Source organism: Peromyscus maniculatus, chromosome 19, assembly GCF_049852395.1.
Source record: "Peromyscus maniculatus bairdii isolate BWxNUB_F1_BW_parent chromosome 19, HU_Pman_BW_mat_3.1, whole genome shotgun sequence".
Lineage (NCBI taxonomy): Eukaryota > Metazoa > Chordata > Mammalia > Rodentia > Cricetidae > Peromyscus > Peromyscus maniculatus.
In genome coordinates, this window is record NC_134870.1 from 2,618,997 (window position 1) to 2,763,175 (window position 144,179).

General features: G+C 41.7%; 1 protein-coding gene and 1 pseudogene across 7 annotated transcripts; both read left to right on the plus strand.

The window, feature by feature from the left end:
• The first annotated feature begins 9,370 nt into the window (after nucleotides 1-9,370).
• On the plus strand, nucleotides 9,371-109,384 carry Rbbp8 (RB binding protein 8, endonuclease). Of its 7 annotated transcripts, none has more exons than XM_076554726.1 (19): nucleotides 9,371-9,780; nucleotides 33,393-33,597; nucleotides 42,519-42,561; nucleotides 49,739-49,834; nucleotides 59,933-60,045; nucleotides 65,208-65,274; nucleotides 71,499-71,674; nucleotides 75,667-75,771; nucleotides 79,700-79,797; nucleotides 81,981-82,093; nucleotides 83,665-84,553; nucleotides 84,632-84,758; nucleotides 87,585-87,673; nucleotides 89,094-89,202; nucleotides 94,851-94,991; nucleotides 98,997-99,066; nucleotides 104,104-104,200; nucleotides 107,428-107,569; nucleotides 109,093-109,384. In XM_076554726.1, the coding sequence occupies exons 2-19, from the start codon at nucleotides 33,489-33,491 to the stop codon at nucleotides 109,188-109,190; spliced, it is 2,682 nt and encodes an 893-aa protein (XP_076410841.1). In that variant the 5' UTR covers nucleotides 9,371-9,780; nucleotides 33,393-33,488; the 3' UTR covers nucleotides 109,191-109,384. The 7 variants fall into 7 exon arrangements, with proteins under 7 accessions (XP_076410841.1, XP_076410840.1, XP_076410842.1 ...); XM_076554725.1 differs by lacking the exon at nucleotides 9,371-9,780 and adding an exon at nucleotides 28,924-29,062; XM_016007807.3 differs by lacking the exon at nucleotides 9,371-9,780 and adding an exon at nucleotides 29,487-29,680.
• Nucleotides 109,385-126,761: 17,377 nt separating this feature from the next.
• LOC102928257 (large ribosomal subunit protein eL21 pseudogene) lies at nucleotides 126,762-127,234 on the plus strand (annotated as a pseudogene).
• The last annotated feature ends 16,945 nt before the right edge of the window (nucleotides 127,235-144,179 follow it).

Genomic DNA, 144,179 nt, shown 5'->3' on the forward strand with positions numbered 1-144,179 from the left:
CTCATTTGGCCACAATGAATTACCTCCATCCCAATACCCCTCTTAACTCAAGATACACTTCCCCACCACCAAGTGGCTCGAGCTAGCTAACTCATTTGTGACTACAGGAATTTTATTTCAAGTTCATACAATGCACATCACACAAAAAGGAGACACACACACACACTGCCGCTCACCCAGGGAAGACACTTATGTAGTGATAAGAGATGGATTTGGGTGTCTTGGTCACACACACTACCACTCGCCTGGAGATGACAGTGCTTCACTCAACACAATGAGTAACGGTACTGCTCTTTCTCCAAGCTCCGGGTACCTTCAGGGTACTTCACACACTTTCTAGGAGGGATCAGTAAGTGTACTATTGTAGTTTGAATGGTGAAATGTCCCCACGGGCTCATGTGATTAAACACTTGGTCTCCAGCTAGGAGCACTGCTCTGGAAGACTGTAGAACTTTCAGATGGAGTATTATGGGAGGAAGTCAACCACTGGGAGGTGGATCTTGTGGCCCCAGTTCCTGTCAGCTGTTTCCTGTTCTGCCAAGGTGCAAGATAAGATGTCCCAGCCGCTGCCACCATGGAGCTGATTCCCACCATGCTGGTGCCAGCTCACTTTCTACTTCATATTCAGTCCAGCAGCCCAGTCCATACGATGGTGCCACACACATTCAGGATGGGTCTTCCCTCCTTTCTAGAGGCATACCCAGAGATGTGTTTCCATGATTATTCTAAACCTAGTCATGTTTACAATGAAGCCTAACTGTCACAACTCCAACACTGTAGTCACAGCTTTATAGTGTTGCTGTTTTTAGTTTGTTTGTTTATTGAGACAAGGTCTCACTATGCAGCTTTTGCTGCCCTGAAGCTTGCTATTATAGACCAGGCTGGCCTAGAACTCACAGGGATCCACCTGCCTCTGCCTCCCAAGTGCTAGGATTAAAGGTGTGTGCCACCACTCCCAGCTAATATTGCTATTTTTATATAGTTACTTTATTAAGTTTTGATTCATATACCAGTTACCTAGTATTAAGGATACTGTACATGGCATGACTATCACATCTCCAAGTGTGTGTCAACAGAGCCCAAATTCTCTCATTTAAAATTAAATCATTTGACTCATGTGTGAATGATGCTTTTCTTAGCTAGGATGTTATTTCTATATTGATTTGAAGTAACATCATGAAATCTTCTAAATTTATCATTAATGCTAACAAGAATTATCTGATGTAGAACTGAGACATTATGAACTAGTACTAACAAAATCTTCACAAGACCTCAAAACCTACTGGAATTCTATACAGAAAAACAGCTAGGCAGGTCTCTCTCTCTCTCTCTCTCTCTCTCTCTCTCTCTCTCTCTCTCTCTCTCCTTTAGAGAAAGCAGGCGTTTCTCTTTATTGAAATAATAACTATTCCCTGCCTGTCTCTGAACTCACCATATAGCCAAGGCTAGCCTAGAAGACAGCCATGGCTTCAGAGTTGTAGGGGTACACTATCACAGAGTTCTGCTTCTTAACTTGTCCATTTTGTATTTCCAAAGTAAAACTCAAAATACTTGCTAGAATATTTTAGATAGTTTAAAATTTTAAAACAACATTATTGTGATCACAAATTCTTCAAAGGATTATGTTTTGTTCAACTGTACATGTGATATCTGTTCTGGATATCACACACACACACACACACACACACACACACACACACACACACATCCATAAGTATATGTATTTATGATCCAGAACAGAATGTAACTTTATAAATGTTCCAGGTGTGTTTGAAAAGAATGTACATTCTGCTGTTTTAAAGTAGAATGATCTACAAGTTCAACCATATCTGGTAGTTGACAGTGATAAGCTTTGTACACCCTTTTTGTTCTCTGAGTCTCTATTAGTCATTGAGAGATGGGCTCTAGAATCTCCAAATATAATTACGGGACAGTGATAGACTTGTACTAATCTCCTTTCACTATCAACTTCTGCTTCACACGTAGCATTTATATTAAAGATTAAGTGATTGGATTATCAAGTCACCTCGGTACCTGGCAGATAAAAAGCCTATTTGCCTGATGGTATGAGGGCCAGTCAGGCTCCTTCAGATTAGTGTTAGCACACAGGATATCTTTTTTTTTTTTTTCTCCTCTTTTATCTCTAGTCCACTTGGCTTTATTTATCTAAAGTGAGTTTTGGGACATATTTTTATCCAAGATGTCATTCTCCGTAGACCACTAACTCAACCTATGCTACCCACTCCTTGATGCCGCTTGAAAGCTCTCCAGAGAGTAAGCTGGGGAGATGGTAGACTTACTTGCTACCCTCTGTTCTTTACTGACCAACGTGCAATGACTTGGGAGCCATGGTTTCATATACTTTTCTTCTGCCCTTGCGTCAGGTGGCCGGGTCAATCTGTCCTTGTAACTCTATCTTGGCATCACTCCTAATGCTGCTGAGCCTGCAACCGGCTTCAAAACGTTACCTCGGGTTGCTAGGGCCACTTCAGGTGTGAGTGCTGAGAACGCCCAGTTTTCAACCTTTCAGTTAACCAAGGCTGGTTGTGGGGTGTGGAATTCCAGTTCCCTTGCCTCCAGGTAGAATAAACTCACTGTAATGTATGCTCTGGAGCCCCTGGAGTTCCAGTGCTGATGCTCTGGAGCCCCTGGAGTTCCAGTGCTGATGCTGAGACCCCCCACCGGCCTTGTTCCCCCTGGACTAGCCTCCCCAGGTGCCCCAGTGTTTCAGAAGAAACACATTTCTCGCCATCACTGGTACCTGCACCCACATCTGAGCAATGTTTTGTGGAGAACTGACACTAAAGTAGCTCACCCTTTAAAACATCCTTCTGTAAGATGCTTCCTTAGAAGCATTTCAATTGTTCGCTTACCCCAAAGACTTATAACAGTGTCTTGTGATGAATAGATATTGGGCGATATCTGTCAAATTCACCATATGATGATGAATAACCAACTAACCCATTTATAACCTAAGATAGGACAAGCTCTTCATTGGAGCTTGTTTGGATTAAGCGTGCTCTTAATTTCATGGTGATCAAGTTCAACTATTGAGTAGCGTGTTGCAAATGTCTCCTTGGGAAAATTGGCAGACACAAATGTTTGTGCATACTTTCCCTGGACATGCAAGTCAGGACTTGTATCGTTTGATTGCCTTCCGCGTTTATGATCCATGAACATTAACCCCATTTTCTATTAACTTTGAATCAGTTTAAAAAGATTCCCAGATATATGCAGTAGCTTAGCTTTACTACACTGTACAAAACAATTAAGCTAGTTGTTTTGGTTTGACTTATAAAGTAGAAATGTAATTAAAAAGAAGCTTTCAAAATGAAATTCAATATTACTTATTATAATTACTCTGAATTTAGTAAATCAAAATTTGGTATAAGAGATAGTTCAGTAATTTAAATACTTACTGGCTATGCCAAACTATGCTCTGTCCTTTGACAATGCTTCTGAAAACTGAGCTTTGATGGGTATTCGGGTGTATACAGAAAAAAGAAATAGATATTGAATGGCCACATTTCAATATGAAAGACAGTTTTCTAGGTGAGAAACAGGAAAGGAAACAAAGCAAAAAAAAAAATACTTCTGTGTCTCAAATTCCACCTATTAAAATTAACTGGATAACAAACTACTCATTGGAATTCCAGTGTCACCATAGGTTAATAAATCTACTCATCAATCACATTGTTGTGTTTATGAAAATGGCATAACCTCCTTAAGAATTCCCTTGGTAAAAAAATCGATCTTGGTCTCTGTATTAGTTTTCTGTCACAATAATAAAATACCTGAAGCTGGGTACAGTAGAAAGCAGTGCTGTGTATTTGGTTTATAGCACTGGAGGCCCAGGAGCATAGCTCCAGTGTTAACTAGGGCTCTAGAGTGAACTGGGAGACAAACTTCTGGTCACACCTATAAAGGATTAGGTTAATTAAGGTGGGAAGACACCCCACCACCATCACCTACTAAGTCTCTTCTTTGTTTGGTTTGGGTTTTTGTTGGTTTGTTTCATTTCTGTTGTTTGTTTTTGAGGAAGGATCATACTAGGCCAACCTTGAATTTGCCATCCTCATGCCAGGGCCTCCTGACTGCTGGGACTAGAAGATAGGCCTGGCTAAATCTGCATTTGATAGTTGCAACAAAACAATTTAGCCCCAAACTCTAAAAGAGCCTCTGACTCTTCCTCTAGAAAATAACCTTATTGCCAAGTTCTGAGAAAGGGTTCCTCCGGATACTTTACACTTTTTCATGGTACCAAGTCAAAAGAATTCTTCTCAGTGTACCTCCACCTCTGCGATGCCCCACAGATAGCCATGTTTAGTCATAGATAGATGGATGGATAGAGAGAGAGAGAGAGAGAGAGAGAGAGAGAGAGAGAGAGAGAGAGAGAGAGAGAGAGAGAATTTCCCAACTCCAGCTTCTTAAGTTCAGTCCTAGTTCCAGATGGGGTTGATAACTAAATATGTCCAGTCACAAAAATTTTGATAACAGTAGCAAGTTTCTGACATTGCAATGACTGAAAACAAATTCAGAATCAAATGTGTGGTGAGTCTGAGGTGTTCCTGGCGGGTGTTTTGCCATGCAACCTCACTGCAGCTCTGTCTCTAAACACACAGCACGCACACCTTCCCTGCATACTCTGCCATACCACACTAAGGAATGCTTCCTGCTACATCCTGGGCTCAGCTTACAGACCACTGGATGTTATGAAATGTATTTTTTAAATGTACATACGAAGTTTTCTTCTTTATAAAGATTTATTTCAATTAAGAGAAACAGAGACGTTTCATATTTTCCCAATCATTTCCTTGTAGCATAAATTCCAATTGGTCTTTTTTATTGTATTTTTTATTTTATAATTTAATTTAATTTTACATATCAGCCATGGACTCCCCTGTCCTCCCTCCTCCCGCCCCCCACCTCAATTGGTCTTATTAATAAAAACCCGGTGTAGCCAGAAGTTTCTTGAGCTAGCTAATAAGAAGCCTGACCCATAGGCCATACAGTTTGTAAATAATATTAAGCCTCTGAATGATTATTTTATAAGTGGCTTCAGGACCACAGAGCCAGGCAGGACCAGAGAAACCTTCTGGCTAGAACCTGGATATCAGAATGTCAGATATCAGATATCAGAATGAAAGCTGAAAGATCAGAGAAGCAGAGCAGCCAGCCACTCGTTATTATGAAACCCTGAGCCTAAAGGGGCTCAGCTCCAGCCTTATATTCCTCTCTCCGCCCAGCCATATCACTTCCTGTCTCCACCTCCCTAGTGCTGGGATTAAAGGTGTGAGATCCCAAGTGCTGGGATCAAAGGTGTATGCCATCACTGCCTGGCTCTGTTTCTCTTTTAGATTGGACCAAACTTGTGTAGCTCAGGGTGGCCTTGAACTCGCAGAGATCCATCTGCCTCTGCCTCCCAAGTTCTGGGATTTATGGTGTGTGCCACCACTGCCTGGCCTCTATAGCTAACTAGTGAATGACTCTGCCCTCTGAACTTCAGGCAAGCTTTATTTGTTAGAGCATATACAAAATATCACCACATTTCTTAGTATGTAGTTATCAAATTATTATAGCTTTGGATTATACTATATTAGAATGTTTGTTTTTTTTAATTTTTTTATTATTAAGAAAGCTTTTATTCATTTTACATACCAACCACAGATCCCCTCTTTTCCCTTCTCCAGCCCCCCAGCCTTCCCCCTCCCCAAGTCTACCCCCCCATTCCCTCCTCTGACAAAGTAAAGCCTCCCATGGAGAGTCAGCAGAGCCTGGTACATTCAGCTGAGGCAGGTCTAAGCCCCTCCCCCTGCATCAAGGCTATACAAGGCATCCCACCATAGGTAATGGGCTCCAAAAAAAGCAGCTCATGCATCAGCTCAGACTACTAGCAATAGTGGAGAGGGTGCCTGAACTGGCTTACCCCAGTAATCAGATCAGTGACTACCCTAACTATCATCATAGAGCCTTCATCCAGTAACTGATGAAAGCAGATGCAGAGATCCACAGCCAAGCACCAGGCTGAGCTCCAGGAGTCCAGTTGAAGAGAGAGAAGAGGGATTCTATGAACAAGGGGCATCAAGATCATGATGGGGAACCCTGCAGAGACAACCAAACCAAACTAGTGGGAACTCATGAACTTTAGACCAACACCTGTGGAGCCTCTATGGGACTAGGCCCTCTGCATAATCGAGACAGTTGTGTAGCTTGATGTGCTTAAGGGGGCCCCTGGCAGTAGGATCAGGATCCATCCTTGGTGCATGAAAATGTTTAGTTTTTAAAATTACTGTTTGAATAGCAATAAAAATACTCCTAATGGCATATTGCTACACCATACATACACAGTACACCAGTCAACCCTCATCAGGGAAACTTCCTGCAGTAAACAGGAACCGACGGAGACCCGAAACTGGACAATGTGCAGAAAGTGAGAGACTTTGGAGCACTCAGTCTAAATGAGACGTCTCCACCAAAGTCCTCCCATCAGGGATCTGTGCAGAAGAGGAGGTGGAAAGACTGTAAGAGCCAGAGGGGATGGTTGACCCCCAAAAGTCAGTGTCTTCCAGACAACAGGACCGATGTACACAGGAATCAGAGACTGCGGCAGTCACACCCAAGACTTGCGCAGGTTCAGCCAGATGAGGCCCCAGCAGTGAGAGGGGAAGTGGACATTGGGTCCCACTCCTAACCAGGAAGCGATCTGCAACTGACCCCCGACAAGGGGAAAATCAGTTTTCTCCAGTGAAGCTCACTGGGTATATCAGCCGCACTGCAGGGCAGGTCCTACACCCAGGAGTAGTTGGCCAACACAAAATGAACTCCGTGGTTTTTCTGTAGGGTTTTTGTTGCATTTGGTTTGGGCATTTTTTGTTTTATTATTTTTTGATTTTTTTTTTCTCTTTTGAAAGAGAACAAAGTTGGGCGAGGAGGACCTGAGAGGAGTTGGAGAGGGGGAAATATGATCAAAATATATTGTATGAGAAGAGAGAGAGACAGAGAAAGAAGCGTTAAATGAATTGGGTTTGTGATTAGGACAGAATTTCCAACAATTTCTGCAATGGCCTAAACTAGTTTCAGCCATTCTATACTATGTATATCTGATGTTTTTCTTTACAATGAGTTTATGTGAAGCAGTGTTCTCAGTAACCATTGTAAAATCAAAATATGAATCAACTATGAAAAATGTTTCTAATGTTCTACATCTTGCAGAATTAAATATTCAGTCAAGATTAACTCTTTATGTAAAACAAACAAGCACACCTACTTCCTTAGAATACACATTTTCTCTCCTCTTTAATAAGTGATAAAATTATACATATATCAAAAATTGTTTTAAAGTGAATTTGTTTATGATCTATTATCAGTAAATAATTGGTTGGTATACCTACTATATATATCAAGGTACCCAAGCTCATGTAAATATTTCTCAGTTAAAAAGGGGCTGTGAGTGGACAACGTTTACAAAACCCAACTTGAAGCTGGAGACAGCTCAGTAGGTGTAAGCACTTGCTGTGCACGAGACCATGGTGCAGATCCCTGTACCCACACAAGAGGCCGGGCACACCGTGCATGCGTCTATAATCCAAGCACTGTCCAGGGCAGAGGCATGAAGATCATCACCTGGACTTGCTGGCCACCAGCCTAGCTCCAAGTTCCAGTGAGAGGCCCTATCTCAAAGGAACAAGACAGAAGGACAAGCCAGGCAAGACACATAGCATCCTGCTCTGATACACACACACACACACCCACACACACGCACACGCACACGCACGCGCACGCGCACGCACCACACACAAGAAACACACAAATAAAAATGTTTAAAAGAAGCCCTGTTCTAAACAGTCTTTTGTGACATTTTCACTACTCTCGGTCATACCTGCTCTTTTTTCTGGGATTCCACCTTCTTGTTATAATTATAGTACTTAATGCAGTTTGATTCACATAATAGTTACTCACTGCGGTTTCCTCGGAATCTAGTAATGCTATCTCTGAATAGACAGTCACTTAGAAAGCATTTATTAAGCATTTTTAAATGTCAGTTAGTGTTCCAGACACTGAAGATTCGAAAATGAATACAGTAACTTTGTTACTTTACTAATAGTGGCTCATGCCTGAAATCTCAGCGCTTGGGCTTCAAGGCCAGTGCATGCTGGATAGTGGGTATCAGGACAGCCTGGGTTATTTCAGTGGAATTTTCATCCCAGAAACTTAAAAAAAAAATTCTTTTTAAATTTTTGTCCAGGACAGCAGAGCACAGCTGTACTCCCCATACTTGGGAAGCAGAGGCAGGAGGACAGAAACTTAGCCATCCTCTACTACATAACAAGAATGAAGCCAGCCTGGGCTATGTGAGACCCTGTCTCAAAGAGAGAAGAAGTGTGGGGACACCAGAGGGGAAGAGAAGAGAGGAGACAGGGAGGGGACAGAGCATGGAGTCTGGGCCTATGAGCACTACAGCTGTAGGGCAGGGCTTGGGCAACACCCGACCTATTCGAGTCGAGTGTCGAGGTAAGGTCCAGCCGGTGTCCAGCCGGAAGGTAAGCAGTCCTTCCGATGGACGATTCTTACGCACACAAGTTCGAGAATGGCTGCCTCAGTAGGAAAAACTGTTTCTAAACACAGAAGTGTTGTGAGGTAAGAGCTCTACTTCATCTCCCTAAAAATAAAGTGAAATACGATTTCTATCAAAATGCAGTTTGTGTGGCTTGCTTCCTTCTTCCAAAAGCTTACTGGTCATGTTTAACAGGAGACTTTGACATCATTCCCGTCTCTCCTCAAAAGTGCCTTGTTCCACATTAACCTAAAACTGGCACACTTCCTAGGGCACAGACTTCAGCGAGCTGTGTTAAACTGTTGGGTATCTGAAGTAAAACCTTCTCTAAGTTCTCTCTTGTGTGGAAGTAGGCCTTCCAGTTCTAGACTTTGGAATGCTGTGAGGCTCACTGAAAACAAGGAAGACAACACACCCAGGCAAATGTTTGGTCAACCTACACCTGTTGCTCCCCTCTGGTAATGCTTCCTTCTAGCTCCCAGGGCAACTACCCTTGTGGAGAATAGTAATCTCGCTCCTCAAGGCTAAACTAGAAAATGAACCTAGCTGGACAAGCAGGAAAGGGCTGTCATGATGGGATTCTTCTCCACTGTGGATAATCTGTATCTAGAGGCGTTGGTTGGCACATGGCCCCAGGGTACGTTTTGAAGCAGATTACCCACCCCTGAGGATAACAGGCTGCCTGCTACATGTATCCACCAGGAGAAGCTCCTAACAATGGACTCTTGGTGTACCTGGCACACAGCTACTCCTCCCACTAGAACTCTGAATTGTTTTGCTGGAGGCTACAACATTCTGAGCAGTTTGTTGGGAGTTGACTGGAGGTGGGGATAACTCACCCAACACAAGCTTAGCAGAGCTGAGCTGCAGCATGTTGGGCTAGCCTTTGATGCAGACTGGTCCAACAGGTTCTGGGTCTACAGAAGAACCAGTTTGACCGGCCTGTTATGCCAACATATTCTGGTTTGATTCCATGTTCCACAGACGGTAGAAAACCTGCCCGGCAAGTTCAATGAAAGGCATATTAGGTTATCCACTGCACACGGTATAGAGCTTAGAGGCAGCAGAACTCTGCCACATCGCAGTGGTGTCCAGCTAACTCTGATGTGGTCCAGAGAGGTGGCGTCCACTGATCTGACATCTAAGTTCATAGCTTCAGGTAAAGTGAGCAGGGAAAGACCATCTGCTTTTGACCAGGGGCAAACAGTACCTAAATAAATTAAAGGGTAAGTTCATATTTTTTATATTTTTCCATTTTAAATGCATCTTTGAAAGATTAAATTAAATGTTTAAGATATATATTTTAATATGGCAGCATTAAATACCTGCACTATTATACTTTTCTGTAAAGCTGGTTGAGTATTGTTTTATGAACTTGCATCTATGTTCATCTATTTGTTGAGGTAAAGCTATTTGGTACACTAGACACTTTGCTATACTTTTTTTGTAAGTTAGTTATAACTATTGTCATTTAAAAAGTTGAGTTGAATAATTCTGCTAAGTATATCTCACATATTAATGAATCATCTTCAGCCATCTATTTCTTTGATAATATATACTATTATGTTTTACAGGCTGTTGCTACATGCTAACAATTTCATATAGTAAATCTAATTGAGAATAAAATAGTAATTGTTTCTTTAAGGCAAAAGAAAAAAGGTATTGTCCTGCTTGGTGATCCTAAGCACCTGAGAGGACAATTCACAGCAAGATTGAAGAGTGTGAAAAACAAAGGTTGTGGGACCTGGTAACTGATTAACTATTGGGCTCAAAGGCATTGCTGAGCTGAGCAGAAAGGAATGAGGACAGGCTGTGTCATGTCTGTTAGGTCTGAAAGCTTTGTATGTTACAGAAGACGTGGATCTCCCTTTCACTTACACTAAAACAGTTCTTTCCCGTCTCTTCATGGAGCCAATTAACTTGTGTGAGGAGTTTGTCACTTAGAAGGCAAGCAGCCTTTGGGTTTCCTTTAGCACTTCTGCCAGTCATCACGAGAACAACTGAGCCCACCCACCTCTGGGGAATTTAACCTAACAGCTGACGTTTGAATTTATCAAGGAACTTTTAAAAACCTAAAGAGTTGGACTGAGTACTTTCCTGTCGGTTACCTTGGCAGGACCTTGCCTGGGACAGAGCAGACCTTTTCATTGTCCCCAGGTCATGGTTATGGTCAAACAGAGAACGTAACACTTTCAGTGTGTTAGTAAAGCAGGCAGAGGGTGTCCAGGAGAGTCCCACTTTGATGGAGGGCACCTTAGATGCTTCTCAGTCCTGCTTCTAGGCAGTTCTGCATAAACTGCCCCCAGGAGCCCTGCAGCGCCGCGGCAGTGGAATGTGCTGAGTCAGCGAACCAGCGTTCATCTTTATTCCACATAAACTGTATTTTCCAAAGTTTGAGGTAATGTGAGTCAAAACTTTTATTTAGTTGAATTTTCTCTTTTCAGTTAGTTTTTGGGTACAATATACATTCAGAGTACATCATGATGTTTCTGCTACTCTGCTGCATATTGTAAAACTGTAAATGATGCTGTTTAAATGCAGGGCTTACTGCTCAGAGACAAACCTGAGACTGAACACTTTCTTATGTTTATGGTTTTGAAGAAAAAGCTGTTGGAGAACCAAATGCATGTTTTGCATAAAAATATATGGCTAAACTTTCAAGCCCAACTCTACATTTTGAAATGGGATTCTTTAATTTTCACTTAATTGAACCCCACCCACCCACCCACACACACACAAACTAGCTACTTTGGATAATTCAAGACTAACAAACTTGCTGTGAATAAAAAATGAACTAGAATATTAAAAATCTTACAGTTTATTGTATTTAAAGACAGCCTTAAAAATAAGCAGGAAAAAATGCATTTTCGACCTTATGTATTACTATAATGAATACCTCCATGCAAAGCCATGAACACTACCAGAAAAACCTCAAACACACATGTTCAACAAATCTTAGGTCACACCACAGCTTAAAAACACCTCTGTAGAATTAGTCTGAACCCATCTATGTGTGTACACTTCTACAGTTTTTGAGTGTGTGTGTGTGTGTGTGTATGCAGTTTGAGACAGTGTCTCTCTCTGTAGCTCAGGCTTTCCTGGACTTGCTATATAGACCAGGCTGGTCTTGAAATCACCAAGATCCTCCTGTCTCTGCTTCCCAAGCGCTGGGATTAAAGGTGTGTGCCACCATGTCAAACATGAACTTCTAAAATTTTTAATGTCCATTCATTACTAAAAAAAAAAACAAAAACAAAACAAACAAACAAACAAAACCTAGTGAAATAGAAATCTTGTGTGTCCCTCTTTCCCCTTAGTTAATGTCCTTCATGGCGAGTAGAACCTGGTCCTCTGGCCAATGTGTAATTCTGTATTTGGAGGTCATCCCAATCAAGAATGAGAGGACTGTTGGGCGGTGGTGGCACACGCCTTTAATCCCAGCACTCGGGAGGCAGAGGCAGGTGGATGGATCTCTGTGAGTTCGAGGCCAGCCTGGTCTACAAAGCGAGTTCTAGAAAAGGCGCAAAGCTACACAGAGAAACCCTGTCTTGAAAAACCAAAACCAAAAAAAAAAAAAAGAGAGAGAGAGAGAGGAACCAGGGAACAGCCAATGCAAACTATACTTCTGCATTTGATTTTTTTAAAGATTTTTTTAAATGTGTGTGCCTGTGTGAATGTATGCCACATGTGTTTGGGTGAGCATAGAGGCTAAGAACTGGAGTCATAGGTGGTTGTAAGACACCTGATGTGATTGCTGGGAACTGATCAAGCCATCTTTCCAGCCCCAAGACTGCACTTTTAAATTCATCCTCAACTTCAATCAAATAGTGCCCGAAAGCCAATATATTCTTAAGAGCCATGAAACCACCCCAGATTTCCCTGTCAGAGGACAGAAGCAAAGACCACATATGTACCAGCTCTGACTTCCAGCCAAGGGCCCTTGCAGGCTCTAAATTTCCTACAATTTCAGATTGTGTAGAGTTTTCCACTAGTTTCAAAGAAACACAGGCCAAAAGGCTAGGGGAGGAGCTTTCAAGTTCACCTGTCTAAATCTGGTTGCCACTGAAGTGGCTGGGACAAGCAAGGCCCGAGAAGTGTCCAATCTATTATATTACAGGAAAAACATTATCAAACTGCTTTTTCTTTAGTTTATCGATAAATTCTGATATACTTTACACCTAATATGGATTTTCTGAGCTAGTAGCAGAGGATTTCAAATGGGAAGTAAGGAACATTAGCTTATTTTTATTTCATGTATTCAATCCATTCCCACAAAACCTGAGATGCACTGAAACTTGACCTTCTGTGAGAAAGGCATTTTCTAATAAACTACAACTCGTTTCCTGAATTTGGCTGCTGATCTTAAAGGGCCAAAGAGCAGAGAAATGACCAGTTAGGATGCACTCTATTCCCAGTATTGATCCAAAGATTTTACTAAGTTTACATTGGTAAAATTATAGTAAAAATAAATTGACTACATTGGACCTTAAGTAACACTTTCCATTCTAGCGAAACATGGGATTTTGAACAGGACAAGTTTATTTGGGAGTGTTTCCAAGAAGGTCTGGTTACCAGAAGTAATTAAATATAACCTCTAACATGATATAAGAGCTTGACTCTGAAGAATATGTATGCAAGTTCTAGTCAAGCAAAAGAGAAACTGAAAAACTCACCAGCTCGTGGTGCTTCAGTGGCAATGACGCCATATGCACTCATGCAATGCATAAGCATGGTTTCCAGAACGTGAAGGTGACGCCTGGCATGGTAGTTCATGTCGGTGATCCCAGGACTTGGGAGGGGATGCAGACGGACTGCTGCAGGCTGGAGGCCAACCTGAGCTACAGCATGAGACGTGATCCAGTAAAAACCAGAACAAAAGTCAAGGAGACACAGGTGCAAATAAGAAAGAGACCCAGAAATCTAACAAAGAGTGTGTCTTTCATTAGCTTGAATTCTATTAGAATAATTATGCTGGGATTAAGAAAGGAACTCTTGAGTGCTAAAGTAGCCAATGAACTGAATTAGGATAAAACAGGAAAGTTAACCCTAATGTACAGCAGGTAAGAGGTGAAGACACACACTGCTGAACAAACCCATAACAATATTGGGAAATGATGGTGCATGCCTTTAATCCCAGCACTTAGGAGGCAGAGGATCTCTATGAGTTCCAGGACAGCAAGGGTGGTCTCGAAGAAACCAAAAAACCAAACTAAAACAACAACAAAAAACCCAGATGCACTTTCAAATGGAGGGAAAAAACACACTCTGGTATTTACTATTACATATTACCAAAGGTAAAAATACATCAACATTACCTTCCTTGGACACGAATCACCATTATTAAATAATTTCAAACAAACACTAACTTCTGAAATTAATGAATAAATTGGTTTCTCATTTCTATACAATTTTGTAATTGGTGATTTTAAAAAAATACTTGTATTAATTCTTTGAAAATCCTATACAATGTATTTTGGTTATTTTCACTCCCCTCTCCCAGTTCTTACCAGATCCATTCCCACCTCTCTACCCACCCAACTTCATGTCCTTTATTATTATTATTAAACCCACCATATCCAGTTTGTGCTGCCTAGATACTCAGAAGTGAGGCTATCCCCAAGACTGGTCAACCTATCAAAGAAAACCGACTCTGCCCTTCCAGGAGCTCCACACATGGAGGTGGGAGTGACTCTGCTCACCTCCCTTCCCTGTGCTTGGATTGTGTCTGACCTGAGCCTGCACAGGACTCGTCCATGTTGTTACAACTGTGTGAGTCATGTGTGCAAATGCCCTGCTGTGTCCAGAGAACTGTTCCATTCAGCCAACACCTCCGGCTCTCACAATCTTTCTATCCCTATCCTATGATGATCCTTGAGCTTGGGAGGAGGGTGTGATGTAGATATCCCATTTAGGGCTGTGCACTCTGCAGTCTCAGACTATGTTTTTCATTCTTAGAACAGCCTCTTCAGGCATAATAATACCTTCTGTTGGGAAAATAAGACCAGTCTAGGAAACATGTAGATAATTAGAGATAGCTTTAAGCTCTGGTCCCATCTCCCAGCTTATAACTCTTCCTGAGGATAATAGGCATATGCCATCTTTGATTATGAGATATGATCTTTTTTGGGGGGGAGAGCACTTCCTTTTCTGGCCTTTTCTGAAATAATGAAATAAGGCCCTTGGATCTATGACTTGTTGTGATTTTGTTTTGATTTTAGTTTTGGTATTTGTTTGTTTGTTGTAGACAGTCTTCATGTATAGCCAAGGCTGGCTCTGAATTCATACTCCTCCTGCTTCAACACCACTTGTCCTAGGATTAGATGTGTGCCTCCATGCCTAACTCAATGAATTAAATGTCCTCGTTTTGGTTTTTGAGATAGGGTCTTACTCAGCAGCCCCGACTGATCTTGAACTTGTGGTAAATCCTCCTGCCTTAGCCTCCTAAGTGCTGAGTACAGGTATAGGCCACCATATCTGCCTTGATCTATTAAATTTAAATTTAGTGCACGAGAGCTGGAGAGAGATGGCTCAGTGGCTAAGATCACTTACTGTCCTTGCAGAGGGGTTGGGCTCAGTTCCCAGCACCCACACGGAGGCTCACCAGCCTTCTAACTCCAGCTCTCGGATCTGATGCCCTCCTCTGGTCTCTGCAGGGACCAGACAAGCCCTTGATGCACAGATAGACTTTGAGGCAAAACCCTCCTACACATAAAAAATCAAAATAAATAAATCTTTAAATTTAGGACTTGAGGGGGGCTGGAGAGATGGCTCAGTGGTTAAGAACACTGGCTGCTCTTCCAGAGGACCCAGGTTCAATTCCCAGCATCCACATGGTGATTCACAACTGTGTGTGGCTCCAGTTCCAAGGGACCCAACATAATCACATAGACATGCATGCAGGCAAAACACCAATGCACATAAGAAATTTTAAAAAATTAGAATTAAAAAAAATTTAGGACTTGAAAAAACCGACAACACAGGCATGGAAAAGCTATTGTAAATATGTTTTCTAAGTCCATCAGAAGTTGACTTATATTCATCTTTCAAATGTATACATATATATATGTAAGGCAAATAAAAGTCTGTGTAGAACAAAATTCCTAAGAAATAAATTATTAATGCAAAAAAGTCTAAAAAATAGAACCCAGTACTGTAATGTACATCCATAATCCAACTCTTGGGGAACGGAGACTTGAGGATTAGGAGTTTACAGTCATTTTCAGCTACACGGTTCCAGGCCAGCCTGAGCTACATGAGACCCTATATTTAGGATTTAGGGGAGGAAGTTGGGGATAAATATCACCAAAATATATTGTATGAACTGTGAAATCCTCATAGAATTAATAAAAAAATATATTTTAAAAGTTTAAATATAATAAACTGGGAAAACTTTATCAAAGTACATTTCACATTTCTATGAAATCGTGAAATAAATTTCAATACTAGGGCTGGAGAAATAGCTCAGCTGTTAAAGGCTGGGTAGTTTCACACCCAAAATTTCAATAAATAATGAATGAAGGTGGATTATGGTAGGTACTTAACTCCAACACTGGCTGAAACATCTATTTTTTTTTCTTAGTTGGAGACTAAGTTACATCAAACTTTGTTTGCTTGTTTATTTTTCAAGACAGGGTTTCTCTGTATAGCTCTGACTGTCCTCGAACTCACATAGATCTGCCTGCCTCTGCCTCCTGAGTGCTGGGCTTAAAGGTGTTCGCCTCTAAGCCTGGCAAGTTGCATCAAGTTTAAGTCTTTTTCTTCAGGTGTGGCACCACATATCTGTAACTCCAGGAGGCAGAGGCAGGAAAATGTCAAGTTCAGGGTCAGCCTGGACCACGTAGAAAGACCGTCCTGAACTAACTAACTAAAACCTCTCATGATCTCTTGCCAATTTAAAGCTTTCTGGAGTAAATAGAAAGATATATTGGGTATATAAATTAACTTTTATGTAATAATTTTTTGGCTAAAATTCAGAAACTTTATTATTTTTTCAAAAAATATTTTCTAGGCAGGCAGTGACGGTGACTCAGGCAGACCCGGCACTCAGGAGGCAGAGGCAGGCAGATCTATGTGAGTTCGAGGCCAGTCAGAGCTGCACAGAGAAACCTGGTCTCAAAAAAGCAAAAAACAAAATTAAAAACCTGAGCTGGGTGGGTGAATGCCCACCACTATACTCCAGTACTTAAGAGCTTGAGACAGAATTGGAAGTTTGAGATCAGCCTGGTACAAAAATAAATACAAAACAGAAAAATAAAGACAATTAAATAGTTTTTAAAAAAGAACAATTTAGGCTGGGCGGTGGTGGCGCACGCCTTTAATCCCAACACTTGGGAGGCAGAGCCAGGCGGATCTCTGTGAGTTCGAGGCCAGCCTGGACTATCAAATGAGTCCCAGGAAAGGCACAAAACTACACAGAGAAACCCTGTCTCAAAAAACCAAAAAAAAAAAAAAAAAAAAAAAAAAAAAAAGAAAAAGAAAAAAGAAAAATTTAGGCTGGGCAGTGGTGGTGCACACCTTTAATCCCAGCACTCGGGAGGCAGAGCCAGGTGGATCTCTGTGAGTTTGAGGCCAGCCTGGGCTACAGAACAAGATCCAGGAAAGGTGTCAAAGCCACACAGAGAAACCCTGTCTTGAAAAACCAAAAAAAAAAAAAAAAAAAAAAGAAAAGAAAAAAAGAAAAGAAAAAGAATAAGAAAAAGGAAATTTTTAAGCTTTCATATTGATTCTATCATCAAAAAACTGCATGATGTATGAGAAGACAGCATCTATATACAAACATGGCATTTACAGACAGAGCTGAGACTGGAGTCTTGGGTCGACTTACCTATTAGTTACACTAGTAGTAGTTAGCAGTTAGTTTTCAACCTCAGTAAAAAAATTAAAGCTGTACCTGCTCTCCCTTTAAGTCTTACTTTTAGGTTCAAAAAAGAAGATATATACTGCATTCTATAGGCTGGAGCAGAAGGAGTGAACAAGTTTGAGGAAAGACTAGGCATATAACAAGGGTTAGGCCAGCTGGGGCTACAAAGCAAGTCCCACTCTCAGAAAACCAAGGCAAACAATTCTATGCACACACACACACACACACACACACACACACACACACACACACACTACATTTGTATTTTAACACTGTTCTTGAATTAATTTCCTACCAACATTAAACCACTTCTCAACTCATAGCAATTCTGAGTATTATTATTATTTTTTATCTGGGGATTTTATCTGATTCAGGGTCTCATGTAGCTCAGATTGGTCTCAAATTCTATTGCAGCAGCAGCAGATCAGCCTGAACTTCTGAGTCCCTACTTCCACCTCCCATGTGCTGAGATCATAGGCACAAACCACAACACCAGGCTCAGTGTACTATTAATAAATCAAAAATACAACACTTCATTGCTTATATTACACGTGCAATAATCTACAGATAGTTTAGATATGACTGTAGGGTTGACTGTGTATGGATGAGAAGGAAATATTTCTGATCACAAAATCATCTGTCTTCTCTTTTTTATTAGTTTATATTTAAAATTCTTTAAAACTTATGACCTGTGATTTAAGACCCATTCCAAGGTTTTTTTGAGTAAAAGGGAGTCCCATTAACAATTAAACTAGAACAACAAATATTAACCAGGACTATGACTGGTAAGCCAGCCACATGGTGATCTTACACAACCTGTCCATTACAACATCAGTGTCCCAAACAGCTCACAAAGAAAGTCACCAGGGTATGATGTGTTAAAGCATGATTTCACTGTGAATTTTTATACCCTTGATCCTAACTCAAAAAAAACTGGGAAAGTACTAGCTAAAACTCAAAGTCTTTGCTAACTGGCCTGTGGGCATGTCAGTCGGCATTTTCTTGATTGCTAATTGAAGGACCCAGCCCAGTGTGTGCAGTTCCACCCCTGGGTCCTAAGTTCTCTAAGGAATGTGGCTGAGCAAGCCAGGGGAAGCAAGCCATAGCAGCTTCTTCCATGGTTCCTGCTTGAGTTCCTACCTCGGCTTCCCTCAATGATGGACTGTGATTGAGATGCAGAAGCCAAACAAACCCTCTCGTCCCAAGTTGCTTTCTGTTAGTGTTTTATCTCAGCAACAGAAAGCAAACTACAACAGAGATGATTACCTGTGTTTATTTTTATAAATCTACTGAGGAATGTTTTAACAAATAGACTCTAAGTGTCAGTGACTTGCTCTTACAGTTGCCCTTCAGAATATTTTGTATTTATATAACTGTAAATAAGTACTATTCTCACTTTCTGACATGATTGTCTCACACACACACACACACACACACATACACACACACACAACAATACAGTATATTGACTGGATAAAAGTAGAAAGACTCATTTTTCAAGATTCTTTTTTTGTTTTTTTTTTTTGTTTTTCAAGACAGGGTTTCTCTATGTAGTTTTGGTGCCTGTCCTGGATCTTGCACTGTAGACCAGGCTGCCCTTGAACTCACAGAGATCCGCCTGGCTCTGCCTCCCGAGTGCTGGGATTAAAGGTGTGCACCACCACCACTGCCCGGCCAATTTTCAAGTTTCTTAAAATAAATGAACCTTTTCAATTTTATAGTCTTGGCGACTGCTTTTACATTTTCCTGGCATCTCTTTGGCATTTAAGTCCTGAGGTTCTCCTAAGTGCCACTGTTAGAAAGGCGGTGTAAGACCTATAAAGTGGCCATGGAGATTAAATATTGCCTAAATATGACTACATTATAAATAGATGTCCCTGTCCATGACATATCATTTTGAAAATAAGAAACTAACATTCTTAAACCATTACCACATCTACAACTAGGAATAAACTGCGTAAGAACCGTCTTTATCAAGCATACAGAGGTTCTTTATTGAGAAACATCACACACCCAGTAAGACATTGCCATCACTAACATGAAGTAAGCTCGATGCATCTCTAAAAACAAATGAGGGGCTGGTGAGATGAGTCAGCTGGGAAGGTGTCTGCGGCCAACACTGATGACCCGGGTTCGATCCCAGGACCACATGGTAGAAAGGAAGAACCAGCTCCTGTGTTCCCACGTGTGCTGGGGCCCCAAGCCCAGTAAAGTAAACAAATAAATGCAAAAAACAAAGCAACAACAACAACAACAACAAAACAGTAACAACATGACTAAGGGATGGCTTGATCCAAAAAGTACTTGCTGTCCAAGCATTGGTACTAAGTTCAGATCCCAGCACCTTAAAAACACCAGTGGGTGGAGACAAGTGGACATCCGGGGTTTACCACCCAGTCAGCCTAACTCAGTCAGTAAGCTCCAGGCCCAGTGAGAGACCTTGTCTCAAAAAATAAGAGGGAGGCCAGGAGTGATGACACCCTTCAATTCAAGAAGTTGGGAGGCAGAGGCAGGCAGATCTCTGAGTTCAAAGCCAATGTGATCTACATAGCAAATGCCAGGCCAGCCAAGGCTACATAGTGAGACCTCTGTCTCAATAAACTGACTGACTGACTTACTGACTGACTGACTGACTGACTCACTCACTAAGAGGAAGCAGAGCTAAGGAAAACACCTGATGTTGACCTGGCCTCTACAGGCATATACACACATGCACATATCCACACCAACATGTACATTTATCACACATACCACAACAATACACACACCAAATTAAAACAAGTTAGGTTAAATTAAAATATAAACAAATATGCAGCAGGTATGGTAGCTCATGCATGTGATCCCAATGCTTGGAAGGTTGAAGCAGGAGGATTGCCATGAAGTCAGCACAGGCTATAGAGTAAGATCTTGTCTTAAAACAGAGAAAAAGAAGGGCATTTACTCCAGTACAGCTATAGCCACTTGTTTAACCAAACTAAATAAAGCTTCTAGCCAGGTATGATGGCATACAGGTGTAATACTTGCTGAAAGAGGGGGATTAAAGGCTAGCCTGGTTCACATAGAGTCCAAGTCTATAAATAAATAATAAAACTTGCTGATCTAGGTTGGAAATTGGCCAGACTAGATGAGGCTATTCTTTCTCATTGAAGGTAATGTCTAATCGTTTGTGTTTACATGTTTGCAGTGCTGGCATAAGGGATCAAACCCAGGAGCTTGTGCATGCTAACTTAGCATTAACAGACCTAATGTAGGTCTATTAATGACCTACATTCCTTAGCTATGGGGTAAATACTTTTGAGAAATATTCTGTTATGTAGCTGAGGCTAGCTGGAACTTCCCATATAGCCAAGCTGGTCCCCAATTTGCAGCAATAATGCCGCAGCCTTCTAAGTACTGAGATTACAGATTTACAAGTGGAAACTACCATGCCCTGATAATCTTTAATGCCTGCTGTAAGTACTTCCAAGAATATCTAAGGCACTATCAACATAAAAACATTGATGCTGACATGACCCATGGATGCTAAATATATCTTTTAAAATAATTATAAAATTGCTAAGCCTGAGTAGAACATTCTTTTGTTTTGTTTTTTTTCAAGACAGGGTCTCACTATGTAACTCTGGCTGTCCTAGAACTCACTATGCAGACCAGGCTGGCCTCGAACTCACAGAGATCCACCTACCCTTGCCTCCTAAGTGCTGGGATTAAAGACGTGTGCCACCAGGCCTAGCAAAGAAAGATATTTTTACTCAGCATAATCAATTTGGCACTTTCAACTCAAATCATAAACCAAGTATTTTGGCACTTGGAGTAGGATCTAGTGATGGTGTATATGTCCATCTACATGGATGGTGAACATGCCCATCCATGAATACCACTTACCAACAACTATAAACAATTCTTAAAAAAATTATATCAAGTGTTCATTTAACTTGGTCCAATATTTTCAATTAACATACTTATGTCTTAAAAATCCTATTCCCTTTCAGTTTGTGCTTAAAATAATGCTGACTATAAGCATAACAGCTCACTCCAATTTTCCAGTATTATATGTTTATGCTAGAGATACTGTTGTTGTTTTTTTTTTTTTTTTTTTTTTTTTTTTTTTTTTTTGTAAATTGCCATAATGGATTTAATCCCTGCCTTAAGTTTTGAGCCAGGAGATACAGGTTCTCACTTAATGGGATGGAAGAGGAGGACAATATGAGGAGGAGGGGCTAGAGAAACATGGGGAGTTCCAGACACAAACAGGGGACAATGAGATTCAAATACTGCACCCTGCTCCTAGTTACATCCTGGTTCTTTATATGAACCACAAACTATCATTTCTTCCTTTAACGGTAATTTGTTCATTCTAAATAGTGGTATCTAAAACAGTAGTTCCATGGCCTCGAGCACAGGAAATGTGGCTAGTCTGAACTGAGGGGTGCCATTTAGGTCAGAGACCCACTTGTCATCAAAAACGCGGTGTGAAGCAGGGGCGGTGACACCGGCAGGAGGAGTCTGCGATTCTGGGGCTGGCATGAGTTAGCGTGAGATGCTGCCTTAGGGAAAAAGAAGACACCCTTAGGATAAAGAAAAATACAAAAACCGCGGGGCTTTGTGTGTATATGGTATGTGTGTGTGTGTGTAAGGCATGAATACAGGCACCTGTACAGGGTGAAAAGTTAACTTTCAGGAGTTGGTCCTTGCCTTTCTATCTTTTTTTAGACAGGGTTTCTCTTGGTTTTGCTGTGTTCCCCAGGCTATCTGGTTCTAAAGCTTGTCTCTGCCTCTCACTCCCCGTAGTTCTGGGATTACAGATGTGGGCTACCACATCTGGATTTTTATGTAGGTTCTGGGGATCAGAATTAGGTTATCAGGCATGCAGGACAATTATTTTTACCCACAAACTATATCCTTGGCTTCTCATTACTTTTTAACTAACTACATGTTAAGGCAATTATTTTAGACAAATTGGGGTAAGTAAAATACATTGTTAATCCCATCTTTTTGTTTTTATGTTTTCTTTTATTTCTAGACAGGTCTCTCTATGTAGCTCTGGTTAGTCTGGAACTTACTATGTCCAGGCTAACCCTGAACTCATAGAGAGCCACCTGCCTCCACCTATTGAGTGCTAGAATTACAAGCATGACTCACCATGCCCAACTTCACGTTTTGTTTTTGGTTTTTAATGTGGCTATTAGAAAATTTAAATTCATATCTGTGGTGCTATCAGATAGCATAATGCTAAGACTCTCTGGCAAGAACTAGGGTACCAGACGACTGGAGAAAGCATCCTCTGGTATTTAGAAATTTATGAAAGGAATTAAAATTTAATAGCATTAGTGTGCTGATAAAGATGAGTATTGAGGTATGGGCCAACGAGGGGCCTTTGTGGAAGAAGACAGGAAGGGGAGTGGAAAGAAATGTTAGCTGGAAGCATGGGGGGGGGATATTGGATAAACCAAGTCAAAACAGGAGAAAAGAGTAAAAGTTCTTTCCTGTTCACAAAGGAGAAGGTCAAGGTGTAAGGCAGAATGGAGAGGACTCAAGTTTCTGTGACCCTGTAAGAAGGGTTGCATTTTAATCCTCAGGCAATGGAGTAGTCAGTGCAGGGTTGTAAGTAGAGGGGTAAAATAAAAAAAAATAATGGCTCAGATCTCAGGCAAGTGCGCAGAGAGGTAAGAAATGGCCTAAACTGGGCGGAAAAGAAAAGTACGAATGGGAAGAAAGCACTAAGCAAATCACTATTTAGGAGGTGACATCTGTAGACATGTAGGTGACTTGTCTGATCACATGGGGTGGGAGCAAGACCCTGGCCTGTTTTGAGGAGGCACATGCAATCAGGTGATTTTAAAGGACTGTCTCTCCTGTCCGGAGAGACAAAGGATATCGGATACTAAACACTAGTGGAGGTTATTGCTGCAGGAGTTACTGGTGACCTAGGGTGCATGCAAGGAAGGCGGTGAGAAGCGAGCCCCAGGGGAGCCCAGTCCTGTTGTCCAGCACCGCGGAGGGGCTAGAGACGGCATGTTTCCAGGCCAGCCGGGACCGTAGTGCACCCCGCAACAGCCTGAGCTGCAGTGGAAGGTTCTGCACCCTAAGGGGGAAAAGGCAGGTGGTGAGGAGCAACTGCATTTTTTCCCCCAAACCTGCCTTAGGCATTGTCCAAATCACAGAATGGAGAAAGAAATGTAGGAATATCACACCCTCTTAGCTCGGTTGTTCTATTTAATCTGGACTAGCTTTTCAGTCGGAGATGAAAATACTGTACAGAAAGGCTTGAAGAACACACTGAGGATTTGGAAGAGAGCAAAGGAAACAGGAGAGCTGAACAGGGGCTACTTTAAGATTAACCAACTCCTTCCAGGAGGGTTAAACCATGTCATGTCAATGTCATTAGCCTACCCTGACATGTGACTTTCCCTCATATTACCCAGTTATCCAACTGTGGGAGTTGAGCATTTACTGTAGAATCAAGAATTTGATTTTTAACATGGTGAGAGTTAAGTGGTTTAGAAAGCTACACGAGGCCCTAAATTCTAAAAAATCCTACAAAACACAAGAAATGCAATTGACTAAATACACACAGCACAGAATTTACCATTTTAACCATTTCCTCACACAAGTCTTTTTTTTTTTTTTTTTTTTTGTTTTTCGAGACAGGGTTTCTCTGTGTAGCTTTGCGCCTTTCCTGGTACTCACTTGGTAGCCCAGGCTGGCCTCGAACTCACAGAGATCCGCCTGCCTCTGCCTCCTGAGTGCTGGGATTACAGGCGTGCGCCACCACCGCCCGGCTCCTCACACGAGTCTTAACTGAGCATCTAACAGGGGCATCTAACGGGTGGAAGGCAGGCGGAGGCAGCGCGTTTGTGGGCCTGACTGGGCAGCTCTGGGGTGGGGTGCAGGGCCCCGACCGTGACAGAAGCAGCCTTCCTCTGCCACCACCGTACAACATACAAGAAGAGACGTTCCTTGTCTTACAATAGAGCCGTGTTCCTGTAAACCCAGAACTGAAAATATTTCAAGTCAAAACAACATTTAACAGGGCTGGGAACGAAGCTCAGTGGTGGAGCGCTTGCTGAGCATGCAGAAGGCTCCACACATACCCTCACCAAAACAGAAAACAACAACAACATGAAAAACCTAGGAGGACATCTGAGCTTATGCACACGGTACTGTACAGCTTTGTCTCCTCCATGACCAGTAACGTCTGGGAGTTTCGGGTCACTGGGGATGCCCAGAATGACAAAAAAAATGAAAAACTAAAGGAAAGAAAACCTAGGTTTTCTTTTGTTCTTTGTTTTTGTTTGTTTCGAGACAAGGTCTCATGTAGCCCAGGCAGGCCTGGGACTTCAGGTGCAGCTGAAGCTAGTCTTGAACGCCCTCACCTCCATTATCCGAATGCTAGGATTTCAAGCCTGTTCTACCACACCTGGCCTAAGATTTTTCAGTGTAAACAAAATATAAGAAAAATGGAAATCCATCAAGGGATGACCAATTCATTATCAGCCAGAGTCCTACTTAGGTTATATTGGGGATAGTAAAAGTGAACAAGGAGCCGGGCAGTGGTGGCGCAGGCCTTTAATCCCCCCACTCGGGAGGCAGAGGCAGAGGCAGGTGGATCTCTGTGAGTTCAAGGCCAGGCTGATCTACAGAGTGAGTTCCAGGACTGTTTCAAAAAACAAAACAAAACAAGACAAAAAGAAATCACCCCAGAAAAAAAACAAAAACAACAAAAAAAGTGAATACGTCATGGTTACCGAGAGGAAGGAACTTCCAAGCTTAAAGGAGAGAAAAACTAAGTAATTAAAGCTGTATACCACAAAGTGTAAGACAGGAACACGTGCTGGAGAAGGAACTAGCTGTCGTCTACTGCGATAAATGAAAAGATGACTGGTGAGGAGGTGGGGAAGGAGTCTGGGTGGGGCAGACACAGAAGGTCTAGAAGCACCTCTAACAGCTGGCTAGAGAGGCCGGAACAGAAAAATCAAAGCTGGAGGCCTTACTGGGCTTCCTTGAGAGAGCAACAGGAAGCCCCGAAGGGATTTAAGCAGCAAGGTGACATTATCAGATTTAAATTCACAGCTGCTGTGCAAAGGTGGTCTGGAAGTAACCATTTTAAAGGACGGGGTAATTTAAAACACTTTTTTTGTTTTGTTTTGTTTTTCGAGACAGGGTTTTTTTGTGTAGCTTTGTGCCTTTCCTGAATCTCGCTCTGTAGACCAGACTGGCCACGAACTCACAGAGATCCACCTGGCTCTGCCTCCTGAGTGTTAGGATTAAAGGCGTGCATCACCACCGCCCACAAATCACTTTTTTTTTAAACTAGGTATTTTAATTTAAATTTAACTTACTATGTAGACCCCACTGGCCTGGAACTCAGAAATCTGCCTGTCTCTGCCTCCTGAGTGCTGGGATTAAAGGCATGTACCACAATGCTCAATTTAAACTTTAAATTTAAAATATTTACTTTTGTTTTTGGAAATTAGGCCTTTACTTCCATTCTTCAGTTACTTAAAATTACTTTTAAATGTATCACAATATTTGTCTCTTAGCTCTGAAATGCTAATAATAGCTAGCTTTTATTGAGCATATATTATATAATGTGAATACTATCTTAACTGGCTTTCAGATTCATTTAATCCTTATACCCCGAGAAGCTTGCACAACTATGCTCATTTTATAGGCAGGGGGAATGTGATAGTTGGTCATAGTGAGAGCAGAATTCAAACTCAGTTCTGTCTCCAAATTCTGCATCTTACTAACTAGACTGTATCTTAAAAATTGCTTAGTAACATAAACAGAAAATATATGCACCATGGGAAAAGATGCCCAATTTTTCCCAAATATCAGAGAAGAGAAAGGCCCAGATAAGTTGACAGGGTAGGTGGGATGGAAGATAAACTGGTAGTTTAGGTAAGAGACTGTGGTAGTTAGTGCATGCCTGCAATCCCATGACTTTGTAGGTGGGTAGTGTGTAAACTGATGACACACTGCTCCATGGTATGGCCAAGGGAAGGTTTTTACTGTAGATATGAGAGAGAAATGCCACAGGCATGTCCACGAGTCCAGAGCAGAGAGCAGGAGAAGTAGACTGAACACTGCCCGCAGACTGGACAAGGCCATGGCTGTCTACAGGACAGGAGAGAACCACAGGGGACAGAGAATGAGAAAACAGGGAGAAGCAGGAGCAGAGCGGGAGAACAGAGTGAGAAGAGCAGGGTGGAGGGAGGTTAGGGAAGGGGAGGTGAGAAGGGCTAATATGCTAGCATGGACTTTGAAATGTATACCAGGTTACTTACGGGGGAGCCTGGAGGCCAGCATGAGCTTTGATAGGCTAATAGGTGCCACAGGTAGTCATGAGTCCCTTTTGCCAGAGGTAAGGGAAATGACTGCTCTTGGTAGAGGGGAATCAGCTGCACAAGTTCCTGAGGAATGTTGGCTTTTACCTGGAATGAAATCCTCCTACATTCCAGGTTGAGCTCATCTATGGATATTTGAACTGCCTTTTGGAGTTTGGTAAATTGGAGTTTCATTTGGATATTACAAGTAGGACTGTCAGAGTTTAAGGCCAACATTATCTACACAGCAAGTCCAAGGCCAGCCTAGGTTGCATGTGACCTGTCTCAGCAACAAAACAAAATAAGAGATTATGGTAGATTATGGAGTCGATGATGAAAGTGAAGTGATGGATTTAGATGATTCTGTAGGTACAACACAGGATTTGGTGATAGATTTGATAGAATGTTTAAGGGAGAAGAGATGGTTTCATGGATTCTGATTTATATCAATGGATTACATACCTAGAGAGGTGTTTCGCTTTGGTTTGGTTAGGAAAGGTCTGGCTATGTAGTCTAGGTTGGTGTTAGGCTCACAGCAACTGTCCTGTTTCAGCCTCCTGACCTCAGAAGGGCTGGGATTTAGGTGTGACCACCTATACTCCTATTTCTATTAGAAATTATGTAAGTTTCACTCTGACAATTAGGAACTATCTGTTGTGCTAAAAATAGCATAGTAGGACTGGGTACGTAACTTTGTGGTAGTGTATGCTGGAGGGAAAATACAATCCATTTTTCATTCTTTGATTAGTCTTGTCAAATGGGGAAACAGGGCTGGAGAGACGACTCAGCAGTTAACAGCATTGGCTGCTCTTGCTGGGACCTGGTTCTGTTCCCAGTTTCTACATGGTGGCTCACAACCATCTATAACTCCAGGTCCAGGGGATCCAAAGCTCTCTTCTGGCCTCTGCAGGTACCAGGCACGCACATGGTATACATACATATATGCAGGCAAACACTCATACACATAAAATAAGATCTTAAAAAAAAATAAAACTGGGAAGTTACTGTAACAGCAATGAATGCTAGTAGCCCCTTAAAAGATTCTAACATTTGTATGGCCGTGGTAAGATAGGACAAAATTACCCTGGAATGTGCAATCCCAATGAGTGAATAAAGTATTATCCGTTCAGATCTGAGATGAGTGGGAAACAGCCTTCTAGGCTGGCCTCAACTGGCCAGGCTTACTGTTGCTTTTGCTTCTCTGGGCTGGGATTACAGGCTTGGTCACCATGTCCAGCACTACTCAACTTTAAAACCTGTATTATTCCTAGGTCTTCTAGAACACCTAAGTATCACAGAAAACTAACCGGCCGGTTTAAAAAGAGACTGTAATTCTATCTGTTTGCTTCACTGTAGAATCTGCTGTTTGTGTTCAAATTGGTCCTTCCCCCTACTGACTTTGAATCTTAAAACAAGCCACAGGAAATCCTAATTTTAAAATAATTAGTGAAAAGCTAGGAATGTGGTTCCGTTGGTAGAGTGCTTACTTAGCATGCGCAGAGCCCTGGGTTGGATGCCCAGCACAGCCTAAAAGTAAACAAACAAACGACCTGACCTGATGTGGAGGCTGTCTCATGACTATATTATTATAACGACAGTACTCAGAAGATGGAAACGGGAGAGTCAGGAGTTCAATATCATGCAGAGTGAGTTTGAAGCCCGCCTGGGGCACTCAACATTCGTTTCAACAGCAAAAACACACAAAGTTTTAACAGCCTTTTAACAATTCTAGACACTTCTAATTTCTTACTTCGCACTTGCCAGAAACTCATCATTTAACTTTGGCAGAATCGTTTTGCAATGTGGCGTTCCCACCCAGTCCTCTCGGATGCCATCACTAAGCCGTAGGCAATGAAGGCTGAAAACCAAGAGTGAGCCTGTGCATCCCACATCCGTCCACGCCTGCCACGGGCCGTGCTGGCGTCAGACACAGTCAGGGCTAACTCTGCTCCGACGCACGGGCTCGCGGTCAAGTTCTCCACCGACTCCACGGACGCTGCCGGAGCTGGCCGGGCCGCGGGCCCCTGGGGCAGCTCGGCGCTGCAGCACCCACCCTCCGTCCCGGCCGGACCTCCAGCCGGCTCCGCCGCCGCCGCCGGGGCCAAGGGGCGTGGCGCCGCGGGAGCTCCCGCGTGACGTCACGTGACGCCGCGGGGCTCGGGGCCGGGCGCCCTCCGGCCTTCCTCCGGGAGGCTGTGGCCGTCCCCGGCGTGGGCTCGGCCGCCCGGCGACAGGACGGGAGCAGCGAGCGGCAGGGCCTCCCCGGAGGACATCCGCTGTCCGCCTTGGGCTCCCGCGGGCTGTCCAGGGAGGCTCGGAGCTGTGAGTACGGGGCGCCCCTTCCCCGCGCCCGGCGAGCGCACTCGGGGCGGCCACCTCCGGCCGGAGCCGCGCGCTGAGGGGGCTGCGGCGGCCGAGAGGCGTGAGGCGCCCGCCGAGGGGGCCGGGCCCGGGCCGGCTCTGAGGACGCGCGCCGGGCTCGCGCTCCCCGCCGCCGCCGGCTTTCGGGCTCCCGCTCGCCCGGAAGGCGCGCCCCTCCGCGCAGAGCCCGCCCCGCGCATGCGCCCTCCGCGCCGCGCGCGCTTTCCGCCTGCCCCGGGAGCGTCCTCCCTGTGACCCGGGGCGAGCGGGGAGGCCGGGGGGCGTCTGGAGAGAGGCGGACGGAGGCCGGGTGGGCGGGAGGGCCGCGGCGCGTGTCCCTGGTGTGGAGTGACAGCCCGGTCTTCCCGAGCATCCTCGGGGCACCGGGGGGGGGGGGAGGCTCGCGCTGCCCGGCGCGCGCCTTTGTGTCCGGAGCCCGGAGACAGGAGAGAAGGGCGCGGTGCGCAGCGAATAACGGTGCCCGGCCGAAAGATTGGCGCCAAAGTGCTGGGCGAGCACGGTAGACGGGAAGGATGCCATGAACCGAGATTTGCAAACCTGGTACTGCTGGTGTTTTAGGTAGTAGCTGTTTTAAACAGCTTGAGCGGCCGCGGTGGCAGCGCACGCAGACGCGAGCAGATCCCTGAGTTCGAGGCCAGCCTGGTCTACATAGGGAGTTCCCGGCCAGCCAGGGCTAAGTAGACCCTGTTTCAAAACAACAAAAGCCCTGGATTAGTTTAACTACCTCTTCATTGAGGCCTTTCCTAAAGGATACTTAGTTTACGCTAATTTTAGTTTTAAGCTTTCCATTAAAGTTATTAAATCTTTAAACCTTTCTTTCTCTTTCCTTCTTTTCTTTCTGTCCTTCCTTCCTTCCCTTATTCCTCCTTTCCTTTCCTTCCTGTCTCCCGTCCCTGTCCTCTCTCCCTTCCTCTCTTTCTTTCAACAGGGTTTCTCTGAGTAGCCCTGGCCTGGCTCTCAGAATTTGCTCAGTAGACCAGGGTGGCCCGCCTGCCTCTGCTTCCTGAGTGCTGGGATTAAAGGTGTGCGCCAAGACCGCCCGCCATACTTTATTTCTTGCTACAGAGAAATATAGTTTTGGGCTCAAATCTTAGCCCTGAAATAGTCAAGTCCTATCTGTGTTGGAGTTGATAATTACACCTCTTTGTAGAGTTCTGATAATTCCCTAAATTACAGTAAAATTATAACTCATATACTACTGTACATAGCTAAGTGCAGTCTCTTATTGGCCATAATGTATCTTTTATGGCTAAGTAGTTACAGGCTTGTGAAGCAGAACTATATTAACGCTCTTCATGTCACTTTTAAAAATTAATATGAAATGAATATTCACGAGAGAGAGATTAGCATTATTAATCCTTCATATATACATCCATTACTCAGCTTCAGTAATTGCCAGAGTAAGCTGCTGTTGTTTCATCTCTCCACCACACCCATTTTCAAGCCAATTCCAGAGAATGTTAGTTTATCTCATAATATTCCTTTAACAGATAGCCTTTTAATGGAAAAAGAAAAAAGAGGCTGGAAATGTATCTCAGTGCTAGAATTCTCCCCTAGCATGCCTGAAGCCCTGGATTCTTTCCCAGCACCATAAGAAATACAAATTTTTAAAAAGTTTAAATGGTCACATCACTATTGCATGCAAGAGATTTAATAACTTAATGCACCCAAGAAAATTAATAAGATTATTTGAAATCTATGTATGTTCATCTTTTTCTGATTCTTTTAGAAAGCCTAGTTGCAATTTTTGTAACACTTAGTAAATATGTATATTCTCTGTAGTACTATATAGGTAACCAAGTGGTTGCATACATTCTTTTTGTTTTGTTTTTGTTTTTTTTCAAGACAGGATTTCTCTGTGTAGCTTTGGCTATCCTGGAACTTGATCTGTAGACCAGGCTGGCCTCAAACTCACAGAGTCTTTTTTAATTTTAGGTTAGAATACAAAGTAATGGGTTTCTTTTTGTTTTGTTTAGTTTTAGGTTTTTTGTTTGTTTGTTTGTTTGTTTTAAAGATTTATTTATTTATTATGTATACAGGATGTATGACTGCAGGCCAGAAGAGGGTACCAGATCTCATTACAGATGGTTGTGAGCCACCATGTGGTTGCTGGGAATTGAACTCAGGACCTCTGGAAGAGCAGTCGGTGCTCTTAACCTCTGAGCCACGCTCCAGCCCCGAGTTTTTGTTTTTTAAGATAAAGTTTCTCTGTGTAGCCCTGGCTGGCCTGGAACTTACTTTGTAGACCAGGCTGTCTTGGAACTCAAGAGATCTGCCCACCTCTGCCTCCTGAGTGCTGGGATTAAAGGTGTGAGTCACATCTGGCCAAAGTAATGGGTTTTTTCATACACGCATGTCATTATGCAGTGTTGCCAGGTTGAACGCATTATTGCTCCTTTGAAAGTTGTAGTTTTTGTTTTGCCTAACTGTATGTACCACATCCATGCCTGGTGTCCATGGAGGTTAGAAGAGGGTGTCAGATCTGCTAGATCTGAAGTTGCAGAAGGTTGTAAGCTGTTATGTGGGTGCTAGGTCTTGAACTTGGCAGTCTCTGAAAAAGGAGCCAGTGCTTTTTAAACACTGAGCCATTTCTCTAGCCCGGAAGTTGTTTATGTACAGAGTCTGTGCATCCCAGGCTAGCTTCAAACTCTGTGTAGCTGGAGAGGAGAGGATGGCCTTCAACTCCTGATCCTCCTGCCTTCATCTAAGTGCTAGGATATAGGCATTGACTACTAGGCTCAATTTATGGGTGCTGGGAATAGAGCCCAGAGCCTTGTGAATGCTAGATACATGCTTTACCAACTGAGCCACATCTCCAGACATCTTATGTGTCCTGCTCCCTCCCTCCTTCTTCCTCCTCTGCCTCCTTCCATCATTTTTCTTGAGAAGGTCCTGCTGTGCTAGCCTAGGTCGGCCTGAAACTTACAGTTCTCCTCAGCCTTCCCAGTGCTGAGATTCAGGTTCCTTTCGTAATGGTAGCTAATTAATGGTTTCGAGTAAGAACCCAGTTTAAAATATGTATTAAACCACTTGAGTTTCTTAATAGTCTGTTACTTCTTTTTAGGGGCTACATGAGTTGTAAAGTTAATCATTAATCATTACTATGAAAGAGTCACAAAGTACCTTTACCCTATAGCTCTGTACCTCTAAATAGAAAGAGTATCTTAGAGCTTTGCCGTATGTGTATCTTACTGACTTGTTCTCAGAAATACACATAGATCGTTCTATGCTTTTATATTCAACCATCTGCCTGGTTTTATAACATTGCGTATGTAAATGGTTGTAAAATCGGGAATATTTCAGAATGTTTCCTAGTATCTGGTTCAGTATAGTGCTGCACTGCACAGCTCTCCAAAAATTAAAGAATGATTTTTTTTTCAGTGCTAGGGATTGAACCCAGGGCCTTGCATGTGCTCACCAAGCACTCCGTTTCTTACCTACATTCTCATTCCTTGCATATTTATCACTACTACATTTATTTATTGACCTTGTGAGTGAACATATGTGCCCATACCACAGTGCACATGTAGAGGTCAGAAGCCACCTGTTGGAGTCCCCTCCTTCCCCTTCCAGGGATCAAACTGTCAGGCTTGGTGGTGTTTTTACCTGCTGATCCGTCTTGCAGGCCCCCACTCCCCTCCCTCCTTCCCTCCCTCCTTCCCTCCCTCCCTCCCTCCCCCTTCCCCCCTCTCTCTTTTAAAGATAGGATCTTGTTATATAGCCCAGGCTGACCTTGACTTTGGGAAGCCTCCACCTCTGGAGTGCTGGGATTATAGACATAAGCCAGCACAGCTGGCCAGTAAGTTTTATAAGGGTAAATGAATACTGACTGAATGATTATAAACCTTTCAATATTATTAGAGTCCTTTTAACTTCAGCATAATTTAGGTAATTACTCCTTCTTAGATGGAAAAACAAGACTTGCCTTGAGATTTGCCCTATATGAAGGCCAGGTAACTGAAATCATAGTTTTCTCTCTTTTTTTTTAGTCACAGGGTCTTGCTATGTAGCCCTGGCTCTTCCTGGAACTCACTAAGTAGACAGACTGGCTTTGAACTCAGAGCTCCGCCTGCCTCTGTCTCCCAACCACACCCTGCTCCCACCGTTATCTTCTTTCCTCACTCTTACCCAACTTCTGTCAAATTCTCTGAAAGAGTGCTTGTAAATAGAGAAAGAAAACTTGAAAACAGCCGGGCTTCCGATTTCATCCTGATTTCAAATTATGTAAATGGAAATGCAAAATATGACACGTTGCAATTTGTCACTTCAGGCATTTCAGTAATCCAAAGACAACTTCACACCTATGTAAGACAACAAGAAAGGCCAGGAAACATCAGCAAACGGAAGTGTAAAGCCTGGTAAGAAGATGAGCATTTCGGGAAGCAGCTGTGGAAGCCCCAACTCTGCAGATGTGTCCAGTGACTTCAAGGAACTCTGGACAAAACTAAAAGAATATCATGATAAGGAAGTACAAGGTACAGTCTTTCTTAAGTGCTTGAGACTATAGTAGTAGGAACTAGCTTTGATTATTTTATGTATTTTTAGATAGAAATAACCTTAGGGGCAAATGTTCCACCGTTAAAGGGCATTTACTATTGTAATGCTTTATGATTTGTTTTATTGATGTCGTAGTTACTTTGTGTAACTACAACTATTGCAGAATATAGTTTTGTTTTGTTTTACTGTTTTTAAAATCTATATGTATGTGTGTGAGCCTGCATGAGTATATATGTACAGTATGTGCTCAGGAGCCCATGGAGGTCAAAAGAGGATATCAGATCCCATGGAACTAGAGTTATAGGCTGTGAGCCACAATGTGGGTGCTGGGAACTGAACCTCGGTTCTCTGCAAGAGGGATAAATGCTCTTAATTGCTAAGTCATCTCTCCAGCCCCGAGAACAGTTTGTATATAACTTATCATTAGTTACTCATGGAAATATGCTTTAAGGTGCTAAAAAACAGTAGAATTTATTGACTCAAGACTTAGATTTGAATTCTAATTTCATTTTCCTGATGGCTTTGTGATCTCAACTGTTACATAACCTTTTAATCTTTTTTCTACCATTATTTGTAGGATTATCTCTAGATGTAAAAGTGCCATTTAAATAATCTGACAAACCTTTCAGGAGTTGTCTGTGACTGAAACTCACATACAAAAGTGATGGCAGTTTCCTTTAAAAGTTCCGTAGGCTGCCCGAGATGGTCATGGCAACAGTCATGCACATCCAGTGAGCTAAGAGCTCAGAAGACTTAGATGGAGTGCAGCAACTGTGCGGGATGTGGTAATTAGGATGAGCACATCAGTATTTGTGTTAAAGATATCTTGGGGACTGGAGATGTAGCGCTGTTGGAATGCTTGCCTGGCTTGTACAGAGCTTTGGGTTTGATCCCCCAGTACCACATAAGAAGATGTAATGGCACTCACCTGTAAGCTCTTGGGAGGGAGAGGCAAGAGGATCAGAGTCTAAGGTTTTTCTCAGATCTTTATTTAGATTTTCCTCATATATGAGAAATGTTTGCTATTACAAATTTGTTTTTTTGTGGTGATGCTGAGGAGGGAAGCCAAGGCCTCACACATGTTGAGTGAGTACTCTTCACTGAGTTACACTCCCAACCCTATGAGTATTTCTTGATTGCCTACTACAACCTCGTGCTTTATGTTACAGCGCCCACAGATTTAACATTACACTGTAGTGAGTTAAAATGTGATGCACGTGAATCAATTCTAACTTTTAATTTGGGGGCTATATTGAATCATTCCCAAGGTAAATTTAGTTTCTTTCAAAACCTTATAATAGCCTCAGTAGATTCTGACCTATGAACGTCAAAGTAACCTTTCAAGTCCAAGTGTACATAGAGATACTTAATCACAAAATGTATTTTGAGGATTTGCTGTGGGACAGAATTTTAATGCAGTATATGGTGTTGGGAAGATCATCCAGGCAATGCAGGTGGCAGGAGGGTGAGGAGACTAGAGAAATTGGATATAAGAGCTTGATTTTCCCCCAAAGAGTTATAGACAGCTGGATGTATTTCTAAGTGGTAATGTGCTGGGCGTCGGTTAGGCTTGTAGGTAAGATATAGTGCTAGGAAAGCAGATGTGTTCAGGTTCACGGTTGTACATGCTGAGGAGAGTCTCACCAGAGTCTCACCAGCTTTATTTATCTTTAGGATTAGCTCTTTGGGGGGGGGGGCGGGGGGGGGGAGTTCAAGACAGGGTTTCTCTTGTAGCCCTGCCTGTCCTGGAACTCACTCTGTAGACCAGATTAGCCTTGAACTCGGAGATCCTCCTACCTCTGCCTCGCAAGTGCTGGGATCAAAAGTGTGCGCCACCACTGCCCGGTTCCCCTGTTCTTTTCTTAAAGACAGCATCTGGTCCAAATTCCCTTATATTACCCAGGCCGACCATGAACATGAAACATTTTGGCATGTGTTAGTGCCTTCTATAATGCTTTTTTCAGAAAGATTTTATGATTTTTAGTGTACTAGTCCTTTGTCTCCTAAGCATTTTATTTTCATATTGTGTCAAATAGAGTTTTCTTTACAAAAATTTTGAGATAGTGTATGATGATGTATTTGAACTACCTCTTTGTCCCAAGGGCTGTTTAAAGTTAGTTTGTTTCTCTTTGTTTGTGATTTATTTATATACTTTGTTAATTATTTTCTGAGGTTGTTGGTTTGTGTGGGGGTGGGCAGTTAGAGTAGGTGTCACAGCTCAAGCTGACCTTGACCTTGCTGTATAGTTGAGGGTGACTGAATTCCTGCTCCTCCTGCCTCTGCTTCCTGAAGTGCCGGTTTTACAGGTACACAGCCATGCCACTGCAGTGGTCGGCCTTTTTCCTATCCTGTCTTGGAGATATTTACATATAAGGCAGACAGATTAGTTGAGGTCAGAGGACATGTTTGGGAGATGATTCTCTCCCTCACCCATGTGAATTCAAGGGATCGAACCCTGGTCGTGAGACTTGGCAACAAGAACCTGTACTTGTTGATCCATCTTGCCAGTCTAATCTTTGTTCTTTCTAATTTCAAGTGTTTTGTTTTTTCAAGACAAGGTTTCTGTGTCGCCCTACTTGTCCTGATACTTGCTCTGTAGCCCAGGCTGGCCTCAAACTCAGAGATCCACCTGCCTCTGCCTCCTGAGTGCTGGGATTAAAGGCATATGCCACCACCATCTGGCCAAGTGTTTTATCATAGTGATAGAAAGTTGATTAACATACCATTGAAAGTTTTACTTTTTGTCTTATTTAACGGGGAATATATTTTGACAGGTTTCTTTTTGTTCTTCTGTAAACAGGGTCTTAAGGAGATCTCTATTTTATGATGAAGTAGCATTAAGAAAATAATATATTCCTTGATCAAAGTAACATATTTGTTCTTAAATTTGACAAATACTACATAGTAGATCACTCACCTTTGTTTATAGTAGATAATGATGTTGTGTGGTCCTTATTGCTGTTCTTTAATAGGCTTCATGGTCCCAGGAACATTAGTGTACTCTAAAAAGCATTAAGACGGTAGGGGATAAGAAGAAGCAGGCTTGTTTCCTGCTTATGGATTCTTGAAGGTGTGGTTTTGTTTGTTCATTGTTAAGACAGAGTTTCACTATGGAGCCCAGCTGGTCTAGAAATTGCTGTGTAACCCAGGCAGGCCTCAGACTTAAGGTCTTCCTGCCTCAGCCTGCTAGTCTTGGGATCACAGGCATGATGGGATCACCATGCTTAGCATGGTAAACACTGGTGTTATTTAAAAATTTAGTTTGGGTTACTGGAAATTTCCCAAACAAAAGAGGGCTTTTTAAATTACTGGTCCTTTGTCAGTGTGCTTCACATAGTTCCATATAAAATTGGATCCTGTGACTGTGTAATAACATCAAAGACCTGCCTAGGGGGTGCTTACTTTGTAAAAAGAAGGTGGGGGATCTACTTAGAAAAAACAATACAAGAAGCTGTTTGCAGGACATCAAACACAGACGTGTCTGGACATCGCAGGTTCTGAAGTATATATAGGAATCAAAATTGACTCATTACTTTTTAAAGCTCCATGTCAGTAAAAGACAAAGGAGAAATATTAGGAAGAGCAAACAGTACTTGAGATGCATAATTTTTACATAGACAGCCAAGGAAATCTATCCATAAGAAATGACGTGCATCTGTATACCCTGCTGTATTTGCATTTGGGGTTTCTTGTTTGTTTCATTTGACCAGAACATAATAAAGCAATATCAATGATATGCCACATACAAAGCTGGATGCACTGATCATAATAGAATAAGCTACATGCATTTCTTTTAAAACTAAGAATAAATGGGCTCCCATCTTATGGTGAAAATCAGCAATTTGCAAGGTACGTTGTTTGCAGGGGGTGATCCTGGTGGTATTTGTCTCTAAGTTTTTAATCTTTTTACCATGACTGTATCCTTCATTGTTCATTCTAGTGTCTAATTGTCATTGAGAATAGACAACTTTATGCTTTGAATTCAGAATAACAGGTTTTAACAGAATTTTCATGTTTTAATAGGAGTTTCAGAATTCTTTAAATTTCAAAAGTCCTAAGAGTATATTTGGGTAGGATTTTTTTTTTAAACTTAGCATTGGGTTTATTATTAAAAGCATAGGTTGGGCTGGAGAGATGGCTCAGTGGTTAAGAGCACTAGTTGTTCTTCCTGAGGTCCTGAGTTCAATTCCCAGCAACCACACGGTGGCTCACAACCATCTGTAATGAGATCTGGTGCCCTCTTCTGGCCTGCAAGCATGCATGTAGGCAGAACACTGTATATATAATAAATAAATAAATCTTTTTTAAAAAAAAGCATAGGTAATAAAGTAGAATTTAGAATATTTGTTTTTCATGTCATTTTATAGTGTTCAGTGTCCACACTAGCTTCTGCTATCACATCTCAGTTAATACAATTCCTGTATCTCATAAATCTGGACCATTTTCATAAAAAACTAGGCAGTTTGGGGGACAGAATTGCAGCTGATTTAAAGAAATGGAACAAGTTGTAGGCTCTAACATGGCAATACAACTGCAATTGAGTGATTTTGATTGTTCCCAGTTTTTTGTTCTGCTTACTCTCAAATGTTTCATCAGCATTACACAAAACATTTACATTAAGACTACAGAATCAATAGTGTTGTTTCATAGTGCCAAGGCCTGTTCATTAAGAGCTCTCTAAGTAGCTGTCACATTATTTTATTGTTTGCATTCATAACTACTATAAATTCAGTGAAATTCACAATGATTAGTTGATCTGTTTTGAGATAATTAAATATTAAGCAAAGTACACATTCATTAAATATAGCTGATGTCATAAATAGAAGTTTTTAGTTTAGAATAGAAATAATTTATTGTATAGTTAGAGAAATAGGATTTTTTTGGTAAATCATATTATTTGATCTATAGGTGAAGCTGTTATTTGTCAAGAAAAGTGGTACTAGTTTAATCATTTCTGTTTAAAAAGCATAAGCAACTAAAGTGACAGTAGGCATTATATGTGGTTTTTATCTGGATAAAAAATTAAAACAAGAATTAATAGCATTGATTTTTGTTTATACATCACAAATTGAACTCTTGCCTCATTTATGAACTCTTAAACTTGTTTGGTGTAATATAACAACATATGCTTGCCCTTGATTGTTTGATTTCCTCTGAAATTCATAGAATGAATAGGTGTATGATTAATTGACGTCCTAGTGCTTAGTCTTTTGAACACTGTTTCCTCAGTAGGTTCTCGGGTTGCTAGTGTTATGATCCCAAATACTGTGTTGAACAGACTACCTGTTCAAACAGGAGCTGCATTGTTGTATGGCCTCATTCCTTCCGATGGGTGTGGAGCAGGATTAAAGCACACTTTATAGGGGTTCTAATTGTAGACACCTAATGACTTGATGAATAGCGAATGCTAAAATTTGAATGCACACACACACACACACACACACACACACACACACACACAAACCTGTTCTGAGCTGATCTACATGACAGAACAGATGCTCACAGGTGTTGAATGCTTACAAGATAAAAGAGTAGTCTTTCCATATTTCCCAAGAATTTTCTTTTGAAGTTTATGTGGATTTTCCACTTCATTGTTTCTTTTCTAAAAAATAAAGAATCTATTTCATGGCAGGAATCCATTTCATCTTTGGCTACTTTTCATTTGCAAAAGTAGACCTGAGTTTTAGAAGTCAGCCAAATTTAAAACAAGAAAATCTGTCAGCAAGTAAAAATCCCCACATTTTGGGAAGAAGAGACAAAAAACTGCTGACTCTAGCCTTTATTCTAGTGGGGCATAAGTCCTTATTTCTGCAAGAATGATGCTTTGCGGAGTACTTCCAGGGTCTCTTGAGTTTGTCGTCATTACCCAAGAGAAAGAAACTACTCGGGTTAGAAACTTGGCAGCTGTGAAGGATTGTTATTATTACTGTGTTAATTAAAAGCACAGCAGTTTACTTTTACCAGTTATAATACAAGGCTTCCTTTGTATTGTTTTGCACATCTTTTAAACGCAAATCACATTTTTCTTATTATTTTAAATCAATGTAACTGTAAGAAAGAGTGCAGAGATCCTGTGTCCCTTTTCCTAGGTTTTCCCACTGGTAGTATATTGTATAGTTTTGCTGGCTTGTTTTTGAGATAGGAAATCACTCTACAGCCTAGCTTGGCCTTAGACTCATGGCAGTCCTCCAGCCTCAGCCTCCCAGTGCTGGGATTATGGTGTGAGCCACCGTACCTGGTTATACTTTATATATATTATATTTTATCACAACTAAGGAGTTTTTATTGGTTTAATTAATTTACTAGCCTTATTCAGATCACACAAATTCTGTATGTACACTTGTGTATGTGTGAAACCTAGACTTATGTGTTTAGTTCTGTACAATTTAGTAACGTGTAGATTCTATGCCGCTTACCCTCTCCCATCCCTTCCTTCCTCTCCAGTTTCTCGATATTAATGGTCTATTCTTCATCTCTAACTTTTTTCATTTCAAGAACGTTACATAAGTAGAGTCATAAAAAAATAACCTTTTGAAATTGGTGAATTTTACTCAACACAATGCCCTTTGAGATCTGTCCAAACTGTGCATGTGTCAATTGCTTAAGAGAGAGTCTTGCTGTACGGCATAAGGTGGCCTCAGACTTGCTATTCTCTGTCTCTGAAGTAGGCTTTTAATTGTTGTTAGATGTTACTTAAGTTGAAGAGCATTTGATTGTTCCTTATGTGTAGCTGCTATAGTCAAAGCTACTGTAATGTCTATGACTTTTTACACTCCCTTATTAATAATACTTTATTTAACTGAATAATAGGTTGTAGAGCCAAGGGTAAAATGTGTCATATTAGTTAACCATTTCCTAGAGACCAAACTTGAGAGAGTGAAACTGTAACACTACCGCCCAAGTCTTCAGAACCCTCATTTTGCTTATTTGGATTTCCTGGCATCACTGGGACAATGAGGAGAGTAGACAGACTTCCCCATCAGTGTCTGTCTTGACAAGGATTAAGAAATACGAGGATATTTTTAAAAAATTCTCCCTTATCTAGATTATGTTGTCTAAGATTGTAGTAATTACAGATACTATGAAGAAACCTGTTCTTAGAAGTAAGTGCATTAGTGTTTCTAGATACATCATGTTGCTAGAAGTATGTAGTGTACTAGTGTCTATAAACTATCAAAGGCAGGTAGTAAATAATCTTTTATTATTCAGAAATCATTCACTAATAACTATTTCTTCAGGACTAATTTTGTCTGATACAAGATAATCTTAGCTGGACGAGGTGGCACACACTTAAATTCTCAGCATTTAGTGGGCTGAGATAGGAGGATTGTGAGTTTGAGACCAGTCTGGGCTACATAGTGAGTTTTAGGCCAGCCTGAGCAATATAGAGAGACGCTGATTTGTTTTAAATTTTATTATGTACATTTTATTTTTATGTATATGATTGTTTTGCCTTAATGTATATTCTGTGTGCTGCTCTTAGAAACTAGAAGAGTATGTCAAATCCCCTAAGACTGGCATTATAGGCAGTTAGGAACAGCCATGTGTTGCTTGGAATGGAACCTCGATTCTCTGGAGGAGCGGCCAGTGACTCGTAAACACTGAGCCATCTCTTTAGCCCCAAAAAACTTTAATTTTTTCCAAGATTTATTTTGCATGTATGAGTGTTTTGCCTGCATGTATGCACATGTGTCGTGTGCATGCCTGTTGCCCATGTGGTAAGAAGACAGTGTCAGATCCCCTGGAGCTGGAGTTACAGTGGTTGTAGCCGCCATGTGGGGGCTGGGAATCAAACCCTGGTCCTCTGAAGAGCGCCTGAGCCATTTCTCTAGTCTGGGAAACCAAACTTTTAAAAAAATTCTTAGAGAATATTAACAATTTCTAGGCATTTTATTTTATTTATTTATTTATTTTTGTCTTTTCAAGACAGGGTTTCTCTGTGTAGCTTTGCGCCTTTCCTGGAACTCACTTGGTAGCCCAGGCTGGCCTCGAACTCACAGAGATCCGCCTGGCTCTGCTGGGATTAAAGGCGTGCGCCACCACCGCCTGGTTTGAATATTTCTGATTAGGAGTTTCTACCTAGACTAGAACCCAAGAAATCAGATGCTATTGAGAACAGCTTTGGATATCTTGCTAAGTTGTTTTCCAAAGACTATACTAGAAAAGTATAGTTATTTTTTTAAACAATGCTCAGCACTATCAGTAATTAATTAGCATATAATTAATCAGCACATAATTAGTAATGAATTCTTTTGGTTTGCATTTATATTAAGTTGCTAGTAATGTTGTAGACTATGTTTTGTGCTTATTTGGTGGTTTTCTTTCATTGGTTACTGCCATGAATTGGAAATACTTTATTACTTGATAATATTTTCCCTTGCCGTTTTGTTTTATATCAGACTTAATTAAAATTGAAAAGAGCTTGTCTAGAGTTAAAAATCTTAGTACCCTTTATTAAGTACTTTTCTGTAAGCAATTTTGTTTCTAATCCAGGACTTCCTGCCACAATCTAGCTTAATCCTCAGAGACTTGAGCCTACATAAGCATTATTTTTGTTAGCAAATACATAAGCTGTGTCAGAACACAGACCTGCGTTTATAGTGAAATGCTAATTATATGTTTGCCCTCACTATTAGAAAGGAAATAACTCACTTTTAATCTACTTGGCTGTCATATAATAGACTAAAAGCAATAATGTTGCAGATTTATTTTTGTAGCCTGAGGGTGCTAGTAAGGGGAATACACTGTACATCAAATAAGTTCTGGATCATTATTCAGAAGCCACTTTAAACTGGCTTAATAGTGTAGCATGTGCTACACTATGAACTTAGATAACTGCTTTAGAATTGGTACAATGTGTAACAAAAATACTATGCTTTTTTTCTTTGTTACTTTGCAGGTTTACAAATAAAAGTAACCAAACTGAAAAAGGAACGAATTTTGTAAGTATCAGTATGTAATACCAATGTCTTATTTATTAATAAGTAATTGATATTAATAGCCAGTCTCATTTTTTTTTAAAAAAAAAAAAACTTCATGTCTTACTTAAAAAGGAATTAGCTTTGGGCTAATTAATCATGATTTTATTTTATTTTATTTTTTTGTTTTAAAGTAAAAAATAACTGGTTTCTAAGTACAAGCTTAGTTAACATGCATGTGTATATTTTTAATATAAATCATCTTTTCGTAAAATGAGAACTGTTTGTGTCATTCTTTGGTATATTAATTCTTGGAATTCAAATTATTACAAAAGGGGAGAAGAATAATTGTGAGATTTCTACACTTGAAAGAAATGGAAGCCAAACATGGTGGCAGACACCTTTGATCTCAGCACTTGAGAATAGGGGCAAGAGGATCATGAGTTCAAGAATAGTTTCTGCTACATAGTAAGTTCGAGGCCAGCCTAAGCAACATAAAAGTCCTCTTACCCAGAGAGGGGTATTCCTGTCGTCTCAGCACTTGGGAGATGATGTAGGAGGATCAGGAGTTCTAGACCCATCTCATTTACATAGTCTGAGCTACGTGAGGATGTGTCCTAAAAACAAGACCAGTGCCGCACCTCTAATCCTAGCACTTGGGACGTTGAGACAGGAAGAGCAGGAGTTAGAGGCATGTGTGAGCTACATGAGATTCTGTCTCTAAAGACCACACAACCACACAGTGTGTGTATGTGTGTGAATGCACACGTATATGAATGAATGAATGCTAATGGGTATTCTGATACTACTTCTAAGAAGTTTAGAATGACCAGAGGCCCTCTGAATTTCTTTGATTGTTAAACTATAAATCATGTGTGATTTTGAAGTTTGGAATAGGTTTTACTCATGGTTATTTAGAGTTTGCACATTTGAAAATATGAAATAGATGGCATAATAGAATGTCAATACACATACCAAAAATAATGTCACTATGACAAGTGATTTTATATTTGCTTTACAGTATATACCCATGTACTTATGAGCCTCATGTTTCTAATATTTCCAGACTATAGCTGAAATCTAAGATTACTTACCATTTATATTTATTTCAAAAAAACAGAATTTTTCCTTTACACTTAGAAAGTAATATTTGATAGCAGAGGTAGATTCAGAAATAGGAAGAATACAAAAAACTTCAAACATGGGACTGGAGGAATGGCCCAGGATTCAATTCCCAACACCTATGTGGTGGTATACAACCTTAACTCCATTTGCAGGAGATCTATGTCCTCTTCTGACTTCCACAGACATCAGATACCTACATTGGTGCACATACAAACATATTGGCAAATGACTCGTGTGTGTGTGTGTGTGTGTGTGTGTGTGTGTGTGTGTGTGTGTACGTGTACCTACTATACATATATGTGTAATATATATACATATGTATGTATATATGTATATATGTATGTATGTATTTGCAACTGGCTTTGAAATCTATGTAGACCATGCTGACCTCGAACCCAGAGATCCACCTGCTTCTGCATCTGCCTCCTGAGTGCTAGGATTAATGTGTACACCGTGATGCCTGGTCCATGTGCTCCTTTTTAAGGATGTTGTTTTAAATTACCTTAATCATAGAATAAGCCATTTCTCTGTTTCTGTAATAAAATAGTGTTCAGCTCTCACAATTGAGAGATGCTTATTAATAGAAGTTAGTGGGCTTTTTCAGAGTACATAGTTAGAATATATTGCTTACTGCAATATATTTTCTTACTAGCAAACAACCAACCAAACAGAAATTACTTTCATATTAAGGAAAATATGTTCTTTCTTGTACAAGGCACCTAAAAGGGACATTTTAGCACTACTGAATCAGTGACTTAGAAATCACTGAAGACTCAGATTATCTTTTCTTTCTTCTCTACCATTGTTCATGTTTCCCTTTCCCTCTTAGATCTGGCAAAATGGCACAATGGCCATGCCATTGTAATCATCTCTTGGAGAACTTGTATCCCTTTTTATTAATTATCCACATTTGCCAGACCATTCAGTCGACTTGCTCTAACTTACTGACCAAATGTTACCATCATTTCCTAAATAGCTACACAGAATTTACATGACTGGTTTAAATTAATAGATTTGACAGTGCTTAATCTGTGTTATTGGTATTCCAGAATGGTTCGAATAAGTAAGTATATTATTGACAATGAGTGCTAGGATTGTCACTTTTAGGAGAAGGGAGTTAAAACCCCAGAAAGGGGGAGAATTGAATGAGATGTGTTGTTGGGTACAGAATTGGAATTATCAGTAGGCACTAAATAGAATATATTGACAGATAAATAGTACAGAAGTTGATATTTTTGTTAATATGGGTGAGGACATATGTATAGGTTCAATGTGTGGTCTCTTGAAAAGTTCTAAAAGTAGTGACACCTCAGTAATCATGAGCAAGCACATCTGTATCTAGCTCCGGTCTTGATTTCTAAACAATGGTTTCTAGTAGAGTAGTCTGTGTGGGCTGGAGAAACGTCTTGATGTTTAAGAACACTTGGTTGCTCTTCCAGAGGACCTGGTTTGATTCCTAGCACCCAAATGGTGGCTCACAACTGTCTATAATTCCAGTCCCAGGGGATCTGATGTCCTCTAAGGCTTCAGAACACTAGGCATACAAGTGATGCACAGGCGTATATGTAGGCAAAATCCTCATACACATAAGTAAATTCAAGAATAATTTCTAAAGGAATCTATGTTCTTTGAAGAAATGGTAACAGCCACTTGAGGCTTATAACATGCAAGATGAGCTGGGACATTTTGTGATGTCAGAAAAGAAGGACATAGTGAAAAAGGTAGTGTGTTAAAAGATAATAAAAGAGTGGTCATGTAACTCACATAGTAGAGGACTTGCTTAGCATGTGCAAAGCCCTGAGGTTGATTCCTAGAACCAAATAAAATCCAAGCATGATGATACTTACTTATAATATCAGCACTTGGAGATGGAGGCAGTTGGTAATCCTTGACTTCAGAGTAAATATGAGGCCAGCCTGAGCTACATCAAACCTTGTCCCAAAAAAATAAAAATAAAGAGGCAAATAAAGTGAAAAAAACTCAACAGTAAATCTAAGACAACTTGAACAAATAAATAAAGATAAATTATCTTTGTTATATTTTCTATTGCTGTGAAGAGACACCATGACCATAGCAACTCTTATAAAGGAAAACATTTAATTAGATCTAGTTTACAGTTTTATAGTTTAGTCCATTATCATCACAGTGGAACATGGCAATGTTTAGGCAGACATGAGGCTGGAGAAGGAGCTGAGAGTTCTACATCAGGCAGCAGGAAGTGAACTGAGACACAATTCCTCCAACAATGCCTCACCTACTCCAACAAGGCCACACTTCCTGATAGTGCCGCTCCCTATGGGCTTATGTAGATCAGTTACATTAAAACCACCACTGTAGCACAAATCCTAATTGGTCTTAATAGAAACCCAGAGCCAGATATCAAGATGAAAGTTAAAAGTTCAGAAAGACAGGAACAAGCCACAGACACCTCTCACCTCACCAACTCCTCAGCGGAAAAGACTGAGTGCCAGTCTCTTCCTGCCTCGTATTCCTTTCTCCGCCCAGCCATATTACTTCTCAACCTCCCTAGTGCTGGGTTTAAAGGTGTGGGCCACCACTACCTGGCCCCTATGGCTAACTAGTGACTGGCTTAGCCTTCTGATCTTCAGGTAAGCTTTGCTCGATCATACCCAAAATGTTACCACAACCACAAATTATATTTCCCTTAAGATAAGGGGATAACTCTTTATTAGTGGAATTCCAGTTAGTAAATGTAGAAAGAATAGTAGACATAGAAAAAAAAGTCATTATTTGGAGAGCTTTACAACAATTGTTAAAGGTAATAACCACCAATTGAGCCTTTAAAAAAGTATGATACAGTATGATAAGAAATAGTGTTTGCAGATAGAATGGTGCCTTAGTGCCTAAGAGAACTGACTGCTCTTCCGTAGGACCCAGGTTTGGTTCCCAGCATGGCTGCTCATAATGGCCTGTAACTCCAGTTCCAAGGGATCTGACACCCTCTTCTGACTTCTGTGGGGATCAGGCACACACATGGTACACATAACTTACATGCAGACAGAACACTCATTACCTATAAAATATGTGAATTTAAAATAGAAACTGTATCTACAAATTTTATAAAACTAAGCCGGGCAGTGGTGGCGCATGCCTTTAATCCCAGCACTCCGTGGGCAGAGGCAAGTGGATCCCTGTGAGTTCGAGGCCAGCCTGGTCTACAGAGTGAGATCCAGGAAAGGCACAAAGCTACACAGAGAAATCCTGTCTCGAAAAACCAAAAAAAAAAAAAAAAAAATTCATAAAAGGCTGGGGGATCATTACAACTTAAATCAAATGATCAAAGTTAATATCACTAATAATATGAGATGTATTTACCTTAAGTATCTCGATGTGGTGAGATAAAAAGGGTACAATATTGCTTCTCTCATATTAGCAGAGCAGTTTTATACTGGGGAAGCATGGTCAACATAGTCAAAAGACTAACTGTACGGTATTTTGCAATGATGTGAACACGTGAAAGACACGACAGAGACTTTTCCAGATTGGAGGAGACGTGACAAATACATTATAGGGTCCTGGACCAGAGAAATTACATTAAAGGAACAGTTGGTAAAATTTAAATGGGGTTTGTTAATTAGTTACCACTTACCACTGTTATTAGTGTTAATTTTTTTATTTTGATGATTGGTTGTTACTGTTCTGTAATAACAATGTATTTGTAAGTCTGAAATAGTTTTCAAAATGAATCATTAGAAAAGATCAATTTCTCTCCCCAAAACTACTCAATATTGAAGAAATGAAGACTGATCTTAGCAAGAAATAAACTAGAAAAATGGCTATTGAGTAGGCAACTGAAAAGGTTGCTACAGTTTGACTGTCGCCAATTCTTACAGTAGCCAGTAAAGAGTCATTACTAATGTAACTCCTGGAGCATGATGTTCTTTGTGTGGCACAAATTTTATTTTTGTGGATAATAGACTTTCATAAACTTCCCAGCTTTTTAATATACTTTAATATTGATAGCATAGCCTTATATTTATTCATTATGTATGTGTATGAATTACATGTTTCCTCAAAAATTTTATGTGTAAGTTCTCCCTGTGATATAGATTACTCAAAAGTTAAATGATGAATTGCATTTTATTGTATGAGACAAAAATACAATTATTTCCTTAATAAGTAAAATTCATTTTTATATCTGTTTGAAATATAATGGAAGAGTCAGGTGGATCTCTGTGAGTTCGAGGCTAGCCTGGGCTACAGAGTGAGTTCCAGGACAGGCTCCAAAGCTACACAGAGAAACCCTGTCTCGAGAAACCAAAAAAAAAAAAAAAAAGAAGAAGAAGAAAGAAATATAATGGAAATAACTATTTTATTTAAGAGTAAATAAACTTTTCTTCGATGCCACATTTTTTTTAGTTACTTGAGTTTTAAAATTTGTGTTGATGTCCTTTATGAACATTGTCAACCAGAATATGAATACTGTCAGTAGTATCATGGTGACGTAGTGAAAACCAAATGAAATATCTAGAGGACTGTGTAATGGAGTCATTCTACAGTTCTCCCTTGTATAATATACTCAACAATCTCAGAGTTCTTGTTCACTTTCAGCTTTTAAAAAAGAATTATTATTATCATTGTTTGTCTGTTTTGGGGTGTTTTGCCTGCATGTATGCTTATGTACCATGTGTGTGCCTAGTGCACATGAAAGCCAGAAGAAGGTTACAGATGGTTGTGAGCAGTCATTTTGGTGCTAGGAATCGAACCTGGGTCCTCTAGAAGAGCAGCCAGTGCTCTCAACCCCTGAGCCATCTCTTCAGCTTTAGTGTTTGGCTTTTTCTAATAGGTTTAATGTTTCAGAGTTGATTAGTAGTTACAGGATGAAATCTTTTATGTTACTTCTTGGATCAGTGTTACCGTTACTAATATTGTAAATTCTGAATTAACAACCACTGATTCAAATGCCTTCCTTAAGAGTCAGATGTTGATCACTTTTAAGAAGCAGTACTAAAACCCAGAAATCATTGTGCTTACTATTTGATTATATATTTTAAATTACTTTCACTACATGTTTTTGAAAGAACTTAGTTTTATTAAAAGGTATCCTTCCTATAAGCATATTAATTTTGTTTTCTAAAATACTATTTTAATAATAGTTTTAAAGTTATAAAGTAGCTTTTTATCTTCTCTTGAATCAAAGTAATTTCCCTGCAAACTAAATTATGCATTCTTAGAATTGGTCTAGATTTGCTTATTGTAAACATACTTTTTATAAAAGTATTACTCCTCACCCATAACTAAACAGCCACATAAAGATGCTTCTTGACTGTGTAAATTAGTGTTGACTATGAATTTCTCAAAATTACCTGTAATACTTGTGAATATTAAAGAATTGAAACAGCTGGTTACTCAGTAGGTGATAACAATGTTTCACTTTGATTTATAGCTCCCAGTCATTTGGTCTTCTTAGCGCCTTCTTTAAGGTCTGGATTCCAGGTAGATTGCAGTGACGGTTTAGAAGCACAAATGAGCAGCTACATATAAATTGCCTAGTAACCAGAAAACTAAAGGGTAGTTATTTTTCCTTCTCCAACGTAAGCTAGGTCCTTGCATAGTGGGACAAGGAATTTGTGTTTATCTACTTTATATCTATTCCATAACAAAAGGAATAATGTTATAATGGCCAATTAGTCAGTCTGATAAACTTAGAAGTCTGCCATTATTTAACAGAAAAAAAAAAATGCATTATTTTACTAAGTAAACAATAAGCATAATGTCTGCCCTAATCAGCCGTTACTTTTTTCTTTGAGACAAGGTGGTGTGTGTGCACATCTGTATGGAGGCCAGAGGCTGATGTTGGGTGTTTTCATTTGCTTTTCACTGCAGTTTTCAGACAGGGTCTCACTGATTTTGCTAGGCTGGCTGGCCCAAAAGCCCCAGAAATTCTATCTCTGCCTCCTGAGTGCTGTGTTTACAGGTGCAAGCTGCCTTGATTGCTAGGGATGTGAGCAAGTACTTTTCTGTCTGAACTATTTTCGTTTTTGAGACCAAACTTTGGAGTTATGTCACAAGTATCCTTTTAATTTTCTGTGGAATTTTTATTTCTTAACTTTAGAGATGCACAGAGACTAGAAGAATTCTTCACCAAAAATCAGCAGCTGAGAGACCAACAGAAAGTCCTTCAGGAAACCATTAAAATTTTAGAAGATAGGTAAGTTTGATACTTGAATAAGAAATTATTTTCCTCTTGTTGGAAGTCCGTTAGGTTTACTTTTAATCGTTTCTGTGACTTTTTCCTCTCTTAGCCTTCTGTCATCGTTTAATAAGTTCTTCTCAACACTGCGGACATACTCCCAGGTTTTGTGTATCTTTTCCCATTATTTTTAGCAATCGTAGCTTAACCTATAAATGGTGTCTTTAACCTTAGATATAAGGGGAACTTAAGGGTATCAATGTTCTCATCATTCAATGCTTACATTACCTTTTATTTCCAAGTATATAGAAATTAATAAATTCTATTTCTGCAATCTTTTCAACTCTGATTTCTTTTCTTTTATAGTTTTTCACTTCCCACCAATATAGGGATTCTTCTTTCTGAATATTCTTGAGATAACTTAATCAGCCTTCATACATAGACCTTTTCTTTTCCACTCAGATAAGATCAATACCCAGGAATAAAAATGCTTCGAGAATTGGGTGCTTTCCGTTTTCTTTTCTTTTCTTTTCTTTTCTTTTCTTTTCTTTTCTTTTCTTTTCTTTTCTTTTCTTTTCTTTTCTTTTCTTTTCTTTTCTTTTTTCTTTTTTTTTTGAGACAGGGTTTCTCTGTGTAGCTTTGCGCCTTTCCTGGGACTCACTTGGTAGCCCAGGCTGGCCTCGAACTCACAGAGATCCGCCTGCCTCTGCCTCCCGAGTGCTGGGATTAAAGGCATGCACCACCACCACCCGGCTTTCCGTTTTCATATATGTTAAAAAAGGCTAACTGACTTGAACTAGCATCTTTTTTTTCCAGCGGTGGAATAATTTATTTTATTTATTTGTGTGGACGTGTGCACCTTGATGTGCTTGTGGAGGTCAGAGAACAGCCATAGGGTCCCAGGAATCCAGTCCATATTATCAGGCTTGGCAGCAAGAGCCTCTACCTGCTGTGCCATCTCATCACTCCAGAATAGTCTAGTATTCTGCACATTCGCAAACCAGAGCCGAGTGTCCTCTGTAGCTGCTGGCTTTGAGGATATCCATTTACTTGAAGAGGCAGTATTTTGTGGAAAAGAATCTGCATGCTTTGGGATCACATATATGTATCTTAATTCCAATTTCACAGTGTGTCTTGAAGATTTAGTAATGAGTGTTTCTGTTCTTATTATACCCTAGGTTTGCTCTAGGACTTGGAGTAATACTCTCCTTAGTGTATCATGGACCTTATATTTAATTGTCAAATTCTGGAAGTAACTCATACAACTAACAATAAGAGAATTTCATATACAAAGTGCTATGAAGAAAATGTAGTTAAATGGTGTATTTGAGTGACTATAAGAAGGATTTTCAAAAGGTGGCCTTTCTGAGTCAGCACTATTGAGAGAAAACCTGAATGAAATGGGTGTGCGGAGACAATTTCAGAATGTGAGCTTTGTTTTGTTGTTTTGCTGGAACTGGCTTGGTACAATTGACTCTCCATTTCTTCCTCATGTTCCTTATCTAAGCCCTTGAAGATCCTCCATTCGCAGTGTCTTTAAGCATGTTTTACTTTGCAGTGTAATTGGTCTTCCAGTGTAGCCAGCTTTTTTTTTTTTTTTTTTTTTTTTTTTACCACCACATTTCCCCTTTTCTATTTTAATAAAAAGAAAAAGAAAGCAAAAGGTTATAACTAACAAAAGAAAAACTATATACAAAAGTACAATAACTATATACAATATATACAAGTAATAAATACCTAAACAGGTATTTGACAAATCAGAGAAAACAATTCCATTATCTATCCTATTTTGGTAAATCCAAGATGTATCTAATGCACTTTCTATCCTAATTAATTTTCAACTATAACTAACTAATCTTCAACCATAACTAACTAATCTTCAACTCCCTCAGAGACCCAAGAAGGGAATAATAGTAGCTAACAAAAATAAAAACAGGAAGTGCATGCAAGCAACTTCCAAAAAATTTTGTGAGTTGACAGAAACAGCCAGCTGCCTGGGCAGTCACCTGAGGTTTCTCCGCGGTGTTGGGGCATCATCTTCAGCCTATAGGCTTAGTGTATCTGACAGACTCATTTGTGAAGTAGGATGTACACAAGGTCAACAGTTCAACCTCACATTGGGTGAGAGCAGTCCACGTACCAGAAACACCTGAATTCCACTAGTGTCCTGTCATGATTCAGGATTTTAAATTCTGGAAATTGTTGACAGTTTTTGAATTCAGCTGTCCATTCTTCTTGGCTGTGTATATATGGCTTCATCTCAGCATCCCCTTCTTCTCCACATCCCTCTATTAAATGCCAGTCTACTTTTGAGAGGCATGAGCTTTCAGCTGCTGTTCCATTGTACAACAGAATCCATCGGCCCTCTGCCTGTTAAGCTGCCTTCGAAGAAAAGGGCACCGTACCTTTTCCGGATGCGAAGGCCACTTCAGGGATGGGGCCATATTGTCCTGGCCTCAGAAGATGCCTTTTGATAAAGCCATAACCACACTTGTTTTGGCAAGAATCAGTAGTCCCTTGTTTCGTGATCTGTCTGTCCATTTTGTCCTGTTGATTCGAGGATACTTTGTTGTCCAGTGGCTAACTTTTGCCAGAATGAAAGTTGACTCCATATGCAGTTTCTTCAATGCCCATATTTTCTCTAAAGTAGATTGGTACTGCCAGGAGCCGACATGTCTCAAAAAAGAAAAATTTTCTAAGTTATTAAAACATTTTAAATGCCATATTCTGTAGATCTCTGAAGGGTTTGAAGATGACCTGTCTAAAACATCTCTGCTCAATTTTTAAAACATATCTAATATGACTACAAGTTCTATGATACTGTCTAACTACTAGCTTTCATTTCTTTATATCCTAATAGTTGATAATAATAACATTCAAGGATTAGAAATTTGCATTACATTGTTAAATGGATGGAATAAATACAATTAGAAATATACATATAGCATTTTATAACAATATCAGTTTCAAATTTGTGTACAATATAAAACAATTCAATCCAATGTAAAGTTTAAAACTAGTAATTGTCTTTTTCTTTTCTTTCTTTCTCTTTTTTTTTTTTTAAACAAGAACCTTAAATCTAATCTCCTTTGCTTAGCCTTTTTCCTAACCCTTGACAATAACTTGTAACCAAGCCCCCTAAATACTGAAAATTATCCCAGACCCAAAACCCATTAAAAAGACCAAAAAACCACCCGCCCCACACCACCTCTTTGGGAATGTGGGCGTCGTATTCTTAAAATTGCTTCCTGCTGGGTATGGGCGAAGTTTTCTTTATCCTGAAAGAAAAATTTTAGGTTAATTGTCAAATTCTAGGAGAGGTAACTATATCCTTCATTATCCAGTCTGTGTATAATGCCAAAGTTCAGGGTTTATCTCAAGTCCTTATTCAAGTAGTCTTTGAGACTGGATCATCTCAGCTAGTCATCTCAAAATTGCTCTGAGCACCTTGTAGTTCAAAGCTGATCTATGGATGATGTTTGTCAGCTTAATGATATTATTATTGTCCACGTGGAATTGTTGTTGTTGTGGGGCCCCATCTTCTTTCTGGAGACTTCAGTTGATGTTAGGCCTGGCCATGATTTCCTGCAGAAAACTGATAAGAGACTCGAACACAAAAACATATATATGCAGCTATCCTTTTTTCTAGAATTAGTTAGTACTCTATGTGACCATACATATCTTAACAAAGTTTAAAATGTATATATATATTAATCTTGTAAATTTTGATATAAAATTTATACTTTGAGAAAAGTTTAAAGAATCAGAATAGAATCAAAGAGTTGAGATTAGTAATAGAATAGTCCCTTAATTAATTTTGCTTTTGTCCTGTACCATAGCAGAAGATGGCTCTTATTCTGTGTAGCCAGCTTTTATATCCTGTACTACTTCTGTTTATTTATTTGTTATTTACTCACTGGTGTTGTTGAAACAGGGTCCCAGTATGTAAACTCTGGCTGTCTTGGAGCTCACTATGTAGACCATACCAGCCTTGAACTCAAAGAGATCTGCCTGCCTCTGCCTCCTAAGTTTTGGTATTAAAGGTGTGCGCCCCTGTACCCAGCTTGTGCTTCTTTCTTAAGTGAGTTTTTCTATTTTACACCCTTTTTAAGACATGTCAGTATATCTACTTTCCTTGAAAGTGTTTTCTGAATTACTTTCCTTATTCAATTAAGATATCTAGTTGTTAATTCTGTAATTTCTTTAGAACTAGACTACTTCTTGTAAGCTTTCCAACCTCTGACCACTCTGGTTATTAATTTCATGTGGGTTGTGCTTCATTGCTGTTTCTCAGTTAAAATGTTGCCCGCCTGCCTTTTTATCTTGGAGACAGGTGTGTTCGAGGCTGTCTTCAAACTCAGTCCTTCTGCCTCAACCTTCTCAATGCTTGGATTGCAGTCTTCTGTGTTATTTGTGCCCAGTGTCGTGGTTCATTTTAAGTGATTCTCCATTTGCATTGAGGATTAACTTTATTCTCAGGCACCTGGCAGTTAGTTTTCAGATTGAAACCCTGAGACACATGATGGGTCTATTTCCATGGGAGGAAGCAGCTGGCAAAGAAGGGAGAGACTCTCCATCTCCAGGCTCTCATAGTTAATACGTAATTAGATCAACTCTGAAGCAGTCCTTATTCTCCATAGTTTCTGTGGTTTGTGATACTTTTGTAGGCCTTGATTTTATGAATGTGAATGTAAATTAATTACATCTCAGAGTGTTTATGCTTAACTTACATTACCAAAACTGACATTCAGAAATGTTAAGTCTTCAACATTGCCTATTATGTAGCCTGTTCTTTTTAGAAGTTCTTTTTTTTTTTTTTTTTTTTTTTTTGGTTTTTCGTGACATGGTTTCTCTGTGTAGCTTTGCGCCTTTCCTGGAACTCACTTGGTAGCCCAGGCTGGCCTCGAACTCATAGAGATCCACCTGGCTCTGCCTCCCGAGTGCTGGGATTAAAGGCGTGCGCCACCACCGCCCGGCTAGAAGTTCTTTTTTTAATTGTTACTGAATACTATCTTCAAATGTAATCTTAGTAAAGTTTTGCCTTTAAATTTCACTTTATTTCTGTCACATGTAAGAATGATATGTAAGCAGGTTCTTTTCTTTCTTTATGCTTTCATGTATGTGTGTATGTATGTCTGCGTGTGTGTGCCCATGAATGAGGGTGCCTGTGAAGGTCAGAGAGAATGTCAGATTCACTGCAGGTGGAAACAGGCAGTTGTGAGCTGTCTGATGTGTCTGCAGGGAACTAAACTCCAGTCCTCTTCAAGAGCAGCAGCTATTTTTAACCACAGCTATCTTTTCAGCTTCCTAGAACAAGCTTTAAAGTGTAACAATTGATATTTTGTTGAGAGTATTAAAAAGTAATATCTGTTTTATGAAAAATTGTTTTCTTTCTTTCTTTTTTTTTTCCTCTTCAAGACAAAGTTTCATGTATTACAGGCTGTCTTGGAACTTGCTATATAACTGAAGATGGCTTTGAACTTCTGATCCTCCTATCTCTACCTCCCAAGTGCTGAAATTGCAAGTATGTACCACTGCACCCAGTTTGTATGGTATTGGGGACTGATCCAGGCTTTGTGGTAGTGTTCCACCAACTCAGCTTTGTGAACATTTCAAAGCATCAGCTTTGATGCTTGCTATATAGTCTTAAAATAGAATGGTTTAAAAATTACACGAGCCAGGTGGTGATGTTGCACGCCTTTAATCCCACCCAGCACTTGGGGAGGCAGAGGTAGGTTGTATCTCTGTGAGTTCGAGGCCAGCCTAGTCTACAAAGCGAGTTCCAGAGCCCTGTCTCAAAAAAAAAAAAAAAAAAAAAAAAAAATTACACAAGCCAGTCCTTTGTCACCAGTCCATGAGGAGTGTGAAATGTAGTAACTACAAAGTACATAGGCTGCCAGCACCATGTTAAGACCTACAGTGCTATCCTTTCATGTGTAATGTATTTGTAACGCCATTCATAATCTCTGAAAGACTCCAGTAGAGCCTGTGGGAGTGAAATCCAGCACCAACTTCCAAGTTTAATTTCCCTGAGTTTTTCTTCAGTGGCACAGGTGATGCATCTTGGGTCCTGGTGTCCACAGAGGCAAGCCAGCACAAGGGCTGTTGGGAAAGGGGCACCTGGCTCTCGGTTCTTATATTTGTTGTTGTTGTTGTTGTTGTTGTTGTTGTTGCGGGTGTTTTGTTTTGGTTGTTTTTTTTTTTTTCACCTTTTTTAAAAATTTTATTTATTTTACAATACCATTCAGTTCTACATATCCGCCACAGGTTCCCCTATTCTTCCCCCTCCCACCACCTCCCCTTACCCCCAGGCTACCCCCCATTCCCACCTCCTCCAGGGCAAATCCTCCCCCCCCGAGGACTGCAATCAACCTGGTAGACTCAGTCCAAGCAGGTCCAGTCCCTTCCTCCCAGACTGAGCCAAGTGTCCCTGCATAAGCTCCAGGTTTCAAACAGCCAACTCATGCAATGAGCACAGGACTTGGTCCCACTGCCTAGTTGCCTCCCAAACTGATCAAGCCAATCAACTGTCTCACCTATTCAGAGGGCCTGATCCAGCTGGGGGCCCCTCAACCTTTGGTTCATAGTTCATGTGTTTCCATTCATTTGGCTATTTTTTTTCAATAATTGAGTAGAACCGAAATTTATTATAAGCCACAGTCGTCCTAGGGACCTCCATGCTATATATATATATATAGCCTCCATGGTTCTATGGGTTGTGGTCTGATTGTTCTTTATTTGATATCTAGAATCCACTTATGAGTGAGTACATACCATGACTGTCTTTCTGGGTTTGGGTTACCTCACTCAGGATGATTTTTTCTAGTTCCATCCATTTGCCTGCAAATTTCATGCTTTCATTGTTTTTCTCTGCTGAGTAGTACTTCATTGTGTATATGTACCACATTTTTTTCATCCTTTCTTCAGTTGACGGGCATTAAACATTTTTTATTGTTGTGTATATGTGTATACATGATCTGTGTGTTTGGTGGTTCGCAAGTAGAGGTCAAAGGACAACTTTGAAGAGTCAGCGCTGTCTTACTGTGAGTCCTGCGGATCCAGCTCAGGTCTGCAGGGCAAGAGCTTTCTAACCCTCTGTGCTAGCTTGACAGCCCTAGAGTGCGTTTCTAAAACCACAGATGAGACTGTGGATTCGGTCCTAAGCATGAGGATCTAAGTTTGATCTCTTGTACTCACTGAAAAGTCAGGTGTAGCGCACATTGCTGTAGCCCCAGCCTCCCCCTCACTCCCAGAGGTGGTGTCAGTGGATCCCGGGAGCTGAGTGGCCAGCCAGCTTAGCCAGAGAGAGAGCCTGCGGTTTATAGTTGGTTGGTTGGTTTGCGACAGAATCTTGGTTTGATGTCCAGGTTGGACTCAACTCACTGTCTTCTCCACCAGTCTGTTTGGGGTTTTAAATCATCTTGGCAGTGGTAGGAAACAAACATGTCAGTGTAGTTAAGAGGAAAACTGACACATGTAACTAGAAGAAGACTGAAGATTTTGCAACTATTTCTCAAATACTGGACCAAGTGTTTGAGACAGACAAATCCTTGTTTGTCTTGCTGGTTCTTATAGTCATAGGAGAGTTTAAGCATTGTGTTCTTGAGGAGACTTTCTCTAACTTCTGAAACTAGGTCATCTTGGTGGTCTTCTGTATTGCCACTGTCAAAATGCGAATCAAATTACTTTTCTGTATACTCTTTTATTGCCTGCCATTCTAGTAAACTGAGTTACGCAAAATAAATGACATTATATTGGTCTCTGAATAGATTACAGTAGTGTTCATTGAAACCTTATTGAATAAAATGAATCAATTTTAAATCATTGGGGGGTATAATAATTGAGCATGTTTGTAAATGTGGTAAATTTCAGTATATCAATTTAAATACAAGAACTAAAATCTGTAAACAATCAAGAGTTGACCACTTAAGAGAGGCAGGGGCAGTTAGTTGCAGAGAAAAACTAGATATGACAAGCTAGAGGATATCGCTTCACTTTATGACTAAACAGTGACATTACTTAACCCTTTCATGGTTTTGTTTGTTTGTTTTTCAAGACAGGGTTTCTCTGTATAGCCCTGGCTGTCCTGGAACTCAGATCCACCTGTCTCTGCCTCTAGAGTGCTGGGATTAAATGTATGTGCCACCACCACCCAGCTTTCTCTTTAATGTTTTAAAGAGTTATTTAGTTCTATTTTACCTTTGAACTACAATACATATTTTCCAAATCTTTGTTTTATAATCCTTCACTTCAAAAGACATGAAAAAGGCTCTCTGGTATATTACAGAAAGACACTCTGTTTTAACCCTGTGTTTATCCTTCTTGGAATCACTGGTTTTCTTCTACCTTCTGCTTCCCTTAACCTAACCTTTAAAACAGAAATGTTGTTAAGAGTGATAATACATCATTCTTTTCTGTTACCAGATTTCATTCTTGAATTTTGCTGATGAGTGGATCATTTCTTTGAATCAATTCCCTTGCTTTTTCTAGAGCATGGTATAGTGTGTTCATTCCTTAGTTTGTTTTCTTTGCTTTTTTTTGTTTGTTTGTTTTTTTCGAGACAGGGTTTCTCTGTGTAGTTTTGTTGCCTGTCCTGGATCTTGCTGTATAGACCAGGCTGGGCTTCGAACTCACAGAGATCCGCCTGGCTCTGCCTCCCGAGTGCTGGGATTAAAGGCGTGCGCCACCATCGCCCAGTGGATATTTCATTTTCAACTACATTTTTTTTCTGATTATATAATTGGTAAGATTAGAGAAACTTTGATGCACACACACACACTAAGAATTCTCATATCATTGCCTATAAGATAACATTTTAACATTTTAGAATATATTTTATATTCTCTGCACACTTTTTTTTAATATATGTACTTTTCTCTTTGGTATTTACAAGTTTACTAGAAAGACATTTTATGATCTTGTTATATAATAATTTATTGCCATGGTTTTCTTTAAATGTTGACAGAAAATGTAAGGTGACTTTTCCCCTTTGTATTAATTGAACAAAAAATAATGTCAGACATTCACTACATGTGTCTTGTGTCATACTGAGCAAAGCAGATACAGAGTTGCTAAAATGCCACTGACTGCTGAGTAGAGTATTGGGAGAGGCTGGGGAAAGGAGTTACCTTTACTGAACAGACAGGTCATAAAGGACAGTCTACCCCAGTCTACCCACTTACCCAAGAAAAAGAAAAAGAGGAAGGAGATTAGAAGTTCAAGACCAGCGTGGGCTACATAGTCAGCTTTAGGTCAGCCTAGACAACATTACAGAATGGGCCTATCTCAAAACCAAATAAGCAAAGTAAGAAGCTTTTGTTTTGTTTTCTTTTCAAGACAGGGTTTCTCTGTGTAGCTTTGAGCCTTTCTTGGATCTTGCTCTGTAGACCAGGCTGGCCTTGAACTCACAGAGATCCGCCTGGCTCTGCCTCCTAAGTGCTGGGATTAAAGACATGCACTACCACCTTTTTAGCCAGATGTGGTAGCACAGCCTTTAATTCCAGCACTGGGGAGGCTGAGGCGTCTTGCCTGTGAGTTTGAGATCAGTCTGGTCTACATAGAGTGTTCCAGACCAGCCAGGGCTGCATGTTGAAACCCTGTCAGATACTGCTTCCTTTGGTCATCCCCAGCTCCACGCTTGCAGCTGGAGAGACGGGTTGGCAGTTCAGAGCACACACTGCTCTTGCACAGGACCTGAATTTGATCCCCACGTCCATGTCAGACAACTCTCAACCCCTGCAACTCCGGCTCCTTGAGGAGCTGACACCTCAGCCTCCTGGAACACCTGTGCTCACATACACAGACAGACACACAGACACATCTGTATACATAATTAGAAAATACAAATCAATTCTTAACAATTCCAGCATTCAGAATGCTCTGAGATCTCAGAACTTTCCAATGTCATGCCAGCAGTCCAAAAACTTTACATTTAGGGCTATTTTAAGACTTTGAAAAAAATTTTGTTTTTAGACTTTGGATTGACTATCTGCAAATACTTCAAAAGCCAAGAAACTAAAATCTGAAACACCGAGTCCCAAGTATGTGAAAAAGGATACTCATCTGTATAAGGAAGTCCGAGGTAGTAGATGAAAACTGCTGTGTTTCTGTTCACAGGTTAAGAGCAGGACTGTGTGACCGCTGTGCAGTAACGGAAGAGCATATGCACAAAAAGCAGCAGGAGTTTGAGAACATCCGGCAACAGAACCTCAAGCTTATCACGGAGCTGAGTGAGTTCCCTTCCTTTTGACTGTCCTGGTGTTAAAACTTACCAGGGAAGTGGCTGTAATTATAGTCATTTTTCACACTTCTAAAACTTTGTGTCTTCTTTTATAGATTTAATCTTATTGTTTTAGTAGGAAATAGGCACAAAAGTTATCTGTGTATTGTTTACAATTGTCCTTTAAAAATCTCTTAAGTTTTAAGACCAGAAGCATGTTTCTGGGCATATCCATATTTGTTTCTTTTATCTTGATTGCATGCAGTTGGATGCATAGTAAAGTTAAATACAACAGTGTAATATGTTCACAAAGGTGTGTACTATTTTGATTTTCATGTATAATAGTGAGTATATTATTTTCGTTTTCCCCTTCCTACCCATTCATTATAGTTTTTTGTTAAATTTTTATCTCTTACTCTATTAAAGTCATTTTTGCCTTTGGTCACCCTGAAAAAACTGAGTTGCCACATCTTACTGGTTCTATATGACCGTCTATTTGTCTTTATACCTTCTCTATCAGTTCAGATACTCTTTTCCCCCCTCCCCTGCTCTCTCCTCCTCTCTTCTTTTCAAGATAGGGTCTTCCATTGTAGCCCACACTGGCCTGTCCTTGAGTTTATAATCCTCCTACCTCAGCCTTTTCAATATTGGAATTATAGGTAATATTCTGACATGCCTGGCTCAAGGTACTGATTTCTTTTAATTATCATCAGAAGTCATTTTGTCCATACTTTGTTTTCATTTTGCTTATGCTGTACTACATACGAACAGTTTAATCTTTCTATTATATGTTTCTGAAAAATGCTAGTTGGTAATCTTGGTTTTATTTGGTTTGGTTTTCTGAGATAAGGTCTCATTCTGCCCAGGCTGATCTTGAAGTCATGGCAATCCTCCTGCTTCAGTCTCTCAATTCTGGAGTTACAGATTAGAGTCACTGTTCCCAGTTTCCTGGTAGTCCTGTAACATAATCCTGTCTTAGTTTCTGTTCTTATCACTATGATAAAATGCTCTAACAAGAGAAACAAGAGAGAAGGGCGTACCTTGGCTCACAGTTCCCGTCCATCACAACAGGGAAGTCACAGTGGCAAGAGCTCAGGTAACTAATCAGCTGTGCCCACAGTCAGGAAGAGGGCGCTGAACGCATGCATGCTGGTGCTCAGCCCTTTCTCCACTCTGCCTCAACATGATCAGTGTAATCCCTCACAGACATACACAGAGGCACATCCCACAGGTAATATTAGAATTTATCACCAGCCATCAGAAATCCTGATTTCTTAGTTTAGTATCAAAAGATTTTCATCACTAATTATACTCAGTCTTCCTTTTTGTACTAATTCTCCTTATGACATAATGATTGGCTCAGTTCATTTATCTCTCTGTGACTATATGTGACTTATGCATGCATATGTGATTGCAGGCTCATGTGCCCTAAGTACACATGTGGAAGACAGAAGTCAGTGTTGCTTTTCACATTATTTTTTGAGATAGGGTCTCTCACTGAACCTGGGGTTCATGATCTTAGCTAGGCTGGCTGGCCAGCAAGCCCTGGGAAATCACCCCGACTTTGCCTGCCTCCCCCACACCCTAGTACTAAGATTACAGACATGTGCCACCATAGCAGCTTTTTATGTGGATACTGGCAACGTGATCCCAGGTTTTCGTGTTTGTACAGCAAGCATTTTAACACTGAGCCATCTCTCCAGCTCCCATTTCTGTATTCATTTTTCAAAATTAAAAAGCCAAATTTACTGGATACATTCTCCACAAATGTATATCTTGAAGAAATTAAGTATTGGCCCATTGTATGAAAGAGCCAATCAGTCCAGTCTATTTCTAAATAAAAGAAGCAGGATTGATAATGGAGAATGTTAAAATTGACATCTGGCATAGTATTTAAGACCTACTGCAAAGGTCAGAACTAAAAGGCTGAATTTTATACATTTTGTCCCACGACTCCCCTCTGTATATTGCTAGTATATATGAAAAAAAAAAGTCATGTTACAGAATGACTTCACAGGGATTGGGATAAGTTTTGCTTCAGGTAAAATGTGATTTTTTTTTTCTTTCATTGAAAAAAAAGATTGTTTTCCCCTCACATAATATAACCTGATTACAGTTTTCCTTCCCTCTATTTCTCCCAGATCCTCCCCACCCCCCTCCAATCCTGATCCATCCCCCCTTCTGTCTCTCATTAGAAAACAGACTTCTTTAAGATAATAATATAATAAAGTGAAACTGTTGCACGAATCCTAATTGGTCTTAATAAAAACCCAGAGCCAGAGATCAGGGTGAAAGCTGAAAGGTCAGAGAAGCAGAGCAGCCACAGCCACCACCTCTTACCTCACCAACTCCTCAGCCTGAAAAAGCAAGAGCTCCTGTGTCCCGCCTTATATTCCTTTCTCTGCCCAGCCACATCACTTCCTGTCTCAACCTTCCTAGTGCTGGGACTAAAGGTGTGTGATCCCAAGTGCTGGAATTAAAGGTGTGTGCCACCACTCACTGCCTGGTTCTTTTAGACTGGATTAATCTCATGTAGCACAGTGTGGCCTTGAACTCACAAAAATCCAGATGGATCTCTGCTTCCAAGTGCTAGGATTAAAGATGGGTGCCACCACTGTCTGGCCTCGATGTCTAATCTAGTGACTTGTTCTGTCCTCTGATCTTCAGGCAAATTTTATTTATTCAAAATATTACCACATGAAACAAAAACTAACATAGCAGAATAGAACAAAACAAACAGAAGGAAAAGAGCCCAAGAGAAGGCACAAGAAACATTCCCACTCATCCGCACATGCTGGAATCCCATAAAAACACTAAAGTGGGCCGGGCGGTGGTGGCGCACGCCTTTAATCCCAGCACTCGGGAGGCAGAGCCAGGCGGATCTCTGTGAGTTCGAGGCCAGCCTGGTCTACCAAGTGAGCTCCAGGAAAGGCGCAAAGCTACACAGAGAAACCCTGTCTCGAAAAACCAAAAAAAAAAAAAAACACTAAAGTGGAAGCTACACTATATATGCAGAGGCTCTATCTGTAGGGTAAAACGAGAGAAGAAAAATATATAAAAATAAAGTAATTTTTTTAAAAAAAAATTAATTAAATTTACATTTAGGGCTATTTTAAGACTTTGAAAAAAATTTTGTTTTTAGACTTTGGATTGACTATCTGCAAATATTTCAAAAGCCAAGAAACTAAAATCTGAAACACCGAGTCCCAAGTATGTGAAAAAGAATACTCATCTGTATAAGGAAGTCCGAGGTAGTAGATGAAAATTAAAAAAGCAAGGAAGAGCCCTAACATGGCATTATGAGACAAGGAACCTCCAAAGATGCCATTGAGTTTATTTTCTGTTGGCCATTTACTGCTGGGCATGCAGCCTACCCTTAAAGCTTGTTTCCCCGTGAGACTCCCTTGGAGGAAACTAAATTTTCGTTTGCAAGTGGTTATCAATTGGAATTGCTTCTGGGTGAGGGATGGGGGCTTGTGTCTACTTCTTTCAGCTCTAATACTCTATCTCGTACAGACCCATACAGGTCTTGTGCATGCTGTCTCAGTCTCTGAGTTCATATGTGCATCAATCATTTTGACTTAAAGGGCCTTGTTTACTTGGTGTCCTCCATTCCCTCTGGCTCACACACTCTTTTCTGGGTCCTTTCCATAGGGTCTCCTGATCCCTTGGGGTGGGGAGATTTGATGGAGACATCCCATTTAGGGCTGAGTATTCCAAGGTCTCTTACTCTCTTGGCTGTGGGTCTCTGTATTTGTTCCCATCTGTTACAGGAAGAAACTTCTCTGATGATGGCTGAGCAAGGCACTGATCTATAAGTATAGCAGAATGTCATTAGGAGTCATTTTATTTCTATGGTTTGTTTGTTTTTGGTTTTTTTAGAACAGTAGTATCTGGTTTTACCCTAGGTCTCTGGGCTGTCTAGTCTCAGGTTCTCGGTCACCCAAGCAGTGTTGGGTATGAGTTTAATCTCATGGAGTAGGCCTTAAGTCAGATCAGTTATTGGTTAGTTATACCCACGAGCTTTGTGCCACCATTACACTAGCGTATCTTACAGGCAGGACACCATTGTAGATCAAAGGATTTGTGGCTGGGTTGGTTTTTAGGTTTCTCCTTTGGTAGCATGCAGAATACTCTCCTGTGCCAAAGATGAAGGCTCAATGTAGGCAGCAGCCCTACTTTCCATATTCAGTGAGTTGTGTAGATGTTATCTTCAGCACTGGGCCTTGCTCTCAGTTTGTGGAGAACAATCTATACAATCTTGGCAAAAGCCTGGGTTGTTTTGGGGTTTCTGTTGGCCAACAACTCAATTAAATGTAACCCAATTCTGGTACTGGAAGCTTCATTTGGTGACAGGAGATGTCCATTTGGGGTTGTGTCTCCTCCATTTGGTGATTCCATTTAGATTACCTTCATATATGAATATATTTTAGGAAGCTTTTACTGTTTCCATACTACCTTCAAAGGACCCTTAGTTTAGCTGTCTCTCCCTGGATTCTCTCACTCTCCACTTGATCCTCTTGTTCCAGCCCTGCCCCCAATCCATCCATAACATTCTATTCTATTTCCCAAGGAGATCTGTTTGTCCCCCCCTAGTCCCTGTAAGTTCCAGATTCTACTCAGAAGGTCCTTTACTCACTCTAAGAAAATACATTTGGGTTGGGCGGTGGTGGCACATGCCTTTAATCCCAGTACTTGGAGGCAGAGACAGGCAGAGTGGGAATTCTTTCTTGTCATAAGTGTGAATAATTAGACTGTACTCCTTAATATTTTGCCCACAAGTGTTATATAAAATTATCAGTTAATGAGTTACATGGAATTGGCACAATATGAAATGCAGTAATCACTACCCAGGAGCATGCTAGTTTTGCACAGTAGCACTGACCTTGCATAACATGATTTAGGGTTAGAAATCCTCATTTTTGGCTGGGTATCATGCCCCACATCCCAGCAATCCCTTTTTAAGGGGTTGAGGCAGGAGGATTTCTGTTGGTTTTGTTTGTTTGTTTTGAGGCTATCCTGGCCTGTAATTTCCAAAACAGCCTGGGCTACAGAGTGAAACTTTGTCTCAAAAAAAGAAAAGGAATAAAATCCTAATTTCTTCATAAATGTTGACATTTTAAGAACCTGACATGAATATCAATATGCTTTCTCTTCCGTGTTGTTTTTAAGTGAATGAAAAAAATACTCTTCAGGAGGAAAACAAAAAGCTTTCTGAGCAGCTGCAGCAGAAAATTAAGTAAGTATTTTCTCTCAAAAGCAATTTTCCTTTCTTTTATTATACTTAGTTGTACAAACTGAAAGTATAGTCACAGTTTATTTTTTTTTTAATTACAAAGTGCTCTACAATAAGAAATACAAAGAAAGTCACTGCATTTTGTTTATGTTTTAGGGGACTGTCTATCAGCATCTTAAAACATTTAAAGCTTCAAATAGCATAAGTAGTAGAAAAATTATTTAATTACTTTGTATTTCAAATAAATATTTCAGATTATGTACTTCTTTTTCTGTGTTCTGGAGGCTTTAGAGTAAGTACTTCCTCTTGCAGAATTCTCAGCATATAAACACTTCCCTCTTCTGTTTTTATTGCTCTTTCCTTCTCTGTAGGAATGAAAATTACTTTATTCTTCATTCTTCCTGCTCTTCTGCTTTGTATTATTCCTAATCCAAACTGTGATTCTGCAGAGTAGTTTATTATCCATATTTTACAGATGAGAGATGCAAAGCTCACAAAGTCAAATGACTCACCTATAGTTTTATCACTAGTGAGTAGTGTGAGCATTAACCAAACCTCTATCTTCTGACTTAAAAACCTTGGTTCTTTTCACTGTGCAGCACTGTCTCAAAATGTAAAAAAAGACTTTTTTCTAATGTGGTCTGACAATGTCCAGATTAGAGATAGGGCTTACTTCTTAGTTCCCACTGGGCTGGCTAGTTTCATGTCAACTTGACACAGGCTAGAATTAACTGGGAAGAAGAAGCCTTAGTTGAGAAAGTATCCCATAAGTAAAGTTAGGTTGTTTTTATTTAGTGTCTTTTTGGTTTGAGTTTGTATTTAAGTTTTGAAGTGGAGTCTTGTAACTATAATTGTTATCCAGATGGCTTTGAAATTGTGGTCTCAAGAAGTTATCTTACCTACTGGTTAGCTGGGACAGCAGGCACACCAAGATGACTGCCCCCCCGTGATTTTTTTTTAAGACTGTTGAGTTCAGGGTAGTCCCTGTAGTGTTACAGAATTCTTAATATCCTGTTACATTTAAATAGTCTAAGCCGGCAGTGGTGGCACAAGCCTTTGATACCAGTTCTCAAGAGGCAGAGGCAGGTGGATCTCTGTGAGTTCAAAGCCAGTCTGATCTACAAAGTGAGTTCCAGGACAGCCAGGGCAGCACAGAGAAACCCTATCTCAAAAAAAAAACAGTAATGAAATAAATAAACAAATAATGAATAGGCAACTGTAAAAACTCAAGACTAGGAAAGACTGAGTCCATAGTAAGTGTATAAAAATGCATACATTCTTGTTCACTCATCTTCTGTGATGAAAAGCGGTCTGAGCCCCAAAGTTGTTTTGTTTATTACGTGTGCTAATTGACAACCTATGTTTATTTCAACTGCCAGAATGTTATTTGTAGTCTTTATTTTCTTACTCCATGTGAATAGTCGAGGTATTTATTGCTGATGATGCCTCAGACTCTACTAATAAGGAAATTCCATGGAATCTGTCTGATAATCAAAGGGATTTATTCTGGGTTAACTCACAACAAGCATAAAGGAGTTGGTCGAAGGATCCAGGAGGGGTGGGGTGCGGTTCTCTGGAGAACTTTGCCTTGATCCGAAGCACCAGCATCCAAGACCATAAGGTAGCCCGAGAGTGTGAGCACATCGCATCCCAAGTCTTAAGGGTTAGTGTGTGTCTTTGTGGTATCATCAACCCAACCCACCCCCACTCCCAGCCCCACCCCACCCCGGGGTGAAGCACTGACAACCTCCCCTACGTTCTACTTACTGCGTGTGTTGTAATCTGTGTGGCTGTGTGTTTTCATTAAAAATACATCTGAATATTTCTTCCCTCTGACTTCAGATGCACCCTAGTGTCACTGTATGGCCACCTGAATTCCCCTAAGTCACCTGAGCTGAATTTGATGTTACAGATTTCCTGTGTGGCAAGATAATTATTAAGTGACACTGCAGTAAGAAATTATTCAGTAGAAAAGAAGAACCATCTCTATCATTCACAGAAAGCAAATAATTAAATAAGCTGGACTTTGAGGTCATAGCTCTCTTGGATCAAAGGAGGCTGTATAGAATTTCAGAGGATTCATTTTATTGACTCTAAAAATGAATTTGTTGTTTGATGTCTTTAACCATTGTTTGGATAGTTTTGGTGCAAGTTCATAAGATGAAATTTTAAAGTGTTTTCTAAGCTTGTTTAGAATTACATTGTTGATCCCAGCTTCACCTTTGGGACCATCTGGAACACGACCCTTCTTGTTTTACTTGGCTTCACTTTTGGTACCTCAGGAAACAACTGCCTGGCCTACCTTGCTCTCTAATTTGTCGGCTGTCCTTCATGAGGACTCTTCAGAGTCCATTTAAGTTTTTGCTCAGTTATCCAGGTAGGATCTAAACACAGCAAGACTGCCAACTCCTTATCTTTGTTTTTTTTTTTTTTTTACTTATGTATGTTTGGACAATATTAAGTAAAAACAAACTTACATATTAGTTTATCTTTTCTCTGCCTTCTATTTGCAAATTTATTATTTTAAGTATACAGGATTTCAGAGACATGGTTTAATAGTTCATTGGAAAAACCTTTTATCATACACACACCTTTCTTTTGTTCTTTTTTAAATTTTTGTTTGTTGTTTTTGTTTCTCCATACAGGGTTTCTCTGTGTAGCTTTGGCGCCTTTCCTGGAACTCACTCTGTAGCCCAGGCTGGCCTTGAACTCACAGAGATACCCCTCCCTCTGCGGGGGCACCCCCCCCCGGGGGGGGGGGCCTCCTGGGCTGGGATTAAAGACGTGCACCACCACAACAGCCCAGCTCCTTTACAGCCCAGCTCCTTTTTAAATTTTTGTTAATGTTTTCTTAATCTTTTTTCATTCCCTCCTCCGTGTGTGTGTGTGTGTGTGTGTGTGTGTGTGTGTGTGTGTTTTGATATGATACCCTGTGTGTCATAACAGCTGTGTGTCTGCAGTTATTTGTGTATAGCTGTCAGAGGACATACAAACATATGATACACACCTCAGGCATTTGTCCTTCTATTTGAAGCATGATCTCTTAGTCAACTGCCACTTATACCAGGCTAGCTTGCTTGCAAATTCCTGGGGATTTATCTATCTTTGCCTCCAATATTATATTAGGAGCCCTGGGATTACAAACACATGTACTGTGTTTAGATGTATGTGGGTTCTAAGACTCCAGATCAGGTCCTCAATATTGTATGGCAAGCTGTTTACTCACTGAAGCCTCTCCCTAGCTGCTTAGGACCCTTTTTGAGATAGCACTTTTGGTTAATATTTGCTTACATTTGTGGAACTAGGCTATATCTTTCCTTTTTACAAACCACACATGAAAAGAAAAGAGGGAAGTGCAGAAGCATACCTGGTCAACCAATAAGGAACGCTGCGCGCAGGAAGGTTAGATAACTTACTCAGTGTGACCAGACACTTAAAAAGCCCGCCATAGGCTGCCTGTACATAGTGTCACCCTGTAGATGGCAAAGCACAAATTCTCTCTTCTGACACATGTATTCCTGTTTTTAAATTTTAAATTACATTTGTGTGTGTGGTGGTCTGAATGAGAGAGGTTCCCAAAGGCTCGTGGATTAGAGTACTCATCTCTAGTTGATGGAGCTGTCTGGAAAAGATTGGCCGTGTTGGAGGAGGTGTGTCACTCACAATGTGAGCTCTCAGCTTCTGTTTTATGCCTGTGCCTGCTAATGCCATGCTCTCCACCATGATGGTCTTAGACTCTAACTCTGAAACTGTAAGCCCCAAATAAACTCCCTTGATCATGCTGTTTTATCACAGCAATCGAAAAGAAACTGTGTGTGTGTGTGTGTGTGTGTGTACATGTGTGTAGTAATCGTAGGATAACTGGGGTGTCAGTTCTTTCTGCTTTGTGGATCCAGGGATCAGATTCCGGCTGTCAGGCTTAGCGACACACAGCGCCTTTACCGGCTCAGCCGTTTAGTGGCCCCAGCATTTAGTCTTGTGCTGTTGCACTTTCCTAGGCTTGCCTCATAACTCTAGGGCGGGGCGGCTCCCTGTGCTGCTGTTCCTACTGATCTATAGCAGGTTTGTTTCTTCTCTTGAGCTTTCTGTCTATCACAGGTTTAAGGGACTTCTGTCAGTGCCATGTATCAAGGTCAAAGTATGCCTGAGATTGAGACCCTGAAGCATGATAATAACTTGGTGACTGAAGTCTGTGTTCACACAAGTTTGTGTTTCTTTTTTTGTTCATTGTTTGCAGTGAGAGGGTATCAAGAGGATCATTTTCAGATTTCCCAATAGCCAGATACTCAATGAAGCATTCCTTAAGAACATTGTTCTAATAACTCTACTTTTAAAAATCAGCCTTTGAATTATTTATATGATAAACTTATGTTGGTTCTAAGGAATTAAAGTATCAGATTATTTGTTCTTTGATTGAAAATGAGAAAATTTAAATAACAGCATGATGGCTATATAACATTGAGTTCAAATTATGTTTTAACTGGAGATATAAATTCTTCAAAGTAGTGAAGGAAAAAGCTAAGTTTTAAAAACTTTTAGAGTAGACCCCTTATGAAGAGAAACCCTGGCTCCTAGGTCGTTTAGAAAGAATAGCTAAAACAGTTTTGATGGAGTTTTAAGAGGTAGACTCCAAGTAAAACAACAGGAAACACTCTGACATGATCAGAAGGAAAAGCTAGAGGAAGGTGGCAGGTGCATAACTAAATGAATAAGACCAGACACTTCAGTTAAATCAGTTGCACTTCCTCCGTCCAGGGCCTGCCTCTCCAAGGCCTTCCTCTCCAGGGCCTGCCTCTTCAGGGCCTGCCTCTCCAGGGCCTGCCTCTCCTGACTGGAGAGGGTAAGAGTTCTTGCTTGTTGACATGGCCAGAGGCGCTGCTAGATGGAGCTGCTGTGCTGTTTGGGGTGGTGGTGGTAGTGTTCGCTTGTTTGTCGCTTTTGCAGTTCTGCCCCTTGTAAATAGACCCTGGGGGGGGGGGGGGTTGGGGTTTGGCGATTTTCTTGTGACTCATTCATATTGCTGGTTGAATCTTCATGACTAAGGAGAATGCAGACAGCCCTGGGATTAGCTCAAGCCAGGTCACCTAAGTCTCACATTCCACTAACTTGCAAGGGCTTCTCATAGGACTTTTTATAGAGTAAGAGCACTATTAAGTTACTAAAAATTACATGTTAGATATATTGCACAGAAAAGTAGCTAAAAATAATAGCACATTGTATATTTAAAGTTTGGTACAAATATAGGTTTTAAATGTACTTTATAAAATGGGTTTACAAAGCGAATTTACTAGTTTGCTTGATTAAATCATTTCACAGTATCAACATATCAAAGCATGATATATACATATGTATGCACCTGTGTGTATACATACATATATATATAGTCATTTTTATCAATTAGAAAAAAATTAATTAGATATTAGCTCTAAGGTTGTCCTTTATCATATATTATAGAATTGTAGATAACAAATAATGCATACTTTATTCAGGAAATTAAAGTATAAATATTTGTTAGGAAACATTTGTCTTTGTCCTAGATTTATTTTTATTTTATTTTAAATTATTATTTGTGTGTATGTGTGTGTGCGCACACGCACATGACACATGATACACCTGTGGAGGCCAGAGGACAACTTTGTACAATCATTTCTCTCCCTCCATCCTTACATGTGTTGTGGGGACACAACATGCACCTTCACCTACTGAATCGTCTTGCTGGCCTTCTGTCAGTCTCTGCTGATTGTAGTTTATAAAATTCTTAAGTAGTTCTTTGAAGTCAAGTGACAAGTTAATTTTCATAATATAACTAGTTTGGTCTTTAAAAATTAAATGGCTGACAGAATAGTACTGTTCGTTAGTTAATAAGATCAACAGTGGTTTGGCATAGGTCATTAGGTCATACAACTCAATCCAAACCCAGCTTTCCTAGGTCATTTGAAACACCTTCACTTTGGCCTCTGATGCTGCTTCTGCACTGTCTCCTTCAGTTCCAGATGTTCCAGTTAGGTTAAGAGTTCTGCTGATAGGTTAAGAGTTCTGCTGATACTCCCCACCTTGTACTGACTTATCTGCATACTTCTCTAGTCTCTGGGTTTGGAACATTAGATACAAGGGATAGCATCTCATATCTTTGTATTTATATTCTACTATAGATACACATTATTTAGTAGATGTTTTAATAAATATTTACAGAATTCATTCTCTTTCAATTTGTCATTTTTCTCCAGAAATGGCCAACAGGATCAAGTAGCTGAGCTTGAATGTGAGGAAAACATTATTCCAGATTCACCAATAACATCCTTTTCATTTTCTGGCACTAACCGGCTACGAAGAAAGGAGAATCTCCATGTCCGATACATAGAACAAACACATACTAAATTGGAGCACTCTGTGTGTACAAATGGTAAGGATCAGAGTTGTGTTTTAGTTAGCTGGTTTTGTAAAGTACCCACCTACTGTTTTATGTATCCTGGTTTGGTGGAAGGAAGCTGGACATTGTTCAGATAATCAAGGATATCACTGAAAGTTAACCTCCATTAGTAAAATGACTAATAAGGTATTTTTCTGCTGGCATTATATATAGAGAGCAATAGTTCATTTGAATATGTGTGCATAATCTTACATGTGTGTTTGTGTCTGGGTATATATGTGTGTGCCTGGAGCCCACAGAGGTCAGAATAGAGTTGGATCCTCTGGAACTGGAATTACCAGAGGTTGTGAGCTGCCTGCCATGTGGGTGCTGGGAACCAAACCCAGAAACTGCAAAAGCAGCAAATGCTCTTAACTGTTGATCCATCTCTCCAGCCCTCTGCATGGAATTTTTAATGTATATATTTTATTGAACCTATTTCTTTTCTTTTTGAGACAGTCTCTGTGCCCTTGCTTGTCCTGGAACTCACTTTGTAGACCAAGCTGGCTTCAAACTCACAGAGATGCACTTCCCTCTACCTCCAGACTGCTGGGATTGAAGGCTTGTGCCACTGTGCCTGGCTTAATGTACCTTTTTTGTTTGTTTGTTTTTGTTTTTGTTTATGAGACAGGGTTTCTTTGTGTAGCCCTGGCTATCTTGGAACTTGTTCTATAGACCAGGTTGGCCTTGAACTCAGATCTGCTTGCCTCTGCTTCCCAAGTGCTGGGATTAAAGGCGTGCTCCACCATGCCTGGATTGTGGAAACTATTTCTAATTCCATCACAGTTTACTATTTTGGCTAAATGCTTCAAAAACTACTTTTTCAAATGGTCTTATACTTGTAGCTTATGTGATATGACACTGATTTTTTTTTTTATTGCCCATTTTAAGTTAAGGACAAAGTCTAATTCTTAACCCAAAATATTTGAAACATTTGGAAGAAGGAGGTTTACTAAGTTGTAAAGATATTTGTATAGAGTGTGAATACATTGTTGATAGTCATGCTTTTAAAAAGTATGTAGATCTATGTGGCTAGAGAGGTGCCTTAGCAGTTAATAACAATGGCTGCTCTTTCAGAGGACCCAGATTCAATTCCCAATAAGCACATAGCATAACACAACTCTCTTAACTCCAGTTCCATGAGACCCAATGCCCTTATCTGGTCTCTGTAGACATCAGGCACATATGTGATACACAGATATACATACAGACAAAACACCCATGTACATGAAGTAAAAATAAATAAATCTAGGATTCTGGAAAGATGGTTTGGTAGTTAAGAGTACTTGTTCTTGCATAAGACCTGGGTTAGTTTCCAGCGCCTATATGGTGACTTATACCCATCCATAACTCTAGTTTCAGGGATCTGATTCTGACATCTATGGGCATGTGGTATAAATAGGTATATGCAAGTAAGACATGCATACATATAAATTTGTAAAATAAATTTTAAAGATTAATTAGGTCTTTATTCTTTGAAAGTGTAAGTAAGTCTTATTACACTTAAACTGAAAGTAGAAGTGTGTGAGTCTTATGAAGAGACAAAGGAAACTAGACTAGAAGGAGGTGGGGAGGGTGATGAGAGGGCCAGGTAAAGGAGGAGTATGGAAAGGTCAACACTAATGGCCTTGGAAAACCACATGGAAACCTGCTACTGCAGAAGTCCCAAAATACATACATATGTGAAAGGAATTTAAATGGAGTCGCCATATAATGAGGGAGACAATGTCCCAACTAGACATCTTAAGCCAAGTAAAACTTCCAGTGCCAGGAATGGGTTACATCTGTTGAATTGTTGGCCAAAGGTGGTCTCATAGACCACCACCTCACAAATATTACAGGCTATTTCCAAGGCTGTTGGTTGCTCTCCACAACCTGATGGTAAGGCCCCATTGTTGAAGACACCACTTACGTCATTGAGCATGAAATTGAGATGGTGCCTAATTAGAAGCTACACCCCTCTTGACTATCATTCATGGTTCTGGAAGGTTTTATGCACTAAAAGAGGAGAAAAGTAACCACTTCCACCCAGCTGCAAAGCCTATAACTTACAACAGACACCTGCCTACAAAGTATACTGGCACAGTAGTGGCTCAAATGTTATGGGAGTGACCAGCCGCTTTCTGATTGGATACAAGGCCCACTTCATGGGATGGACCCCTACCTGATGCTGCTAATGTGGCCAAGAACCTGAGACTAGATAAGTCATGGACCTAAGGGAGAGTCTACTACTGTTACTCTGCTAAAGGAATAGAGCAGTAAAATTACTCCTACAGACATATTGCTATACCCATAGAGCAGAGCACTGTTCAGTCCCCATCAGAGAAGCTTCTTGCAGTACATAGTAATTAACAAAGAGATGTACAACTGAAAACATAGAGCGTGAAAGACCGTGAAGCACTCAGCCCTAAATGGCATGTCTTTATCAAATCCGACTCATGGCAGCTCAGGGATGTGTGCAGAAGAGCAGACGGAAGATGGTTAGACTCAGAGGTGGTAGGTGACTCCAGGAAACAGCTTCTTCCAGACACAGAGGCAGGACTGACACACAGGAGCTCAGACACTGGCAGTGCACACAGGACCTGCAGAGGTTTAAACAGACAAAACTCCAGCACGGAGAATGGGAAGTGGACACAAAGTCCCACCCCTAACTAAGAAGCTGTTTATAGTGATAACTGCTGGGAGAGGAGAAGCAGTTTTCTTCAGTGGAGTGTCACTAGGTTTACCAACCACACTGCAGGCAGGCCCCTGGCCCAGGAACAGTCAGCTAGCCAACACAGATGGGCTCCATGGTGTTTTGTGTGTGTGCGCTTTTTTTAAGTTAGTCTGTTTTGATTGGGGTTTTATAAAAAAATATTTTCCTGGTTGTTTTGTTTTTGAGAGTGAGAACATGAAGTTGAATTGGTTTGGAGGATTTGGGCGGAGAAAATATATGATTGAAATATATGAAAATTTTTAATAAAAATTAAAATTATAAAAAAATAGTTAACATCTTTATTGTTTGAAAAATGTAAAACTTGGCAGTTTTCTTCATTTTGTGAGTTTTTATCACCATCTAGTGGAAAACAGAAGAAATATTTTTAAATCCTTTATCTAATTGGAGTTAAAATATAAGACTTTATGTCTTAAATGAATATTTATTGGTCTTTAAGTTTTGGCAAGATCTGAATCATGATAGACAGCTATCTGTATAATTTAGATCATGATTAAATCTATCTATATGAACCTGTGAAAAACAACTGCAAGCGATCTTTTTTTTTTTTTCAGAGCTGAGGACCGAACCCAGGGCCTTGCCCTTGCTAGGCAAGCGCTCTACCACTGAGCTAAATCCCCAACCCCTGCAAGCAATCTTATAAGTAGTCATTTATCCATAAAGTCTTCTGGCTTATTTCCTAATTGTAGAAAACAAGCATATAATATAAATACTTTAAAACAATTTCTTTAAATCTTATTCTATTCATTTTTTTACTTAGAAAGTAAAAATAATTTTAAATGATTTAATGACTTAATTAGTGCTATTCTTTTTATCATATTTACTTATCTTAAAAGTTTCTAACACTTCTTAATTTTCAAGTTATAATTAAAGTACAGCTTTATTCCTTTGCCTTGACTTTTGGTTATCTTTGAACTAAATATTTAAGCAGTAGAAATATTTCCAATAAAGCATGTTTCAGTTTCCTTTCAGGACAGATTGTAAAGAAACATGGTCCAGCAACATTTTCAGTAAACTTAGTGCTTTGTCTTATATAAGAAAAGTGACTGAACTGTCACTTCCTAGGTAACTTAGGTCACAAGAAAGTTCTGAGTTCCCTCTCTCCCACTATCCTAGCCTGCAACTTTGTTTCTCAGTGAAACTAAAGACTTAGGAGAATTGCGTCAATAAAATGATGATTGTGATGCATTAAAGACAAATTTATTTGACTTAGCAGAATGAAGCTTGATAGTATCTTTTATCATTGTTTATTATGTAACTCTCTTTTTCTTAGAATTAAGAAAAATTTCCAGGGCTTTAGCTCCTGCACCACAGAACTCTGAGGAACATGAAATTCTCGTGGCTGACACTTGTACTCAGAGTCACTCTCCACTTTCTAGTAAGTAGATACTGATGTTGTAAGTTTAAGATTGTGGTTATTGGTAGGCAAAAATGACCAACAGTCAGAATTAGGCAGTATTTTAAAGGTATGGTGTTTTTGATATTATTGTTGTTTTTGGTTTGATTTGGTTTGGTGTTTGGATTTGGGTTTTGGTTTTATTTGTTTGTTTGAGACAGGGTTTCTCTGTGTAGCCCTGGCTGTCTTGAACTAGCTCTGTAGACCAGGCTGGCCTTGAACTCAGAGATCCATCTGCCTCTGCCTCCTGGGTGCTGGGATTAAAGGTGTGCACCACCACCACCTGCCCTTAAAGGTGCGTTTGAGAAAGTAATCTTATGCTAGTATTAATTCATGTAATGTAAAATGCTAATAATTTAAGTAAGAAAGACTTTATTGTGATTTATTCCTTTATTCATCAAATATTTAAGAGTCTTCTATGTCAGGCACTAAACAAAGAAAGCCTTTGCCATTTTGGAGCTTTCAGTCTGGTTATGGGAGAAAGAAAATAAATTCATGTCAGGCAAAGTCAAGTTCTCTGCAGACAACGCAAGGTGAGAAGACAGCAGAGTCTCACTGTAACATGACACTCGGCAGAGGCTAGGGGAGCAGGTGGTGTCCAGGGACAGCATCCTGAGCAGAGCACAGCTTCAGTTAGCTTGCTGGGAGCATTGTGGAAGTCTGCTGGTGCAGGATGCGTGAAGGGAAGAGTGATCGGGCACCAGGAATAATAGAACTGCTTCTTCACAGAAGAGATGGGGATAGCAGGATTCCAGGGTATGGAGAAGCTTAAAATTCTCTCTCTCTCTCTCTCTCTCTCTCTCTCTCTCTCTCTCTCTCTCTCTCTCTCTCTCTCTCTCTCTCCCTCCCTCTCCCTCCCTCCCTCCCTCCCTCCCTCCCTCCCTCCCTCTCCCTCTCCCCTTCTCCCCCTCTCCCCCTCTCCCCCTCTCCCCCTCTCCCTCCTTTCTTTCTCTTTTCTCTCTTTCTCTCTCTTTTTCTTTCCTTTTTTCCGAGACAGGGTTTCTCTGTGTAGTTTTGGTGCCTGTCCTAGATCTCACTCTGTAGACCAGGCTGGCCTCAAGGACTCACAGGGATCCGCCTGCCTCTGCCTCCCAAGTGCTGGGATTAAAGGCGTGCGCCACCACCGCCCGGCCAAGTTATTTCCCCATAGAATTTTAGTACTGTAGACACACAGTACTCTGTGTGTTATTTGTACTTTATACATAAAAAGAATAAGAAAGATATCTTTGTCCCCAGAGTCCCCTTTTCTCTCTTTCTCACACCCTGACAGTGTTACAGCTGTTTCTATTGTGATGTAAAGGTGATAAAATGGAGAGGAACTAACAAAGTAGCCATGTAGCTTCCAGTGGGAAAGGAGACTTGACAGTAGTGACTTTTAAGCCAGCTGAAGAGAAGAGGAAGTGAGCAGCTATACTGAACAGTGCTGATAGAGGATAGTACTGAAAAGGTGATGGCCTCTTAGACTTGACCATAGAATGTGGGTGCATAGAGATCATTAGGACACGAGTAGCATGATTCCAGACTTGAAAGGTACAACAGTGATTATCTGAAACTATCATTAAAAAAGTGGAGGCTGAAAAAAACAGAAAGCATACATGTTGATTGGTGAGTCTTCTAGGGTATTGTTCAGTAAAGGAGAGAATGGGACAATGGCTAGCAAGAAAAATGGGTCAAATTGCCTTATACTTTTAAGATTGGCAGCAAATTTCTGTGCTTGATGAGATGATCATGTAAAGGAGAAAATGAGTAATACACAAGGAAGATGAAATAACTGCTAAGTCATTGAGAAGGTGAAAGCCATAGGCTAACTGAAAGAGTTAGCAATGTTAATTAACTGTTTCATGTCCTGTTAGTGGCAGACTGCTATTCTGGAGGCCACAGATGATCCTGTGTTGCTGTGATTCTGTAGTTATTTGGACAGTTGTGTTTGTACGTGTGTAGGCTGATTCCTAGCCCCGCCCAGGGTGCTCGGAATAGAGCACATGACTATGGCAGGTACTCGGTGCTCACTGCTCCTTTTTCTCTTCTGGGGCTGCCTTACTCCACCATTGCCTTCTTGTCTTGTTTCTTGTTCTGGTTGTTATTTGTTTGTGTGTCCCTCTTACCCCGGGCTAGAGACTGAAACCAGAGCTTTCACACATGAGGCAAGTGGCTTTGCTACTGAGCCGTATCCCAGGCCTGTCTGCTTACATCTTATTGTATCTCCAGCTACTCTGCTGCTCTTTTCTTGTTGGCATGTACATATATATTATCTTCCATTAAAAAAATCCTCTTCTTAATCTTTGCTGCTTTAGCTATAGCTTCTCCTCAAGGTTAAGGGAGTAGTCTGTTCTCAGTACCTTTGCTTAACGCTCATCTATTCCAGCCTACTCTAGAATTGACTATTTTCCTGCCATGTTCCTTGTGATGGAAAGAGAAAAGAATACAAAGAGGACAGATGAGAAGGACCCAATACGGAGAAAGAGAACGTGTTTGCACACTCTCTCTTACTGATCTAGACTGCTTCTTGAAAAAAGCTTTCAAAGTTGTTGTTATCAGGGAGGGGCACTTGAAACAGAGCATGCTAATGTGCTTTCTCTTTCTGTAAAATCCTCAGTAGTCTGCTCTATTCATATGCTCATAAGAGCCCAACCTGAATCTCTGTTCCAGACTTTGCTCCTGAATTCAGAGCAGTTTATCTGCTTGCTGTTGAGAGTTTATCTTCAGCATGTCCAAAATGGAAGCTCTCTCACCAGTCCTAATCTTTATCCTTACATTCAGAGTCTCAGTGATGACACTGTACACATCTCTTTAGGTTTCCTCAGTCAGAAAGCTGAGTCATCTTAGACTTCTGCTTCCTCATTTCTAAGCATCCTCAAGTTTCCCATGGATTCTGCTGCCTCTCTGCCTGTTTTACATCTCTACCCTCTGTACTCATTCCAGCCACCAGCATCATCAGAACTGTTGGAGCACTTCTGCTTCATTCTCCTGTCAGAGTTTGCTTCTTGGCTGAGTTTGTCATAGTCAGAATTATTCTTCTTACCCAAGTGTTTACATCTGGCCTTTCAAAACTCGTGACTCTTCCTTGTTCACAGGAGAAATTGTGAGCATCATTTGGCCCTAATCCACAGGTTTGGGCTCATGGCCTACTTCTGTCTTCCACAATTCAGTTCCTAGCTATTAAAAATGCAATTTTAGCCGGGCGGTGGTGGCGCACGCCTTTAATCCCAGCACTCGGGAGGCAGAGGCAGGCGGATCTCTGTGAGTTCGAGGCCAGCCTGGGCTACCAAGTGAGTTCCAGGAAAGGCGCAAAGCTACACAGAGAAACCCTGTCTCGAAAAACCAAAAAAAAAAAAAAAAAAAAAATGCAATTTTATTCCATATATCTGTATCCTTAAAGATACCCGAAACTTACTTTCTGCCCGCACCCCCTCCTCATTAAGTGGCCACACTTCCCTTTACCTTAAGGACCACTTTAGGTATTAGTTTGTGTAGTTTGTCTTGATTTCCCAAAGGAGATTCAGGGTCCTGAATTTAAACCTTTATTGTTTTTTACATTCTTCTGCAAATTCTTTTTTCCCTTAGAAAACAGAAATTCTGTTTTCACCGTTCAAGTGTAGTCACTAAGCTCCTTGAGAACAAAGCATGTAACCTGCTTGTTATACTCAGTTCATTATGGAAAAAGTAGAAAACTTAGGTGAATAAAGTTTTACAAGTTTGGAGGCTAAGTATCTGTAATGCATTGCTATCTATAGAAAATATTTTGGACCTATTGAATAGAGTTTAAAGTTTGTTCACTGTCATCTTAAAAGGGTACCCTTTTTCCCTATTCTTTGATTTTTTTATACCTTTATTCTTCTAATTTTTTTGTTTTTTTAACTATATCTACTCTCTAAAATTATATAATGAATATTTTTTCTTCTTACTCTAGAAATATGCGGAACAAGCAGTTATCCCACTGATAAGTCACCTTTTAATTTAGACACTGTTGTTGCTGAAACACTTGGAATTAATGTTCAAGAAGAATCTGTAAGTTATCAGTTTGATAATTATATGAATTATTAATAATTGATGTGTCTACTTGGATCCATTCCTGAAGAATTAAACAGGAGCCAGTTATAGTGGTACAGGCTAGTAGGATATGCTGAGGATACAGGGGCAGAGGGACTATGAAAATGAGCAGGAGAAAAATATTTATTTTATTTTATTTAATTAACATATTCTTCATTTATTTTATGTAGCTGGAGTTTTCTCCAGTCCCACTCAGACCCAAGTAAACACACAGAGACTTATATTACTTATAAACTGTATGGCCATGGCAGGCTTCTTGCTAGCTGGATCTTACACCTTAAATTAACCCATTTCTATTAATCTATTAATTATAAATTGCCACGTGGCTTGTGGCTTACTGGTACTTTACATTCTGCTCCTCATGGTGGCGGCTGACAGCGTCTCCTGACTCAGCCTTCCACTTCCCAGAATTCTCCTCTCTCCTTATCCCGCCTACACTATACTTCCTGCCTGGCTACTGGCCAATCAGTGTTTTATTAATCAATCAGAGCAACACATTCACAGCATCCCCAGCAATTTTACATACCGAACAGTTTCCCCTCCATCCTCTCCTCTGGTTCCCTCCCTCCCAACACCACCTCCCCCCACCCCATCCACTCCTCCTCCTCTATCTCCATTCAGAAAGGGGCAGGCCTCCCATGGGCTTGAACAAAGCATGGCACATCAAGTTGAGGTAGGACCAAGCTCCTCCCTCTGGACCATTTCAGGGGTTAGGGAGAAACCTGGTGCCGGGGAAACCCCCAGGAATCCCCAAGGATGACCCCAGCTAAGATTCCTAGCAATAGTGGAGAAGGCGCCTGGACTGGCCATCTACTGTAATCAGATTGGTGACTATCCTAATTGTCATCAGAGATACTCTATCCAGTAACTGATGGAAGCAGATGCAGAGATCCACAGCCAAGCACTGGGCTGAGCTCCTGAGAGTCCTCCTGAAGAAAGGGAGGAGAGAAAAGTAAATTTTATCCAGTCAGCATTGGATAAAGGCTTAGAACAGAACTGTGGAAAGGCCCATCACTGTCCTTTCCATGCAGTCACAGCCACAGACTCGGGATGTGAACTGAGCTGAGGCTTAGAGGATCTATTCACTATTTCTGTTCATATGTACGTCTACATGTTGGTATGAGGAACAGGCACTTGTGAGCTGCCAGACGTGGGTGCTGGGAATCAAATTCTAGTCCTCTGCAGGAGGAGCCAGCACTCTGAACCCTGAACCATTTCTCTAGCCCCAGACTGCGGAGTTTTACTCTCGTTGTTCATGGTACTGGGTATTAGAACCCGGGGCTTCCCAAATGCTAGGTTAAGTTCCATTTTGATACAACTTTAAGGACTGGGGGTTGAATTTAGCTCAGTGGCAGAGCACTTGTGTACTGTGTCACAGCCCAGTGTGACCACGAGCACTACAAAAACAAACAAGTGACAGGTCTAACACAGTCCTCCTCTGCTCTTGCCAGTAAATGTGTGTGTGCTCTTAGAAAACTGTCTCGCTGTTGCTCAATTTCTAAAGCTTGAGTTAATTTCCATTCCATTTGGAATTTAACCTTTTAAAATCACTCTAAAAAGTGATAGTGGGTAATTTTAGCTTCTGAATATTTAAATATGTTTATAGTTTCTAGTTGCTTACTATCCTCCATAAATCTAGCAAGTTCAAATATGAAATATATTAAAGGAGAAGATACCAGAGGACTTTTCTTAGAGTCTGATTCACAGGTCAACAACATCTTTATCATTCTTGAATGTGTTATAGGCTCAGAATCTCAGTGCTACTGACCTTGTGCTTTAATGATTCCTGACTGACTTGTATGCACATTAAATCTTGAGAATGCCCTCTAAAGGATCCTTTTCAATTCACCCAGGTTTTCTACCCTTCGTCTTAATGTATTTTGTTATTGAAATATTTCTATGCAGTAGTAAATTTTATAAAGTATTAAAATATTGGTAGTATCTTCTCTTCATTTTTTTTATTGTGATAAAATTTAGGTAACAATTAGTCACTTTAAAGTCTACAATACAGGGATAATTATACATTCACAATATTATACAACTCCCTAATTATATAGTTCTTCATTCTGGTTTCTTTTACTTCTTGTACTTTTGAGATTTATTTGCATTGTATCAACTTTAAGCATATTTTACTATTGAAGGAACACCAAGGTCCTGTGAGCCCTCTTGGGGATGAGCTCTACCAGTGTCTTGAAGGAGATCACAAAAGACAGTCTTCGGGGGAGTCTACAGGAAGTAGTGAAGATAGTTTAAGGTAGTGTGGGACACACAGTGTTTGTTTGTTTGGGTTTTTTTTGTGTGTGTGTGTTTGTGTGTGTAGCTCCATAAACACTGTAAGGCTTAATTTCAGCCATACCGCACTCCCCCAAAGTGGCTGCAGATACTATTTTTAGATTCTTTTCCTGCATCATCAAGCAACATTAAGAGCTCCCAGTCTTAGCCGGGCGGTGGTGGCGCACGCCTTTAATCCCAGCACTCGGGAGGCAGAGGCAGGCGGATCTCTGTGAGTTCGAGGCCAGCCTGGGCTACCAAGTGAGTTCCAGGAAAGGCGCAAAGCTACACAGAGAAACCCTGTTTCGAAAAACCAAAAAAAAAAAAAGAGCTCCCAGTCTTGCTTTATCCCATTAAAGACATAGTCATTACTGTATCTCCAAACACTAAATGGTGTGAAAGATACATTTTATGGTTTTTTTTTTTTAAGTTATATTTATTTATTATATATACAGTGTTCTGTCTGCACGTATGCCTGCAGGCCAGAAGAGGGCACCAGATCTCATTACAGATGGTTGTGATTCACCATGTGATTGCTGGGAATTGAACTCAGGACCTCTGGAATAGCAGTCAGTGCTCTTAACCTCTGAGCCATCTCTCCAGCCCACACTTTATGTTTTGTGTGTATGTGCACCAGGTATTCCAGGAGGTAATAGTGGTCAGAAGGTGTCAGATCCCCTGGAACTGGAGTTAGAGATGGTTGTGAACCACCATGTAGGTTCTGGAAACCCAACCTGGATCCTCTGCAAGAGTTGTTGGTGCTTTTCACCCACAGAGCCATCTCTCTCGCCCAGTTTTTGATTTTGTTGTTGTTCTTGTTTTGTTTTTCTCTAATTTCATAATATTTAACAATACTTACATTGATAAAGCATTTTGCTTGCTTTTTTTTTTTGTGGTGGTTTCTGTTTTTGGTTGTTTGTTTTTTGGGTTTTTTGTTTTGTTTTGTTTTTTCAAGACAGGGTTTCTCTGTGTAGCTCTGGCTTTTCTGGAACTCCCTGTGTAGACCAGGCTGGCCTCAAACTCACAGAGATCTACTCACCTCTGCCTCCTGAGTGCTGGGATTAAATGTATGTACTAACACCACCTGGCCCTTGCTTGATTTTTTTTTTAAGATACCTTGATTACTCTTAGTTTATCATGATAATAACTTGTCAAGTGAGTTTTATTACCCTGTTCTTCTTTAAACAGATAACAAAAATGTGGCTCCATAAGGTTGAATATCTTGTTTAAGATCATATAGCTATTAAGAGCACTTACCGAGCTCTATATTCAGTTCTGTAGTTAAGAATTTTTTTCTTGGAATTACTCCTAAGATTTAATAATAACAAAAGGCTTTTGAGTCCTCAGTGGACTTGTTTCCACTTTCATCTCCTGTTCTATCAAATGAAAAGAAACCAAGACTGTATCTTAAATTTGTTGTAATCATCTGCCTCTAATAGGTAGGTAATGCCTTACTATTCTGTATCAAGAAATGTTTTTTTAGTTTACTGGTCTTTTAATTTTTATCGTGTTTTTCCATTAAAAAAAATCTTGTATCATTCTTTATTTATTTAGATTTTCAGACTCTGCGGCAAAGACACCTCCCCAAGAATTTACTATTCGGGTCTCATCACCTGTATTTGGAGCTACCTCGACTGTGAAAACTCATTTGGGTTTGAATACAAGTTTCTCCCCTTCTCTCTTAGACATTGGGAAAAGAAACCTTTTGAAGACCGCTCCCTTTAGCAACACTTCTGTTTCTAAATCAGAGAAAGCTAGGTCAAAATCTGAGGACAGTGCTCTTTTCACACATCATAGTCTTGGGTCTGAAGTGAACAAGGTCATTAGCCAATCATTTCCTAATAAGCAGATACTTATGAATAAAAATATAAGTGAATCCATAGATGAGCAGGGCAGTACTGATCACATTAAAGACATTATTACTGATAAATATTTGGTGCCTTTGAAATCACTGGGAGGCAAAGCATCCAAAAGGAAGAAGACTGAGGAAGAGAGTGAGCATACAGTAAACTGTCCCCAAACCTGTGTTGATAAGGAAAACACTCTGCCTTTCCCAATGGAGAATCAGTTCTGCATGAATGGAGACCATGTGATGGATAAACCCCTGGACCTGTCAGATCGGTTTGCAGCTGCCCAACGTCAAGAGAAGAGCCACGGAAATGAAACTTGTAAAAGCAAGTTTAAACAAGTGCCTATTTATGAGGCTTTGAAGCTCGTTCCAAAGGGCTCTTCCTCAGGTCGTAAAGCCTTGAGTGGGGCCTGCATATTAGCCAGAGATCTTTCAGAGGCGTCCTGTTTACAGCAGTGTGTCCTGCAGTCCTCTGGTAAAGTCTCTCCAGACCCTAAAACGCCAGTGCAGATAAAAGAGGAAAGGCCTGTCTTCAAACCCCCTCTGTGCTCACAGGAGAGTTTGGAGACAGAGAGTCTTCGTAGTGACATGAAGGTTTGTGTTCAGTGTTCAGAGAGCTTGATTAAAATTGTTTGTGATTTCACTTAGGTACTAATAATCATTTCCGTTTAGGGTACTGGTTCTCCGGTGCCAGCCAGAGTCAAAAGCAGATCAGTCCATGGAGGATGTGAGCCTGCATCAGTTCTTCAGTTAAATCCCTGTAGAGCTGCTAAAGCAAAGCCTCTGCCAAACCACCAAGGTGTGTGCGTTGTCAACAGGCTGCTGCTCCTTCTCGTCGGGTGACGTTTACATGCCTTGTACTAAAACTTACATGCCTTGTACATCTTTTTTCCCTGCATATATCTGTGTTTAATAGCATTATTCTCACTCCTTTCATTTTACCTTGGACTTTTCTGCTCTTATGCTTTTTAAATTTTTATTTTAAATACTGTGATAGGTATTTTTAGATGGTTTTGTGGATTTACTTATGTAGTTATTTCTTAATTTCTTTGCAAAAGCTTTTAAAAAGTATTTTAACCATCCCACTGGGCTTTAGTTTGGTTTTGGGTTTTAGTACTTTAGAGGGAGGCAATACTAGGGATTGAACCCAGGGCCTTAAACATGCTAGATAAGCAACCTGTCACTAAGCTCCATCCACAGTCCTAAACTGTACAGAATATTTAAAAATAATTCATCGCTGGGCTGTGGTGGCGCACACCTTTAATCTTAGCACACAGGAGCCAGAGGCAGGCAGATCTCTGAGTTCAAAGACAGCCAGGACTACACAGAGAAACCCTGTCTTGAAGGAACAGTAGTAGTAGTAGTAGTAATTATTCATCATTCAAAACTTGTTCTTTACCTCTTAGATACCTAGATACTGTCTTTTTTCTTTGCATTGAAATGTTTGTCTATGAGCTTATACAGATACAAATTTAATAAGATTTTAACTTCTTGTTTAAATCTTATACATGAGTGTGTGTGTGTGTGTGTGTGTGTACACATGCCTGTGCACATCTATACAGGTGCACATGGTGTGTGTATGCCTGGTATGATGTTACTTAGATGCTGTTCACCTTATTTTTAGGTAGCCTCTCATTGGCCTGGAACTCTCCGCAGGCTGCCTGCCAGCCGGCCCAGGGATCCATGCCTGGTCTTTGTACATACATTTAAGGGCTCACACTTGCTCAGTGAGCACTTTAACTTCTGAGATGCCTCCCAAGGCCTTAAATTTGCCCTAATCTGTGTATAAATGTCCTTTTGTTTTTCAGCCACTCACCACTTCTGTGCTTCATATGCAGTATTTTTTTTTATCATTAGCAAATTGTTACTCTTTCATAATTGACTTATTTCCATTTCCCCCAAATAAGCACATTATTTAGTTGTTTTCCTTACACAGGTTTCAGTCCCTAAGTGAAAATGTTTGGTTTTGGTTTTTTGTTTGTCATTCCTGCTTTTTTCTTAGCTTTTTGTCTTTGATTTTTTTTTTTCATTCTTCTTCCAAGGATCATACTATACCTATTAACTTTCTACAGTCTACTTGCAGTTAGTATCATTTTGCTTCATGCTCTTTTCAGGGGAGGATGCAGGGGTTGAGACAGGGTTACTCTGTGTAGCCCCGGCTGTCCTGGAACTCACTCTGTAGACCACGCTGGTCTCGAACTCACAGAGATCCTCCTGCCTCTGAATGCTGGGATTAAAGACATACACCACCACCACCCAGCTGTTGCTTCATGTTCTGAAACTACAGTTTGCAGTTGTCATGTGTAATATCTACATATAATACATTGAAAATCCAAACAGTTTTACAGTTTTAACTTTTAAGCAATTACTTTAGTGAAATACAAATCACTCCTCATGAAAATGTCCATTGGTTGTGGTATACTTAAAGAGTTGTACAGCCATCTGTACAGTCTGAGTTTATCAGCTTCCAAGGCTTTTCATCCTTCCCAACTCTAGTTTTCAGTGTCTAATGTTTATCTCTGTAGATTGAAATATTGTAGATGGTTTATGTAACTTGTAACTTCTTTCCCTTAGCGTAATGTTTTCTTTTAACCTTATTTTACTATTACTGTTGTGTGTGTGATGTTTCTGAATGTGGACATGTATGTGCCACAGCACGCTTGTGCAGTCGACTCTTTCTTTGAACTCACATAGTTTCCAGTGTTCAAACTCAGGTCCTCACACTTGCATGCAGCTCCCTGCTGAGCCGTCTCCCCAGCAGTGCCATAGCGTGGTCAGTTCCCAGCCATGTTGTGTGATGTGTCAGTACTCCATCCCTGTTTATTGCTGGAGAAAATTCCATCATAATACAGTCATGTTTTCATCAGTGAATACAAATTTGCTGCCATTGTTACCTTTATGAGTAGTCCTGCTATGAACATTTGTGTACAGACTCTTTTAGAAATGGGTGTTTTCTTTTTCTTTTTCCCAATTTACCTGAGACTAACATTGCTAGACCTCATATCAGCTCTTAGGCAGTCTGTTTCCCAAAGCATCTATGCCATTTCAGACTGACGCTGTGATTGTGTGGGTTTCAGGTTACACACACACACACACACACACACACACACACTCTCACACTCTCACTTTGCATCTAGCCATCTTAGTCTATGTGAATGATCTCATTCTTTGTCTTTCATTTTTCTGATGGCTGGTTGTATTGGTAATTTTTTTATGTTTATTGGCCATTTGAACTGTGGTAAGATTCTTTACCCACTTTGAACTTTTTTTTTTTTTTAGATTCTTGAGTCTTTATGTATATGAATGTCTTGCCTGTATGTATATTTGCACTGAGTGTGTGCCTCGTGCCTGCAGAGGTCAGAAGGGGTATCAGGTCCCCTTGAACTGGAGTTACAGACAGTTATGAGCCACCATGTGGATGCCAAGAACCAAACCCAAGACCTCTGCTATAGCATTTAATGCTTTCAAATGCTGAGCTCTTTATTCAGCTCCCTGGGATATTTATTTTTGAGAATTTGCTATGGGAATTCTTGATATTTCTATTCTGTGGGTCCCTAACATTTTAAATTGAAACATGTTTTCAAATTGAGTTTTTAATTTGTGCTTCTCCTCCTCTTTTTCCAAGATGTGTCCTTTGAAAATATCCAGTGGAGTGTAGATCCAGGAGCAGACCTTTCTCAGTATAAAATGGATGTTACTGTAATAGATACAAAGGTAAGTTAAAAAATTGAACTAAAGCCCATTTGTTTCTTACTCTAGTGAGTTATCAGTCTCCTCTCCTTGAAATACTTCTTTACACATTTCATTTATTGTGTATGTGTACATATACACATTAGTGTACACCATGTGCATGTTATGCCATACATGCAGAGGCCAGAGCACAGCCTTCAGGATTTGGTCCTCTCCATCTACCATGTGAGTCCTGGGGATCAGATCAGGTTGTCAGGCTTGTGCATTTACCCACTGAGTCATCTTGTGTGCCCCAGACAGTAACTGTTTTTAAATAACAGAATTATAGTTACATATTCCAAGTGATTTTACTTTTATTAAAAATCACCTATCATATGTTCTTAGTTTTTTAGATAGAATCTCAATATACAATACAGGCTGGTCTCAAACTATACTCAGGCTTCAGCCGCACAAATGCTGGGATTGTAGGTATATATCACCATGCTTATAAGTTCCATCATGTGTCTTGATGAGCTTTAATTTTTTTATTTTTTATACTTATTTATTATGTATATGAGTTTTGCCTACTTGTGTTTTTGTGCACCATGTCTGCCTGAAATTGCCTGCAGAAGTCAGAAGATAGTGTCAGATCCCCTGAAATTGGAGTTACAAATGGTTGTGAGTCACCATTTGAGTGCTGGGACTTGAACCTGGCGCCTCTGCAAAAGCAGCCAGTACTTTTAACCACCAGGCCATCTGTCCAGCCACCTGGATTAGCTTTTTTAAAAAAAAAAGAAGAAGAAAAGTGCTGTCAAGACATTTGTGTCTGTGTGTGTTGAGATAGCATCTCACTATGTAGCTCTGGCTGTCCTGGAAGCCTCTGTAGCCCAGGCTGGCCTTGAACTCACAGAGATCCGCCTGCCTCTGCCTCCCGAGTGCTGGGATTAAAGTGTGTCACCACACCCGGCCTTGGTGTTTTGTTTTGTTTTATTTCATTTGTGCTGAAAATACAATTTTGCTTTGTGTTCAGGTTCCATATAGCTTGTTAAATTCTCCTACTTGGTGGCACATTAAGAAATTATGTAGTTTATTAAAGCACCATGTAGCTATGAGGAAATCATGTTATTATTAAAGTTGCTTTTCGTGTGCATTAAAGTTGATTACTGCAGGGCAGATTGGAGAAGGCGAGTCAAGCACAGAGGACTGCAGTGGTAAACAAATGAGCGTGCCTTTCCTGAGGTGGTCCTTTTCCTCGGATTGCAGGAAGAGCTTATAGAGTGGGGCTAGAGTATTCTAGAGACAAGAAAATCTGTAGCTCTGTTCCTGAGATACAAAAGTAAATAACTTCGTGCTTTAAAATAGTAAAATTTGATTAGAGTTTTTAACGCTTTTTGTGGTCAAAAGCAGATATAAGACTATGAAGGAATAACTGCTAAACTCCTGGGTTTTTTAAATATTTATTTAGGGTAGCAGCCATTCACGATTAGGAGAAACAGTGGACATGGACTGTACGTTGGTCAGTGAAAGCGTGCTTTTAAAGATGAAGAAACAAGAGCAGGAAGAAGAAACTCCAAGTAAGATTTGTTTTGATTTTGGTTACTTCAGCCAAATGTGGAACGAACTGTGTGGTCGGATCATAGTGATAAGTGCAGTGACTCTATAAACCGTTCATACAGTATATTCTAGTCACACTTCTCCCTCCCCCAACTCCTCCCAGGTCCTCCCACCCACCCAACTCCATGCCTTCTTTCTTTCTCTGTAGGGGAAAAACCCCCACAAAAACAGAAACCAAAATATATAAGCAAAAGACCAATAAGACAAAAATTCCCCAAACAAAGTTATGCAAGACATAAACTTTTACAAAAATGTCATTGAGTTCGTTTTATGTTGGCTGAGTATAGCCAGGCACGGGGCCTGTCCTGCAAAATGTGGTCAACATACCCAGTGAGATTCCATTAGAGAAAACTAATGTTTCCTCTGCAAGTGGTTATCAGCTGCAAATAGCTCCTTGGTTAGGTGTGGGGGCCTCGGTCATTTCCTCCTTTTGGTACTGGGACCCCATCTGGCTCGAACCTGTGCAGACAGGTCCTGTGCATACTGACAGTCTCTGTGGGTTCCTATGTGCATCGGTCCTGGTGGGTCTAAAAGACACTGTTTCCTTAGAGTCCTCCATCAGCTCTGGCTCTTATATTTTTTCCACCTCCTCTTCCACACAGACCCCTGAGGGGAGGTGTTTGATGAAGACATTTCATTTAGCACAGAGTACTCCAAAGTCTCTCACTCTGCATATTGTCCATTGTGGGTCTCTGTGTTAGTTCCCATTTACTGCGAGAAGCTCTGTGATGATGGGTGAGCAAGGTACTGACATAGGTATTGCAGAATGTAATTAAGAGTCATTTTATTCCTGTGTTCCATTTTCGCCTAGGCCCACGGTCTGTTCAGTTTCTTGTCCACCCTAGCAGTGTCAGGCATGGGTTCCATCTCATGAGTGGGCCTTACATCCAATCAGAGTAGTGATGGTTTCTCCAACAGTGTTTATGCCGGCATATCTTGAAGGCAGTTTGTAGCTGGTTGATGATTACCTTTTCCTCTGGTAGCATGCAGACTACCTTCCATTACCATGAACACTAGCTGGTCAGGGTGAAGCCTCTAGTTAGGCACTAGCTTGACTTCTCCATATCCAGTGAAATACAGTGTCTTGTTTACAGGAATAGGGCTTTGCCATCAGTTGTGTGGAGAGCTTTGGCAATAGCCTCCTGAGATGTTTGAGAGTTTCCATGGAGCCCCTTTGGCCAACAACTCAACTGCATGTAATTAATTCTTGGCAGGCACTGGAGGTTTCGCTTCGTGGCATAAGATGTCTATTTGGGGCAGTGACTCCCCCATTATTTGGTGATTCCATTTAGATTCCTTTCGTATTATTGTGTATTTAAGAAGCTTCTACAGTAACAAGGTTCCATATGACCCCTCAAACAGCCCTTAGTGTTATTCTCATACTCCCTCCCTCCCTCCCTCCTCTCTTCAGTTCCTCCCATGGCATCCTCTCACCCAGTCCTGACCCCTGTCTCTCCGTGACAGTGTGTTCTATTCCCTTTCCTTGGGAGAGCCTCTCCTCCCTGCCAGGCCTTTGTACCTAACCTCCGTGGTTATAGGATTGTAGCATGCATATCAAAGGCTTCAAAGCTAACATCTGCATAGAAGAGAAAACAGAATATTTGTGTTTGCGGGTCTACGTTACCTTATTCTAGAGAAGCGGTTCTCAACTTGTGGTTCCAACCCTTTTGGGGTCAAACAACCCTTTTATAGAAGTCGCATATCAAATATTTACATACAGTTCATAACAGTAGCAAAATTACAGTTGTGGAGTAGCAGTGAAATGATTTTATGGTTGGGGGTCACCACACCATGAGGAACTGTATTAAAGGGTCGCAGCATTAGGAAGGTTGAGAACCACTGCTCTAGATGATAATTTTGTAGCTCCATCCATTTACCTGCACTTTTCATAATTTCATTTTTTAAGAACTGAATAATATTCCATTGTCTAAGTGTACTAATTTTCATTATCCATTTATTTGAAATTAGTTTATTTGTTTTTCTCTTTGGTAATGGTAGGGGTGGTTTGGTGGCTGGTCTTGAACTTGCAGTCTTTCTGTCTCAGCCTCCTGAGTTCTGACACTATAGGCTTAGATCACCATCCCAACTCCAGCTCTGTTAATGTTATATTCTTCCTTAGGAAAGTTCAGTTTGGTTATTTCAGAAGAAATGCTTTAGCCATAATAACCTTATTTCAGGAATTCAGTTTGCTTTCAGGAGTCAGCAAGATAAGCAAACATTTTTCCAAAAAAGACTAGATAGCCAATGTTTTAGGTCTACGGGGCCACAAAGTCTCTGTGCAAGGGCACAGTTGGTTAGTCGGTAGAGACTTTGTGGCCCCGTAGACCTAAAATATTGGCTATCTAGTCTTTTTTGGAAAAATGTTTGCTTATCTTTCTGATGTAGACAATTTTTAGTATATAGTGTATATATACTTTTAGAATTACAATTATTTCTGAAGCAATTTAGTAAGGAGGGAATCTATAGAGAAGTTTTGGTATAGATTTGCACATTATTACTAAGAAAGGGAAGTGCGTATAATGAGTTTATCTATCATATTCTGCCTCTACCAAAAAGAGGTCTTAGTCGAATAGGAGCATCTACCCCTTTGTAGTAAGAAGACTTTGTTATTCTTTGCTAAAACTTTGATTTTCCAAAAGACACGGTGACATCTCGGACTGATGGGCACCAGTCTTAGCAGCACTCCTGCCTGTAGAGGCATCTAGCACAAGAGTTAGGAAGCAAGAGCTTGTCACTCCCCACCACTTTGTACAGAAGAGTCAAGACCCGCACATGAAGATACAGTACTAAATGCAAAGGGATTGCTCAGGAGTCATGTGTCAGAAGCTGTGAAGACTCCATCTGTGTGTGCATTCTGCATAATTTTCCACAGTCTACCTACTTAGGCTAAAAAATGAAACATCCAACCATTTTATTAAGTTTATTTATTTTATTTCTTTTTCTTTTTTTTTTTTTTTGTTTTGTTTTTTTTTTTTTTTTTGTTTTTGAGACAAGGTTTCTCCGTGTAGCTTTGGTGCCTGTTCTGGATCTCGCTCTGTAGACCAGGCTGGCCTCAAACTCACAGAGATCCACCTGGCTCTGCCCCCGAGTGCTGGGATTAAAGGGGTGCGCCACCGCTGCCCAGCTTTATTTTATTTTTATGTGTGTTTTGCCTGCGTATGTATGTGTATATACCACATGTGTGCTTGGTGCTCATGGAGATCAGATCCCCTGAAAGTGGAGTTACAATTGGTTGTGAACCACCATGTGGGTGCTGGGAAATGTACCTAGGCCTTCTGCAAGAGAGTGCTCTTAACCACTGAGCCATCTCTCCAACCCCTGAAACATCTAGTCTTACATAACTTCTTTTGAATCACATTCTTTCTTAATGCCCTAAATGCATTAAGATAGAAAATTTCAATAGTCTTCTCCTTAAGTAGTAGTGAATAACAAATCGTATCACCAAGCAGATGGCTGTCAACATCACATTGCAAGAACAGTATTTGTAGTAGTTGTTCTGTTGAAGCTATATTTGAGGGGGCAAGAAAAAAAGGAATCTGCCTTAGTAAAGTAAACCTCTTTAATGCAGAAGTGAAGTAGACCAATAAAAGTCTCAACTACTGCTAATATCTTTGTACCCCTTTTGTGCATTAGACCTACCAGGTGCTGTGATAGAAATATCAGATAGTATGTATTGCCTTTGAACAAGTATTTCTCACTCAGAAGTTAGACCAGTGAATCGGCACCTTAGCGCTCTCTAACAAGTATACAGAGTGTTTGGGGTGTGTGACATCACTTAAAGGTTATTTATAAAGTTGCTCCTCAGGGGAAAAAAAGAACAAATATGTAATCAGTCAGTAAATATCAAAAGTTACATAGTAGGAAATATTCTAGGACTGGAATAAATAGAACAAAAAACACCATGGAATTTACATTTAATGAGGAGGAAACTAGTGAATATATAATATGATAATGTAATGATGGAATGTAAATGTAAATTAATCAAGGTAAGAGTTCTCTAGATTAAAGATTAAGGACTGCCAGGTGGTGGTGGCACACACCTTTGATCCCAGCACTCGGGAGACAGAGGCAGATGGATCTCTGAGTTCAAGGCCAGCCTGGTTTACAAAGCAAGTTCCAGGACAGCTAGAGCTGTTACACAGAGAAACCCTGTCTCAAAAAAAAGAGCCGGGTGGTGGTGATGCACACCTTTAATCCCAGTACTCGGGAGGCAGGCAGATCTCTGTGAGTTCGAGGCTACAGAGTAAGTTCCAGGACAGGCTCCAAAGCTACACAGAGAAACCCTGTCTCGAAAGAAAAAAAAAAAAAAAAGACCATGGTAGTTATTTATCCTGAGCAATTTTAGCTGGCTCTGGTCTGAGTCTGTGTCTAAATTGACTTTACAATGGGTAATGTAGTTAAATTTATGAAAATGAATTTAGCACGTTGATGTAGTAGATAGGGTGTGAATTCATTGTTTCCATCCATTTTAAGTTACAAAGCACTAACAGTGATTTTTAAAACAGAATAACTATTTGCTGCTTCATTAGAAAAATAGGAAAGCAAGTAAAATTTTATACAGAGTTTAATGTCTGCTATTTATATACCTGTTTATATTTAGCATTTTTCATTATATATTATGGTGTATTTTCTAGTCCTCACAGTTTTATTGATAAGAATTTTTTTTAAAGATTTATTTATTATGTATACAGTGTTCTGCCTGAATGTATGCCTAAACGCCAGAAGAGGGCATTAGATCTCATTACAGATGGTTGTGAGCCACCATGTGGCTGCTGGGAATTGAACTCAGGACCTCTGGAAGGGCAGCCAGTGCTCTTAACCTCTGAGCCATCTCTCTAGTCCCAAGAATTGTTTTGATTTTTGTGAGTTATACATGAGCTAATAGAAGGGGAAAGTCTTTGACATGTGTAAGAGATCCAATTTTATGAAAACAACAAAAGCTAGCTTTATCATCATAGGATAACACTTGATGTCACCACATAAAGCTTTCATAACTGAACAGTAACTACTGGGACTTCAGAGTTTATTACCTCATGTGCCCTTTGTGAGGATTAAGCCACATGGAAAGAACTCGACTTAAAGATCTCTCAATACTTAATTACATATATTATAGTATGTTACCTACTTTTAGTCACTGAGTTCTGCTCTTTTAATATTACAGTTTACAACTAAATTCTTTGAATCATCTTTTTAGCATGTCCATAGATGCCTCTAACTCACTCCAAAGTCAGTAAAACACTCTTTTTTACAACTGGATCTGAAGTCTACATTATACTTGTGTTTTTAAAGTATCGTTAAACACTCCGTTACGTGTATTAAGGTTTGTTACCCACTTAACATGTCTCTTGACAAGTGTCATGAAACTAAAGTCTTAGAGTCACTTTTACACGTATTTCCATAAGCACCTCACTATACCCATTTGTTTAAAGGAACACTCTTGCAGGTGAAGCCTACAATCCAGATGTAAAAACCTTTTCTAAAATAAGTGCTCTCAAAGACCTCATTGATTACAGTACTTTACGGTTGTTGATATTAAGGTGTGCGTTCACACTGGGCTTCACGGAAGGCCAAAGCCTGCTTTGCTGCTGAGCCAATGCCTCTTTTATAGATGGAGACATAAAAATGGATGATAGCTTAGAAGAAATGTTTGATCAGACAACACATGAAGAATATGAATCCTGTTTGGCAGATAGCTTCCCCCAAGTACCAGATGAGGAAGAATTGTCTGCTGCCGCAAAGAAACCAAACGGTAAGTCTGTTTTCTCTGTCATTGTATCTTTTCTGTTATACTGAGTTCACCAAGTCATCAAGCTAATTAGAGAATTGATTAGAAATAGTAACAAAAGTTTCATGTTTCTTATATAAGTTTCTTATCAGATATTTTTAAAAATTTTATGTGTGTGGCTGTTTTGCCTATGTGTCTGTGTCTGTCCACCACACATGTACCTTGTGCTCACAGATGCCAGATGATAGTGTTGGGTCCCCTGGAACTGGAATTACAGAAGGTTGTGAACCACCATGCTGGTGCTGGGAATCAAACCTAGGTCCTCTGGAAGAGCAGCCAGTGCTCTTAACAACTCGGGCCATCTCTCCCAGTTACTTTTTACTTGAAATAATTTCAAACTAAGGAAATAGTCCGAAAAGAAGTTGAGAGTGTTCAGCTGTACCTCCATTGAGCACCTCTTTATACAAACTTTTTACACAACTGAACTATTTATTAGAACTAAGAAATTAACTTTGGTTCAGTAGTATAAATTTCTTTACATACATACATACATACATACATACATGTATATATAAACTTTATATATATGTAAAAAGAAGTTTATATTAAAAATGTGAGAAAGTTTAATTTTATAATTGTTAATTTCATCAATAATTTGCAGAAAATTTAGACCCATATTCTGCTGTGAGCACTTTGTCTTCTCAGAGGACATCCTTAATAGACCTAGTGTTCTACAGGCAGTATGATAGTGCAGGGTACTCCATCTGCCTGGAGCTCCAAGAAGATAATTGCGGGCTGGAGAGATGGCTCAGCCGGTAAAGGCTAGGCTCACAACCAAACATATATATATATATGAAGATAATTGCAATTTCAAGGTAAAATTCTTGCTATGCATCACATTTAAACACTGGCCATCTCAAAATTTCTCCTCATTAACTTCTTGAACTATTTAGTTTCTAGAACCTCCATTTCCCAGAATCCTCTTAGGACTTTTCCCCCTTCACAAAGCATTTTTTGCTCACAGCTTTTATAATCGTTACTGAAAAGTAGTCCAAATCTGTATTTCTAGGTTGACTTCTAATGAATCCTAGTCCTGCACTTGTGAATAATTGTTAGATACCTTTGTGTTTCATCAGCTTAAACTATTAATGTCTAAGCCAAGTTCCAGGTATTTCCTACCAACAGTCATAGGCATAAATTTTAACTTTTAGTTTTCACCAAAGTTCTAACTGATTTTCCTTCATGGGAAAAAGTAAGTTTGGGGAACAATATCAAAAGCTCATTCTGATAGATTTTATTTGCTAGATATTTGAGTGGGTCTGTTAGTAAGAAGTTAGTGTATGTAGACTTTAAGCAAGAAGATAATTTGAGGACAGGAAGTTAACAGGAAGTAGGCATTCCATAAAGCCAGGACACTGAATAAGATCACCAAGGTGTTGAAAATAAGCAGAGCAGGAAAGCATTGCAGGTCTCTCACCTCTGGGATAGAGCAGCGTATGGTTTGGGTTGTGAGTCTAACCTTTAATGGTGAGTTAGCTCTCCAGCCCAAGGGTCTTAAAGAGAGCAGAGGTGGCCCAGTTGGATGGCTCAGTGGGTAAAGTCATCCATTGCCAAACCTGACTCTGAGTTCAGTCCTTGGGATCTATGTGGTAGAGGGAGAGAACCAAGTCCTCATGGTCCTTGTGACACCACAGACCTTTTTGCACACACATGCACATTAAATGAGGAAACACAATAGAAATACAGAAGGAAGAGAGGGAAAGAGAGAAAAAGCACAGATTAGCAAAAGCAGCAAAGGAGACTGATGCGGTGCTCTGGAAAGGAGGTAGGAAAGAAACAGGTTTTGCTGTCCTGGAAACCAAGGGAAAATGTTTTGTATGCTCATTGTACTCCTCTCCCTAGAGTCCTCTGTGGCATCTTTGTAAGTGTTTAGACCCAGATACAGTCAACTTACAAATGTTGGGTTTTCTTTCCTTTTGTTTTGTCTTTTTGACTCTCCAGACAGAGTTTCTTTGTGTAGCCTTGGCTGTCCTGGAATTCAATATGGCTGTCCTAGACCAGTCTAGCTTCAAACTCAGAGACCCACCTGCCTCTGCCTCTCTAGTGCTAGATTAAAGTCATGAACTACCAACTGCCTGGTAAATTTTTGTTTTTCTACACCAATTTTATGTTCTCCTGACACTCCAGGTTTCATTATCTGTCCAGTACCCATCTACCCAGTGGCTAAAAGCAGAAATGTGAGAATCAGTTTCTACATAGTTCACTTTTTTTATTATCAATCAAAATTAAATACCATCTATTATTTGTAGACATTATCATTATTTTGTGACAGACACAAGTCATAACAACAAAACTCCATGAGAGTCAAATTCCTAACAATGTCAGAATAAATCACAGAAGTATAAAACCTTCATGAAAATAGCTAGGAATTACTTGCTGTGGTGGTAGTGGCTTACCCACCATGTGGATGCTGTCTGTAAAGAGTCTTCCTTACCCAGGAGGAGACACAGAGCCACTTCCAGAATGAGATTTAGCCCAAGAACCAAGGGTTGGAATGGCAAGTGGGGGTCGAGTTTGACTTCATTTTTCACCTCACTTTCATGTCTCGTCTGATGCCTTGGAGGTACTGTCCAGAGCATACTTTAGATTACTCTAGTTCTCTCTGTCCCTGATCCAAAGCATCGCTATTTCACCTATGCTGTGCATGCCTCCCATATTTCCTACAGAATACCAGAATGACCTTATTTTAAATACAAGTTGGATTGTATTATGTTTTTGACTAGAAGTTCTTCAATGAAAAGATATTGGGGGGGGGGGGGGGTGGCACATGCCTTTAATCCCTGCACTCGGGAGGCAGAGCCAGGCGGATCTCTGTGAGTTCAAGGCCAGCCTGGTCTACAGTTCCAGAACAGCTAGAGCTGCTATGCAGAGAACCTCTGTCTTGAAAAACCAGAGAGAGGCGGGGGGGGGGGGGGGGGGGGGGGGAGAAGATAACTGAATAACCAATAAGCACATGAAAAAAGTATCCAACGTTATTGGGCATCAGGTGTTAAATTCACATTCCCTGGGGTGATTAAAAACACTGACAACCAAATAGAAAGGGTGAGGAGCAGTGGGAGTCTCACATTGGTGACAGGAGTTAACAAAGAAAAAGAGGGAAAAGCAATTTCATAGACGCGTCACCAGTTTTGTACAGAATTAAATACACACCTGTCATGGCATTGGACTCAAGTGTGTAAATATGTCCTGAGAAAAATGAAGATGCAAAGAAGTTGTGCTTATTTTTGTTCATAGGTTTAGGATTTAGCACTGAAAAAATATTTCTAATAGTGCTATCTGTAGTCACTTAAAACTGAAAACAGCCTACATCTCCATCAACAAGTAAATACATCAAAACAACGTAGATAAACCTCCAAGGTAAAACAAGCTCTTTGGTGAAAGAAATCAAGTTGGTGTTAGGGGAGTGGGTGGAAGAAAAACACGAGTACATCCCTGTACATGAGAAACAAAGGAATAATTGCAAAGTTTGAAGTGATACAAATTTTTCAATTTTGTCATCAATTTTCTGATAAAATTCTTTAATCTCTTTTTCTAATCATAACCTATCTTAAAGATGCATTACACAAATTAATAGGGCAAATAAGTGAGATATACTAAAAAATGTTTATTGATATCTCCTGCCAAGTAATAACAGACATCTAGATCCTTCTGTTAATCTTAGTACTTCATGTGCCAGGTGTGGAGGCAGAGGTAGGTGGATCTCTTGAGTTTAAGGCCACTGTCTCAAAATAAATAAATTAATCAATTAAATACTTCCTGAAATGTAGTTTTTAGTTTGGTGACTCTGAGGTAAGATAATCACCACCTTTAATGTAGATGAAAAATAAAAGTGTAATGAATTGCTCACCAGAATGCAAATGTGAAAATCCAGATGAAGGGAAGTTTGGTACATCCTATAGTTTTTTTTCTAAGCAAACTGATTATTTCTTACCAAGTTCTACAGCTTGTGAACTCTTGTCTTATTTACAGTACATGGTGATCAACAAGATAAAGTCAAGCAGAGAGCGTTTGTGGAGCCGTATTCTCAAGACAAAGAGAGGTGAGCGGGTCTCAGTATCACCATGTATTGGAGGGACAGCAGAGCTGTCTTGCCAGTCTGTAAGGTATTTAATTATTGCTTTGATGAAAAATAAAATAATTTATAAGGAGACTGAAGATGCTACCTAGTTTAAAAAGAAGATGATAAAAGAATCATTTAGAATAGGTGGCTACATCTCTAATACCAGCACTGGGAGACTGAGGCAGAACAGTTGCACATTTGAGACCAGCCTGGGCTACACAGTGAGGCTTTGTAAAGTCAAAAAAATAAAATAAAATAAAAATCATTACCAAAAAAAAAAAAAAAAAAAAAAATAAGAGCCGGGCGTGGTGTGGTGGCGCACGCCTTTAATCCCAGCACTTGGGAGGCAGAGGCAGGCGGATCTCTGTGAGTTCGAGGCCAGCCTGGACTACCAAGTGAGCTCCAGGAAAGGCGCAAAGCTACACAGAGAACCTGTCTCGAAAAAACCAAAAAAAAAAAAAAAAAAAAAAAAATCATCTATGGGGCAGGGAGCCTGGGAATATAGCCCCAGTGGGTAGAATCCTTGCCTAACAGACAGAAGGACCTAAGTTCATGAAAGTCAGTCACAGAGTGCACATTATTTACCCCAGCACTGGCCAGTGGAGGGAGACAGGTGGGTCCTAGGGATACAGGATACAGATACAGTTCAGTTAGAAACCTGTAGAGACCCTGTCTCAAAAAATGAGAAAACACTATTGGGTGAGTAGGGAACAGGGCTACTTGGATGTGATCAAAATACATTGTATGTAATTCTCAAATAATAATAAGTGGGGGGAGCGGTTGAAGGCATCCTGATGTCCCCCTTTGGCCTCTGCATGTGCCCTCATGGGCAAGCATACTCAAATACACATGCATACACCCACACCTACACACACAGTGCCATTTACTTTATACTTGTAAACAAATAGACTCAAATAAGAATACACATTTTACAGAGAAAGAAATTTTTACCAGTACCACTCATTTTTCAACAGCAGTAATGGTTTCTTTGCTTTATTGTAACAAATACTATATTTTTAGTCTATTTTATTTTGAACTTTGGAAATTTGAACTATGTTCTCAACCTTTGAAACAATAAATTTCCACTTAATTTTGAATTTCAAGACTACTTTCTGCCTTTTCCACAAAGATTATAAATTCTGTTAATTTCAGTTATGTTCTATATGGTTTTTGTTTTGTTTTGTTTTTAAGTAAATTTAGTGGGGCTGGAGAGATGGCTCAGCAGTTAAGAGCACTGATTACTCTTCAAGAGGACTCTGGTTTAATTCCCAGCACCTACATGGCAGCTCACAACTGTCTGTAACTCCAGCTCCAGGGGATCCTACACCTTCACACAGGCATACATGCAGGCAAAGCACCAAACAACATAAAATAAGAATGAATAAATAAATAAGTAAAATAAATAATTAACTAAATAAGGACCTATCCTTATTCTAAAAAACTATGCTTTTTTTCTTTATGAAGTTCTCAAAATGAGTCACTTCCTAAGTTATTCTTTTTTAATTACATTTATTTTTATATTATTAGGGGAGGGCATGAGCATGCCACAGTTGCTATATGGGAATGAGAGGACGTCTTGGAGGAGGAGTAGGTTCCCTCCCTGCTGTTCAGGTTCCAGAGATCAAACTCAGGTCAGGTTTGGTAGCAGGTGCCTTCATCTCCTCAACCCAGAGTCCAGTTACTCTCCAGCTTTCATTTCTGTGAGAAAACTTCAGTAATCAAAGGGCAAATTTTTAATTAGTTATTCTCTAAGGGCAAGATCTCACTGTGTAATTGTGTAATTCTGACTGGCCTCAAACTCACTTAGGTAGATCAAGCTAGTCTGAAACTCACAGAGATCTGTCTGCCTCTGTCTTCTGAGTGTTAAGATTAAAGGCCCAACCACCACACCCGGTCCAAAATGAATTTTTATTGATTCCTGTGCTCTAAAAGCCCTAAGTTGACATTTTGTCATTAAATGTTTAATTCTTTTCCTTTATTTGCCACTTTTCCAAAGAAACGGTACCCTTGAATCCCAAATGTAAGTAGGCATTTATTATTAAGTGTTACCATAGGCTTGTGAATTTAAACGTCTCATGTGTTTACATCCATTGCATTTGACTTCTCTATGGTAGCAGTCCCCTCTTACCATGTAATGCATTGAAGGCCCCTAGTGCTACCTGAAACCACAAATAGTGCTGACTCCTTACGTACAACATTTTATCCTTTACCTCGAGAAGTATTTTACAGCATTTTTCTCACATATCCACATTGTCAGCATCACTGTTTTTGTGCTTGAGAAGCATTACTAAATAAAGAGGGTGACTTGAACACGAGCATTCCAGGAGTGCTAGGGGCCGGTCCGATAGCGAAATGACTGCAAGCGAGTGGCACATACAGATGAGGTAACCTGGATAAACGTCATTCACATCTGGGGCAAGGTGGAACGTGATGATGCGGGATTCCATCCTACTACATGCAGAGAGCGTCATTCACTTAAAACCTCCACATTATTTACCCCTGAAAGTGTCCGTTTAATAGTTTCCGACCCGGCAGCACAGCAGGAGGAGCTGCCGGTGAGGGTCCCTGCGGACCTTGTCCCACCTCCACCTGGTACAGCAGTGCCAGCAGCTCCCTGACGTGACAGCTTCCTTGGTAGAAGGTGTTCTTAGCTAGGGCTAGCGAGACGTCTCAGCAGTTGAGAGCACTCGCCACTCTTCCCGGGAGCTGAGTGTGGTTCCCAGCAATCGCCTGGAACCACAGCTCCGGGAGAGCCAACCCCTCCAGTGGCCTGAGACGCGTGTGCGTGCATGCGTGCAAGTGATAATGTTATATAGCCTTTTTCTGCTTTAGTACTTTTCATTTAATTGTATATCCTGGAAATTAGTTGAATTGTATGTAGCACGAATCTTAAAAGTTCTTATTAATAAAATCAAACCCGGAGCCAAGTATTGGGGTGAAATGCTGGAAGATCAGAGATATAGAACAAGCCACAGCTACTTCACCAGGCTGGATCCTCAGCTGGTCTTGTTTCCTCACACTGGAGGCCTCTGAATCCTCATTTTGAATGGGTCTCAGCTGAATTGCTGCTCAAAAGCCTGAAGCTTAACCGGCCAAATGCTTAGCCAGCCAAATGCTTCTAGTTTCTGGTCCTCACGCCTTATATACCTTTCTGCTTTCTACCATCACTCTCTGGGATTAAAGGCTGGCTTTCTGGGATTAAAGGCGTGATGAGTCACCATGCTTGGCTGTATCCTTGAACACATGGATTTCTGCCTCTGGAATGCTAGGATTAAAGGCGTGTGCTACCACTGTCTATCCTTTATGTTTAATATTGTGGCTGCTCTGTCTCTAACCCCAAATAAGTTTATTAGCATGCACAATATTTGGGGGAATACAATACCACAATTGTAAATAATGATTGTCTTCTTTTTTTAGCCATTATGTGTCTTACTGTGGCTTGTCCTCTAGCAGTGAACACTTGTTTTAATCACCAGGATGCTAATACACCTAATGATATAATGAATAAATAAATAGCTTTGTTCTGCATCTTTGAGACAGTCCTAGATTAATAAGATATTACAGAATAATAGCTTGTATTTTAAATGTTTCTTAATAGAGATTCACTAATTTTAAAATATGAATAGTTTTATTTCTGAAGCTACTGGGTAGCTAAGGAAACAGGAAGTGGATAAAGTTAGAAGGATGGTGAAGGTCTCTGTGACTTGTGCTTCTCCTAATGAGAGTTCTAGAAAACCCAGGTGTGCCTGCTGCTTGTCCCACCGCTGTGACAAGTACCTGGTGTGCCCGATGCTTGTCTCTCTCACCGCTGTGACAAGTACCTGGCAAAAGACGTAGAGAACTAAGATCTGTTCTGTCGCGGTGGGGGTCACAGCAGCAGGTGCATGAGGCACTTGTCAGACTGTACCTCAGTCAGGAAGGAGAGAGCTCAGCTCTCTCTTTTTTACACTGTCTGGGCCTCCAGCCCATGGAACGGTATCCCCCACAGTTAAGGTGGGTCTTTCACCCCAACTAATCAACACTCAAGGCGTGCCCAGAGGCAACCTGATTTAGATAGTCCTTCACGGGTGGGCATAGAGACTGTCAACTAATGACTCTAGATTCTTTCGAGTCGACAGTAGTGCACATCAGATCCAGTCAGGACACAAGCTTACCAACCTTTTACGTGATGCTTTCTTTGAGTCTGCCGTGGGTGCCAGTCTTCTTGGCAAAATGGGTTCTTCATAAGCCTAGATTTCATAAATTCTTTGAAAAAATATCGTAGAGCAGTATGTTTTATCCACCCGTTCATGCTGTCCCTCTTTTAATTCATGCATTACTCTAGAGTTGAGTTTGTAAAGTTAGCACAAAGGGGCCTGTTACTCAGTATAGCTGGAAATGGAGCAGTTACAATTTGTTGTGAAGAAAAATGCTTTTCAACTAAAGGAACACCAGATTCAAATACTCAGAGTAGATATGTCCCCAAGAATAATCATTTTAAAGCCATCTTCTGTGTTTCAGAGTATTTAAGTTCACTGAGAGTGTTTCTATTAGAAACAACATATATTTGCAATTTTGTAATTCTTCATGTAGTTGTCTTCTAAAAAGTTAGATTTAAATTTGTATGTACATATGCAAATCATTAAACTAAGAATGGAACCATTAAGAGGAGAGTCTTAAGGGAAGGGGTAGGGGAAAGAGAAAGAGTGGACCACTCAAAGAAGGAGAGCAGAGGGGCAGGTGACAGAGAAGGGGCCAGAAGCGTAGGGGAAAGAGGATGAAAGAGAGCAGCCGAGGAAGGACAGATAAGGGTGCTGACACAGTGAAGCACTCTCTGTGTGCTGACTACTTACCAACAGAAGGCCTTTCATAGATTTTATAGAGAGTCCTTTGTTTTCATAGTACACAGAAGAACATCTCAAATGAGTGTTTTCGGGGATTATTTCTCTTCTGAGTTCTTACAGTTTTAATTCAGATTTTTAAACCAAAAATCTTTCTAGTAGCAAATAGGTTAACTTTATATTCCTTTTCCTTCAGAGAAAGTACCATACAGAATTTTCCTCATATTGAGGTAGTTCGGAAAAAAGAAGAGAGAAGAAAATTGCTTGGACACACATGTAAGGAATGTGAAATTGTAAGTACTAATGTAAACACTTCTTTCGAAGTATGATTTTATAGATCATAAGTGTGTGATTTAAAAATACAGATTATAGTTATATTCCAAAATCTTGTTTGATCCAGTAATGATAGAAGGGATAAGTAACATACCAGCTAAGACCAGCATATATTAGTAATAGATAGGAATAAAATGAAAGTGAATGCCCCCAGCTTGTCTTAGATTGAGTCTGAAGCCTAACCCTAATTCTCTTTAAATGCATTCACTTACTTAATGTATAGTGGGATGTAGTGCAAATCCTAATTGGTCTTAATAAAAACTCGGAGCCAGATGTCAGGGTAAATACTGGAAGATAAGAGAGACAAAGGAACAAGCCACAGCCACCTCTTACCTCTCCAACTCCCAGGCTGAAAGTCGTGAGCTCCTGTCTCCTCCCACCTTATATTCCTTTCTCTGCCCAGCCATATCACTTCCTGTCTCCACCTCCCTAGTGTTGGGATTAAAGGTGTGTGATCCCAAGTGCTAGGATTAAAGGTGTGTGCCACCACTGCCTGGCTTTTGTAGTTAACTAGTGGCTGGCTCCGCACTCTGATCTCCAGGCAAGCTTTATTTGCTAGAGCACAAACAAACTGTCCCCACAGTGCGGCACATGAGTGCCACAGTGAGGATGTGGGGTCAGAGGATCACTTGTGGGAGTTGGTTCTCTCCTCCCACCATGTGGACTAAACTCAGGTCATTGGACTTGGTGGGCAACAATAACCTGCTGAGCCATCTTGTAGGTTCCCTAACCCTAATTCCTAATGACTGTCTTAAGACATTGTGTGCCATTTTTCTTTCTTTTCTTTTCTTTTTTGGGGGGAGGGGCTTTCAAGACAGGGTTTCTCTGTGTAGCTTTGGAGCCTTTCCTGGAACTCAGTTTGTAGACCAGGCTGGCCTTGAACTCACAGAGATCTGCCTCCTGAGTGCTAGGATTAAAGGCGTGTACCACCACTGCCCAGCCATTTTTCTTTTCTGTAGTTATTGCAAATGTTGATGTACGTGTACCATTTGGGAAAATTGATCTTCAGTAAGAAACTTTAACATTCTTTTCACTATCAGGAAATAAGGTATACCCATAACTTTTTAAAGAATCAATACCACTATGGGCCCCATTTTTCTCTGAGATACTTTTCATCACAAAATGTGAAAAATAAAGTTTTCCTTCCTCCTTAGAACACTTACTTTCTTTTCCTTTTGGCTGCCTTATGCTGAAGAAGTGAGTACTAATTATCTGATTAATAAGCTGTCCTGGACAGGCTGTTGTTTTATCTTAAAACGTGCTGCTCTTATTTTTTGTCCCACTGTAGTGTCAGGTGCCTTCCTCAACATCTAACTTTCTCATTTAGATTTTCTTATTAACTATGATCTCAAAATTTTGATAGCCAAAACACTTTAACACGAATTGATTACAGTAAGCACTTGGTAAAAATACACTCTTAATCAGCACCAATGTAAACTGGGATCCTGTTTTGAAAATCAGTTAGCAATTGTAGTTGTTCCTATGGTTGTGATAAAACATGATGAAAAGCAGCCTGGGGGCAAAGGGTTTGTTCAGCTTACACTCTGTGTCACAGTCCATTATGGAAAGAAGTCAACAGGGCAGGAACTCAAGGCAGTTTCCCAGAGGCAGGAGCTGAAGCAGAGATGATGGAGGGGTGCTGCTTACTGACTTGCTTCCCATGGCTTGCTTAACCTGCTTTCTTAAAGAAGAACCCAGGACCACCATCTCGGAGATGCCACCACCAACAGTGTGTGAGGTCCTCCCCCACTGATCAGTAACTGAGAAAATGCCTTACAGCTGGATCTCATGGAGGCATTTCCTCAGCTGAGGCTCCTTCCTCTCTGATGACTCTAGCTTGCTTCAAGCTGACACACAAACCGGACAGTACAATGACCCCTTGTCAACTGCCGCACAACCACATTACTATTAAGACACGACCCTTCCATTATTACTCACCCCAAGATCTCACATTAAAACATAAATAACTTGAAAAGTCCCACCGTCTTTTCAAAGTCGGATGCAGTGAGCTGGGTCCTCCACATCAGTCATCAATCAAGAAAATGCCCCACAGAGTTGCCCACAGGCAGTCTGATGGAGACATTGCCACAGTTGAGATTCCTCTTCCCGTGTGAACTCTTACCAGTTTACCTTGTGTCCTTGATAAAACACTAACCAGCACATCAGTACAAGTAAAAGCACTTAGATCAGTTTCCATAGCACAGACTTGTTGGTCTGCTTTCCTTCTCAGTAGTCAGTAGTTCCTTCCCTGCTGTCCAGTCATTGGGCATTTTGTTTATGTAGTTCTGCTAGATGTTTACTGTAAAAGAGGTTTTTAAATGGTAAAAATAAATAAATAAAGGCACTACTCCGTATACTTAAATGTAATCTATAGCTTACTGTTTGTAAGTTTATCCCAAAGTCTGTCCCACAATTGTCACATGTGCAAAGACAAATGTGTTTTGTACATTCGATTCCCGTACTTCAGGACTGGTCCTTACATGTCTGGGGTTGGGTTTTGTTTTGTTTCTCTAGTTCTCTTTTGAAGAGAGGATTCTAGTTACTCACTATGCTTTTTGCACGTATCAGCAAATCCCACAGATTCTACTTTCAGAAAATTCCCCTTTATATTCACTATGTCCACTACCAACCCCCAGTACAACTCAGACGCCATCTTACCCTGGACCATTGAAGTACTCTACCTTTCTTGATACAGTTCACCTTTTAGAACGTGAGCAAAAAGACAGCCCTCAGGCTTGCTCACCTCCGTGTTCCCCCTTTGTTTTTGTTCTTAGCTCTTACTAAACACGATGATGGTCTTCTGTAGTTTTTCCTAATGACCCTTTAGAATAGAAATTAAGTCATGCCAATACCTTTCAATGTCTTCTCAGCTTACCAAGTAGCAGGCCCAGGATAGCTCAGTGTTAGTGTGCCAGAGTCAGCGATTGTTAGTGCAAGCCTCTATTAATTAGGAAAGGCTGTGTTGATCCACATTGTGATACAAGCTCCTTTTCTCATTTATGAATCAAGCATTTCAGAGTATCAGCACTATTTTATTATCATTGTTGTTATTAATTAGTACAATATCATCAGTATTATTTCCTTAGACTGTTTAAATAAGTAGCTTTTTAGCTTCTGGTTTATGGTCAGTAAACATAACGCTGTTTATTATTCCCAAGTGAAAGCATTTCCCTCTTGTTGTTGTTAGTACTATGCAGACATGCCAGCTGAAGAAAGAGAAAAGAAGTTGGCTTCCTGCTCCCGACACCGGTTTCGCTACATTCCCCCCAGCACTCCAGAGAATTTCTGGGAAGTTGGTTTTCCTTCTACTCAGACATGTCTGGAAAGGGGTAGGGTTTCAGTATTTTCGATTTTTTTTAACATTGTATGGACCTAAGTCTGAATATTAGCCGTTTCTCTATGACTCTTTATCTTGTGCAGCAGCAAGTGAACTCCTGAGTGGAAAGACTTTCAACTGTTGTGTTAATTTACTTGGGATTAGACACTGCTTATAATCTCCTTAATGTGACGTGTGCATTACTAGCTTTTGTCATTCAGATTACAGGGAGCAGTTTCGACCTGTCCAGACAATTTTTAAGTAAATAACCTTACAGAGGTTAGTGTTGACGTGCAGCAGTTCCTTCAGATTTGGCATTTACATTTAATATGCATCATCACAGCTAGTTTTTAACGTTTCAAGTAGTGGTTTTTGTTCCTCACTGACACCAGTAGCACAGTGCTAGAAAATATGGGTACACTGAATTTTCATGAAAAAGGATGCATTTTCTGAAATGTAACTGGCAAGTATAATAATGTTCAGATTATAATTTGACTAAATAGTCTATGGCACTTAATTTATTTGTAGCCTTTTGGTCTTAGGCCTATATTTTAAGTTAAAATATCTAAAACTTTTACCCAGAGAAAGATATAACAGTGAGTAAATATCAAATGATACGATGACCAACTAGAGTTTCCGTTCAGCTTCCTCCTCTTACATAATTTTCAAGCTCATTAATGGTCTAGTTGTGATTCACACCAGGAGGTCTTCCTCACTTTCAGAGCATTTCATATATTTAACTGTAAGAAATACACAAAGTCATTGACATCATCTCTCCTGGTCATTGCATAGAATCAGATGAGCTGCCTACACTGGGTGTTTGCTCTGCTAGCCTGGCCCAGAGCACAGTTCTCCATTGAAAATTACATGATTAGAGATTCCTTGGGAGAATCTGAATGGTATGGAGAACATAGAGGCATCTCACCACAAAAGACTTGGGGCGGGTGGGGAGATCACTGGAATTTATAATAATAGTAGAGTTTGAGTTTAACAGTGTGGCCCCATGTACAAACCTGTGGAGAAGTCGTGAGAACCCTGTTACCGGGTCACACAGAGCTCAGGCATGGCTCATACTCTTCAGTTTTGTCCACTTGAGCAAGTGATTTGTGTCCCGCAGCTTTCACCCTCCTCTGCACAGAGTGTGGTAGAAGTGCTTGGATGAGCGGGAGAGCTGTCTAAGGTGGTGGATACAGAGCGTTTTATCAGTGTTCGCTGCTCTTTTCTCTTGGTATAAATGAGGACACTTGGATTCGAAGCATGAAATTGTTCACCAGCATCACAAAGCTAGAAATCAGAAGTACTTAGGCATTAAACAAGTTAAATATGTAATGGATAGGTACTGGGGAAAAAATGCTGTTGTTTTTGTTTGGGTGGAATTTTTATGTTTTAAGATAGGGTCTCATGAAGGCCAGGCTGGCTTTGAACTGCTGGTCCTCCGGCCTTCACTTCCCAAGTAGAGACAGCCACATGCTCATCTGTGCTAAAAGAAATGCATGTTGATATTATCCTGCCCTAAATTTATAATTTGTTTTTCAGGTTATATCAAGGAAGATCTTGATCTTTGCCCTCGTCCCAAAAGACGGCAGCCTTACACTGCAGTGTTTTCTCCAAAGGGCAAGGAACAGAGGACCTAGATGTTGGAGCAAAAGCAGAGCAGAAGACCTTTTTTTTTTTTTTTTTCATGTTAGTTATTTATAGTTAAAGTTGTAATAAACATTATCTTTGGTTTTTTGATCTTCTATAAATTGATTTATAAATGAATTTTTTATTAAAAATGTTTAAAGTGGCATTTACCTACCATACAAATAACTATTTAAAATGTCATGTGTTTATGTTGTTGTCTTTTGTTCCTTTAGGCAGTAAGGTGTTTCATTTTGCACTCTAACTTAAGGATTATTTACTTTTGTCTTAGTTAGGGTTTTATTGCTGTGAAGAGACTCATGACTGTGGCAACTCTTATAAAGGAAAACATTTCATTGGAGCTGGCTTACAGTTCAGAGGTTTAATCCATTATCACCAAGGTGGGAAGCATGGTGGTGTGCAGGCAGACATGGTGCTGGAGAAGATGAGAGGTCTACATCCGGATCAGCAGGCAGCAGGAAGAGAATGCCACACTAGACCTGGCTTGAGCATCTGAGACCTCAAAGGCTGTCCCTAGTGACACACTCCTCCAACAAGGCCACATGCCCCAATGGTGCCACACCCTAATAAGCCACTGGTGGCCATTTTTTCAAACCACCATAACTTTATTTGGTAACTACAGCTTTTGAAGTATGATCGCGGTGGCCTATAATTTGTTCCTTACAGATCTTACTGTGTGTTTCTTCTGATGTGTACACGTACAAGTGTTCGTTCTCCTGGTACTTTATGTGGGTTTTCAGTTTGTCCATTAACCATCTGTAGATCGTACTGGTTTTTGACATTCAAGTGTTTATTTTTGAAAGGAATGGGAGCTAGCTTTTCAGTAGTCCTTCAGCTGTCCAACATCTTTTTTTCTGTTGAGATCAAGTGAGATGCCACTCTGTAGTAAATTCCTTTCAATATTATCACAAACACCAATAGACTAAGTTTATCATATCCTCTAACCTCATCATAATAGTCAGTTCTTTTCACCAGATTTTTTTTCTAGTAGTTTTCAAGCTGAATTTTTTGGGTGTGTCTCTGCCTGTGTGTTCAAATGCGTTGTCTAATTTTGCTGGACTGACGGCTGTTACGAAGTAACTTGTAGTTTGGCCCTAGAGTCTTTTAGTAACTGTATATCCCCTGGGTCTAATGGTGTTGAGTGACCCGGGTACATTCTGTGCCTCCTGTTTCAATAGCAGCTGGTTTACCTGCGTCTTTGCTACATGTTCCTTTAACCTGTATCTTGCCCGTATTTATGTAAACCAGCATACAAAAGACAGAAGAGAATACGCTGGTAAGATCTACACAACATCCTACAGAAAATCTTCTCAGAGTTGTGAAAATCCTCTAACTTAGCCAAGTCTTCCTTCGTGGTAATCAGAGTTCCAGGTCTTATGCAGGAATATACTGATACATTGTTTGGCTTTCAACTTTTACATCACTATGGTAGTTTCTGTTCATCACCTTTCCTTCAATAATTATTTATCCTGTGTTTGGTGGTTTTGGGGTGTGTGTGTGTGTGTGTGTGTGTGTGTGTGTGTGTGTGTGTGTGTGTGTGTGTGTTTCGTTTCGGTGGTTTGCTGTATCAAGAGCTAACCATCTTTTTGGTTCCTGTATTCTAGGACCAGTGCTCGTCACATAGGATTTTCTCTTTTAATTCTTAAATAACCTGTGAACTTAATAGTAATGTTAAATTATGACAAATAGGTCCCTCAGACAGCAGACTAAATAAACAAATGACTGGCTTTTCCCTCCTACTTTAAAAAAATCTAGAGATCATCAGTAAGAGGCTGCTTGTAGTTCTATAACCCAATACACACACACACACACACACACACACACACACACACACACACACACACACACACACACACACACAGAGGTGACCATATCTTTTCTGACCTTCTGCTCTTCCAAACTCTGTGTTATACTTATCTCTGTGGCTGTAAAAACCATGCAGTGTCTAGAATCTTGTTTATGTCCTGTGTGAAAAGAAAAAAAGCACATGCTATTGGTTTTGTCCCCTTTAAAAGGTTTTACAGAGCTGGGTGTGGTTATCCATACCTTTAATCCCAGCAAGGAGTTAGAGGCAAGAAGAGGCAGACCAGCCTGGTCTACACAGCAAGTTCCAGAACAGCCAGGACTACACAGGGAGACTCTGTCTCAAAGAACCACAGATAAATCAATCAAAAATGTTTTACAGAAAGCCCTATTGGTTTTCAGTGGCCAGAACTCACATATATGTGAGAGCCCACGGCTGCCTCCTTCCAGCAGCAGAGCTCATGTCCGCCGGCTAGGAGTCTGAGAGACCTGGATTTAGACAGGGTGCCACAGAAGTGTGGTGTCCGCCTCCAGTAGATTCAGCTTTTTAAAGGGCAGTTGCCTGTGTAATGATAGTGTGGCAGTTGTCTAACCCATTAGTAATTAAGTTGTGTAAATTTTATCACCCTGTGTAAGGTTGGATGAGCTGATGCCACTATGCTAATGTGTCTGTTAGCCAGCCCTAGCCTGAAGTAATGCAATAAACACTTTTAAAATCACTTGAGCTAAAAGGCATTTTAATGCAGGTGGAAGTTTATGACACAGCACACTCTGACTTTAAAAGATGGCTGAGTGTTTGAGAGCACTTCCTGCTCTTGCAGAGGACTCGGGTTTGGTTCCAGCACTCTAGCATCCATAACTCCAGTTCCAGGGGATTTGACACCCTCCGCTGGCCTGCTTGGGCACCAGGCGGGCACGTGGTGCACATAAGCACAGTCAATACACTCGTATACATATAGTAAGGTAACGTATGGAGGACTGGAGGGAGGGCTCAGCAGTTAGCAGTGCTCTTCCAGAGGACCTAGGCTCAGTTCCCAGCACCCAGATGACAGTCCACAACCATCTGTAACTAGTTCCAGGGGATCTGAATCCTGGCCTCTGTGGGTACCAAGCACTCACACAGTTCACAGACATCATACATGCAAGCACCTGTACACTTTCTTTTTAAAGATAATTTATAGAACTGGGCTTCATATATTTGTAAATAATTTATGTCTAACATAAATGTTAGGTGGTATTTATAAATATGTCACTCAACTGACTATACATAGTTCTGTGTATTTCAGTTGCATAGAAGTTTTATAAAGTTGAAGAACTAACTCAGATGCTGGGAATATGCAGAACTATAGACCATCACTTAACATTTGAGTGACTCCTGCCTTTGATAAACAGGTCTGATTAAACCTTTTGAAACATAAGATTTTCTATAGCAGCTATTGAAATGAGTTAATTAGGAGTACCTCAGTGTATGTAGAACATAATGTTATGAGGGCAGTGTGTGAAACAAAAACGTTTCTTTAAACCACTTAAGCAGTGAAGGAACTTTTTCAAAGTCCATCTGGGAAGGTTGCTGCTTGAGAGGTCTCCTAGTAACTCAGTCTAAACCATAGTCAGCACACAGGGCATTCTTTGATATTCAACTCAAAGACTGCAAAGATGTCTCTTAAGAATGCCTAATAATATAGAACATTCAGTTATAAAAATAATATTACATAAACCAGAGGACACCACGGTAATGATACCACACAGGAGGCCCTGGCTGGCTGGGCCAAGGTGTCCTGCAGGTGATGGAAACATGTCGGAAGATGCGGTAGCGGATTGTGGCACAAGGACAGTCACTCAGACCCCAGACACTGTATCCACGTGGAAATGAGTTTAGATAGGATAGAAAGAGGGGGGTGGGGGGATGAGGGCGCACACATGGCGGGAAAGGGAGGAAGAAGGGAGGAGGTTTTCCTTACGAGGCTTTTACGTCGGGATGCAGGGTGGCTTCAGAACACTAACATACCTCTGTTTTGATTAATACAAAAAGGTGAGTTATTGACAGCGAGTGGAGGGGGGATGAGGGTGCCGAATTCTCGGAACTGCTTCACACTTGAGAAGCTGGGAGGGGAGTTGGGAGTCTGGGGCCACACACGTGGCAGGGGTACAAGTGAAGAAGCATGGTTGGCTGTCATCGTGGGGATCCCAGGTGTGGAGATCTCAGGCATCTGTTCCGTGAGTTGCTAGGAGAAAAGAATAGATTGTTCTCATTGGCTCATGAGCAGGGCTAGCCATGGGAAGAGTGATAACTGTTGGAAGGATGGGATGGAGAAGTGCCCTGGTTGTACAGAAGAGGCAGTGTGGATGAGTGAGACATGAGGGCGAACATGCCCTTCATTGGGACGTCTTGGAAAACCAAGTTGCTGGGCAGGTGCCCGCCTGAGCCTGGAAAGGTGGTACCAGCAGTGAATTGAGGGAGGATGTGTTCTGTAGGGGTGCAGGAGCCATTACATCTGCCGTTTCTCTGGAGGTGGGGGTGCATCCTTCCCAGTTGGCATCCTCAGTGCAGGTGCAGAGGCTGGCATACCTGAAGGACCCCTTGGCCCAGGCAGGAGGAGGAAAACTGCAAAATATCCTTGGAAATGGGTGAGGTCAAATGGGCTCTGGAGACTGTTAAATTTTTATCAGACCAGATTTCTTGATACAGTAGCAGAACTTCTCCCAGGAACATGCAGGTATCTGTAAGACAGCTGGAAAAGATCCATAGAAATTTAAGGACTCTTAAGAACTATTTGTAGTCAATGCTGTATCAAAACTGCATTCATCACTATTAAAACTTTGAATCTCCTGAGTTGTATCTGAAACCAGTCTATCCTGTACCATGAAATCTGTGAATGAGGCATAGCTGTCCGTATTTTTTTTTCCGCTTATAAGAGTTTATTAGAGATAAAGGGATAGAGAGTGTGCAGGCCTGTGGGAGAGACACGTGCGTGGAGAAGAGGGAGAGAAGAGAGAAGAGAGAACCAGGAATATGGCGCTCTGCTTTAAAACCAGCTGGGGGCGTGGCCAGGTCACGTCACTACTCCACACGTGTGCGTAGATCACATGGTCATGTTGTGCGCTTACGTGGCCATGTAACGTCACGGATCCTGGTTACGCGAGACGCCTTGACCCAGAAATGGCTGTCTTGACCTGGAACTGGCTAGGCGGAAGTGTCCGGCTGGTATATGCGACCGTGGGGGCGTGTTGTGAACCCTTCATTCCCGACTCTTAAAAAAAGAAAAAAATTGTGGTTGACTGGGTATGGGGGCGACATTTCTCTCAAAGACTGCTTCCAGCTGAATAGTGGGCGTTGATTGGCTCTTGGGGGGATGAGGGATATCTTGTGAAGTCCGGGGATGATGGTGGAGGTCCTGGAATGATGTTCTGCCGTCTCTTCGTTCTGCAGCTGTCTATCCGTGCTGTGGTTGGGGACCTCCCGTTCTGCTGCTGGGGACCTTCTGTTTAACAAGATACTATCGACATAGAAAGAGCTTAGAGAGAAAGAATCATTTTATTTTGGAGTTAGCATTTGTCTGAGGTAGATTTGGCCTGTCCAGATAGAGGCATGTGACATTTACCTGAGGTAGATCTGGCCTTAGTACTCTGCTTAATTTCTATCTGAGACAAGCCTCATTAGAGGTAGTTTATTTAAGGCACCTGTTTCCCTTATTAGGTTAGCACTTAGGAAACAGAGGTGATCAGTTGCTGAGTATTGAACAATGATAAATTGTTGTATTACATTATTCCTTACCGCCTGGGTATTTTTGATGGTCCTTTTTGCCTCCGGCTCTGTGTGGCCCTGGTTGGGAAAGGGAGGGGTGATACCTTATTCCTCTGGAATTGGTGACAAGGCAGTGGATCCTGATGTCCTCTGGAGCTTGAGAGTGAGAGGCCCTGTTTGTTTCACTGTATATGAAGAGAGATTTTTCTGGGATGGAGGTGAGATAAAGGGTTTTAGGTGAGACAGGTGGACCCAGTGAGGAAAGCCCTCGAGTTTAGCAGCTGTGGGGGTTACAAGAATTACCTTGAAGGGTCCCTGCCACTTAGGGGAAAGGGGTAAAGGGCGCTGGCCTGGAGGAAAGAGAAGAACCTGATCCCCAATGTGTATTGGAGATGGGCAAGGATTGTCACACAGCTGAGGCAGTGAACAGTCCACATAGCTCCACAGAATAGACCTTAGGTGACATAAAAGAGGAGTTAACAGGCTATCTGGAACAGTTGGAGGCTTAGAAAAAAGACCTGGTGTTAGAACTGGCCTTCCATACATTAGTTCAAACGGAGAGATTGAAAGAGGCTTTTTAGGAAGAGCCCTGAGCCTGAGGAGAGCTAGAGGCAATAATCTTACCCAGTCGAGATGAAGTTCCTGTGACATCTTGGTAAGAATAGTTTTTAAAGACCGGTTGGTATGCTCCACCTTAGCTAGGAGATCCCTCCCCATTAAAGGTACAGGGCAATTTGGCACCACTAAGAATGTGTGTGTTAGAGGGATGCCTCTGAAAATACAATTGAGTGGTGTCTAATGAGGCAGGTAAGGCTGTCCTCTGTACCCTACAATAAAGGAGGTGGCATCCCAAAACTCCTAGGACTGAGTCAATGGCTCTGGTGTCCAGAAGGAAAGAAACGGATTGCTTCCCTGCTGCGTTCTGGGTTCCCTGCCATGTCTGTAGCCAAGCCTAGGTCTGTTGGAGGTCTTATACCCATGCATCTTGGTGCCTGGGGACAGTCAGCTGACTCTTTGTCTTTCTAGGCAGCACTTTTAACAAGGCTGTTGATGGCCTGGCAGGGCATTCGGTAGCCCATGGCCTTTTTCTCACTTAAAACAGGGACCCAGCAGCTTTTGGAAGTCAGCGAGTGCCAGCACTTGGCAATTTTGTTTTCGGGCTTTTATCTCTTCCCTGGCACACCTTAAATGCCACAGATGACTCTTTTGCCTGTGGGGTCAGGAGCCTTGCTCTCCAGATGCTTAAGTTTTAGTCGGGGAGGTCTGGGGAACAAGAGACTGATTTTCGTCCTTATCCTGAATCATTTACTGGTTTTAGGGCAGCCTTATGGAGACTTGTCAGGAGACAGGTCATAAGCCTATTTCTGGCTAGACAGCCACCCTGGGTGTTATAGTCCCAATGTGGTTCTCGGTCAGGAACTGCTTCAGCTCCTGGGGGGTGTGAAAGGTTAGTTTGATGAATTTCGTCTGTATGAGTCCTAGCCTGTTTCATACACACCTGAGCTCCTCAGGAAGTCATGAAAGGTGAGACTATAAGATTGAGTTATAGCCTGGCGGTGGTGGCACACGCCTTTAATCCCAGCACTCAGGAGGCAGAGGCAGGAAGATCTCTGTGAGTTCGAGGCCAGCCTGGGCTACCAAGTGAGTTCCAGGAAAGGCACAAAGCTACACAGAGAAACCCTGTCTCGAAAAACCAAAAAAAAAAAAAAAAAAAAAGATTGAGTTATATATTGAAACTGTTTAATAAAGGAAGCAGAATTAGATGTATAAGAACCCAGCTTACTTTCTATCTGAGAGAGTTCTGTTAGAGAGAGGATGAAACATGAATTTTAATTATTGGTTCCTTAGCAAGATCTAGAGTCAGAGATTCCGGAGTCAGAGAATCCTCTGGTTTACGTATAGCTAGGAGCATATGAGCAGGAGAGAAGGAAACGAGAAGAGACGGTTTAGCATTGAGAAAGAAGAAAGCAACTCTTTCCATTTGCCTGAACGCCGACAGTGATTGGATAGCTCCCGTGAAATATCGGGATCCAAGGAACCGCTAGGTGGCCATTTTTTGTTATTTTCTAAAGCATACTTTGGCCACTTTTTTGAACATAGATGAGTTAGCTTAGAAATCTTTATGTAAGGCATTAAACTGAGAGGTTTTAAAGCTTCAACAAGACAGCCTAACGGAGAGGAAGGACTAACAGGGTTGGAAGCCTTGTTTCCCATGTCTGCAGCGGAGAGGCAGAAAAAAAATAAAAAAATAAACGTGATCCGGAGCCAAGACCTCAGGCGTCCCCAGGGTCAAGGGCGGATACCGGGCGCAGCCTGCTTCTCCACTCATCAGCCAGAAGCAGTGTCCCCCTCCACGATGAGGGAAAGGAATCTCTGAGAATCCGGACAGCGTTTGCCTCCCCGTCGAGAGGATGAACCCGTCGACCTCCCTCACGTGGCTCCCAGGACGCACCAACGGCGGTGGCCTCAATGCAAGAAATATCTCAGGCTGCAGACGTGGGAGACGGCTAGAAAAGTTAGGCCTGCGACAGGGGCCGACCGTAGCCAATGAAGACCGTGGTCAGGGGTTCCCCCGTCTCAAGAATATGTGTGAGGCGCTGGACGATCAACGGTCGTTCTCACAGATTCAGGAAACCGTTTATGCTGGCCAGAAAATGGGGGAACTCACCAATCAAAGAAAGTGGTGTTGGATGCAATTTAGATGCATTTAGGCGAATGGAGAGCGGTCTGTCGTGTACGGAGCAGATTACCCGGTTCGCGGGCTTCCAGGCGCAGGGCACCCAGAAGCGCCTGCTCAGTTTCGGCACCAAAATGTTAGTTATTTAGCTGTGTTGTGTTCTTACCCTGCAAGGAAGTGTCACGAAACATGACAGAATCCGCTTATAAGAGTTTATTAGAGATAAAGGGATAGAGAGTGCACAGGCCTGTGGGAGAGACACGTGTGTGGAGAAGAGGAAGAAGAGAAGAGAGCTGTCCGTAATTTTAACAGGAAACTTGTTAATGAGCTATCAAGGTGCTCATAGTCTCCTAGTCATCAAACACCATCAGATCTGAGAAGGATAAATTTAAGAAGTGAGACAGCTTTCTGGCTACCTAGGCAGCAATCTCAAGCAATCTCTCCATGGTTATTGTGGGACAGAAGCCCCAAAGGCAGCACTTGTTCAGCTGCTAAGCCCAGAAGATCTGACAGATTTTTGGGGGCAGATCTGCCACAGGTGAGTGAGACCCTGGCATGAAGTGGGCAACCCCGATGGGCTACCAAACACTCCACGACAACAGAGTTAGCACGAGAGGTTTGAAGTGAAAGAGCGGAAGACTGTGTTGGGGCAGGGTCTTGGGAGAGGCAGGCCCCGGCCACATCAAAGATGGTGATGCAGCCTTGGCTGCAGCCGCTGGAGAGAGGAGGGCAGGACACCGAACAGAACAGGGCAGGACACCGAACAGAACAGTGGGAGGAGTAAGGGTGAAGGGACTGGGCAGCGGCAGAGGCGAGGGATGGGGGGCAGCTTTAAAGGGTGCACATGCTGCGGGAAGGAACCTGGTGACAGGTGACGCTGGACTGCATTAGCAGGGACCGGAGGAGCAGGGACTGGAGGAGCACGGGACAGGAGAGCGTAGGGGCATCTTCCCGCAGTGAGGTACAGGGTCCGGTGACTGACCCCCAGCACTCGGGAGGATCCGCGAGGACCAATAACAGCTCGAGATAGCCAGTGGACCATCGAACCAAAGGCTGTGGGCCTGGGAGTGAGTGGGCACAGCTGTCGCCATCCGGTACCAGAGCTTCTGGAGACCACGGTCAGGGGCGATCAAACCCTCCCTTGTGGGAAATGGCCAGAAGGGAAGGGAGGAATCTTCCTGATAGGGTGAAGACTCTCAGCAGTCCTCCAGTTGGGAGAGTGGTGGACGGTAAGGGGTCCCAGAGTTTCTCAGACTGCTGGTGGGCAGGAGAAAGCGGTGGGAGAGCCTCCTGACGTCACCGCACTAATACAATGATACAGGACATGGGAGGCCCTGGTTGGCCAGGCCAAGGTGTCCTGAGGGTGACAGAAACATGTTGGGCAGATGCGGTGGCCGGCACTCACACCTCGTGCACTGCATCCACGTGGAAATGAGTTTATTTAGATAGACAGATAGAGAGAAAGAAAGAGATGGGGGAGGAGAGAGGGCGAGGGTGCTCACCTCATGGCGGGATGGGAGGAAGGGCAGAGGAGAGAGACGGGAGGGATTTTTCCTTTAAAAAGGAGGCTTTTACATCAGGACGCAGGGCGGCCCCAAGGGGCGGGTCAGAATACTAACAACCACTTCATTCATTTAACAAACATTTGCCAAGGGGCCAAGGAGACAGAGGCAGGTGGATCTCTGAGTTCTAGGCCAATGTGGTCTAAGAGTGAGCTCTAGGGCAATCAGGACTACTCAGAGAAACTCTGTCTTGAAGAAACAAACAAAAGAATATAAAACTTCCCGACCACCACCACCACCACCACCACCAAAAGAGCATAATTTTAAGAAACATATGTCTAAACATCCTATTTCACTGTCCCTGACACCTTATAAGTATGAATTTAATGTGGAAAGATGTCACTTCCAAACTAAACATGTGAACTAAATTCTTCCATTTGGCTGTGTCTTTTCAACATACCTACCAATGTATAAGACATCTCAGCATTGGTATGCTAACTCCTTAGAATGATTCCTGAGTAAACATTAACGGGAAGTTTAACAGAATTCATGACATGGTTGTCTGCTGGCATGCCAGCAGAGGTCAGAAGAGAGCTGTTACTAGAGAATTCCATTGGAAATGAGATGGATCACCACAAAAGAAAAAAATGTCTAGAGAAAATAGAACGCTGCGGTGTCTTTGATACAGCCATGAAAACTCATTGAGTCAAGAGAGATTTCAGTATACCTACTGTTATAATGAAGCAAATGACAAAAACAAGAAGTTATGGTCCAGAGACGAATAGGTCATCAAATGTATGCTTGATGTTTAGAGATAAAAAGAAATACTGAGTCCAAGTACCCAGTGAGAGAAGACACCTAAGAGTCCAAAGAAATTCAGATTGACTGCCTAAGAAATTGGAAAAGAAAAAAAAAAAACAATTAGAACTAAGGCTGTACCTTAAGGAAGCCTAGAGAGCCAGAGGAAAGACAGGACACTCTGTCAGGAGATGGACGTCAGACTTTAGTTCAAGCCTCTCACTTCATAATGATCTAACAGTGACGCCATGGTCCTAAAAAGCTAACGTTAGAATGTGGTATGTCCAGGGCCTCCACCTGTTCTGTCCCCTGTTAGGTGTGTGTGTGAGCACTAGGAGAGAACTCCTAGGGTGGGAGAGTAAGAGAAGCCTTGGCGTGGGTTTGGAATGTAAGTGGAGTTTATCAGGAGTCTTTCAAGTCTCTGAGTTCCGTTATTCACACCAAATCTTCTGCGGAGCCTCAATGTGCAGAGTTTGGCCTTGAGCACTACATGGCCAAAACTGGCCTGGAATTCCTCATCCTCATTCTTCCGCCTCCAAAGTGCTAGGATCAAAGGCATTCACCAGCACATGCATTTTACACAATGGTACTTTAATGGCAGAAACTTATTTCATTCACTCAACCTTGTCACCTAATAAGCCCAATTAGTAAGATGGCAGGTCATGTCTTACATTGGCTTCATCCTTTTTTTTTTTTTTAATGTATTTTGTCTCCTGTATGTAAGTGCACCATATGCATACATTGCCCTTGGAGGCTAGAAGAAAGTGTCAGATCCTCTGGAATTAGACTTATAAATGGTTGTGAAACCACCATGCTGGTTCTGGAAATCAAACCCGGATCCTCTGAAGAGCAACCAGTGCTCTTAACTGCTGAGCCAGCTCTCCAGTGTCTCCTCCCTTCATCATCCTTGACATTCCAGTCAAATGTTTGCTGCTCCAAACCATTTAAATCAGAATATTTTAAGAGAAAGATCCAGACAACTATTGGTTTTTTGTTGGTTGTTTTTTGGCTCTTTTGGGGGACCTACCATACATGGAAGCTTATTCTTAATTATGAATGCTTGGCCTTAGCTTGGCTTGTTTCTTTCCAGCTTTCCTTAACTTGAATTATCCCATCTACCTTTTGCCTCTAGGCTTTTCCCGTTCTCTTACTTCTTTAAATCTTACTCTTGCTCTGTGGCTTCTCTGTAGCTGGGTGGCTGGACCCTGGGTCCTCCTTCTCTCACTCCTAGATCTTTCCCTCCCAGATTTCTCCCTCTATATATTCTCTCTGCCTGCCAGCCCCACCTATCCTTTCTCCTGCCTTGCTATTGGCCAGTTCTTTATTAGACCATTAGGTGTTTTATACAAGCACAGTAACACAGCTTCACAGAGTTAAACAAATGCAACATAAGCAGAAGTAACACATCATAAAATAGTATTCCCCAACAGACAGCTGTATTGTTTTAAGTTTGTAGATGGTTCTAGTGTGCAGCCAAATATGAAAATAGTCCTAAGATGTTATTACACACTAGCACAGTGGTATTCAGGTGTTAGCCTAGGATCACCTAAAAGATGTGTTGAATTAAACATTGCTGTATCCCCACCTCAGAGTTTCTGATTAAATAGGTCTGGGTTTGACCCTAACGTTACATTATTTACACTTCCAGCTGGTGGTGCTAGCATGGGGGCCACAAGTCTAATCGCCTAATCACCAAGGTGCTTGGTAAGTACAGATTCTCAGGCCCCTCCCATGAGAATTCTGATTCAGGGGTAACCTGAGCACTTATATTTTTTGATAAGTTCCCAAGTGATTAGTATGATTCAAGCTTAGAAATATTTCTATGACAACAAGGAATGGCAGGAAAATAAATATCTTCTAGAATGAGAGACCTAGGCAAAGATGAAGGACTACCAAGGAGTCCTGAATGATATCTTTAACAACTGATTCCATGCGTGAAGGATAAAACTATTGAATTGAAACATCAGTCAATAGGAAACACCTAGAGTGAGGTGAAGAGTTTGGAGGAGGAAATAGGAAATACAGTGCACCCTGGAAAAGTCTACTACATATAATTGGGGTCTTAGAGAATGAACAGAAGCAGTAGTAGATGCTATTTGGAAATGTTTTCAAAACAAAAGGAATCAACGGAAAATTCAAGAAGTTCTTCAAACCCCAAGCAGCAGAAATGAAAAGCAAAGTATTCTAGACACTTATAAATTATAAGTACTAAGAAATTATAAAGAGAGAGTGAAGCAATGTATTTCAGCCTCTTTATGACAGTGTCTGCTAACCCAGACTGCTGTACCTGCATGGCTGTCCTTCATAACTGAAGAAAACCCTTACACTAAACACAGAAATTCAAACCAGCACTACAGAAGATACCTGAAGGAATCTTACAAACTAAAGAGAAACATATCCATGAGACCACAGGAAAAATAAACCACCCTAATGGTAAATACATGAAATTAGCAAAGTTTCAAGCATCAACAAAAACAACAGAAAATCGCTTTCATAGTAAGTCTGAAAAAGGTTTCAGTTCCCCAAATTAAAACACACAGTCAGAGCTAGGCATAGTGGCCCAGGAGAAAGCAGATTTCTATGCGTTTGAGGCCAGCTTGGTCTACAAAGCAAATTTCAGGACACTCAGGGCTACATAGAGAAATCCTATCTCAAAACACACACACACACACACACACACACACACACACACACACACACACACACACACACACACACACACACCAGTAGTGCTTGAGTGATAGTGGCATACACCTTCAATCCCAGCACTTAGTAAGCAGAGGCAGGTGGATCTCTGAATTTGAGGTCAATCTGATCTACAGAGTGAGTTCCAGGACAGCCAGGGCTACACAGAGAAACCCTGTCTCAAAAAAAGAAAAGAAAAAACATTACAGTAGACAGCAGTGAATTCAGACAATCATTGGGTGCTGTGGAATAATGCTTTTGTACACTAGTTTAATAAAATGCTAATTGTCCAGTAGCTAGGCAAGAAGTATAGGCAGGATAAGCAGACAAGGAGAATTTTGGGAAGAAGAAGACTGAGTCAGGAGACGACAGCCCGCCATCCAGGGAGCATCATGTAACAACAGCACAGAGGTAAAGCCACGGGAACACATGGCGACATACAGATTAACAGAAATGGGCTGAGTTTAAGTGTAAGAGCTAGTCAATAGTAGGTCTGAGCTAATGGCTGAGCAGTTTTAATTAATAGACGCCTCTGTGTGTTTACTTGTGGGACAAGAGAAGGGGAGATTTGTCCTGACCACCGGCAGGCAGGGACACAGGAAAACTTCCAGCCACAATTAGGGTATACTTTCGAAAGCCTATATTCCAAAAAATTTGTTAAAATCTGATTGGATTTCTAGACATATTGTAATGATTTAATGACAGAAAAGTATTTTGGCTGGTTGGAGCCAAGGGGTTCCACAAAGTCACACCGTGCAATGGATCTTATGTGAAAGGTTTTTTGTGGGGTGTGTGTGTGTGTGTGTGTGTGTGTGTGTGTGTGTGTGTGTGTGCAGAGGCAGCCTCTGAGTGAGAGCGGAAGGAAAAAGAGCAGGTAGAGAAGGCAGTGGCTTTTTATGATGGGACACAGTGCATGCGCAGAGGAGCGTGTGATGCCTTGTGGCACAGTAGGAACAGTGTCACATCTTGATGGCTGACAATGACTGTAGCTGGGTCCCCGAGGGCAGGCCAGTATAATGCCTGAATGCTAGCATTCCTCTCTTTGCTTTATTATAAAAGATAAAAAATAGGAAGAGGGATGGTGAGGCGGAGGCTGGGGGCTAGTCTGGGGGCTAGACTTCCTCAGGATGCTATTGGTTGTCACCATCAGGGCATTATTTGGTAGTCATGAGCCTCGAGCTCTGTGGCTAGCAGTTGGTAGTCCTGTAACAATAGCTGATTGTTTGATTCGCAATTCTTTTTTAATTTGTCCTTAGGGTAATGTAGAGAATAAATTGATAAAGAAGGGTGTGATTAGTAGAAACAGGAGAGCGAGAAGGGTCAGGAAGGGAAGTGTCCACTTCCATATGGGGTTCTCAGGGGCCCAGGGGCTGGAGGCATCATGCTGTTCCTTACATTTTGGGGGGTCTGTTTGAAGCTGTTGGATTTATTTTTTCCTATACTCAGTTGATTGATAGAGAAGCCTCTTCTACTTCCTCGGTCTCCAGGGGTTGAGTAATTGGGATATATTTTCTCTGGATTTTAATTGTGCTCACTGTGTGTTGGGGGTTGAAGAGATGGTAGGGTTAATCGACATTGCCCATCTCCCACCTGGGATTCTATAGGTCCTGGATATAGAAAAAGGGCTCCATTTTGTCGATAGAAGAGGGAATCGGGGTGAGGATATAAATGTGGGTGGTGATATTGGCAAGACCAATATGAGCAGCCTTCTTATCTGTCTGGCCAATTGCTACAATAACCTTTTGTCTGGTTATGGAGGAAGCAGACAAGAAGGTCAGAAAATGAATCCGGGAGGGGTGGGTAGAGGGGTGATGATATTTCTAATTGGCTCCTGACAGCCTGCAATGGAATGATTTCCCGACTCTATTTGGAGGGACTGTTTATTATATGTGAGGGTTTCTTGAACCTCGAATCTCCGTATGTGAGAGTTACCCTGGACAGGAGCAGATGGAGGGAAAGGAGAAAAGTCTATGTCCAATCCAGCAGAGTCCAGCATGGCTGCCAGGGCGAAGCCTCATTCTTCTGGAACCGGGGACCAGGCAGTTGATCTCAGTATCCTCTGAAACTCGGGGGAGCAGAGTGCTGTCGGGATGATGTGTAGGAAGGGAAGTTACCTTGAGTCAGGGAGGAAAGGGCTTGAGGTGGGATGGGTGAATCCAGTGAGGGCGGCCCTCAAGCTCAGTGGCTGTGGGGGTCACAGGAATTACCTTGAGGGGGCCCTGCCATTTAGAGGAAGGGATGCGGGACGTTGGTCAGGAGGCAGGAGAAGGATCTGATCCCTGATGTTGACTGGAGACAGACAGGAGTTGGCACAGGGCTGGGGTAGGCAGTGGTCAGTAAAGTTCCGTAGGAGGGAGCGGAGGCGACAGAGTAAGGGGTTGGGCAGGTGATGAGGGAGAGGGGAGGTGTGTGTGAAAGATGTGTCAGAAGAGGCGTCCGTGCACCGGCTCAAACAGCAAGATGGAAAGAAGCCGCTTGGGGAGAGCCCCAGCCTGAGGAGCTTTGCCCAGCTGAGGTGGAGTTCTATGACAGTTTGACAAGGCCGTTGTTAGAGGATCAATTAGTTCATTCTGTCTTTCCCGAGGTCTGGAGATGGTATGGGATCTGGAAATGCCACAGGATGTTGAGGGCTGTAGATAGGGTTTGGGAAGCATAGGAGGTGAATTCAGGGCCGTTGTCTGACTGGAGGGAGGCGAGGATTCCAGAGTGGGAAATGATCTCCCAGAGGAGGAGGTCAGAGACTGTCTGAGCCCTTTTGTTGGTAGTAGGGAATGTCTCTATCCATCCTGAGAAGGTGTCCACCAAGACCAGGAGGCACCTAACACATTTGACTATGGGCACATGGGTAAATTCAAGTTGCCAGTCAGTTCTGGGGAGAGAGCCTCTGGCTTAGTGGGTAGGGATGGGGGGCTGCCATAACTGGAGTTGGAGTCTGACGTTTGACGGATTTTACAAGAGGCAGTAATAGCCCTTAAGAAATGCAAATCCTCAGGTAGGCTGCAGGTGGGCCTTGACTAAGTGAGACAAGGCTTGGCTATTGGGATGAAAGAGCTGGTGCAGATGGGACAGAATGTGTTGGGTGTCAGGGGCTGAGCTGGTGCAGATGGGACAGAATGTGCTGGGTGTCGGGACCGAGCTGGTTCAGATGGGACAGAATGTGTTGAATGTCAGGGGCTGAGCTGGTGCAGATGGGACAGAATGTGTTGGGTGTCAGGGGGACAGAATGTGTTGGGTGTCGGGGGCTGAGCTGGTGCAGATAGGACAGAATGTGTTGGGTGGGGGTTACAGTGGCAGGATGCCCTGAAGAGGGTGAGATGGGTCTGGACTTCTGAGGGCTGCAGCTCTAGCCACCTCTTCACCTCGGTTATTTCCCTTAGAGATGATGAATTGTCAGTCTGGTGGGACCAGCAGTGAGCAACACTTATAACCGTGGGGAGATGGGAGGCTTTTAGCATGACCATAATTTGGTCTGAGTTGGCAGCGTGGGGCAGGATAGGAAACACATATTTTGAGTCTGTATAGATGGTTAGGGGTTGCCCTTGTGCCAATTGGAATGCACAGGTGAGAGCTATTAGTTCAGCCTGTTGGTTGGTGGTGTGGGCAGGGAGGGCCTGTGCCTCAGCCACTTCAGTATCTGACTATGACATAGCCTGATTTTGGGGCCTCCTCATGTAAAGAGGAGCTGCGGTCTGTGTACTAGGTATAGAAGGCCTGAGACAATGTGTCCTCTTGAATGTGAGGGATGGGACAGTAGTTCCTCTAGGGTTTCAATGCCAGCATGAGAGGAAGAGTGGTCTGTGTTTGGTCAGGGAAGAAGATCTGAGACATTGAGAGGTGGACACGATTGGAAAGTAAGTGTGGTGTCTTCCACTAATGCCACCTGGAGAAAGGGCCGCGGAGGAAGGTAGAGTTTGGAAGCCTTCATATGCTAAGAGGTGGGGCAGGTTGTGGGAGGAGAAGACAGTGGTAGGTGGCCCAAAAGTTGGTGTTTGGGATTCTCAAGTGAGGAGCCTGGCAGCTGCTGAAGCATAGGCAGGGTGCCCATCCCTGGGTGGTGAGTCCAACTGGTTTTTGACAGGCATGCCACAGGTAAAAGGAAGCTCCCAGCTGGGACCCCAAGGGCATATCTCTCTTTTCCTGTTACTCAGAGGGAGAAGGGGTGGGTTAGGTATGGCAGGTGCAGTGTTGGGGCTTGGGGGAGGCCTAGCTTCTGAAATGAATGGGAGTGAGAAGGGGTTCATGTGAGGGGCTAAGAGCTGCCTTATATAGGGGGAAGGTAAGGAGGGGGAAATAGGGGATCCAGGAACGTAAGAAGTCAGCTATTCCTAGGAAAGGTAAAAATCTCCTCGCTTTCGGCCGCGGCAGCCATCTTCCAATAACTCGCCAAAATGACGAACACAAAGGGAAAGAGGAGGGGGACCCGCTATATGTTCTCCAGGCCTTTTAGGAAGCATGGAGTTGTTCCTTTGGCCACTTACATGCGAATCTACAAGAAAGGTGATATTGTAGACATCAAGGGAATGGGCACTGTTCAAAAAGGAATGCCTCATAAGTGTTACCATGGCAAAACCCGAAGAGTCTACAATGTCACCCAGCATGCCGTGGGCATCATTGTGAACAAGCAAGTTAAGGGCAAGATTCTTGCCAAGAGAACTAACATGCGGATTGAGCACATCAAGCACTCTAAGAGCCGAGACAGCTTCCTCAAGCGGGTGAAAGAGAACAACCAGAAGAAAAAGGAAGCCAAGGAGAAGGGCACCTGGGTTCAGCTGCTGGAGCCCATTCCATATGAATTCATGGCCTAATGTACAAAAAGAAATAAAAGACCCAGACTGTAAAAAAATAAAAAAAATAAAAATCTCCTCTTTGGTAGAGGGGACTTAAAGGCACTGGATTAGGTGTGGGTTGGGGTAAAGGTTAGTTCCAAGTAGATGATGTGAGAAGTGGACAGTTGGACCTTAAGAGACTCTGCAGCCCTGACTGGACAAGAAATTTAGAAGAGCAGAGGTGTCCATTTGGCTGACTTGCGGACAGACTGAAGAGGAAAAGGTCATTTACATACTGTATAAGTTTAGATTTGGGGAGAGATAAAGAGAGCAGATCAGAGAGGCCAGAGCCTGGCCAAATAAGTGTGGATGTCCCAGAACCCACGGAGTAGGACAGTCTAGCTGAGCTGGGTAGAGAGGTGGGTGTCAGGGTCAGTCTAGGTGAAAGCAAAGATATTTTGTGGCTGGGTGTTGGGGGAGATAGAGAAGAAGGCATCCTTGAGGGCCAGGACTGAGAAGTGAGAGGCTCCTGAGAGGATAGTGGAAAGGAGAGTCATCCATCCATAACAGGAGAGAGCAGACCATTGCAGAACTGGAGATCTTGGACCAGGCAGTAGGTCCCTGTTCTAGTTAGGGTTTCTATTGCTGTGAAGAGACACCATGACTACAGCAACTCGTATAAAGAAAACATTTAATTGGGGTGGCTTACAGTTTCAGAGATTTATTCCATTATCATCATGGTGTGACATGGTGGCATGTAGGCAGACATGGTGCTGGAGAAGGAGCTGAGGTCTGACCCAAAGGCAACAGGAAGTGGTCTGTCTCACTGGGCATGGCTTGAGCATATGAGACCTCAAAGTCCACCTCCACAGTGACACACTTCCTCCAACAAGACCACACCTTCTCTCACAGGGCCACACCTCCCGTTGGTGCCGCTCCTTTGGGGGCCATCTTCTTTCAAACCACCACAGGCCCATTGGGCTTTTTAACTGCAAGTACAGGGATTTTAAAGGGAGAAAATGTGGGGCAAAGAGGTTTTTTCTTAGGAGGTCAGAGATGACAGAGCAAGAGCAGAGGGAAGGAGAGCGAGGAGAGAGTCACTTGCTTTGGGCACACCACTCCAGCAGCAGCAGGGACAGTGTCGCATCTCGGCAGCTGAAGAGGCTGGTCCCTGAGGGAAGGCTGTGTGAATGTCTAAGTGCTAACACATGTAACCTACAGAAATTAAACTAAGTGAATATATAAATAGATCTGTAACAAGCGATGAAGTTAAAACAGTAATCCAAAGTTCACATCTGGATGGATTCACTGCTAAATTTTACCAGATCATTAAAGAACTAACAGCAATGCTCCCCCTACTATTCCATAAAACAGAAGAGAAGGAACGCTACCAAACTGTTTTTACAGATCCAGTCACTCTGATATCAAAGTCAGATAAGGACACAACAACAAATCTCCCAGAGTTTTTCAATAAAATACTTGAAAATTGAATTTTCAGTTTTACATCAAAAACACCATTTACCATTGTTGAGTTCCCAACCGGAAACAAACAGCTGAGGTGTCGATTCAACATATTAAAGCAAGCAGGCAGTGGTGGCACATGCCTTTATCTGGAGGCAGAGGCAGCCAGGTATCTGAGTTCAAGGCCAAGCTGGTCTGCAAATTGAGCAAATTCTAGCACCACAAGAAAACAAAACTCACAGAATAACTAACCTGGCTCCTAGGAGCTCACCGAGACTGAACCGACAACCAGGGAGCCTGGGTGGACTGACTGGGGCCCTCTGCACATATATGACAGTTGTGTAGCTTGGTCCTCTTGTGGGACTCCTAACATTGGAACAGGGGCTGTCTCCGATTCTTTAACTGGCTTTTGGGACCCTACTCCTCATCCTGGGTCACCTTGTCCAGCCTTAATACAAGGGGAGCTGCTTGGTCTTACTGCAACTTGATATGACATGCTTGCTGATACTCGTGGAAGACCTGCCCTTTCCTGAACAGAAACAGAAGAGGAGTGGATTGGGGAGTGGGAACAGAGGGGGTGGGGGAGGGGCTGGGAGGAGAAGAGGGAGCGGAAACTTAGGCAGGGATGTAAATATACATATCGAGTTCCAGGACAGCCAGAGCTGTTACACAGAGAAACCCTGTCACGGGAAAACAAAAAATATGTCAAAGTGGACCTGGCTCCGGGTTCTCCCAGCATCTCTCAGTCCCTCCCTGCTGCAGGGTAGGACCAGCATACCATGCCCCTTACTGAACTCTCCAGCCCAGGGACTGGGCTGCCCTTCCCCCAGAGGCTCTTGCTGAATAATCCAACCATTTTGATTACCCTCCACTTTCGTGCCTCCTGAATACCGGACCTGGTCCCTCTCTCTTCCTTCTCTCTTCCCCTCCCCACATGGCCCAGCTCAGTCAGTCTGGTCATGTCCATTCTGGACTCCCCCAGATGTCCCTGCTGTTGGGACCTGCCCAGCATCCTGATGTCATCTTACGTAAAGCCCCCTTTAAGGGGGAAAAACCCTCCCCTTCTCTTCCTCTCTCTCGCTCTCTCTTCTCGATGCTGTGCGAACCTCCGCTTTCCTTTCTCTCTCTTTCCCTCCCTCCCTCTTCTCTCTATTCCCTCTCCCCTCCGCCTTTAATAAAACGTTCCCCACGGATGCGGTGCCTGCATGGTGTAACTGTCCGCCGTGCCCCACCGGCCGCCGTGTGGTGTGTCTCCCCCACTCAGACCCAAGGCCTCGCTCGCCATCTCACAACCCTCCCGCGTGTCCTTCCATAATGCTGGCGCCACGAGACTTGGCAGGCATTCCCGGCACTTTCTCCTACCTGCCTGTAGCCTGAGAAACGCTGGGACCCTGTGCCTTCCCATCGGAGGATCGTAAGCCCCTCCCTCTGGCCATTTCCCACCTCAACTGTGGTTTCTCACCTTTCAGCCTATTCAAAAGTCCTGGTACTGGACAAACACGTGTCTCGGGCTCTGCCCTCAGGCATCTGCTCCCACGCGATGATGTGTGGAACAGCTTGCCTCCACTCACCCCACGGCCCCTAGATCTTTGGATGACGACCCACGGACTAATCTGTGCCCTCATCAGTCCTCGCTGACCCTCTGGGATGCTGGAGTTCAGTCTGTTGGACCTTCTACCTCACTCATGGAGAATGAGCCTGCCCCCAAACCTCTAATGCCCCTTACAACCTCTGCCAGCGAGCCGCATCCTGTTTGCTCTCCTATCCCAGCTGCAGCCTGCTGGGTCCCTCCCTTACCACCCACTCCCTCAGGCTTTCACTCGGTGTCTCATACTGTTCTGTCTCTGTCTGCTCCGTTTCCCACTCTTCTCCCTTGGCCACTGCCGCTGCTACCAAGGCTCGGGCGACCCATGGTTTAGGCTCTACCATGCCACAGCCTGGAGATTCCCTCTTTCCTGCCCGGCTTCAATACCACTGTTCCCCAGTTTTCCCCTCCCTTCTCTCTGGGCAGCTGCTGGCAAGCAGCCCTGAGCCCAGCCCCAGGCCAACAGGCAGGCTGAGCGATGATATGATAGGGGTTGGGAACCCTCTGGTGCTTGGGGACCCCAGGCCCTGCCTGCTGCTGAGCGGAAGGGGTGGTAGATATAACATTATTCCATTTTGGACTGCCACCATTTTTAATCAGCCACTTCGGGGAGGCCCAAAATAGCTTGACCACACAGCTGCCGTGACAGGCTTACTGAGAGGCAACACCGAGATCCAGGAAAAGCCATGAGCTGACCCCACCCAGGGATCTACCCAGGGATGGGTCAGCATCTAAGGGGAAGTACCTGACATCCCAAATAATTCCAACCATTAGATAAGATTAACCAAGATAGCCAGATGTCCCTGAGCCTAGCACACACCTATTTCCCCTTTTCCCAAGATATCCCTAGACAAATGTCAGCCAATCAGGGTCCTGGACCTTGGAAATCCTCTCACCCCAACCTCTGCTATGAAAAAACCCCGCACCACCTGAGCTCAGGGCTCTCTGCTCTTACTGCTACATCAGACAGACAGACAGACCAAGCTCGAGCTTAAATAAAGGCTCTTTGCTTTTACATACGGGTTCTGGTCTCCATGGTGGTCTTTTGGATGTCCCCATGATCTGGGCATAACAACACATGTCTGCCAACCATCTTTGCCAGGAATGGGATAAATGACTACATGGTCAGGCTCCAGAGAGTGATCACATGTTCCAGCACCATCTTTACTAAGGGCATCAGGAAGTCACTTCCTGGCTCAAACATGGGTGGGGGCAGAGTGTGCTCATATGGGCCCCCTAGAGACCTATCCTCTCCCTCCCTCACTCCTGGGCTCTCAGGCATCAGCAGCACCACATTGTGGCTGCATTCCTACTGAGCTCCTCCTGGCCTGGGGCTCCAGACAGTAGCACCTCCCCCTAATCCTTCCTTTGTTTAATCCACACCTTTTGTTTCTCTTATACCTTTTGTTTCTCCTATTGCCCTAGTGAATCTTGTCTGAGAGTCTCCCAAGGATTAAAGGCCTATGCAAAACTTGGTTCAGGAAACCCAGAAAACCGTGGTACCTGAGAAATCAAGGAATTTGCTCTTGGCATTTTATCTCTGGGAGCTCCTTTTGGGTTGCTTTGAAGATATGAAATTAACTGGCTAAACTGTAAATAGAGTAAATAAAAATGCCCTAGACAAAGGGAAAGTGCTTAAGTCCTATGAGGCTAAATTCATTCTTAAGGTGCCTTTGAATCTTCTTTCCACCATGGAGCTGCATGAACCCACATACCTGTGCTGTGATAAACAGCACATACTGGCAATAAGGCTGAAAAAGACTCCAGAAAGGTGTTCACGGAGCCAGATTTCAGTTCCCTGTGGGCGGGACAGCCTGAAGCTGTGGCTCCCACCAGCCCTAGAGGACCTGCCTTCCTGGCTCCGCCACTCAAGCCACCCCTCCCGGGGCTTCTTTTTAAGATCAGTTTTTCTGTGCCTGGTTCTCTCTAAACAAAAATTATTTAAAAGTATTTAAAATGTTTGAACATACCTTTTAACCCAAAGGTATGAACCTAGATACCTATTACCTGTTTTCCTATGATTTGGATTTCAATGTTGATTGGTAATACTAATATATCTAAAACTTTTATGTCCTTTTATGAAATAAAAATGCAGCTTGAGTTTTTCCTACCTGTCCAATTACTAATTATTATGGGCCTAAAAGTTTCAAATAAGTCCATAAATTTTAATCTCTGTTCCCAGTTTGAACTTGTCTCTACCAGTTTCCATTTGGCTGGAAGACACCTCCGATTGCTGACTGCAACCTGCTCCAAATGACCACAAGCTCTGGACTTGCTAAAGGCTGATGTGGACCAGTCCAGCCAATGCGATTGTTCCCTGTCTCTACAGCTGGGTCAGATAACCACACGCTGCTGACAAATGCCCCATTCCCTAAACGCCCTCCTTACCTTTTACTAGCCTTTCAGCCTTCCTGGGCCCTGACCACCTACACCCCATTTCAGCTTGAAGCAGCTACAGAAGAGAGTACCTCATCCCTGCCCCCAAAGCAGGCTAAGTCAAAGGAAAACTCCCTGATGTAGAGGACAAAGATGGCTACATACTAGGAATTTGGGCTGAGAAGTGTCAATTAACAGATTTATTAACTAAAGTGGTTCTGGAATAAGACACTTGATCTTCTTTATGAAGAACCAAAGAGGTGTTATATGACCTTAAGAAATTGTTATTTCTATATAAATCATTCAGGATTATAATCCAGCTGTACTCAAAGATCAGAACTATAGGGCCTTAAAAACAACACTATAAGAATATATATCTAGCCTCCTTGTCTTTGCTATCTTTATTAAACTGTAACTAATTGGGAAAATTGTATATCCAGATTTAACTTGTATATACTCTCAAAGTTAAGACTAAACAACATTTGTCTAATTTAGATATATCTAACAGATGTTGTTCCCCCAGTCCTCAAATACCTTTAGAGATCTGAGAATATGACATTTGCTTTCTATGGTAGAGAGACATGTCAGCTCCTGGCAGCATCCCATATCTTCTCCAAGAAGATAGACGGCCACAGAATTTCCACCTGCAGGCTTATGGCAAGGCCAGCCGTGCAGTGAAAAGCTGCCTTAGACTGCTGCTGAGATCCTGTCCAGACTGTGAATAACCAGAGCAACAGGGATCAACTGTCCTCTCTGCCAAGACAGGCAGGTTAACCTCCCCAAATTTTTACTCCACAAAAAAATCTGCCAGCTCTTCTGGGCCTGGTAGCTAGCTAAAGGTAAATAATGCTTCTGGGGCTTTTGTCTCCCAACAACCACAGAGAGACTTGGGAATGCTGCCAGTAGCTGGAAAACTGTATATAGAATAAATAAGGAACTAACAAAAAAAAAAAAAAAAAAAAAAAAAAAAAAGGAGCCTACTGAGAAAAATAAAGTCAATAAATAGGCTAATGAAATGGACAGTTTCCAAAAAATGAAGTGCAAATGGTCACTAAGCATGAAAAAATACTCAACATCTTTAGTCATCCATGAGGGAAATGCAAATTAAAGCTACATAAAAAGACGGCTCAGTGGTTAAGAGTATTTGCTGCTCTTGTAGAGGACCCAGGTTTGTTCCCAGCGCCTACATTAAGTGTCTCCTAACCATCCGTTACTCCAGTTCCAGAGCATCTAACACCTTCTGACCACACATGGTACACATAAGGCAAAACATTCATACATATAACATAAACAACCCAAAATTTTTTAAATATTATATCAAATGCTAACAGGGATGGCTCAGTCAGTAAAGTGATCGCCACGAGAGCACGAGGCTTAAATTAGGATCCCCAGCATTGCCAGGTTCAGTGAAAGACCCTGTTTCAAAAAACAAGGTGGAAGGCAGCAAGAAAGATGCTCAACATCAGCGCCAACGCTGGCCCCATATCCCTGTGCACCACATGCACTCCACCCTGAAATTCCATCTCTTCCAGTCAGAATGGCTGTCATGAAGGAAACAAATCAATCCTCCAAGGATACAGGGAAAAAGAAACCCTTATAATCTGTTGGTTAGAATGTAAATTAGTTTAACCAAGTCAATATGGGGGTTTCTAAAAAAATTAAAAACAAAGCTAACACATCCATAGCTACACCACTTCTGATTTATACACAGCCAGCACTCCACACTTTGTTTGTTTGTTTAGTTTTTCAAGACAGGGTTTCTTTGTGTAGCTTTGGTGCCTGTCCTAGAACTCGCTCTGTAGCCCAGGCTGGCCTCGAACTCACAGAGATCTGCCTGGCTCTGTCTCCAGAGTGCTGGGATTAAAGGTGTGCACCACCACTACCTGGTCTCAGAGCAGGCATTTTTACTGTAGCACTAGTCACAAAGCCAAGTTACAGAATCAGCCTGCCACAACAAAGGATGAAATTATGTTGTTTGGTTGAAAATGGATGCAACTTGAGATGATCATTCAGCAAAACAAGGCAATCTCAAAAGAAAATACCATGGTTTCTCTGTGGATCTAAGGTTTCCTATAGACACATAAACCAAATATGTGGCATGAAAGTGAAAGGTAGCCTGGGGAGAAGAGACTGGAAGGTGGGGACAGAAAGAAAGAGAAAACACGGAGAGTGACATTTTCTAAGAAAAGCAATTCATCAGCAGCTTGCTTATACTATAATACTATCATAATTTCTTAAAGGATATGAAGATGTCTTAATGAAACCCATTACTTTGTGTAATTAATACAGGCTAATTAAAGAAAAAAGAAAAAAAGCATTCCAAAAATGTAGAGTTACAAAGGAAAAGAAAAGCATTGGAAACAATAAATATGATTGTCAGAAATGTTGCTGAGTGGATTTCATAGAAAGTTAGAGTTATTATGATCAAGGAAGTCACAAATCACAAGCCAGCTATCAGGCTCTACAAAAATATCCTGCTAGCATGCATTTGATTGACAGATTCACAGACTCAAAGATTAAATGTTTAATGCTAGAACTGTAATACATTATAAATAAACTGTTTTGTGGTGCAGGAGTAATTTCCCTTTTGTTTACTCAGGGGAATTAGAAATTTGCAGTTACAAATGACAGCCACAGTGTTATGCCGGCTTCAGTGGTTGTTTCGGCGTGTGGTTGCTCAGCGTGCCCTCATTGTGCTGAAGGGTATCTCTAGTCACATGGCCGAGTGCTGGCCAATGGAAGGGCTGGGAGTGTGCTTCAACTATCTTGCATCACAAAATCCTCTTCTATAAAACTACCCCAAAATCTTGAAGAAAAGCAAGAGTGATTTCAAGACAAAGCTGAATAGTTTGCAATGTGCAGTACATGGAAGTGTCTTAAACTTCAAAGCGTATTCATCAATCTTGACTTACATGCGTCTCGATGACAGCAAATGCAACTGAAGTTTGTACTAGGGATATATAGTGTATTAGTTGCACAGTTCTGTGAATAGACATAAGTAGACCAAATTTCATAAAACATTACACAGAAGAGCTGGGTGTGTTGGCATACACCTTTAATCTCAGAACTCAGAAGGCAGAGACTTGCAGATCTCTGTGAGTTTGATGCCAGCCTGGTCCACATTAACAAGTTCCACATTAACAAGGTCCACATTAACAGTTTAGTTGGGAAAGCTTTCATGTGAATTGCCACAAAATTTGAGTCAATTGGGCAGCACAGTTTAACTTCATGATCTCCAAATCATCAAATTTTACATAATATGTTTACAATATAGTTTAAACTGAAAGGAACTCCTAGAGAAGGTGTTCTCAGGCCAGCAAAGTACTTGAATGCATTAGAATGTAACATATTTTGTTGGGTGAATATTGAGTCTGAGAATCAGAAGTGTTTGTCTAGACCAATGCTTCTCCGTGTTACTTTGGTCAAGACTGCCATTTGTGCCTTTAGGCAGTCTTGTGGGTATAAGAGATGGAATGATATTACCTCTGAGGTCCCACCCAGCTTCACCAGCTTCCCACAGTTACGTAATAGCACCTCTATAGAAGAAGACTAGAGAGTAGTTAACAAGAAAACAAGACCAGAGTTGCAGTTCCACCACTAAAAAGTAGGCCTGAACTTTTCATGCTTACAAGTAGCAAGGCCATTATGAGAGTTAAATGAAATGGTATAGGCTCTCACTATGGTGCCTGGAAGAAACAACCTAGCAATTGGGTTGTTGTTAAATTATTGTCACTGTTACAGGGATGTGGATGGTGAGTCAGAAAGACGAGAAGTTGGATGGCAGCTGGACCTTGAAGGCCAGATAATGTCTGGAGAGGCTGGGAAGGTATTTGATGCACGGGTCACAGGAACAAAGGCCTGAGGGCCCCAGGACAGGTGTCACAGGTTATGGGGGAGGCTGTAGGAGAATCCAGCAGGGTAGTCATGTGCTCTCAGAGGTAAGTGAAGCCATCCATTACACAAAGGCCTCTGTTATACCAGACCCCCTCTAAGGCCCTGGACCCTCCCTGCTCTCTGAATGTCCACTCTGTAGGAAGGATAAACAGCATTTGCAGTCCTGAGCCACAGTCATTTTAAATGCTGTCACTTTTGAAGAGTAGCTTTTATTCCACGTTAACCCATTACTTCTTTGCTCATGATGAAGACAGTGGAGATTAGAGTCGAGCATTGAAATCTTGGGTCTATACGAAAACTGAAAGGCCCAATTAATATTTTTGGAAAAATACCTACACACAAACAGGCAAGTTCCGTGTCTCTTGGTATCTGGTAGTCTGTGGCACCCAGGATTCTGCCAACACGGGGGCCACCTTCAGATGAGGTCTCTAGACCTGGCAATTGCAGAACCATGAGCCAAAATCAACGTGTCTATAAACAAAACAAAAAAGGCAATCAGAAAACGCATGCAGAGGGGATGTTCCAGAGCGCGTGCGGCCCTGTTTCATAATTCAGGGCTTGAAAGAAAAGCGGTTTGACCTTCTGCAGATGTGGTGGCGTGCCCATAGCTCCGGTGGTGGACCGGTGTGCATTTCAGGTACAAGGTATCCACTGGGCAGTACCAACTGTTCCCCCAAATGTGCCTCTCTGTGCACCCGCTTGTTCCAGATAGGGTGAAGGGAAGCCGGGTTAAATGACAGAGCTGCTGAATTATCTAAAGATGTCCCTGTCACATGCCTCCTTCATCTCTGCACAGCACGTGGAAAACCTTCTGAATCAGAAACACAGAACAGTGGAGAGGGATGGGGACTGCCCCTCGTACATCAAAACACGCCCTATGTAAGTAATGTCCACACACCACAAGGAGGATAACATGGAAATGTCAAAAAATGTGATTATCTATTAAATCAGCTGAATAAATCAGCTGAATAAACGCAGACAGATGTCATGATTCTAGTTGTCCTTTGGCAATATATACTTTCATTCATGAGAAACTTAGAAATTTTAAAGCCCACAACTTTTATTTCACAAAGAGATAAATTACTGACACATTCTATTCCTCAGACGTGACCTTGGCTGAGTAGGCACTTGTAACAATTTCAGAGGCTCCAGAATCACCCCCATTTGCCTCCAAGCCTTACCTGAAATGACCCCACTACAGATTGTTTTCTTTTTAATTCATGCTACCTGTAAAATTATCTTATTGAAACATGAGCGCTCCTACATAACACAATTTTTTTTTTACATATGTATGTATGTACTTGTGTGTGTGCATGTAAGTCAGAGGACAATTTGAAAGGATTTGGTTCTCTCCTACCATGTGGGTCCTAGGGTCCAAACTGGCGTAGGCCCGGCTTGGTAATGAGCCCCTTTACCTGATGAATCATCTCACATTTCACAGTCGCCGTACCTTGGTGGTGATCCATTTCTCAGGTTAACGTGGAGAAGAGCCTCAGGGAAGGATTTTCTTGAGGGTGCAGTGTTGGGGAAAAGAGGAAAATGTCTGACATCTGAGTCACAAACTACTCCCCGACGCTGCTGAAAGCCCAAGCGTTGTCGGGACAGGCACCCAGTGCAGGCTGAGGGCACCTCGTTTTTCCTTTAGGTTTCTGCACTTGTAGTGCGGATGACTCAGCCACATGGGGACAGGGTTGTTCTGACTGCTGCAGCATCTCTGCACGCAGGGCTCTCTCCCGTGTGCCCTCAGGCAGCAGGGAAGCACAGGGAACCGGCATTGGTGGGAAGGAGATACAGAAGGGAAGCTTCCCGACAGAGCGCCCTGGCTCTTCCTGGCTCTGCTATTTCCTCCGGGTAGGAACTGTGTTCATCCACAGAGCTTTGAACAGCTCTCTCTGGGTGCCTAACAGCCCTGATGCTGTGAAGCTGATTCCGAGTAGAAATGCCCGCGCTGGGAATTGACGTAGTATCCCTCTGGCTCCACGGAAGCCCTTGCACCTTTCCAGACAAGCCTTGTGGGAAGTAACAAACACAGTACTGCCTTTCTTTCCACCGACAGCACAAAAGCAACGCTGGGTAGTTTTTGTGCCTAAATCAAATTAGTGGCCATTGCATTCTCCGTTACTAAACACTGCCATGGTGGGGAAGGCCTTTTTTCTTAAGAATATACTTACTGAAATTACTATGCAATAGACGAAGCTGAGATGTAGCAATCATACCACCTGGGGTCCTGGATCCACTGCCTAGAAAAGGACATTAGCAAAAAAACTGTGAAATATGAACAATTACAGTTTTGCTGTTTTGTTAATGTTTTATAATGCTAAAGGCCTGGTTTTCCCAGATGATCAAGGCAAGATGTTAGTTAAATAACTATGTTTAGGGCTGGAGAGTTGGCTCACCAGCTTGCTGAAGAGGACCTAGGCTCAGCTCCCAGCACCTACATGGCAGCTCACACCTATCTGTAACTCCACTTCCAGAATATCCGATAGATAGCCTGTCAGATTCTCTCGCTCCCCGTGTGTGTGTGTGTGTGTGTGTGTGTGTGTGTGTGTGTGTGTGTGTGTGTGTACATCGATCACAAAGCTCCTTAAGCCTGTGTAATTTGGGGCGATAGAACATCTTCTAGCGACCAGAAATAATGATGGCATAATTGAGGAGTTGGCACTGTCAGCCGCATACCCCACCCAGACCCCAGGTTTATTTTTAAATAATTAATTTATTTAATTTACACCCCGGCTGAAGTTTCCCCTCCCTCTTCTCCCAGTCCATCCCCCCATCCCACCCCCTCTGTTCCCACCCCCCAATCCCTTCCTTCTCTGTTTCAGTTCAGGAAAGGGCAAGTCTCCCATGAGTATCAAGAAAACACAGCCTAGAAAAACCACTGTTTTATACGATATGGAGCAGAGCATATGCTGAGCTCTTAAATTGTGCAAACTACTGCAACTCCAGGTTATATTAAAACTGAAGTAAGTTATGGACACCACTTGGAATCTATAGAGATTGGAGACTTGTCTGGTATTCAAACCCTGGATATTTGTAAGTGGAGAACTGGTCTTCCTTTACCCCTTCTTCGGGGGCTAACATTCTGAGGCTTTGTTAGATCCATTACTGAACACAGGTGTGCGCTACAGGTAGGCGCTGCCCCGGATGAAGATACGGACTGAGGTGGACAGTTTCTGCCCAGAGCATCTACTTGTGTTCCACAGTGACGGACTTGGGACCCAGCTGGGCACAGCTGAGAGCATTGCTCAGGACTTGCTACTGACTGTGTCCAGTACACTCAGATTTGGGGTCTTCCAGAGGGTTCCCACGACCAGGAGGTGTAGGCAGGAATTAGGGAGCAGAATTTAGAATGTCCATAAACTGAGGTCTTGGGAAGCAGGTACTACGAAAGGCAGTGGAGAGGTGGCTGCCTCCTGAGCCTTATGCAACCATGGCCATTTTAACGCTCTGCTCCCTGTCCTTACCTTATCAAAGTTCTCACCGTATCAGCAGAGGCCAGCACTCTCCAGCTTAGGAACCTTTCCTAAGCCTGACAAAAGATTTAAAAGTAATTATAGAAGTGTTCTTCATCTCAGGGTCTTTGATTCCATTCCAAGCACTGATGCCACCCAAATACATTTGTTACAGTGACCTTGCCCTGCTGAACATTGCTCTACCGTTTGCTCAAAAGAGCCAAAAATGTCTATTTTTCTCCTTCAGAAAAAAACAAAAAACAACCCCCCACACACACATACAAAAAAAAAAACCCCTTTTCTCATCATCTATTTTCCTTTTCTCATCATCTATTTTATTTTTAGTTGTTTTAGGGGATTAAAAAAGCTGACAAAGAAACATGATGATAGGCATGTTATTTAAAAATAAATTTTTAATAGCAAATAGTTCTTTCCATCTGGGAAAGACTAACTGCTTTTTCAGCAACTATGCACATATCAGGATAAATTATTTCCTGCATTAAAGGAAAAAAAAAAACTTATTCAGATCCACATCACTGTAGCTTTTCAGTTAGACTGGCGTTTCCTGGAGGAGGTTAAACCTTTGCCTGCTTCCTTCATCGCCTGAGACCACTCTCTCACAGTGTCAAAGACACTTGGTTCACCAGAAACCACCCTCTGGGGGTCTCTGTCACCCCGTTGCAGGAGGCAATTGGAGTTTATGCTGTGATAGGAATCCCGACCATGTTTCATCTGCAAAACATCGATCAGTGTCATGTCTCAGCAGCCCAGCTTGGCCTTCCTGGGTCTTGTTCCGTAGCACACAACTTCTTATTTAAGGGGAGGAGAAGCCAGGCAGTGGTGGTGTGCGCCTCTAATACTGTTACTTGGGGAGGCAGAGCCAGGCAGATCTCTGTGAGCTCAAGGCCAGCCTGATCTACAGAGTGAGTTTCAGGACAGCCAGGGCTACACAGAGTGACCCTGTCTCGGAAAGAAAAAAAAAAAAAAAACGAAAGAAAGCAGAACAAAACAACAAAAACAGAAGAAGAAAAGAAGAGGAAGAGGAAGATGGAGGGGAGACAAGGCATCTGCTCAGTGAAAGCAACCGTTTGGGCTGGTACGCGAATCCCGTTCTGAGCCATCTCGCTCTTGTTTGCCCTACAGAAGACAAAGAATTAAAGTATTCTAAAGAGGAAGGAAAGAACTCTTAGTGAAGAAATATTATGCACAAAACCCAAAAGGTAGAAGCAGCCCAAATCCACAGATGCGTGAATGAATAAACCAAATGTGGACAGACCATTTGTACTGCCAACTCCCAAATAATGACACAGACACTTCTTATTAATTATGAAACCTGGGCCTTAGCTGAAGCTTGTTCCCAACTAGCTCTTATAACATAAATCAACCCATTTTTATTAATCTACATTCTGCCACATGACTCGTTACCTCTCCTCAGTACCATACATCTGACTTCCTGTGTGTCTGACTGGCGAATTCCCTACCTCTCAGATTTTTCCTCAGAGTTCCTCTCTCTCCCCAGAAGTCCCGCCTATTCTTTCCTGCCTAGCTATTGGCCATTCAGATCTTTATTAAACCAATGAGAAGGTGTCTTAGACAGAGATACATCTTCACAGTGCACAAAAAGATTATCCCACAACAAAAAACAGAAGGTTTTTTTTTTCACAGGTTCTAATGTAAATAAGCCTTGAAGGCTTATGATAAGTGGGAAAAAGATCACAGAAAGATAAATGTGATGTGATTCTATTTACATGAGATGCCCAGAATATGAAAACTGAGAGAAATAGAAAACAGAATAAAGCAGAGGTTTATTGAGGGAAGCTGGATGAGGGCTTACTGTTGATTGACACACAGCTTCAGTAAGGGATGATAAGAGTTCTGGAGATGGATGGTGCTGCTGCTGCTCAGAAATGTGAACGCTCCTAATGCCACTGAGAGTACATCTTTTTTTTTTTTTTTTTTTTTTTTTTGGTTTTTTCGAGACAGGGTTTCTCTGTGTAGCTTTGCGCCTTTCCTGGAGCTCACTTGGTAGCCCAGGCTGGCCTCGAACTCACAAAGATCCGCCTGCCTCTGCCTCCCGAGTGCTGGGATTAAAGGCGTGCGCCACCATGCCCGGCTTGAGAGTACATCTTAAATGGGTCAAATTATAAACTTTACGCTAAGTATATTTTATCACAGTATTTTTATTTTTTCCCAATTTTTTCATGTGTCTGGGTGTTCTGCCTACACATGCATGCCATGTCGATGATTCAGAAGAGGACATCAGGTCCCCCGGGTCTAGACTTACAGATGGTCCAGAGCTGCCGTGTGGCTGCTGGAACTTAACCCATTACCACAGCAGTTTTTTTTTTCCCAAACAATTCTTTATTGATTCTTTGGAAATTTCACATCATGCATCCCAATCCCACTCACCTCCCAGTCCCTCCATATCTGCCCCTCACCCCTGCAGTGCCCTCCCCAAAAGAACCCCCCCAATTAATTAAAAACAAAGAAAAAGCCCACCTCACGCCTCCATCTTTCCCATTGCTCCAACATCTCTTCCTTTGTTTCTCCTGGTGGCGCTGAGAGCTGCGGTGTGTCAGGCAGTATACCCTTTGTCCACTCAGCCCACCGACAAACGTTCACGGCAATGAGGCATCGGTCCGGTTCAAGGCCTCTGGCACACCATCATCACCAAACCCTCACCAAAACCCCTCAGCCATCCTGCTGTTGCCCCGAGTGACGGTTCTGCAGGACCCGTCCCTTTACCTGCTCCAGCAGGTCACAGATGGGGTAGGCATTAAGGAGGGCCGACCGAAGGCCCAGGATGTGGGTCTGAGTGGTAGTTGAGCTGGTCAGTCAGGCCACCGGGACCGCCCCCCTCAGGTGAGGGGCAGAGTCATCAAAGCCAGCTCTCCCACACAAATGGTGAGAGGTGGGAGCATCTTTCCCAAGTGCAGGGGTGGGGTCGGGGAGGCAGCTCTCCCATGAAGGGTGGGACCAGCTCTCTTGCTGCAGCAAGGGGCAAAGCCAGCTACCCCGGGGCCAGTGGAGGGCAAGGCCGGCTCACTATTGCCCTTGGATTTCAACAGACATGGCTCCTATAGCTCCCTGTGGTAACATGGGCCATGGACATCCACACAGACCCCAGATGCAACAGAACAACAGACCCAGACATGGCCCTTAGCAGCAGCTCAGGCCTGGATGTCATCATGGCCCTGGGTGGCAGCACAGGCCACTCAGATCAGCCCGACCACAGTGCCAGCCTGACCCTTGGAAACCAACATGGCCACAGGTGACCCAATTATCACAGTATTACATACAGTATTACAATCTTCTTCTTCTCCTCCTCCTTCTCCTTTCTTTCTTTCTTTCATCCCATTCATTTATTTATATTTTAATTTTTTTTCTTATTTTTCAAGATAGGGTTTCTCTGTGTAGCTTTGGTGCTGTCCTAGAACTAACTCTGTAGACTAAGCTGACCTTGATCACACAGAGATCTGCCTGCCTCTGCCTCCCGAGTGCTGGGATTAAAGGAGTGCACCTGCCTTATGTTTATGATTTTTATTGTCCCCAACTCTTGTTATAAAGGAAGGCTTTGGATGCTGTTACCTGTGTGAGGAAATGGTAAGGGATCACTCTACCTGGATGGTTAACAACTGCCCCTCCAACAAGAACAGTAAGTGCTGCAATGCATAGATCTGTATGTAAGTGTATGATGAATGACTGGTAAAAAGTGTATCACATAACTTAAAAACTGTAAGATGCACAGTACGCTTTCAATTCTACATCTCCAACTGGTTTTCAAGGAACGATTCAACTAACTCTTGCCAAACTCTCGAATCTGAAGCCAACATTGATTGTAACTGTATTAGTCAAGGTTCTCTAGAGTAACAGAATTTATAGAATGAATATATATGAGGTTTATTAGAATGACCTTCAGGCTGTGGTCCAGCTAATCCAACAATGGCTGGCTGTGAATGTAAAGTCCAAGAATCCAGAAGTTTCTCAGTCCACAAGGCTGGATGTCTCAGCTGGCCTTCAGTATATGCTGGACTCCCAAAGAAGTGGGCTGTGATGCCAGTGAGGGACAGATGTGTTAACAAGGCCAGGGCAAGCAGGCAAGGAGCAAAACCTTTCCTCTTCCATGTCCTTATAGAGGCTTCCAGTAGAAGGTGTGGCCCGGATCAAAGGTGTGTCCTCCCTCCTCAAGATCTGGATTAGAAGTGGATCTACCTGCTTCAAATTAAGCAAACGTCCCT

Coding starts and splice junctions, on each gene's coding strand:
- Rbbp8 (XM_076554726.1), top strand. CDS start 33,489: ATGAGCATTTCGGGAAGCAGCTGTGGAAGCCCCAACTCTGCAGATGTG. Junction 33,598..42,518: donor TCATGATAAGGAAGTACAAG/GTACAGTCTTTC, acceptor GTTACTTTGCAG/GTTTACAAATAAAAGTAACC. Junction 71,675..75,666: donor GCACTCTGTGTGTACAAATG/GTAAGGATCAGA, acceptor TCTTTTTCTTAG/AATTAAGAAAAATTTCCAGG.